We start from the raw sequence: 121,896 nt of genomic DNA on the forward strand, positions 1-121,896 counted from the left end.
ATGTTCATCATTAACATTGTTTGATAACAGAAAAATATACAGAGTATTCGTAAAATATATGACGGTTTCCGTTATATATTTTTCCTGTTACAAAGGCAGCGTTCATGACGAATGTGGCAATTTCTTATATTTGTTCCTGTAATCCAATAATGATACAAAATCATTTTTTTTACGTTTTCTTAAATTTCAGTTCATATAAACATAATGAAATGCAAATATACATACTGCCACTAAAGATACAGCCAATGCAATTGTTCACTCACAGCCACTGCTGACAGAATGGCCTCACATGTACAGCGGGAGCCCCCCTCTCCAAGTCATTTGGCCGACTCCGTGACACTGGTCAGATGTCTTGGTAGAGGCATGAGTGCCCACACTCAATTATACTGCTGGATGGACAGAGGCGTGGGGGGGGGGGCTTGGTGTGGGGACGGGATTTAAGAACTTGCTCGCTCTTCTTGGTTCTTTCGGTAAAGTCACAAAGTCACGTAGTCACCTACGTGACTTTACCGAAAGAACCAAGAAGATGAATCCCTGCAGTCACGAAAGCTTTAAATCGAAATTTAACTTGCTCGCTGTTTCAGTTGCCACGCTCGGAGATTCGATCCGCGGTGATTTCTGGATCGCTGGTCCAGTGTGCCAAATGCGTTCCACATTATTGGAAATATGTTGTCAAGTCGAGGCAGTGTTTGTGCACAACTTTCACTGCAGCAGGCTTTAGGATAATTGAGCCGAGAAGTGAAAACACTTAATGTCTGCTGGTAACCATTATTGCCCGCCTCGGGATTGCTTCTGCTTCTAATCAGATGGTGAGAATGGAACATGTGGTGTTCCAGGACAAGTACTTCCTCATGATGCCTTGAGTCCGGCATATATGGCCCCACGTTGTACGCAGGTCATGAGTTCTACATGGATGCATTCATCCCCCCCCCCCCCCACACATTTTTTTTATTTTGCAAGGCTTTGTAGAGCGATGCGTTTGCGTTATTTGGCTAAGAGCATTGGAGTGAGTGAGTTGGTAAAACAGCTACTCGTTAATACAGCGAACAAGTTGCCAAAGGCCGGTCACATCCATCCTGAAGGTCCCATTGGCTCATGCCTTCCTTATTTTCGCTGGAATCAGACTGTTTCACAAACACCGTTTTATACATATAAAGCATTCTGCAATATTCTAAATTACATAACCCAGGTAATCCCTGTAAAAGATGAAGTGTATAATGCGTCTCAACGGGCCTATACTTCATGTGCTGGGTAAATAAAGGATACGATTAATGCTGCTCAGTGTTCTTGCCTTTACTGAATTATTGCTAGAATTGTAATGCAGCTATAGTCGTATGCATTGAAGTAAAATCATTCTACGAGTGAAAATACATTACAATACAACGAGGCACATGTATAAATAGCCTGCTGAAATAACAACGGGAAATGATCGAGAATGAATTTCTTTTCATATTTCAAAGCCTTTACACTTCTCCCACCACCAATCTCAATGCAACGATTGCATCATATATTTCAGTCCTCTCCTCTGTAAGATATGGAGTAGTCACATCCAAAATAAATCCAATCACATGTGTGATTAGATAGCGAGCGGAGAGTCTGTGAGTGAAGCACCCAGCACGTCTCACAGTGGTGAGACCAGGAGTTCTTAACCTTCACTGCAGCCTTGCACCCCTTTGGGTTCCCAATCGTTAAAACCTTTATAATGTTAATACACGCATAGGTTTGATGAAACAAAGTACGGTATTTGGTCTTGGATGCCCCATGCTTAATTTGTGTTTCAATGGTTTACTTTCTAAAAAAAAAATCTGGCCGTGTCTCGCACCCCCAGAAAGGGCATCTCATTTCCCCAGGGGTGCGTGCACCCCAGGTTCAGAACCACTGGGTTAGAACAATGCCACTGGGTTAGAACAATGCCACTGGGTTAGAACAATGCCGCTGGGTTAGAACAATGCCGCTGGGATAGAACAATAGCACTGGGTTAGAACAATGCCGCTGGGTTAGAACAATGCCACTGGGTTAGAACAATGCCACTGGGTTAGAACAATGCCACTGGGTGAGAACAATGCCTCTGGGTTAGAACAATAGCACTGGGTTAGAACAATGCCGCTGGGTGAGAACAATGCCACTGGGTTAGAACAATGCCGCTGGATTAGAACAATGCTACTGGGTGAGAACAATGCCACTGGGTTAGAACAATAGCACTGGGTTAGAACAATGCCGCTGGGTTAGAACAATAGCACTGGGTTAAAACAATGCCGCTGGGTTAGAACAATAGCACTGGGTTAGAACAATGCAACTGGGTTAGAACAATGCCACTGGGTTAAAACAATGCCACTGGGTCAGAACAATGCCGCTGGCACCACTCTGATCAGATTAGATTCGACCTACACTCTCATACGCCTCCGTAGCGCCTCCAATAGCACGTGGACGGGTTCACCCTCTGGCTTCCAGCCCTTCAGGTCCCACCTCACTGCACCTCCGATTATCACGGTTGGCCACGTACGGTGCGAAAGAAGAACATACATACACACGTACAGTCTGTTCTTCTATAGCACGGTAATTTGCATTCCTGAAGAACACCGCATTATTGAAACATCGCATTATAATATACAATATGGGGGGGGGGGGGGGGGGTGGGGTAAAGCACAGTCCACGATAACACGTGAGATGCGCACACAGGCCAAACAAAGACTGAGACGTGTGAATTGCATCTAGAAGCATCCAGCAGCATCCCTGCCTTGCTACGCCGAGGCAGCCGTGCAAACCGCTTATTACTACTCGTGCGACATAGCTCCGTTCACTCGATCGCGTTTGATCCGATTCGCATCCGCGTTATAAAAACGTGTTCCCTCATACATTCGTCGCATTATATATCCAATTCGCGTTGTAAAAAGACGCGTTATAGGAGGAGAACAGACTTCTCTGCTGTAACACACTGCGAGCCGCAAGGGCCAAATTTCTTCCCGGTCCCAACTCCTGGAGGTGACCATCAACTTGTTGCTGTAACACGTAGGCTTCCTCGACGTGGGTATCCATTGCCGATAGAGAAATCTAGATTTGAAGCTTTCGTGACTGCAAGGATTCATATTCTTAGGTTTTTCGGTAAAGTCAAGTAGGTAAAAAATTAAAATTAAAATTAATAAGAGTAAAATAAAAATAAAATAAAAATCACGACGTTTCGGAGGCAACACAAGCTTCCGTCTTCAGGTGGAACCGTCACAGCACGCTTGCTGTATCAAGTAATTGATACTGTTTCAAGTAAATTATACTGTATCAAGTAAATGATACTTGATACAGCAAGCGTGCTGTGACGGTTCCACCTGAAGACGGAAGCTTGTGTTGCCTCCGAAACGTCGTGATTTTTATATTATTTTTATTTTACTTTTATTAATTTTAATTTTATTTTTTTACCTACGTGGCTTTACCGAAAAAACGTAAGAATATGCCGATAGAGAATCTATCGAAGTTGAGAGAAATAAAAGTAATGTCAACCGTTAGGATAGCTACAGACGGAGTGCTGCTTGGAAGCGAATCATCAAGTAATACATTGTCTAAATGCATGCCTATACAGGTCACCATACTTCAATAGGGATTACCGTTGGCACTGATATTTTATTACACACAATCGACAGTAAGTACAAGAACAATGAGCTCGCATAATGCGCATGCATAATGTTAGTTGATCACCATATCATATATTCTTGGTTCTTTCGGTAAAGTCACGTAGAAGGGAAATAATAAAATAATAAAAAATAAAACTAAAAAATTCTCACGACGTGACTTTACCGAAAGAACGAAGAATGTGAATCCCTGCAGTCACGAAAGCTTTAAATCGATACCATATAATAAATAACCCAAACGGCAATGGATACCCATAGTCATTTATATGCATTCATTAATCCCCCCACCCCCCCCCCTCGCGCAAGAAGAACGCACAAGTGTCTCGTCATCACATCTACGCCTCTATTTAAGGAACGAAACAGTAAGACTTTTCCACAAATCTGGCTGTCGCCTGATGAAGCTATTTGTAATTACTGGCGAAACGTCGTACTCAGATTGTAAATGCTGTAGCTTGTCTCTTCAGCACAACCGGTTTCCTGCACCAGTAATGAATTGGCAACGTTCTGTTTGGGTGACAACCCTTACTAATTTGCTGTGGCGGGTTTAACGACACATTGAGATTTTTATGCAATCGAACCCCCCCAAAACAACCTGTTTTATGGACAACCTGCTGTTGCTGCTGCTGCAACCATGGAGACACCGATCTCCTCATCGGCCTCCTCCAGCCACTGTGATTCCTAGGTTCAATTATGAGCAGCCACCCAGCCTATGGGTAGACCTAGAGTGAGCTGACGATGACCTCTGGCCATTCAAAAATGGGTGGGAAAGCAAACCCATCACGTGAAATAACCAGTTTTTTTTCACTCACATTGGGTTTACTCCACACTTAAAATGTTGGTTTGATATGTGATAGGCAATCTTTGCAGGTCATTCAAAGGTGCTCCAACAACGTGGTTAAAGGGGTCTTCTTCTTGGTTCTTTCGGTAAAGTCACGTAGAAGGGAAATAATAAAAATAAAACATAATAAAATACAATTCTCACGACGTTTCGGCCACAACACAAGCAGCCGTCCTCAGGTGAAGAAACAGAGCTGTCGGAAAGACAGCGCTCCAATGAACACTGCTAAGCTTGGCAGCGTATTTAAGCCCAGCTGCTTGTGTTGTTGCTGAAACGTCGTGATAATTTTATCTTATGCTTTATTTTTATTATTGCATTATTTCCCTTCTACGTGACTTTACCGAAAGAACCAAGAAGATGAATCCCTGCAGTCACGAAAGCTTTAAATCGAAATGTAAAGGGGTCTTGTTGAGGCGACTCCAGAAGCAAAAGTACGGTGGCATAGACACAGGGTGGTGATCCGCTGCTGGCTACAAAGTTTCGAATGTAACTGTCTTCATCTTACGATGCGAGACAGCACAAACACATTCCTGCGGAGGGAGCTGGTAGGAACGTTGGGTTGCTCGGTCAATGGCCAGGGTCAACGGCGGCGTGGTGTATTCCGCAAATATGGCCGACTGTGAGGGCGGGCACAAGCCGGCGTGAGTAGGTTAAACGTTGAGTTTTATAAGGGCACCACGGGGTGACCAGTCCCTCCCCACCCAGCCCCACCCCTCCCACCCCCCACCCAGCCCCTCCCCACCCTCCCTCCCCACCCAGCCCCTCCCCACCTTCCCCACCCAGCCCCTCCTCACCCTCCCCTCTCTACCCAGCCCCACCCCTTCCATTTTTGGATGCACGACAGACGGACGGACGCAATAATCCCCTGTGGGCTGGTGGAACCAGGTGGTTCCTACCAGTATAAGAATGTAACCGTGAAGAGGACAAAACATAGATAGTTCTTGAATGAAAATATTTTATATAGGGTGCTTCAGAAAAATGTGAACACTTCCGAGGATTTGCAACAATGCCACAAGAGATGTGCCTCCGGGCTCTGGAGACCACCTGGAAAAGATTCAAGGCACGTGTTGACAATTATGGCGAATAAGTGGAGACTCTTTGACTTTTTGAAGTTATTAACATACATTTGTTATCACGTTGCAATATATTATCCGTTCTTTTTCCATAAATAAACGATAGTCCCATATAAGTGTTAAAACATTTTTTTTCAAACACCGTGTAATGCAATGATGCGTGGAAGTGCATTTTACAGCCGTGGGTTGCGGGCGGTTATAAACGAACGTGTGACCTGGATGGCGTTAGCAAGTGATGAGGGAAGTGTTTCATTGTCGGGTTAAGGGTGTCGTTTGTGTTGAATGAGATATTGCACTGTTTCTTTTTATATTCAGGTGCCATCTCAGCTTTTTTTTTATTGTAAAAGAGCATGGTTTTTTTCGATTTAAAGCTTTCGTGACTGCAGGGATTCATCTTATTGGTTCTTTCGGTAAAGTCAGGTAGAAGGGAAATAATAAAATAATGTTAATAAAACATAATAAAATACAATTCTCACGACGTTTCGGCCACAACGCAAGCAGCCGTCCTCAGGTGTCTTTCCGACAGCCCTGTTCTTCACCTGAGGACGACTGCTTGCGTTGTGGCCGAAACGTCGTGAGAATTGTATATAATTGTTTTAGTTTTATTATTTTATTATTTCCCTTCTACGTGACTTTACAGGAAGTTTATTTATTTATTATTTATCTACTGTTATTATTATTGTGCTCGTTCACCCAGATTTTTTTTTATTTGACCTCACCGAGTCTCGTGACTCCTTTTCAGGAGGGTCCTGCCAAATTTTGTTGTCGTTGTTATAGTTATAGTACGAGGCGATGCTTGCTATGTGCATTTCAACTGAGTCATTTGCAGCGGAATTTTCCGTCTTCTTCCACATTTGCCAAACTTGGACCGTGACGTCGGCACACAATGGCCGAACTGTTGCGAATGACGTCACGGGGATGTTTAAATCTCACCGCGGTTTACGTGCAGGACGGTCCAGATGTCTTGTGACCTCCTTTAATAATTTAAAACGTGTATATATATACTTGTTTCAAATACGGTTTATTTAAAACATACATTAATTATGCAAAGGAAAACAAATGTTAGGGGTCAATTAATTTTTTTGGGGGGGGAGGAGGAGGCGGGGTCACAAGTCATCTGGACCACCCTGTTGAGTACCCGCAGTAATAACCAGAGCGGCCGCTGGATTCAAACCTTGAACTACCGCTGAGTCACCGTGCAATCCTCATGTCATAACCCCTCATTCAAGGATACCTTCACCGTTCACTTTCCTGCGGGTTCTGAGCGCGTTTCGTAGTCCCTTCCTGCCCCACATCGGATCTGTGCCCAAGCCTGGGCACAGATGTATGTTGAACTTCTTTCGTGCCGTACATAGCCAACCGTGCTCGTCAGAGGTGCCGGTGGGGGGAGGGGAAGTACAACAAACTAAACGCACACAAAAAAAGCAGTGCTGAAAGAAATGAGTTTTCAACCTCGCTTTGGAAGCGCGTAGCTCCGGCACTTTCCTAATAACGGAAAGCAAGAGCGTTCCAGACGGCCGCAGATGCGGCGCATCTGAAAGCGCCGCGCGATGCGGCGACCGTCGGCGTTCTTTCGTCGGCCAGCCACGGTATCGAGTTTCATTTGTGGTTCACGCTATGGGGGGCGTGTGATGCGTTTGGATGGAGAAACACGTGCATCAACAAGGACATGTCGCCCATTCAGCCCTGACAAGCTGGCTTTGCCGCAGTCCCGACATTAATAAGTACGAGCTTGCTTGTGACCAGGCCAAAAGTAATGTATAACGCCGCTCCGCTAATTATGAAACCCTCGATATGTTTACCCCCCACGCAAGCTCAAGCTGCCTACCGCTAAGCAACCGTGTTGATCTGCTTTGATCATTCAATGGTGGCTTTTTTTCAAATTTCAAGTGTCAATTATTTTGTTGAATAAAATGAGGGGGAACCCCCCCCGCCCTCCTCTCCCGCTTCACCCGTTCTTCGCAGTGCAGAATACATTTTGAATTCGTTTTGCCGTATCTATTTTTTGAACGTCTCGCATTAATTGCCCATGCATTGTTTTGTGTTCTCTCCAAATGACGCAAGGTGAAAATTGGTGCCCTCCTTAAACAAGAAACTGTTACGTAATATAACACTCATCATCCGTTGCGAAAAACAAAGTCGAGATGCCTCGTTCTGTTTTCTGTCCGTATACTTTATTCTCTCCAATAATCCCGACAATCCGTGCGATAATCCTGCTTCGTTTCTTTCTTGAGCCAATTCATCTTCACAATAATGCCGACCGCTCCAGTTTGAAGCCTCGCTGAATGCAGCCCTGTGCTTTATCGCCATAATCTATCGAGCTTATCTTTGCAAACTCTTAAGCTGCGTCGTTTACTCTCTACTTAACTCACTCGTAAATTACTGGATCTGTTTTTCACGACCGTTATTTCATTTCAAGGCCGGTGTCTGAAAATAAATACTGAACATACCTTGACTTTGTTAAACTGTACCTGACCTCAAAAAGCTAATTTTTCAATTTTTTTCACGAATTCAGTCGTTGCAATGCCGAGTTGAAATGCATCGTTTGGTGGTCTTCACTGCTATCAGTCCATTACCGAAAGGCGAATGCGCACAAAGGGACTTGAGAATGTGACTTGTGACAAAGGTCACCTCTTGAAAAATGATAATCAACGCTTGTGGCGACATTCACATCGTCTTCACTGCTGTGCCAGTTTCCGCAGTTGTTGACGTTTTTCGCTCCAATAACGAATGGCGAGCAATCACCACTCTCTCCGTTTGTCGAGTCCAAACACGCACAGTTGCACACTCGCTGGTATTTACTCAACATCGATTGCTTTCAGACTTGCAGATGGCAGTGAGGCAGTGGTCACAGAGTCGTTAGGACTCTCTGTTGAAAGTTTGTTTTGCCCGCTCTGCAGGTGAGGTCATTTCCTCCCAAATAGCAAAAACATACATTTGGAACAATGTGTGCGTGTGTGTTGGTGACCCCTTGTGCTGTGTTTGGTTATCTCGTTGCAAGTGGAACGATGCAAACATAAACAAATTTCAATGCACGATGAGTAGCGTGACGATGTTAATCTTACCCTGAGTCTGTGAGAGACCCATTGTTAATGACAGGAGGATCCTGCGTTCCATTTTCATTGGCAGGAGGCCGCATCATCAGTCGGTCACACATATGAAGGGACTTTGCCAAGTCGAGATTGTGTAGCGTGGTCCAGATGTATTGTTACCCGCATTTAATTCTCTAAAACTTAATAATGTTTAAATAAGGTTGATTTAAAACAGAAATTAATATGCAAAGTAAAACAAATGTATGGTGTCAAATAATTTTTTTGGGGGGGGGGGGGTCACGAAACATATGGACCATCCTGCAGACTATATATTATTTATTTCACCATAATAGAGCCACAGCAGCCCCAGCATCAAAAGACCCCCTGGGCAGCACCTTGCTCTGCCCTTATAGAGCCCCAACCAGATCCACCAACCACAGACGATTACCAATCCATTCAAGCCACACATCAACTATCTGTTCACCCGTTGCCCATTGTGTGTGAGGGTGCAGACTCACCCTTTCTTTCTCCCCCGCCCAGGTCCATCATTTCCCAATTACCTTTGGGGCAGTCCATAAATGACGTCACGTGATTTGGGACGATTTTTGACCCCACCCCCCTCGTCACACGGCGTCATAAAAAGTCAGACCCCCCCTCAAATATGACGTCACAAAGCAACTGCCCCGCCCAGAAAAAATAAAACATGCTTCAAATCGCTTTAAACTAATGTCATTGTAGTGCGTATTTAATTTGGCGCTGCACTCTGATGTTGTAGGAGAAAACATTTATTAAAAAGTATATTTCATTAAGTAGAACGTGTTGTCTATATTTATTTAAAGTTGCGCATTTTGATGTGACGTCACATTTCTCAACCCCCCCCCCCCCTCGTCACACATCGTCACAAATGTCTGACCCACCCCCCAAGGTGCGTGACGTCATTTATGGACGGCCCCTTTGATGTTTCATCTTTTACACATATATGCGGAGTAGTAAGTTCCAGTGTCCATCGATTCTCCGATTTGATGTGGGTGACTTCTATTCCAGGTAGCTGCGGTGACCCACCTCATCCGCGCACGTTGCTCAGATGAATATTGGGTTGCAGGATGGGGTTGGCCGCAACTTACAGGTCACTCCTTTTATCCGTGCAAAAGGCTCGGGCAATAGGACGAATGCAGCATTTAACACGCAGCTTTTTGCAAGCAATGTCACGATTCAAAATAGATGATTGTTTTTGCGTGTGTGTGTGTGTGTGTATCAGATCGCGTGGTGCTGGCCACCCACCCCCTCGTGTACCGTTGCGGCCTTACAGTCTTTTAAGGCTATATGGGGGATCTTTGTCTTTGTCAGATCGCGTGAGTAAGAACGTGCGTCTTACACCCTCCTCCACTCGATAGGTCGCGACACATTTGACGCACGCGACCTGACCCCAGAATCTATTCTGAATCAGGAAGAGTTTAGCACGCAGGATAATGTGGATTGTGCGTGGATAATCTGACAAAGAAATTGCAAAAAAACGCGAATAAGATGGAGTTGTACTGCAGTGCACTTGATGATGTGTTGCCATTGTTATGCACTCGTAACTTTTTTTTTACCTGTGACACACCGTGAGAAGGAGAGCACAGCCAGGTATGTAAATGTACGAAAAAAAAAGAATGGCAATGGAAGAGAAAAGAAAACGCCTTGGAACAAAGAGGAAAATTATGGAAAAGTAACAGAAAAAGAGGACCAAAGGGTCGGGAAAGAGGAGGAGGCTACATAATAAGGGCCTCGACGTTGCACGTATGAGCGTTTGTTTTCACAGTGGTTAGGAAGAGGAGAGGCATAGGTGGAGTTTGACTTCTATATTTGGGGGGGGGTAGGGTAAGTGTTTGCTTTGTCCCTCGTAATAGGAAAAGTGGGTACATATAATTAATAAATTTTAATCTTCATAATAAACTACCCAAATCAAAATTAATAAAGGTGTTCATAGTGGGGGTGGTCACACTAAAGTCACGTGAGAGTATTGAGTCCATCATTGTCCCGAGGCTGTCATCTTGATGAACCTCAAACCGCTCGTTACCATCGCACATCTCGTCACTGCCGCGAGAAAATAACTGTTCCGGAAAAAGTGACTGTATCTTATTTTTAAACTATGGAGGCATGTGTAAGTCGATGGGAGCCAGGTCTGGTAATTAGGTGCGTAAAGATTTACACCCCTCGTTATTAAATTGCCGCTATCGATTCGAGAACAAAATCATTTTGTTAATATCGTGGTGAATGTCATGGCTGCGGGGGTCACGTGACCGCATTATATACACCATTACATACGGTCTATAAGAATCGACAAATATCGATTCATACACACACAATTCGATGCATATATTGTTAAGCCCAACAATGCAAATCGATATATCATTCACACCCCCACTGCTAAGTAGTCTTTCGATTTTTGATTTATTTTCAAACTATTTATGTACCCAAGTTAAAAAAAAGATACATACAAGAAAGATGATCTCAAACGCCTGTAGAATACGATGCAGTTAATCAATTGCAAGGGAATTTGGCAAACATTTACGCTTTGTTTTTGAACGAAACACTCCGGCCGCCTCTGCTGTGTTTGCACAATACACAACAGACAGGACATATGGAGCCAGTTGTTTTTACATTTTGTTTACAATCAGAATCATAGGTTTATTTACTGAAGAAAGCCCATTGAGCTTAGAAGGACTGTGTTCAAGCGCATTAATAGCTACTAACACTGTTATACTGATAAAACAAACAACATTTACAGCGCTTTGTCAATAATATGCTGAATGAAGGCTTCCATGTTTGTTTTTATTATTGAAAACCATACTTCACCGAACTGGTTAGTGCGATTTAGTAAACGGAGAGCCCAGGGGGTGAGAGTGGTGCAGATGTTGCGACTGACGTTCGTCATGACCGGCAACCAACAACAACTGGTCATGGAGTCCGTAATGTAACAACTGCAGCACTGCCCTCTTCAAGTATACAATACATCACACAAATGTACGGCCTGTTGTCAATCCGCTGCTAGATGTAGGCCTCCCCATTCCTTTTGATCATTGGGTGGAGGGAGGGGGGGGGGTCTTGACTACATTTAGCCGCAGTGGTTAGTGCAGGGCAGGGAATGACCGATTTAGATATCAATTGACACTCGTGTTAGCCATAGCTAGGAATTTAATTCAGGTCGTTGGGGTTCAGCATGCAGTACCCCCCCCCACCCCATGCTAAATATTTACCTGGAAATTGTCAGACAGTGATATTTTCAAGTAGTTTATTTTCTTTAATAAATTTCTGTACTTGTTGAAATTGTAATTTTTTGGTTTTAACATGAGGCCACGTTCAGGGCTTTTCCATCTCGCGACAATGAATCTCTAACCGCATTGAAGAGATTGATGCTACATGCTCACTGCTAACCGTGTAATGGTAACGAACAATCAGCGTTTCTGCGTTCGCCAGTGAAACCACAATCTATTGAGCCATACGTCTATTATTTTAAGTGAAACTTAGGGCATAACTCCCTCCTGAAATGATTCTCTCGATAAAACCTGGAATACTGCTCTGTCAACTTCTTAATTAAGGCATCCGGAAAGTCATCACCATCCCTCGTGGTCCAGTGATGGAACAATTCATCTCGCTCCTGCACACGAGCAGATGTCATCGCTCAATCTGCGCGGTGAATTAAAATGTAACAATAATATAACGTACTCCATCCCGGCTTAAATAGACGCTCCAAGCCTGGGGTGTGTCATTCAGACTCTGTCTTCTCGACAGACCTGTTCTTCACCTGAGGACTGCTGCTTGCATTGTGGCCGAAATGTCGTGAAAATTATTTTATTATGTTTTACTTTAATTATTTTCTTGGTTCTTTCGGTAAAGTCACGTAGAAGGGAAGTAATAAAATAATAAAAATAAAACATAATAATTGTGTGAGAATTGTTTTATTATGTTTTATTTTTATTATTTTATTACTTCCCTTCTACGTGACTTTACCGAAAGAACCAAGAAGATGAATCCCTGCAGTCACGAAAGCTTTAAATCGAAATTTAATTATTTTATTATTTACATTCTACGTGACTTTACCGAAAGAACCAAGAAGATGAATATAAAGTTTGTTTGTTTATTTAACGCGTTTTTTTCCCATCGGTCACTTTAATCTTTTTCAGCATTTATTACGCCAGGCATGAATTTTAATCACAGCACGACAGGAAGTAAAATTAGGTAATCAGACCTCTTTAATCCCTTGAAATTACTCGGTGTAGATGGATAGTGCTCGTCCGTAATTAGTTAGCGTTATTAGGAGTGGGGGGGGGATTTATGGGGCAACTTGAGAGGCTGGACTGGACGGTCTCCTCCTGCACCCCAAACCTTAATTACATTTCAAGTTGAAATCAGCGGTGGGAAACCTGTGGCCCATGGGCTGTACGTGATCCATTGCATTTTCCCTGCGGTCACGTGAGGCGTACGACTTCGAAATGGCCCACAATTAACTTTTGCAATCATCTTAATTGGGCGCCAGTAAGGAATATTTCTCATCTGCCAATGCTGTGAACATTTTTGTTGTTTTATAAACTCGATTTTCTTTCTTTCCTCGACCCCATGTGACCGGGTCTATATAAAGGGCATCTTTATTCATTTCCGGATCTCTGCCAGTGATTTGGTGTTAGAAATCCTGCTTATGACACTGAATATGAGTCAAAGGTCAGCTCATTTGTCTCAAGGTAACTTGAAGAGAGACGCACGCCAAAGTAACTGTTATCTGGTACCCACACACCTTAGCTGTGCGTTAATGTTTGGTTTCATGTAGTGTTAACGTAAAACAAAAGGAGGGGTGGGTGTCGTATCATCAACCGTGAGCCAAACCCGAGTTTTCCCACAATGCTTTTGAGTTTGTGGATCGCGGATTTGCCGATTGCGGCTATTTTCAAGAACGTAGCCCTGACGACGGGCAAGAGTTTGCTGTGTATATATATATATTTTAATGGTATATTTGGCCCTCACTCTGGAAAGGTTCACTTTCACTCTGGAAAGGTTCAGGAAGAGAGTGACTCACCATCAAAATAATTTATAGTGCATCTGAGCCAACCTTATTACAGCTGTTATCACAGCAGCAGAAACACTCCTGGATGTCGTGACGCACTGTATAAGATGAAGACATCATGAGCAGCATTGTATAACAACACGCACACTTTTGTATAATTATTAAAATGGTATTTTTTATTATTATTGCAAATGGGGTGCCAGCACTTGCCAAGCAGTACTTGTGATAAGCGTACAAAAAGGTACAATAATAAGCACAGTTGGTAATTATCTAGGAAGTTTTTGTTATAGACTGAAAATTAGTGATACAAAATATAATATCCTGAAGATATTTATCGAATTTGGAAATTAATTTTTGAGGGATTTTATAATTGAGTCACTCTGGACAATCAGTTCGTGTCAATGCCAGCTCTGACGCATTTTTATTCAGTATTTTTGCAACTACACTGTAGCTGCTACAGGCATGGGATCAAGACAGTTAATATTAAAATTTTTCACAAACCTACGTTTGTAAAAATTGTCAAAAAATCCAAATGAAGTGAAAAAAACTAAACATCTTTTTTACGTTCATGCAATGCTAACCAGACTGAAACCATCAACCTGCTGAATTTGAGAAGTCAATTTAATCGCAGTTGGTTGTCTGGACAGAATTTATTTCTTCAAGTGTGACATCTAGAACCTTCTTATCTTTAAGAAACATTGCCATTTCTGGGATATATTGGGTTTTATTGCTGCACAGATTTTCACAGCATGCCTTTGCTAATCTTAAGCTTCTATATCTATCATAAGATATCGTTTAATCTTCCTGCTTAAGGTTTTTTTCTTAATTAAAACTCAAGATCTCAGCAATTCTGGCTCAGAGGTCACGTGGGCTGGGGGGGGGGGACGAGAGTGGGGTGCGATGTCACGTGTGCATTGTAAATTGCCTTCACCTTCCGTGCACTGGGTGTGTTTTTTGGGGCAGAGCAAAACAAACTTTTCAAGTAGACCGATTTTGATGCCTTCATTAATATTTTCTCCTTTAGCCCGGTTACCACAATGTGTACTTTATACTGCTTTCTGTCAAAAAGATTTGTGTTCCCAAAGTGTGGCGATACTTATACCTGGCTGGAGAGAAACTTCAACTGAATAAAAAAAAATGCTGCAAATGGAATTTGGTTTCAACTTTTACAGCCAGGTAGATTTTATGGGGCAGTTTATTACACCAAATAAAAAAAAATCTGAAAGTGAGAATATATTTTGTATTTCCTACAGTTACATATAAAACACCTGAAAAGGGCTTGTTTTTCTCATTGAAATCGTGTGGCTTGACTTCAGTGTTGCAAAAATATTTCAGTTGTTTAGTTGAAAAGAAACGTCTGGCCTTTGAGGTCACGTCTCCATGGAGGTCGATAGCAATTCCATGGTAGGATAGCGAGAGTGACTTGAAAGTTCAGAATAGAAAGCAGAGAGACAGTATTGGAGATATAATCTGCAAAAGGAGATTTGTGCTAAGTGGGACATGTGTGTGGACTGGACGGGGGTATTAGGGTGCCAGCAACACTTCATGACCAAATAAAAGCCTAACGCCAGATGGTGAGATACTCTAAGAGAAGTTCCTTGAACGACATGAGTTAACTCAGCAACTTCTGAAGATCTATAAGTGGGAAGGCAACCATGGCTAGGTATGGTGGCAGTAATGGCAGTGACCATGATGACCTCTGGGCTTGACCTCAGTGTCATAGTATATAAAATAAATATAACGAAAAACATAGAATCTAAAGGACAGGATGTCAATAAAACATCATCGATTATTGAAGAATTATTATTTGACAGCACTTTGAACTAGATCACTACAACTACAAAGACAAATATCCTCTGCATAGCCTCAAGAGGTTGTTGGGGCAAGTCCTGTTAGAGGGAAACTGTTAAGGTCGGCACAGCACATGTGCAGATGGATGGCCAGAACCACAACCAATTGCCTTTATCTCGCCAATGCTGATATTTACACACCGCACGAGGAACTCATTTCAGGCCGAATCGACCTAGGGGAGGTCCAGGACTGGTTTAGATTTGTGTCAGTAGTGTTGGCCATGAGTGGGAATGAAACTCGAGTTACTGGGTTTTGTAGCGGTGTGCACTAACCACTCCACTACCACTCCCTAACCACTATACTATACATACAGACGGGGTTATATGAAACAAAGATCGCGTGAGTTTCATCCATCTAAATTTTCACAAGTCCATCAGGGCATTGGCAACGTGAACTAGGCCTACACAACGTTTCCATTGGAAGATTTTTAAGGGTGCTGCACAACAAATAGAATTGTATTACGGATCCACCATGGGCAATTCCTGTGGTAATTGTGATTATTCACACCATTGGTACCTTATTTGCCAGTAAAAAATATGATAATTGTTTTTTTACCCTTTTATCTGGCAACAAAACTGACACCTTTTTTTACGAGGAGTCATGTTTGCATAGACCACAATATTTGCAGTCATAATGCAAACAAAAACATAACTTTGATAATGTATGCACTGTCCTTGAAGTTGATTGGTCCACACCCGAAATAACTTTCCTTTGAGCCTAGTCTCACATGGGTTGGACCGGATGACGCCAAAAGGCGCACGCGCCTTTAATGTTTTTATTTGCATTATGACTGCAGGTATTGTGGTCTATGCAAACATGACTCCTTGTAAAAAAGGTGTCAGTTTTGTTGCCAGAAAAAAGGGTAAAAAAACAATTATCAATTGTGATTCTTCTTGGGAGATCCTCTTGTAAAATTTTCTCATTTCACTTAAAATGAGATTTTAACACAGAGTTCTGCCATGGAAGATGTAATGCAATAACAGAATGAGTTTGCATTGCAACTCCACTGTAAATCTTGCAGAGCTCAGCTTTGGCTGCAATTTGCTTATCTAAGCCGATTCCAGTTGCGATAATGGTGATACTGAACAAAACTAAATTTTAATTATTATTATTATACCAGGTGATTCTGGATAGCCACTGAAATGCAATGGCATATTTAACATTTGTAATTTGTCCAAATCCACCCCTGCATGATATTTAAACAACAAGGGAGCATCCATCGGGGCCTAGACAGACTGGCTGATCAGTCCTCACCGACACTCTTATACGGTTGTGATGCATCATTCCACTCTGAAACAATGACTAAAAAGGCATTGTAAATTAATTTGACTCTGTTAGGGAACATATGAATGTTGTTACATTTTGAAAGCATATGTCTTGAAGAACCACTCTCCTGGGTTGTAACAGAGGAACTGGGTAGAGCCTTTGTAAATATTCCAAGGAATAACAAAAAAAATCATATTTCACATATGTGAACATTCATTTTAAGTTCGCGTTGTTTTCACAACAGTGTGCCTTATTGCAGCTGTTTTGGCAATATTTAGCTACCAAATTAGTGTTTCCTCCAATTATATAACAATACGTCATGGCAAAATTTGGGCTCACTACAGCTACTGTTGTTTGCATAAAATGCCATGGAAATGAGAGCAATTTTACGGAAAAGTTAATAATCCCGTATCCAAAATAATTCAGCTATTTGTTTTAATGCAGCTAATTGCACGCTTGTGGTTTTTTTCCTCCCTCGCAGCAAAAGAACAGCCGCTACTTCACCCATGACCACTAACAACAGATTCAATAGTTTATGCTGACGGAGTCCAACATGAATACAAAACAATAGTATTAGGATTTGTTTTTATAAAGTACACTACTTCACACTGTTTACAGGCGATTTAATCGGACTCGCACCTGCTTGGTGAAAAAAAATAACGACGCTTGCTTGACTGGACGTCCTCGTGGCTTTGCACCTTCATAAAACATTTTAGATTGTGGTATTACCATAACGACTGGAAATTTGTCCAGGTGAGCTGTATATTTAACAGGCCCGCGAAGGCTACTTTTTTTTAAAGCTGTGCTTTGATTAAAAGAGGAGACACTTGCTAAACTAATATAAACTGGCACCTTTGAGTGGTTGACAATATTAACTGGTTAGACTTACAATGGACCATAACCTTATGATAATTGATGTTCCAATTCGCCACTTGTATTGCGCCCTTAATGGAAAGGTCATTGCGAGTAATGTCTGCTAGGAATACAGCTCATTGTATTAGAATTGACTCACGTAAAAAGGTTAATACCATTAGGTGCTCCATTGAGCAGTAGTGAATCTTTCAGTCCACTCACTTGCCTCTGGTTTTGCTTGGGGTCAAATGCGGGTAAGGGTGAAGTTTTGTTAATACTGCATAGCTGCTATGTTAGATACACAGTAAATGCCAGAAGTGTAACAATGCATAGATCTATCAATTATATGTATTCTGAACTTCTTTTGCACCATAAGTAGCCAACCGTGCTAATCAGAGGTGCGGATAATAATATTATAACAATAACAATATGAATACTCACGTTTGCGATGCATGCACCAAATTACGCAATCATTCTTTTCAATTGGTATACAACATTGGGATGGGTTCACGTAACCCCGACATTGACGAAGGGGTCACGATATTTCCTCTCCCTGTTCATTTCACATTTCTTGTCCAGGCTCAATGACTTCCTCTTCTCCTCTGCCGATGACCGACCGCATCTTTTTTTGAACAACAACAAAAAATCATCGGCAAATCCATCCTATCATCTGTGAGTAATCTGCACTGCCTTTACCCATAGCCGTCCCTAGGGTACATGGCGAATCGTGGCGACTGCCCCGGGCCCCGTGCTTGGGGGGAGGGGCCCGTGCTTCAATGTCACGGTGTCAGATGTAATTCTGCCGGTTTAGTTTGAAGGTGTTGGCGAGGGGGAGCACATGGCATGGTTTTTCCTGGGCTCCTCACGCTCCCCCTGCCGCCGCCTTTACCCGTCCATTTTTCCTGGCACGCACTTCAGGAAATGTCATTCTTCCCCTAATACTCGAATTTCTACACTGCAAGCGGAGTTCACAGGAAAATTCGTACTGTTTTTTTCCACATTCATCCACATTTTTTTTTCACAAGTGGAGTCATGTCATGTCCATTGATAACCCCGCAGATCGTACTACGGATAACAGCAGTTCTCCTGTCGAAGTGGTTTTATTTTAGATGTAACTATGCAATACACATTTAATGCACACTTGTTTTTCTTGGGTTTCAAACGGGGTAAAATGGGATGATAGGTTTTTCCCTTTTTTTCTGGCAACAAAACAGGTGTTAAGATGTTAAAACACCAAACTGAAACCTTTTATAAGGGATCATGTCTGCATTAACCACAATGCTTGTGGTCAGAATTATAGTGCATTGTCTTTGGGCTGTACGCCTTTTGGCGTCCTCTGGTCTAACACAGTTTGAGACGAGGCTCAAAAGAAAGCTGTCTCTGGTTTGGACCAATCAGTTTGATTTTTAACATCTTAACACCTGTTTTGTTGCCAGAAAAAAGGGGAAAAACCTATTCTCATATTTTGGTACTGGCAAAGGAGGTCCAATGATGGGGTAAAATGGATTTTGCAATAACAAGGCAAAGACTTCCGATCGCACGCCCTTACAATAATTCCTGCACTGCCCGTGCTAAGAGCTTGTTAACGACCACCAATATCATTGACACGACACTTAGTGAGCTCACCCTATCCTTCTGAAGCACAGGAAATCGGATGTAAAAACACATTCATCGCACAGGACACTTAGCTCAGCTGCTGCTAATTAGCAAGATGGGAGCTAACTCTCATTAGTGAAAGCTATCGCATTGCACTGGTGCTGAAGCCGTTCATTACACCCCAACTTCGTGGCATCCCCAACCGAGGTCTGCCATGGACCACTCACCTAGGCTGAGCCAGGCGTTGCGGTGAGCACAACGCCTGTATTGGAAGGCTGCCTGTCCGTCCTAAACGGGGGTGAGGTTGGGGGTGGGGGGAAGGGGGGGGTACCCAGACTTGCCCCCATTTGACAACCGGAAAAGTTGATCAAAGGGTTGCCCATAACCTCGAAATACAAACCACAGCAGAAAACAACTATTTGAAAATATGCAAATGTTTTTGTCCTATCGGACACCTGTCAGCTTCTGTACCAAGCTAATAAGATATTTCTGAGAATGAAAAACAAACGCATTATATCATGGGACCTCCTTTGCCAGAACCAAAATATGAGAATAGGTTTTCTCCTTTTTTCTGGCAACAAAACAGGTGTGAAGATGTTAAAACACCAAACTGAAACCTTTCACAAGCTTTCTGTCTCTGGTGTGGACCAAACATATATTATCAGAGTATTTTTTTGTTTGCATTCTGACCACAAGTATTGTGTTTAATGCGGACATGATTCCTTGTAAAAAGTTTAAGTTTGGTGTTTTAACATCTTAACACCTATTTTGTTGCCAGAAAAAAGGGGAAAACCTATTCTTGAACGCATTATAATGGCGTGTTATGTAATCCATGGCTATCCACGTTGTTTCTGTCGTCTCTCAAACATCATCAGCTACTCGTCCACGTATAAAATTAGACCAGTGGTTCTTAACCTAGGGTGCACGCACCCCATGGCGGGTGCGAGATGCCCTTTCTGAGGGTGCGAGACATTGCCAGATTTTTTACAAGGTAAATTATTATCGAAACACATATTAAGCACTGGCATCTAAGTGCAACTACTGTGTTTCATCAAAATAATGTATTTGTTAACATTATACAATTTCTAACGATTGATATCCAAAGGAGTGGAAGGCTGCAGTAAAGGTTAAGAATTAGTCACTCATTAATCGTCATTTTCTCTTCATTCATCCAATCTTGAATCCTAAATCATTGCTCATCCATCAAGCAGCTGTCTGCATCTACTAGCCCCTGTCAAAATTTAGTACGGAGGCTTTTGCGACCAATATTATGACTCATTTTATTTTTGGGTCAGATCGTACCAATAAACTGTGTTGTAAACCCTCCTCCACCCAACACAGGCAACAAATAAATTCATCGCGTGAACAAACGTGCCAATTAATCGCTTCTTCAGCAGCACCACTGGTGTGTTTGAGTGCAACCCACAACACTTAACAATTGGCGATGACGTTTCACGGGTAGTTACGACAAGCATCATAAGGCAGTTGCCAATTGCCAAAAATCTAAAAAGCGTGCAAAAATACGACCCTTCCATGACTTATGTACAGAATACCACTTTCCTGCTTCCCAATTTATTCGCTATGCCCAACTCAGAGCGGCCTTGCGTGATAAGGAACTATCTCTAAACCTTATTGCCCCCAAAACAACAAAGTGGCTCTTGGACCCCGAACAAAAAGACAAGCTTTCAGTCAGCTACGCTCTGCGAACAAGAGAAGCCACCGTAATACGACCGAAAACTGACAAAACCTGGTTTTGGCGGTTTTTATTAGGAAGTGCCAAAAGAGACAAAATCTGGGCTAGAATGCTACAAAATCTTCACTCAGCTCCCCTCAGAAGACCCCAATTTAAATGCCCGATCACTATTACATAACTCACCAAGGAAGAACCAAATTCGACAAAACAACCTCCCCCCAACTGCCCACGATGCCCCTGGACACCCCTCAAGCATACAGACATGCCTTTTGGAAATGTCCAGGCATTCAAAGTTTTAAAAAATGATCACTTATGCTACTTGAACAACATTCACATGCCTGTTGGGGTTACAACCTCAGGACCTTTCCAGGAAGATAAATACATTACTCCAAATGTTCTATGTTATAGCAAAACGCACCATTATATCCAACTGGAAAGACCATGCTCCCCCAACACTGCAGGAATGGGCCAATAAATTGTCAAAAATTGCCGCCCTCTAGCATCTAAGGGGCAGGGAGGAAACTTCCCACCAAACATGGAGCCCCTCACTACCTCTCCTGCAGTGGGCATTGATTCGTAAGAGCATTCATTGGGGCATTTAGGCACTCGCCCCCCCCCCTTTCCCCACTCCCTTTGTTGTCTTCTCCTAGGGGGGTATCAGAGCTTTGGAAGATGCCAAGGTTGTAGCGTTTATAGAAACGGTTTATTGAAACATGCCGTTTAGACTGGTCTCCACTGCGCTGTAATCCGTAATGTGTTTGTGCCGGTGTCAAATTCCCTGTCACGTCCTCCGCGTTGTGCACATGAACCGTTTTATTCATAAAATACTTTTGAAGAGAGAAAAAACAAGAGTTCCGCATCCCGCGCTGGCTTCGACACGGGGAATTCTGTGCGCGGCGGTGAAAAGCGAGCCCCAAGAAAGCCACACGAAGTTTGCTGAAATTGCTGGCGTCCATCGGGTATGACAGAGGGTAGTGAGCACGTGTGCGTTTTGCGGGGAGCGGTAGTGTAGTAGCGGTTTAGCGCGCTGCGCTACGAACCCGGCGACCCGAGTTCGATTGCCGCTCACGGCCAACACCGGTGGTGATTATCTGAGCCGGTCTTGGGCCTCCTCCTAGGTCGACTCAGCCTCAAATCGAGTACCCGATGCGGTGTGTAAAACATCGCTACTCGGGGACAAAGGCGGCCGGGCGTGGTGCTGGCCACCCACCCCTCGTGTGCCGTGTCGGCCTTCATAGATGCTCGCTAACAGCACTTGCCCCAAGAGTCTGTTCAGGCTATACGGGGGATCTTTGTCTTTAGTTTTTTTGCAAACTCGTGTGGCTGACACTTGGAAATCGGCCACACTCTGCAGAGACACCGAAACCTTTCATTGTAATGGGAAGAAAATAACAACATAAACATACCTGTTATAGGATTTTTAGTAGCTTTAAAAATGTATAAGTTTCTTAAAGGGTACTCTTGTAATCTTTGGCACCATAGTGAATTGTTAAAAACAACCAAATAATTAATGTGTTCTTTTTCCTTTAAGAAAGTTAAGGCGATCTTGCAAAGGACAGTCCAGCTCCAATGAAAGTGGACTCCTATAATACATCAAATATATAAATATATTTTAATCAGATCTGACCTTTAAACGTTTTCATGCCCAGCATTTTTCAAGCCACACTTTTATCAAGCGCATTATGAATGAAACATTGCACCAAAAAAGAAAGCATCGGCAATAAATAAAGCTATGGAATTCGAAAATATGAGATTTCGCGAATATTGCTCTCACGCCCTATAACATATTAATAAGAACGCATGTTTTATTTAGCATTACGTGAAATTTACATATTTGTACAGCTTAGAGCACCGACACATAAACCTTTATCAGCGTCTTGAGATGCATCAGCGTTTAGACGCTATACACATCCATATTGTATCGTGTTAATTAGTTGCACATGTGCAGTGAGTTTTGTCAATCCACTGCTGGATAAGGGGCTCCACACATCTTGCAGACTGAGTCAAATGTGACCATACTTCGTCATGCTGGTAAGTGCAGATTGAAAGGTGGGGGTAGTCAGGTTATTGATACCAGAGGAATGATGTGCTGAGTCGACTTCCCCGCTCAGCTACTTGGCCAGACTTAAGCAGCATTTCTTAATATTGCTCCAATTATACACTGGTCAACACACTTTTTCTGGCATAAGGTATTTCAACGGTTTTAAGGTAATTTTGTGGTGCTGATTCCAAATCTGGCATCAGTTTTTGTCTATCACATCAGGTTTTTGAGATATCAAATATTGCATTTTCAATAAAAACTGCAGAAGAAAAATCGTAAATAAATGTGGATATCTACATAAAATTATATTTTAAACACACTATCCTAAAAATACAGCACCATATTTTAACACTAAAGCAGTCACCGACTCGCAACAACTTGCAATCATAAGTGACAGAGTTAATTTCGGGTAAAATCAATGAAAATTGGGTATGCCGATAGCATAGAATGAGATGTGATAGAGCAAATCAGATTTGGAATCAGCACCCTGAAATGAGTCTAAAACAGCTGCAAAAGTCCAGGCCAGAAAAAAATGTTTTTTTTGTTGACCAGTGTTATATTTAAAGCGAAGAATACCTTCGGCAGTAATTTTGTCGGCAGCTTCTATTCTGGGGCTGTTTTCACAGGGGTGTTTGTGGTGGCCTTTCTCCCAGTGTGAATAGGACTATCGATGACATTTATCATATAAAAATGAATGACTACCTGCAGAAAGTGGATTGCCGACAGTGTTACGGAATTGTTACTTTTGGCATTCACCACTGCCAACCCAATCACTTGTCAAGAATAGAGGTCAGCTGCGTTAATGAATGTCATTTTTCAGTGCTAAACATTGAATGCTACAGTAGACCTTTACTCGAGCTGAGTGAAGGCTTAAGAAAAATAAATAAAGTAACCACACACTGAGTGATTTGCTCCATGCTTGCCGGGTAGTCGTTTTTAGTTGAGTCCGTTTTGTTTAACCAGTGAGCACTTGAAGAGACCACGATTAATCTAATTTTCAAGACTGACCGCGATCACCAAAATGACCGCAGCAATAATGTAAAAAAGAAAAATTATAATGAAAGCAAATTGAAATAAGAGCAAAAACAAAACATTTTTAAATGAGAACAAACACAACCACGTTACTAAATTGAGAACTCATTTCCTTAGAACTGCTTCTTTTGTTAATGTGTTGTCCTCCCCCCGCACCACTGATTAGCTACGTACGGTGCAAAGGAAATTCAGCATACATATACATGCCTTACTGAAAATAAACAAAATATTGCACACGCACATAAATCGATAACAAAGCAAATACAATTCCTGGAGTGTATACTCAATTTTAAACATACTGTTTTATGCAGCAAATGTATAATGCGACATTTTACTATTTTCTAAATAATATTAATTCATATTTGATTTTGTAAAAATTTCCATTCCTTCGTTTTATGTCTCACCATTGCAGGGCAAAAAAATACCGCTTGAATAACAGTATTTTATGCATTTAATAATGATTTAAACTTGTGTGATGCGACCTCGCACAGTAATTGTATACTCTGAGGTGCTTGGAAGCAGACGGAAACGAGATCGGTAGCCATTTGGTTAACCAGAGATACCCCCCTCCCCAGCTCTGCTGTCCTCTACATATTAGGGTGTTATTGGCCAATTAATGAGTGCTTACATGTGGGAGGAAACCAGAGGACCTGGAGAAAATCAAGACGTGCAAAGGTGCAATCTCCTATCCCGGATGGGAACAAATGGAGTCACATTTTGCTGTTCCGCACTTCTCCTGGCAAGCCTTGGGGGCCGTCCATAAATGACGTCACGCGATTTTGGACGATTTTGACCCCCTCCCCCCTAGTCACACGGCGTCACAAAAAGGTCAGACCCCCCTCAAATATGACGTCACAAAGCTCTGGACCCCCCCCCCCCCAAATAAAACATGCTTCAACTCGCTAAACTATTGTCATTGTAGTGCGTATTTAATGTGGCACTGCACTCTGATGTTGTTGTAGGAGAAAACATAAAAAAGTATTTAATTAAGTCGAACGTGTTGTCTATATTTATTTAAAGTTTCGCATTTTGATGTGACGTCACATTTCTCAAACCCCTCCCCCCTCGTTACACATCGTCACAAATGACTGACCCTCCCTCCCTTAGGAGCGTGACGTCATTTATGGACGGCCCCTTGTTGTGGCAGTTGGATGAGGGTCTCCCCATCTCAAGTGTGTCGTGGGGATTGCGGTGTTTGACGATGCTTCACCACGCTGGTCAGTGCAGGATGGTGAAGGTTGGGGAGCATAGATTTTGGGGCTTAGTACATTCTAACTATTGGTATTTCCTGCGTTGCCAACATAGCGTTGCAGCAGCTTATGCGTTCTGGAGACAGTGGATGGGTAGATGATGATGATGATGATCAGAGGTGGGACAAAGTCATTGTTATGCAAGTCCAAGTCGAGTCGCAAGTCATCAAATTCATGACTCGAGTCTGACTCGAGTCCAAGTCACATGACTCGAGTCCACATCTCATAGGTGGGACAAAGTCATTGTTATGCAAGTCCAAGTCGAGTCGCAAGTCATCAAATTCATGACTCGAGTCTGACTCGAGTCCAAGTCACATGACTCGAGTCCACACCTCTGATGATGATACAATAACAATAAATATAACGCGGAACGGGCACCTTAATGACGCGCTTCCTGAGCAGTCGACAACGAACTACATTCCTCAGCCGTGCAACTGAACGGTGATAACAGTAACGCAGGGACGTACCCTCAATGATTTGTTTCGCCATCTCGCTGCGTGTGCGTCATACATCGTATCTCGCCAAACTGTATCGTCGCATCATTTATGGGGAAATTTTAGTTGCTTCACGCTTGTTTTTTCAAGTAACGCGGCAACTTTTCAGGAACGCATCTGCAGCATTAAACGAGGCGCGGGTCGTCCAATCTTTCCGTGTCACCCCTCGTTTGAAATTTGGAGAGCCATCTGGTGCAACGGAGGCTTTAGACCAAGCACCAAGAACTTCACCCTGGATACATTCATACAGCGTCAGCCTCGTAGCTCGTGTTCGCCGTCCGTCGAGCGAGCTCTTGCGAACCTTCACGCAAACATTACGGGATCCAATTGCCCAGACACACATTAGCCCGAAGGTCATTAATGCCTCCCGGGAAGAAGAGATTGTTTGGGGAGCCAACGTCGTTCCTTGTGTGGGTTCAGTAAAGACGAGCATCAAAGAGGGTTGCTACCCCTTTGAAGGGGGCTAGCAATCCATCTATATATTTTTTTTCGTACAATTCAAATATGTCACCGAGAGTTGTATTCCAGAGCCAGAAGAGTGGCGATGCGTGTGTAGCGTGTAGTAGGGAGGGAGGGAGGTGGTTGTGGATTAATAGGACAGTATAGACATTTAAATATAGTTTTTTTTTAGTTCATCTGAATAATATTGGTCTGGGAAGCCAATAGACTGATGAACTACTGAACGTGTATTTTATTTGTAGATGGATATGGAAGCAGAACATATTGTATTCTCTATTTTATATAACACACTTTTTCCCATGTATTTCAAGGCAAAAAAAACATGTGGTGCATCTTACAATGTCTTAAGTGCAAGATATATATATGTAACTGTTGACACCGGGGACACGTTTTGGATGTATCTCACCTTCCGGAACGTATTATAATCCAGAAAAATATCGTGCGCAATATGATTCCCACAATGCTCCACAATAACTCATGAGAGTTATATGCTTGGGTCTATCGGTAAAGTCACGTAGATAGGTTCAAATAAACTATCTACGTGACTTTTACCGAAAGACCCAAGAAAATGAATTCCTGCAGTCACGAAAGCTTTAAGTCAAAATCACGACAGTTAGTTTAGATAACAGCAGTCTGCAAACGCAACTGAATGTGACAGCATTAGCAGCTTCTAACCCTCGTAGGGCAAGTCTGTAATAGGCCTCTGCTGCTAACTGGCATCGTTCTCAGCAGGAGTCGTGCAGCTTGCGCTGTGACGCATTCGGTCTTACGTTGACGCACGCATTCAAAGTTACCCTCTGTTCCCTTAAAAAAAAAAATGCACGACCCGGGTGCCGCCGAGTGAAACTGCCATCTGCGCGTAAATGCTCGGGAAAATTCACGCGCGGATAAGTAAATAACTGGAGAAAAAAGCTGTTTAAAATAAATAAAAATTACCCAATGCGGTTCCACACCGTTGGAATGTGTCTCACAATGTGGAATCAGTGAAGACATTTGTTTGAATAGAAATGAAAACATGATTGCAATTTCTGCATTGTAACCTGGTAGCACGATATGCAATTATACCGCGATAAGTAGTGTGATGACAAGTCTAACTTTCTGACTTGACTGGGCGTCTCGGTGGTCAGAGCGCCGTTGAGAACCCAGATTCCAGCCACCCACAAGCGAGCCCGGACCGCAAGTCTCGCGAGGTGGTGGTCTCAGCACAGCCGCCAGTGACTGCACACACAAATATACGTCCATCACAGTCGATGCAGTTTTCACTTCGTTTGGCTAAAGTTTCACAATGAGAATTACGTATAAAAAAGAAAATCGGTTTGACCGTCGTACAAGAAAATAATCTCATAGCCGAGTGCGTGGGAAAGTGTGGCGGACTACTGTGTAAAGGATAAACGGCCACTTGAACGATTTGTTTGGTTTTATCTTGGAGAGGTCTTGTGAACAAAAGAAAATCTAAGCTCTCCTCCAACGCACGGAGCGCACTTGCTCTGCAGGATTTTGAAACAGAGTTTTCATCTTGTGCCATTTTAGCTGAGAGCACATCGTGGGGAATAGGTGCAGGGGAGATGGAAGAAGCAGACATTCAAAAATGCACTCGGTATTTTCTCAGTTTGCCATTACAGTTTTATCCTAACGTGTAAGAATTTACCTTTACCCCGATACCTCTGGAAACTCTTCCGACTCTACGTCAGCTGGTGAGGCCCATTTGAGATCAGCACCTTTTTTCCAAGGAGGACCACATCTCAAAATCGTCAGCAGTGGCGGGTGTTACCTCGCCAGATATGCAGGAGGTCGTGGGTTCGATCCCGACCCTGACGCCTGGATTATGTGGAGTTTGCATGTTCTCATTTTCTTAGGTTTAATCGGTAAAGTCACGTAGGTAAAAAAATTAAATTTAAATTAATTAAAGTAAAATAAAAATAAAAATCACGACGTTTCGGAGGCAACACAAGCTTCCGTGTTCAGGTGGAACCGTCACAGCACGATAGCTGTATCAAGTGTCACCTGAAGACGGAAGCTTGTGTTGCCTCCGAAACGTCGTGATTTTTATTTTATTTTTATTTTATTAATTTTAATTTTAATTTTTTACCTACGTGACTTTACCGAAAAAACCTAAGAATATGAATCCTTGCAGTCACGAAAGCTTCAAATCTAGAATTCGCATGTTCTCCCCTGGTCGTGTGGATTTTTCTTCGGGATCGCCGGTTTTCCCCTCCGCATTTAGAATCAACAACGCGTTTGGAGTATTTGGCTGCTATAAATTCGCACGTGAGAAGCCACTTTGTTGAGCTATCATTTGTGGGCAGGTCACTTCTGAACAAACCCGATATAGCTCAGTGGGACTTAAAAAAAAACATTTTAGTTTAGGATACAGTTTGCGTTTTAATGGCCTAGAATGTGAAAAGAGACAAGTCAAAAGCTGTTACTTACAAGGAACATTTGTTACATTATGCTCAGCACAAAAGTGGTGGCTATGTGGCCTAATTGCTCTCTAGAAATGTATCAAAACGTTTATCACATGTCATAAATATACTATATATTACCCTCGGAACTCCTCTCCGTAAATAAAAAATAATGTTAAAACGTGTATTTGGCCTACGTTAATTCATCATGGTTGATGATGACGCCAATGATGATTATTTATTTGGTCCATAAACTGGAATATGTGCACGTCATCATTTATTATCGAAGAGAAATCCAGTGAGTGTCACAACCCCTCTTGCTAAAGGGTTATACTATTGGAATGATTAGCCAATTTCATTCCATTTTCACAAATTCACTAGTTTTTTTTAAAAGCAGCGTTTTACGGATCCTCCGTTGAGTGTGCTCATGCTCATGTTGTCTTCCTTGTCCCCATCCGCTGTGTTCTGTTGAGTTGAGAGGGCTTCTGCAGCCTCTTTTAAAACGAATTGTTGTGATTGTTTTGCTCAAGTACTCACGTCATTATATATATACATACTACGGTTCAATTTCAGATGCATCAAGATATTAAAATATTTTCACGTAAAATTTGTACATTTAGAAAATGACTTGGAGCGAAAAAGCGTTTGCGTAGTTTCATTTTCATTTAACTGGTCTTCATTTTCTTGAAGAAGGCTGGTCAGCTGAAACACCAAGACTTTATTTTCCTCTCAGCACACGTGTTACACTGCAGAAACAAGAAGTCAGATTTTGAAAGTCGAGGTATTCACATGAGATAATTATCTTTTTCATGATTATAAAATTTGATTTGGTTCCCATCACTTGATCTTAACGCAGCCTCCAAAGTTTCCTAATTTGACTTTAAACCCACCTTCTTTCCTTGACACGAAGAGGCACAATTTGTGTTTAGCACGGCTGTCCTTTAATCCCATAAAATTAGCTTCCCCAATCCGTGTTTGTGTTCCCTGTTTTGCCCACCCCGTTAATTATCATTACAACCAGCACCCGCATTTCACTGTCGCTTTGGGAAATTGCGCCAAGGAGTGACGGCGAGGCACTGGAGGGAGCCGCAGGAGGGTGGCACAAGTACCGTGGGTCAACGCACGTGCGTCCTACAAACACAATCACCCTTTGAGGTGCTTTACCCTGCTCACAGTGCCCCCGGGGTCTCCACGAAGCATTGCTGCCCGGCTAATCGAGGCGGCTGCAGTGCTCACGTGAGAATCACCAGCGGGATAAACATTTGCCGAGGCGTGGAATTTTTCGAGGGATGACCTCCCAAGCAGAGTTGAGAATCACGCTATCACGCAGCATGTTTTTGAATTGAAATTAATGAGAAATTATTGCAATTGATTTAAAGCTTTCGTGACTGCAGGAATTCATACTCGTGGGTCGGTCAAGTCACGTAAATAAAAAATAATAGATCACGACGTTTCGATCGCAACACAAGACGATTGCTTGTGTTGTGATGAAGACGATTGCTTGTGTAGCGATCGAAACGTCATCTATTATTTTTTTTATTTACGTGACTTAACCGAAAGACCCAAGGGTATGATTGTAATTATCCCATCTTTTGCTCGATGTGCAATGTCTTGAATCAATGACGAATAAACTCCTTTCATGTTTTTTTTCTGTTTGTTGCGGTTGCACCCGATTCAAGAGCCGAATGGCTCACAGGGCTATACCTAATACATTAACTTGAACTTTGAGGGACACACCGTTTATTGTCTTTCTTCGACATGGTCCCTAACCCGTCAACCTAAGGAGGTACAGCCTCCGGGCTTGGCGGGAACTACACACGAGTCTACCCGCATAACCTAGCGTCCTCTGGCTGGGACCTAGGGGAGGCTAACTGACCCACCGCTGGCTCGGTGGGTCCCCGACCTCTGGTAACTCTGAGCCTCAGCCCTTAGAAGGGCTGGGAGGCTGGGACCCAGGGTCCTGCCCTATCCAGGACTTATTCTCCCATGACTACTGGTAACACTGAGCCTCAGCCCTCAGAAGGGCTAGAAGGCTTGGTCCAGGGTCCTATCTTCTTCAGCCCGAGCTTCGGTCTTCGTATGTGGAGAACTGAGCCGGAGCTCTCAGCGCTCTGGCTTTTATACCGGTTCGTGGCTGGGCTCGTCCAATCACAACGCTGCTTTGTGGACCCTTCTGATTGGTTCTTCCCAATCTGTCGTTTTGATCCTATTTCACCTCACGTGACCCTTGGCCGTTTGTCTGGCGGGAATCTGTGATTATGATCCGCTCTCACCTCTCCCTGACCCCGACCGTTTACCGAGGGAGGCAACGCTGCACCCTAGGTCCCCGAATAATGAGTAGCTATCACCTCTACAGATGCAACGGACGATCAATGACGAGTGTATACATTTCATAGAGCCGTGCAGCAGCAATGGACGCACTTTCGCCGTGACCCTGATGATTAGAGATTCGGTTCCAGCTCACATCAGCGGTGAGTAAAATCTTAACTGGTCCTGCCTCAACCTTCCTCCCCCCACCGCCACCCTTTATAAACTCGCACTAGCCAGCGTGGTGAAGTATGGTCAAACAACCCCCATGAACAACATAACGTGGGGAGATCGTCATCCAGCAGTGGCTTGACATTGTCTTAGAAATAAACGAAGTATGTCGTTTTTATTATTATTAAAGGGGGAGCAGTTCAAGCTCACATGTGCATTTATTTACACATACACAAACATTGCATGCAGTTCGTAAGTTGACTTGTTTTCACTTCCACTGGGAGTTTGGCACACACGAGTTCACCCGATATCATAGCATTGTGCACGAGCAGGGCGAATTATTGTTCATTAGTAATTCCTTTCAACTATGCCCGCTAATGTAGGGTACATTTCAAATTCAGCTGTGTACCCGATACTGTAAATAACAGGACTTGCCATGTTAAACACTCGCTTTGACTGTAGCTGCTTTCGTAATTACAAAAGTGTGTAAACAATTGCTCACATCTAGATTAAAACCATATATAGACAGTTAAATAATTAAAGTCAATTGCTTCTATTCGTGCATATATATGTATTTACAGCACACTAATATATGGGTTAGTCAGTTTAACACGTCGGCTTTCGCGACTAATATTATCCATATTGGAGGTTTTTGGGTTAGATCACGTAAATATAAATGTGTCGTTAAAACTGCCACCACCCAACACAGCCAATTAGTAAGGTTTATCACGTAAACAAAACATGCCAATTCGTTACTAGTTTAGCACACCGGTGTGTTGGAGATTAAACCCAAAGTGGGTGTACTTTGGGTTAACTAGTTCAGCAAACCGTGGCAAACCTTACTAATTCGCTGTGTCGGGTGGTGGCGGGTTTCACGACACATTTATATTTTCGCGATCTAACCCAAAAACCTCTATTATGGATGATAATATATGTATGTGCACAAACGTTCCTTCTTGTGCTTTCATCGGTAATGTGCATCACGGTGTAGACAAGTAGTCGTTGCACGTTAATTATATCGATGTTGTAAGACATTAAATAAACGCAGCCGGAATGTCAGGTTTGCGTTCATTGAGACCAGAATATCGAGCGAGAGAACTGCTTGTAAGTTTATTTGCTGAATGTCTGCATGCAGATGGTTGCAGCCACTCTGAACCTGCGCAGAAATCTCGAAATGTCACCTTCACATGCAACGTTTTAAATGACCAGGCTTCATTGGAACTCATAAAATGCTGTCTCTATTCAGTACCAGCCAGTGCACCACTGCCAACACTGTATCACCGAGTTTTTGCGTAAAATTCGCTGGGGATCTGTCTGCTCAACGTTGTGCAAGGTAGCCCATCAATATGTTAAGTTTGTTCATGAATTCCCTGCCTGGCCATATGTAATAAACAAACGTTCAATTGAAAAATTCTGTTCAGAAACGTGATCCTCCGCGACCCTTAAATTATTTGCATTCTTTAATGTTGTCTAATACTGTAGCTAATGCATACGTGGATTGCAAACTTTCTTTGGGGACATTGCAGCACTATCATAGCGAGCTAGATTTCAAGTGCTGTTAGCAAGCACCTGTTTATGAAGTCCGGCACGGCACACGAGGGGGTGGGTGGCCAGCACCACGCCCGGCCGCTTTTCTCTCCCCAGTGGCGATGTTTACTCCACAGCGCGCCACGCACTCATTTGAGGCTGAGTCGTCTTAGGGGAGTCGACCGAGGACCGGTTCAGGTAATCGTCACTGGTGATGGCCATGAGCAGGAATCTAACCTCGGGACGCCAGGTTCGTAGCGCAGCGCGTTAAATGCTCCCCAGACGCGCTAGCACACTTTGATGTGACCTACAAAATAACAGCCAGTGGGGTTATGTCAGGCAAAGGCAGGGACCGCACAATTGTTCCACCTCCGCAAATTCAACTTACGCACGTCCCTTGTATCCAGACTCGAGACCAGGCTCATTAGACATCAGTGAGGGGCATCTTTAAACGGATCACCCTCTGTTGAGGACACGCTTTTGACTGCTTGTAAATAAGTGATGTTGTTGGTTGCCATGACCTCAGAACATAACATAAAGCGTGCACTCTTGGCCCATCGACTATTTTCTTGTTATGCTCGTGAATGTGTGTGTGTGGACTCAGCCTCAAATGAGTACCTGGTACGGTGTGTAAACATTGTCACTAGGGAGACAAAGGCGGGCGGGCGTGGTCGGGGCCACCCACACCCTCGTGTGCCGTGCCGGCCTTCATGGGTGCTCGCTAACACCACTTGCCTCAACATTCTGTTAAAGATTATACGGGGAATCTGTGTCACTGCACACCACTGTAATGCCATTGCTCGCACGAAGGCAACCCACCCATGGAGCGATGTTCATGTGAACCTTTTTGATGTGAATGCACACAACTCTGACATGAGCCGGATATAATCTGTAATGTCCGAATTCAATGATACTTTCCCGACAACAAACTCGCTGCATATGTGTGTGTGTGAGATTTATTTACTAAAACTCCACTACAGTATTACCCCCTTCAACACCCGTATTTTCACTATACATAATACGTTAATCTATTATGAAAAAAAACCCCGACACATTCATTAATAATACCGTGATTTTAATAGAAAAATATATATAATCCGCGATGTTTTGGGCAATGGGCATTTTTAATTTTTCATAGCACGTAAATGTGTTGAATTTGTATTTCTGTTCATTGTGCTTTGTGCACCGCTGCTAAACTTTATGCAAAATAGCCCATCCCTGTGCTAAGTTTGTTCTTGAATTCCCTGCTTGGCCATATTTAATAAAGAAACGTTTAATTTAATAGTTTGTTCAGCAACGTGATCATCTGCGTCCCTTAAAATGCGTGCATTCTTTACTGTTGTTTAATATTGCAGCTACTATATATGTGGATTGAAAATTAGTTTTAAATTAATATAACCGTGCAAACTTAATTTGCGTAGCATGACAATTAAAAGCACCGACTCAAATGTATGTCCTTGAAATTATTAAATGCTGTGCGATGGCCTGTGGGTGTGGGGCGACACATGATTGTCACTCATTACAAATTTATCATTTGCATCGTATCAGATAAGTCTAAAGCAAAACTATATACTGCACATATTTCTGATCAATTACTTGCAATATGAAAGACGTGTCTATGGAATAAATGCCTATTTTAGTGTATGGTTTTTCTGTGAGTCTATGGATCTCTTTTGACCTCTATTTAAGTACAGTCTGTTCTATAACGTGGTAGTTTAGTTTCTGAAAAACACCACGTTGTGGAAAAATCGCGTTATAATAATTAATAATGTAGGGTTAAGCACAGTCCACGATAACACGTGAGTTGCGTATGCAGGCTGAACAAAGACCGAGGCGCGTGGGTATAGCATCTAGAAGCATCCAGCAGTATCCCAGTGCCTTGTGCGATGCTGCGCAGAGGCAGCAGCAGCACAACCGCTTATTCCTACTCGCACGACGTCGTTCTTATTCACTCAATCGCGCTATATCCAATTCGCATCCGCGTGATGAAAAATGTGTTCCCTCGTACATTCATCGCGTTATATCCAATTCGCGTCATGAAAACACGCGTTATAGGAGAACAGATTATATGAGTCTCTTCATATGAATCTTCAAGTGGGCGTATAGCTCATAACCAAGGACCATACATTAACACCACTGCCTCTTTCCATCATTTGCCGGTAGCATTTCATATTTAACACGTAGGCTTTCGCGACCAATATTATTCATAATGAGTTAATGAGTTAGTGATGACGTCACCCTGCTGCTGCTCTATATAAGAACGGGAGACAGAGCAGAGCCTCACCATTCTGGCGAATTGCCCGATGATGCTGGATGCAATTACCAGCGAAACGTCGTACTCAAAAATTGTAAATGTTGTGGTTTCACGCTTCAACACACCGGTGGGCTAAAGTAGTGAACTATTTGTCTTTTGTCAACGTGACACTTTTTTACTGATTGGCCGTGTCGGGTGGTGGAGGGTTACGACACATTTATAAATAACGCGATCTAAACCCAAAAACGTTGATTATGAGCATTTCATATGTCCGCCCGGTTAGTCCTTTCACCAGCCTTGACACAAACATATGACCATCAGCTCCCTGCCATACCAGAGAAGAACACTGTACATTAATATATTTAAAGTTACTTGAGAAAGCCAACTAAAGAGAGTTGTATAAACATGTAAGGGTTATTTTAAGCCACATGTTTATTTCATAACTTTAAACATGTTTCCAACCCATCATACACGAACATAATTTACACAGCACGCGTTTTGGAAGCGCTATTCATTGTTTATTATTTCCTTGACAAGGTATTACCCAGGATTGTATTTGATGGGCATACATTTCATCACAGTCGGCACTACTGAAAAGCACTATGAATCATTACGTTACAGATGGTAATTTTACACAGTGTTAAGAGAGAACATTGTGAAATACTGTATTATTATAGAGGATCACATGTGTGAAAGGATATCAAGTCTAAGATATCCTAAAATCAATAGATAAATTGGAAACGGAGGCGGCAGGTTTTTATAAAAAAAAATAACAACCATGGCCTGAAATCCCCGTATTTAGGAAATGAATTGATCCATGTTTAGAAATCTCTGGTGAGTTGGGCAGAGTTTTAAACCATTTCTTTTCAAATTAAAACTAAATTACAATAACACAAGTAATGTTCGTACAAAAAAAAGTTACATAAATAATTATATACGTAGAATACCAAAAAAAACATTACAGGATATAACGAATTTTTTTTATCCCAAAAATGTTCTTACATTTTATAGTTTATATTGAAATAGTGTGTCTATTAGTAGTAATTTATGAATTTTTCACTACGTACTTTAAATGTTAATCTTTTTGATCTCATAAAAGTAAATTGACACGGCTTGTGCAAAAGATCTTGGCAAATTGGGTGCAACGTCTGATGAATGGTCATAAGAGCCGGGTTCTTGTTATTGAATTTCAAAGTGTTAAGATATTGATAATTTCCATATCTATAATTAGGCAAAGTAACTGAAAAAGTTAGAAAATAATTTGCGGAAACAGCGCGTACGTGGCCATATAACGTTTTCTTTCATTTTAATATAGATCAGTTGTAGAAAAGATAGCTCCTCTTACAGGACGAAATGATAATGTATTCATGGGAGCAGGAATGAGGCTGCTGATATGATTCAGACACTGGAATTTTGTTGTTGTTGTTGGCTGACACTGGTGTTGTGTGTCTTCCTCCATTAAATAGTATCTCAAGGTCTCTTATGCCACAGAGCCGAAGGGAAATTAGCCTCTGTGGCCCCTTTCTACTGAATAATATGCTTGGAGGTATATTTTAGGTCTTCAATCTTCCTTTTTTTGTTTCCAAATGCCGCTTATACAATTTTTTTTTAATCTGACAGTGTTCATTCTTAATGATATTTACGGGAAATTTAATTGAATAGCAAAACCCTGCAGACAGCAGATAAGCGTACACGCATATTCATAAAAAAAAGTTGATAAATAAAGGAAGAATGGTTAGATGGTGTGTGTTTCATTTGATAAGTAACGCGAGTGGTAATTAGGCTAAACAATCTTCTTGAATAATGATTATCGTTTGATCGTGGAGCACAAGACACATTTTACATTGTTCGCTAATTAAAAAATGTAAATCACTATTTTTAATGATGGAACATGCTTCGCTTAATAAAACATTATGTTTCTACTGTAGACGTTCAAACCAAGTTATTGTTTCGATTTAAAGCTTTCGTGACTGCAGGGATTCATCTTCTTGGTTCTTTCGGTAAAGTCACGTAGAATGGAAATAATAAAATAATAAAATAAAACATAATAAAAAAATTCTCACGACGTTTCGGCCACAACGCAAGCAGCCGTCCTCAGGTGAAGAACAGGTCAGACTCTGTCTTCTCGACAGACCTGTTCTTCACCTGAGGACGGCTGCTTGCGTTGTGGCCGAAACGTCGTGAGAATTTTTTTATTATGTTTTATTTTTATTATTTTATTATTTCCCTTCTACGTGACTTTACCGAAAGAACCAAGAAGACAAGTTATTGTTACTTGATATACGGTTATTATTATCTACAGTACATACTGCAAATGCATGTTATCGTGCTGGGAATTGGGAATAATCATATATTCAACATTGTGCATATTATATGCGGATTATTCTCATGAATAACAGTGATAAAGATTAACCCCAGGGGCCACACTTCACTACACTTTTCCATATGAATTGAGGGGCTTATTTTGCTAAGCCTATGGACGCTAACATCGCCATTCTTTTGGGAGCATGGGAGAGCACTGAAACGGACGTAAGTTGCATTTACCAATCGGCCAATGCGAAGCTGCAGTAACGAGAGTAGAAGCAGTGAGAGCGACCTCTGTGCTTGGCGAACCAAGTGGACTTTGCAACAGCCAATGAGTGTGTTCAGCAATGTGTAAGAAAAGCCAGTGCCAGTGGGGAAACCCGGGTTTTTTCATCCCCATGCGATGTTGCAAGAATACCACTCCTCGCTCGGTAAGCGGAGAAAATAAATCCGAAGGAAACCCCCTGTGGCCACCATCCACTCTGCCCCCTGGAAAGTGATTATACCATGAATGGAAATTCCAAATTGCAAAGATGCCACAGAGGTTATACAGTAACTCGAGTATATCAACTTCACGCCCACCATACATTAAACAGGCGTTATAGGCTGTGGCGAAGCTACGTTTGGGTAATCGAGAGCTGTGCATCAATATCCATTGTTGTCATGTACTATGTCCATGCCACCCACCTCACCAACCCACGCAGACCAGTGTGGTCAAACAGTACCCCACAACCTGCACGGCATGGGGAGGCCTTCAACCACTAGTGGATTAACAAAAAGTTATATCCATGTAAGTACACGTCAACTGCAGTCTGCAGATACAGAATTAATTTTGACGGTGTGGTTTTGGAAAATCTGCAAACACCCACAGCGCGCATATTTTCCAGCGAGGTTTTTGAAGATGCGGGCGTTTTTTTTTGCCAGGCCGTAGCATTTGGTATGTCGGCAACATCATTAAGTCATTACGCAGGCCAAGAGAGAAGGGGTGCCGTGGGGGTTGGTGGAAAGTGAAGATGGATGGAGGTAGCATGCGAATAAAATCCAGAGGGCGTCACACAAGCAACAAGGAAACTAACTCAAAACAGACTGGTTTGTGAAAGATTACGTATCGCAACGTAAACATTTCTCGGGAGGCACAATGCAGCGAGTGTATTCAAATATGTAGCTCTTACAAATAAGAAATGTACTCGTAAACACATAGTATATATTTGTTGCAAAGTTTTATAGTTTTTTTGCGTATTATTCACAGCAAATAAGAAATGACGCATGCTTTTGAACAATTTCAAATAGAAAACAAGAGTGAAGACGTAGATGAAGGAATAAACGTGCGTGGACAAATATGGAATTCGTTATCGGGATATCGATATATATGTGAACTTGGGCGAGACGTTTCCACGGAAGACGTCTGAACTGGCGAAGGAATAGCAGCCAAGAGAGCAAACCCATAACGAAAGGCGGAAAACTTATTTAGAAAGTAATAACGCGTACGGTCATCACCTTTAGCTTTAGAAGTGCAGGTACTGCAATGAACTCTGTATAAACTTCGGTTCTACTTTCCCCGTAGGGATCATCGTGGAACCTGCGCTACGAACCCGAGTTGGATTCTCAAGCACGACTAACATCAGTGGGGAGTGACATTTGAACTGGTTCTCAGTTTCACCCCGAGGTCAAATAAGCTTCGAATGAGTAACTGGTGTGGTGCTTTAAACATCAGATCTCGGGAAACAAAGGCGGTCAAGACCACCCACTCGTGCACCATTTCAGCCTTGAAAAGTGCTTGCTCACCCCGCAGGGCCCAGCAGTCTGGAAACCCACATGGGGGATCTTTGTCTTTTTGTTTTGTTATTTTCGTTTTACCCATTACAGGTCTCTGTTGGAATTGAGAGAGTTTTCTAAGATATTTAACTCCAGTAGTTTGCTACAATACATAATTCGCAGTTTCTAGAATGCGTGTTCAATTTCTTACGTGGGCTCAAGACAGCTCACCATTTATCATGCTGATAAAAATGAGTCACGCTTTTTCTTTGAATCGACTGGTGCCCACCATTATCATTGTCAGCCATGATATGTCCACTGCTGGATGAAGGTCTCACCAAGCCGACACTCTTCAAATCTAGAACCAACACTCTTTCTCATGGCCGTGCAAGTAACTATTTGTTTAGCATTTGCACGTGAGCGCTGATAAAGGTTGTACTTAATAAATGCGCATCGTGAATTATGCGTGTAAAAACAAGAGCATGCGAACATTTAAAGCGAAACAAATGTCATTCCTTCAATATTTGTAGGTGTCTTGGGGTGAGCAGACCTGAAGTTTAACCATTATTAGTGACAAATGCAGATCCCCCATCCATGTTTCACATTCTTGCCATTCTCACTGCTGCCTGTGACTGCTGCTTCCCAGAAGTGCGTGGCCACGACTAGCGGCTACTGGGCACCGAAAGTCACTACCGTGAACGCCCCCCTGACTCTCGAAGTGGCACAATGCCCTCTGCTGGAATGGCGATTTGACACGCGATTTGACACGAGTCATATCGCCGTCACAGGGTTCTCACACGTAAGTGGTTAATTTAGTGGAATTTTAGTCAAGTGTGTAGTCTCTGGGATTGCGTTTGTACGTGTGCATGTATGTTGGAGATATTTTACACCGTACATAGCCAGACGTGCTAATCGGATGTGCGCGGGGAGCAAGGACAATAAACTAAACACAAAAAGCAGTTTTAAAGACATGCATTTTCAATCTTTATTTAAAAGTGCATAGCACTAGTGGCGTCCTAATATCGAGTAGAAGAGCGTTCCAGACGGCCGCAAGAAGCGTATCTAACAGCGCGCGATGCAGTAACCATCTTTGCTCGTTGGCTAGCCAAAAGCCACTGCGAGGATGAGATATGATGGGCCAAGTCATGCTCTGATTGGGATACAATTGCACAAATATGACTGCCGTAGGACAATTGTACACATCGAGTCTTTTGTTGCATAAATGGTTAGCCAGTTTACACGAGCCATCCTCACTTACTCAGTCGTACTTAGTCTCTCCCAATGTCACGAACACATTGGACAGCCCGATGCCTACAGCTCTTATGGTCTTCTGTCTACCACTCGATGTTATTCCCACGTGACATCTGTTGATGCCGTATCCTTCTGCCCTGTGCGGCTCCAGCTTATCGGAAGTAGCCCTCATTCGTTTGCCATTTTCTGTGTCCCACGTAGTAAAGACCCTCATTCATCCAGCGGTGAATCGCCGAAGGGGCTGCACGTGTACGTAGAAGGGTTTTTCCCCTTTTTTCTGGCAACAAAACTGACACCTTTTGCACGATAATTTTTACATTAACCACAATACTTGCAGTCAAATGCAAACAAAAAACAATACTCTGAAAGTTAAGTCACGTCTAAAGATAAAATAATAAATTAAATTAAATAATAGAATACGACGTTTCGATTGCAACACAAGCAATCATCATCAGGTATAATGAAATAGCGACATAATATCTAACCAGAAAACTATAGACAGACATATTAGCAGACAGATATCACAAGATACATACATAGCGAGAGCAACACAGGTGACAGAGAGGGGTGATCGTCTCTGTGGGGTGGCCTTAAATAGACAGAGGGGGGGGGCGGAGGCAGAGAGAGGGAGGGGGGTTAGAAAAAATTAGCATATCAATGAGTGGTCCAAAAGAAAACGTGGTGCTGCGAGTACGATGGCACAGCAAGCAAGCCTGAAAATCAGGAGAAAGACACACTAAAATTAAATAACCTAGTAAAATATCGAAATGTAATGTAATACAACACAGAGGGTCGGTCAACACACAATTAACGCATAGCCTGGTTGATTACGTATTTCAAAGATTGCTAAGTTAGAATTTAAGTTTGAACATTCTAAAGAGGACACAGGCAGAGAAAACAAGTCGCCAGAGAGAGAAAAAAGATAAGCTTAAAACTTCCCCGTAGAAGTGGTTCAATCTTAATTTTAGAACTTTCGTGACTGCAGGAATTATTATTTGGTTCTTTCGGTTAAGTCACGTCTAAAGATAAAATAATAAATTAAATTAAATAATAGAATACGACGTTTCGATTGCAACACAAGCAATCATCATCAGGTATAATGAAATAGCGACATAATATCTAACCAGAAAACTATAGACAGACATATTAGCAGACAGATATCACAAGATACATACATAGCGAGAGCAACACAGGTGACAGAGAGGGGTGATCGTCTCTGTGGGGTGGCCTTAAATAGACAGAGGGGGGGCGGAGGCAGAGAGAGGGAGGGGGGTTAGAAAAAATTAGCATATCAATGAGTGGTCCAAAAGAAAACGTGGTGCTGCGAGTACGATGGCACAGCAAGCAAGCCTGAAAAAAATTAAGATTGAACCACTTCTACGGGGAAGTTTTAAGCTTATCTTTTTTCTCTCTCTCTGGCGACTTGTTTTCTCTGCTTGTGTCCTCTTTAGAATGTTCACACTTAAATTCTAACTTAGCAATCTTTGAAATACGTAATCAACCAGGCTATGCGTTAATTGTGTGTTGACCGACCCTCTGTGTTGTATTACATTACATTTCGATATTTTACTAGGTTATTTAATTTTAGTGTGTCTTTCTCCTGATTTTCAGGCTTGCTTGCTGTGCCATCGTACTCGCAGCACCACGTTTTCTTTTGGACCACTCATTGATATGCTAATTTTTTCTAACCCCCCTCCCTCTCTCTGCCTCCGCCCCCCCCTCTGTCTATTTAAGGCCACCCCACAGAGACGATCACCCCTCTCTGTCACCTGTGTTGCTCTCGCTATGTATGTATCTTGTGATATCTGTCTGCTAATATGTCTGTCTATAGTTTTCTGGTTAGATATTATGTCGCTATTTCATTATACCTGATGATGATTGCTTGTGTTGCAATCGAAACGTCGTATTCTATTATTTAATTTAATTTATTATTTTATCTTTAGACGTGACTTAACCGAAAGAACCAAATAATAATTCCTGCAGTCACGAAAGTTCTAAAATTAAGATTAAATACTCTGAAAATGTATGCATTGTCCTTGAAACTTCCTTTTGGCGTCATCTGGTCGAACACCATATGAGACTAGGCTCTAAAGAAAGCTGTCTCTGGTGTGGACCAATCAGTTTCAAGGACAATGCATAAATTATCAGAGAATTGTTTTTTGTTTGCATTTGACTGCAAGTATTGTGGTTAACGTAAACATGATTCCTTGCAAAAGGTGTCAGTTTTGTTGCCAGAAAAAAGGGGAAAAACCCTATTAGTATATTTTGGTACTGGCAAAGGAGGTCCCATCTTGTGTACGTAGAAGACTGCTGTGCCCGTCATGCGATGACACGAGGCCCTGCCACTTCGTGCGGCGTTCTGTGATGACTGATGTGGTGAACGGCTGACTTTGTCCATTATCACTTAAAGCTTCATAAATATCATATAATTTTTCATTTTCACACCGCTGTGGGATGAAGTCTGCGACACAATGGATCCACCAGTTGCCCTTCTGCTCAGATTCGTCCCCGTGGTTTTGCTTTTGCATCAAAAATAACAACCCATTTGTCAATTCGCTGCTCAATGAAGGCCATGCATCACCCTAGGTCATGTGGGTTGCTTGACCATACTTCACCACGCTGGTCAATGTTTGTTCGTGAAGGGGTGGGGGCTAGGACCGGTTTCGATGTAACCTGCCGTTGACGTCGGCCGTTGCAGGGAATCAAACTCAGGTTTCTGGGATCACAGTGCAGTGCACTACGTCACCACGGCTTCACCCGATGTTGCATATCCTCCCCTTTTTGGTTAGGGCTGATATGTAATTGAGACAAGATAATAGCAGTACACATACAATATACGTCATAGACATTTAGACGGTACGTATGTGCATTGAATATCCACTATATAGTCCTTATATGGATATGAAGAAAGCTTATTTATTTTTGCCATGCTATAATCCATTAGGCATAATGACTTTAAGCGCTTTTGTGAAGGATGCATTATCTGATTGTCATAGTAACGTAGTGTAATTAAATTCACTGCGTGATGTGCATTAAATATTTATTGCGCACATAATAGGTTACAACCTTAAACCAATCTGATACAAAACAGCGTAACTTTTCCACCACAATATATCAAAAAAAGTCTGCAGTGAGAGTCAATTAAATACTTTTCCAAAGAAAGCAGAGTACGACATTTTATCATTAAAAAAGAGTGAGAAGTAGTTTATCACAAGCTTAATCTTTCAATTATCTGTCGGGAGATGTTGATGCTATGTGATTTAGATCAAGACATTGATGCGATCTTCTGGCGTGGTTGTTAAAACAATGGTGCAATGTTCTTAATCACACCTCACCCCCTACCACCTCTATCCACCGGGCAAATTCAATGGGTACATCACAGTGAGTCGATCGGCAGTTTGCAGTGTGATGGGGTAAAGTGTAGGTCGACTTACACCTCTTCCTTAGTGTCTGAGAGTCGGGTAAAATATCCTCCAGATGAGCTTTCTCGAGCTTTCTCGAGCGGAGGAGGTCCTTCCATCTGCCGTCGTGTAAGCAAGACATTTGCAGGGCTGTTGTATTCAAGTACCTAATGCTGCTATTAGTCAGACTGGTGGAAATTGTCCACTGAAAATACACATATCAATTTGAAAGGAAAAAAAAATGTGATGCTTTTTTTTTCAATTCTAATTTGCGCCTTTGTATTTGTATGTTTTGGAGCCTTAATTGCTTTAATATTACAAGTAAATTCAAAAAGATGTACCTATGTTACCAAAACCCAGGAGCAGTAATTAAGTCAGGGGTATACGTTGCATATATATGCACTGCATTTTAATACATTGCAGAGTGCAGAGTAATTGCAAGGGGACTGCAAGTGTTGTTCTGACTTGCAGACTTGCAGAACCCATGAGAAATATCCCAACTCCCCCCGCACACAATTAACCTTTGGCTGATTCGCAAAGTACGGCGGAATAACAACACGTGCACATTCCTACACGTCAGAGGGATGTTAACCCTATCACTATATAACATGTGTCGTGAGGAAGCCAGGCCTTAGTTAAATCACCTTTGGACAGTGTTAATAAATTCTCAGGGATAATGTGTGGCTTTTTGGCAGTATTTTCTACACGCGTGTCAATCACGTGCTGTAAGTTGGCTACACTTGAAATGCCAAAAACAACCACCTTTGAATGAGACACACGTTTATCCTCGAGTCTGGGAGCTTGTGGTTGACTGGGTTAAGCCGCATAGGTATTATAATATACGGTTGGCTTGTAAATATAGAATCTTCTATAATCAGTATGCTTTTTTCCAATTTGTACTTTTAAATTAATTACCATACACCTTTAGGCAATGGTAATTACCATACACCTTTAGGGAATGGTAATAAAGAACATGAGGCTAATGTGTTCAGAATTCACTACAATATATCCACTGCCGGACAAAGATCTCCAAATAGCCGTTGCTATCCTTCACTATCACGCAATGCAACAAAATCCATCTGGCTCTCGCACCGAAGCTGATTTAATCACTTTATCTCCTCAGTAAATGGCCTCTTTGGACATGTTCCCTCATTTGGATGCTACTCTGCCATTCGTTTTGACCACCGGCCATCATCCTTTATACTCACATGTCCTGCAGATGCCCATTTACCTTTATGAACAGTAATTATTAGTTATATATATGTGTGATGACTCCGGTTAGCACATGTTTTCTGACCCGTGCCCTCCTCTGCTTGTCTCTCAGTATAATTCCAAGCGGAAACTTTTCCATGATGCTTTGCACACTTTCAGCTTTTGTTCCATTTTTTTCTTATTCTCTATATTTCCTCATCCATATGTCATAGCGGTAATATTGATTACACATATTGCTTAAATATCCTTTTTAGGCATATTTACATGACGCTTTTAATTACGTTCGGCTTTCCAAAATCACGTCAACTTTCTTTCATCCACCTTTTTAAAATTGAAATATCTCATTCCACCACATATTTCCATCTCAATGGCATAAGTCATACCCGACTGGTAATTTACCAGTCATTGATTTTCATTCCGCTGCTGGAAAAGTTGGCGTGGGCTAGAGTGATGTGGGGGCTGCACAGGGTTTGGGGGTTTGGTTAAGCTAATAAGAGTTTGCACGGCCAATAGATTTACTGTACAATTTACGATTTACACATGCCTCCTCATGGGCAACAAATGTGTGACCCACAAACATTAGCGCAGTTGGCAACGTACGGTGCAAAAGAAATTCAACATAATACCAACATAAAAGTGGCCCTCCTTGAGCTGCATGCCAGACGTCTGCACCCTCTGCTCCATGTCCCTCATAGACCACTTGAAAAGTAGTGTTCCTGCCGCTGGCTGTAGCAACATCGAAGACGCAGCAGCACGTATGTTTTTTTTGTTGCAGCAATCATGTGAATTGAGGCCTTTATCTTATCAAAGCATGGGCTCGCCAATCACTTGTAGATTATTTTTGGAGACACACAACTGGAAAACACAGCAGTGACCCAGCCAAGTTATTTAAGGGATATCAGAATAAAATTCTGAAATAAAGAGGCGAACAAAAGTTGGATGGAGTGCCTTTGAAACACTGAAATTGATGATGATGATAAAGAACAGCGCATGAATATGCTTGAAGAAAAACGGTTCCACATTGCCAGCAATGCCATGAATAAGAAACATAGAGAAAAGATTAAAAAACGAAATCATGTGCAAAGGAGCTGAGAGAGGTGCATTTTAAATGCACAGAGAGACAAAAAGTCCACATGGATCAAGAAACAAATGCATAAAAAATGCAAACCAATGTTTTTTCATAATGAGATTTAAAAAATTCCATTAAGACAAACATGGTCTTGTTCACAAGGATGACCCGGGTTACACCGAAGATCAAAGGTCGTGATATAAATACAGTTGACCTTAATAGGCAGCAAATCAAATCACCGAGTAACAGAAAACAGTGCAGAGTGACTGTATAAAATGTAAAGATCGTGGGAAAAAATCACATTGATGAAATAGACATCATTTTGATCAGAACTATATCAAATAAACAAAACAATAGCACACATTTAACCACACTTTAATCAAGGTTTCACAAATCAGCTGAACAGTTTTAATTAAAATAAAAAATAAGAGGAAACAAAATGACAAAATACAATTTTAGAAGCACTACATTTCCAAGAATGTGTATTCATTAAAATAAAATGCGAATTGCCCAAAGCAGTTGTTTTCTCCGTGGAACAATACAGATCACAGCAATCCTATTGGCTTAATTAAAATAAGAGAGTATGGGCAGGGGAGATGATGATTGAGCCTACTGATGACATGGGTGACCAGAGGATAGTGTGTGCCTGAGAGGATGGTAACTGTGTAGATGCAATGCTGAGAACAGATGTATTGTTGCACTACAGGGCCATGAGGGATGGCGCCGGTGTGGGGAGGCCTTCGTCCAAGGGTGGCTACTTAAATAATTATGTGGTCATTTACATTTGACGACAAAATACAGTTCATTTGGCCTCAGATTATGTTTGGATCTGATGCCTACGGGGATAAAACTGTAGTTTGAGGAGGATTAAAATGTTGAACACTGATTCTAATGTTGAACGTATCTCCAGTGCAGCTTCTAGGATGTTTTGCTCTGTTGTGTTTTGGAAAGCATTTTAAACAATTGGTAGAAAATAAAACACGGTCACACCAACTGTTGCGATTCGACTGTAAAATCCATGTTCTCAAGCTTTATTTTAAAATCGCGTTCATGTTTGAAAACTACCTGAGCATTAGCACAGGGTTAGGTAGTATATTTTAAAATGTTATGATCTTATGATGTATTTGGCAAACGGTTTGGTTGTGGAAAGGCTCCCATGAAATGTTGTTTTACTTCTACAATTTATAGGGAATATTTTCTAGCCGGCATCACTTCGGGACATGTATTGAGTAAAAAAAAACTGCAGTGCTTTCTTTATGTTTTATTATCAGAAGGAAATAATATTTTGTTTTAATATATCTATCATTGAAATATTTTGCAAATATGTGCATGATGATGAAATCATTGCTCTGCTGGGCTGAATTGTTTTAAAAAAATGCATTCCAATGCACCGTGGTAGCAGTTGCTCCCATCTCAGAGGGTGGTTGCAGTTATTATGTCACCCCTGCTGTGTGTGTTGACATTGCAACCTACTTAAACTTGGCTGGGGAACCACTGAGGCTGAGGTTAAGCACATTTTACGAAAAAAAAAAATAACCCGTAAAAACAAAGTTTTTCACTATAAATCCTTTATATGCGTGGCGGCTAGAGTCCTCTCGTCCTCTGGCTTGAGATGGCTGCCACCTATGGGTCAGATGATTGCCTGCCACCATTAAGCAATTGGTACTTAAATATAATTTATTTTTTCCTAAAAAGTGTACAATTTTGGAAAAAAAATTTCACGAAAATAAATTGTCACGCACAACGAGTCTGTGTGCAAAATGTCAGCTCGATTGGATCACGGGAAGTGGGTTAAAAAACGACCGAAAGATTTGCACAGTCGTAAGCGCGCAAGCAAGCAAGCAAGTGAAATTAATATAAAGGATTTAAAAAGGAATTTATGCTAAATGTATGCTAAATTCCTCTTGATATGCAAATTCCTTTGTCAAGGCGCCCAACTTATATATATGCTCCAAGCTCGTGTGCTGTTTCATTCAGACTCTGTCGCCTCGACGGACCTGGTTTTCACCTGAGGACGGCTGCTTGCGTTGTGGCCGAAACGTCGTGAGAATAATTTTATTATGTTTTATTTTTATTATTTTATTACTTCCCTTCTACGTGACTTTACCGAAAGAACCAAGAAGACAAGCGTGAGGTGTTGATGTCACTGTTCCCAAGGCACTTTGCAGGTCGCCTTAAAATGCTTGAGGCTCAGTTGACTCAGGGAGCCACTTGAGTGAAATGGCAATTATAAGCAAATAGAATGCAAAAATAAATTTAAAAAATCCTAAATGTGGAGTGTGTGGATATGGGAATTGATGCTTGGACATGGAGCAAACTTGTGTTGCTTCCTCTTTGCTATAATTTTCTCGGTATTTAAAACGAGAGCTAACCCAATTTCATACGCTTCTTTGTGAAAATAGAAAAAAAATATCGCAATCGACGAGTGGTAAAATGTCAGAGCAGCGTCGCCTGTTGTCCAATGCTCTGAACTTCACAAACGATTAGTGGCATCTCTAATCAGGTTTAGTATCGGGAGATTCTTGGCCAGGCTCAGACTGTGGGACCGTGAGCTCACGAGCTCTACCATAGCTTTCGATTTTCACGATCCTGCCGGCTCGTGCCTCCGCATGGTGGACTTCGGTTCACGAGGGCCGTGGTTCCGAAACGTCGCTAGACGACGCTATCTTCTGAGCCCGCGCGTGTGACTGCAAGTCATGTTGAACACACACACATTGTCTTAAAGGTTCACTTTACTGTGGTGTAACCGGGTCCATATCGAAAACGAGCATGTATTGTCCAATGGGTTTTTACCTGTGCCAAAAGAAAACCTAATGACATATCCAGCCCAAGCCGACTGCATTTTCTCAACAGTCAATTTGTTTCGATTTAAAGCTTTCGTGACTGCAGGGATTCATCTTATTGGTTCTTTCGGTAAAGTCACATAGAAGGTGAAGAACAGGGCTGTCTTTCCGACAGCCCTGTTCTTCACCTGAGGACGGCTGCTTGTGTTGTGGCCGAAACGTCGTGAGAATTGTATTTTATTGTTTTATTTTTATTATTTTATTATTTCCCTTCTACGTGACTTTACCAAAATAACCAAGAAGAAGTCAATTTGTTATCTCCAACTTGCGTATCAGTTATCCTTATTTTATGACCACCACAACTATGATTGTATTTACAAACACTATAAACCAGAGGTGGGACAAAGTCATTGTTATGCAAGTCCAAGTCGAGTCGCAAGTCATCAAATTCATGACTCGAGTCTGACTCGAGTCCAAGTCACATGACTCGAGTCCACACCTCTGCTATAAACACACTGACCATTTGCTGCCACATAAGGATTCGGGGACATTTTCGCTGCGGCAGTTATTCAACATTCCCAGGCAATCACCTCCCCCTGGTGAAAAGCCTGCGTATTGAACACTGCAGACTTTGCACCGGCATCATTGGTAAAGAAAGCAGAAAGGAATACGTGGACAGTTACGAGTGGTCATAAAGTTATAAGAAAGAAGACGACAAAGTTAGGCAATGACTTTTTACTGCACTGCAGTTGTGTGTTCGTAGCTTTGTAAAAAAAAAAATCTGCAAGGCTAAAAAAGATTAACTTAATGGCAAAAAATATATTTTTCACGTTACATTGTGCACAACTGCTTTTGAAAAATCATAATTTAAACTGTAACCTACGCAGCAGGGTAATGCAGTTTAACACGTAGGCTTGTACTTATATGCACTTATATACTGTACAATATTTACCTAGAGACCTCAGGAGCTACAGTAGTTTGAGGAAGTAAATAAATGCCAACTCGTGTTTGCCAATATCAGGTGACAAGCGCAGGTGATTGATTCATGTATCCTAACTTCTGCCATCACATGCCAGTCATTAAATAAATCCATTAATGTATCGTAACCTCTGCCAACATATGCCAGTCGTTCAATAAATCCATTTATGTATCGTAACCTTTTCCATCACATGCCAGTCATTCAATACATCCACTTTCAATTTTAAAACAACTGTCCCCCTTACCGATGCAATGTATCGTTACAATCCGTGATTACGGTTCAATTCATGTACCAATTCTATTTCTATCATTGCGGTGAATGGTAGCGTCTCTAAGTGGCTGAATGAGTGACCAGAACAATTAACAAACATTTGTTTTATTACGTGTACCTGTACAGTAACGTATATATTATCTCGACCACCCTGGAGACAGAGCGATTATATAGGTTCGGGCAGGAGCGAGATGGATTGCAGGAGCGATAATGATTAACTCAGAGTAATGTTCCTTTAAGGACAGTCAGTTAACCCGTTGTTTTTCATTCCCAAAGCTGGAATTTAGTTATTCATATTTAGTGCAGAACCAACTCTAATACCCTGGTTTTTTTTGCAATCATCACAGCAGTGACCCGCCGAGAACCATCAACTAAATACAGTTGAGAATCCAGTTTAAATCACAGGTGAGCAATGTGAGATTTGTAACCAGATCTCAGCGGGCAATGTGAAATTTGTACGCAGAATCTCAACTGGTAATGTGGGATTTGTACCCAGGGTATCAGCGGGTAATGTGGGATTTGTACCCAGGATCTCAACTGGTAATGTGGGATTTGTACCCAGGATCTCAACTGGTAATGTGAGGTTTTTGTACCCAGGATCTCAACTGGTAATGTGGGATTTGTACCCAGGATCTCAACTGACAATGTGAGGTTTTTGTATTCAGGATATCAGCGGGCAATGTAAAATTTGTACCCAGGATCTCAACTGGTAATGTGGGATTTGTACCCAGGATCTCAGTGGGCAATGTGGGATTTGTACCCAGGCTCTCAGTGGGAAATTTGGGATTTGCACCCAGGCTCTCAGCGGGCAATGTGAAATTTGTACCCAGGATCTCAACTGGTAATGTGGGATTTGTACCCAGGCTCTCAGCGAGCAATGTGAAATTTGTATCCACAGATCTCAGCGGGAAATGTGGGATTTGTACCGAGGCTCTCAGCGGTGCCAGCTCAGCACTCTGAAGTTTGGCCAGGAAATGTACTTCCGAGGTGCTTTGAGGACAAAAATAAAAGTGGCTGCAGCTGAAACGCCCCAGTCTTGTGCATCATCACTCGTACTGGGGACCCGTGAAGAAACGCGAGTCCATGTTAGAGCAATTGCTTGCAATGGCCATGGGCCCTCCCAGCCGTGACATCAGTGCTCTTGATGCCTCTGATTAGAGGGGCTAGCAATACAGGAAGTCGTAGGTGAACATTGCTCTCTCACTTTGACTGTTGGGGGTTTCCATTGCAGAGGCAACCATGGAAAGAGAACCTTTGCTCAAGAGGTATGTCTTGGAATGTAAATGTTGGGCATTATTGTACTTAGCACACAAAAAAGTGGAACTTTAAAACATATATATTAATACACGTTTCGGTTTAACGTTGAGACACTGTATTAGTACTGTACTTGTACAGCATAAGTTTCGTTGTTACATACATAAAAATAGAATATACATGAGAAATATATACAGCATTTGAACAGAAAAAAACATTCTTACAGTTCCAATAAAGCAACTGTATAACTAGTTTATAAAAAAAAACTAGTTAGCAGAGGTATATGCTGTTTGCTGAGAAGCGAATACTCATCCTTGAAGGATTAGCTGTATACACAACATTTCATTTGCCATACGAACATATAAAGCACTCAGAATAGTGCGTGTATAAAGTAGCAAACAGCGAGGTTTATTGTGCTGTTGTGACTTTACGGACATTCTAAAAGCCTTGCACGGCATAGCGATTTCCTCTGCGCTGTAGAGTTACATGTAGACTGTCAAAACTTCCGTAATACTTTAAAGATGCACATTTGCAGTCCGTATCGGTGTTGTGGCTATTATTGTTTATATATATTTTAAAGACCCTAGTTATAATATTTGCATTCAGTTCGTTGTCATTGTGTATATCGGCACACATCCGATATCTTTATTACGACACACTCCGCGAGATGCGAAGTACTCGCTTCGACTTAAAAGTCCTAAGAACTTTAGTCGGACGGCTGATACTCTAATCAAAACTCTGCGCTGTGATGATATTGGAGAGAACAAAACTCCACACAATTGGAAAAGTACACGTTTACAAACTCGTCTCATTACGACCATAAGCTCTTGCATTGTTTGGGTCACATTTAATCTCCCTGGCCCTTCCAGAACACCATTTATATTTCAAACAACTCAAAACGCTCACATTTATTTGTGCAGTACAGTGTTTTTAACACAGTATCGGGCACCACGGTGGCTATGAGATGTTAACTACCTCGCTTGGTATACAGGAGGTCGAGGTTTCGAACCCGACCCTGGCACTAGCTGCATATTTGGAGTTTGCGTGTCTCTCTCTCATCATCATCATCACAATGGCTAGGAGATGTTAACTACCTCGCTTGGTATACAGGAGGTCGTAGCTTCGATCCCTACCCTGACCCCTGCTGCTGTATATTTGGAGTTTGTGTGTCTCTCTCATCATCATCACAATGGCTAGGAGATGTTAACTACCTCGCTTGGTATACAGGAGGTCGTGGTTTCGATCCCGACCCAGACGCCTGCTGCTGCATATTTGGAGTTTGCGTGTCTCTCTCTCCCCGTGGTCTCGTGGATTTTTCTCCGGGTCCTCCGGGTTTTCCCCCTCCACATTTATAATCAACATCACGCGTTTCGAGTACTGTATTTGACTGCTATTAATTTGCACGTGATAAGCCACTTCGTTGAGCTATCATTTGTGGCCAGGTCTTCTGAAAAAGAGCGAAACAGCCCAGTGGGCTTTAGAATTTAAACTTTCGTGACTGCAGGAATTCATATTCTTGGTTCTTTCGGTAAAGTCAAGTAGATAGAAAACAAAAATCGAAATTAAAAGCAAAAAACCCACGACGTTTCGATCGCAACACAAGCGGTCTTCTTCAGGTCTAGAGAAAAATACCGCTTGTGTTGCGATCGAAACGTCGTGGGTTTTTTGCTTTTAATTTAGATTTTTGTTTTCTATCCACGTGACTTTACCGAAAGAACCAAGCTTATGAAGCCCAGTGGGCCTTACCTGGTAAAATAAAAAGTGTTTGACTTCCATATTTTCAAGTTTATATCGTGTCATTGTTATAGATGAACGGGCGGTGGCGCTGTAGTCAACTAGTTGTGCTCTTCTTACGATTCATGTGACCGGTTTCAATTCCTGTTCATGGCTTAACATTAATGTTGAGTGACATTTCAACCGGCTCTATCCGATAGCACCCCCAACCCTTCCCCCGCCCTCCCTTCACTATCTCGCCCTGACGAACGTGGTGAAGTATGGTCAGACATCTCCCATGTCTGACACTGAGTGAGGGTGGCCTTCACCTAACCAACAGTGGATTGATTGACAAATGCTGGATATCATTATATAGTTAATGGACACGTGCGGTGTTGCAAGACTGTAATTTTCATGACATTATTCCATAATAAGGTATAAATTAAATATCCCCTGATTGGCTAGGGCATACAGGAAGTTTCTGATCACGTAACGTCCTGCTGTGTTATTACACGGACTGTAGCTGCCAGCTGTGTCCATTATGTGCCCCTTTCACACTGGCGCATCCAAGTCGAGCCAGTGCAGGGTCATCACCGCACAGGTGGTTTTCCACTGGATGTTTGCCGAGCTGAGCCAGAATCAAGTCTTGATATGCTCTGGTTAGCTCTGATTCAGAGCTAAGCAGAGTGGGGTGATTCACGCGTTCATTAGGTGTGACTTTGATCAGTAATCCTGAGAGGACACGGCTTAACCACGTAATTTCTTTAATTGCGCGTGACGTCGGTTACACGGCACGGCTTCTGCAGTGGAAAAATATTTGCCACCTGAGGTGTGCTGAGCTGACTGGGCACGGCCCCAGGATGGCTCTGTTGTACGGTGGAAAAGATATCAACGATTGCTTTTCCATGAGCCACAGAATTCGATCCGTACCCGAATTGACTCGCTGGTGCCGCATTTCCATGATTTTAGTCAACTCTACTTGTTTGACATTTCGTACCGTGCTGAATCACTAAGCAGGATGTTCTGAATTCCTTGTCAGAATTATAGCCTTGCAGAAATATATCACCAAATAAGTCAATAATTGTTTTTCGAGTGGATGCAGGGGTCACGTGAACTACAGTACATCCAACATATTAACCCATTTCTAGAATAGATTCTTATGTGCACGATTCAATGCATGTATCATGAGCGTGATAATCTCTTCTAAACGAAATAATCGACGCATTATTACGTGCCCAGAACAGACGGGGTTCTACGGAGCCAACACTAAACCAGCACCAAAGCCAACAACAGCTCCCCCCACTGTGGAAACAAGGCATTGGGGGACTGCACAATTACACGTGAATCTATTTTAGGTTTTTTTCGGTAAAGTCACGTAGGTAAAAAATGTAATTAAAAGTTAATAAAAGTAATAATGGAAATAAAATTAATTAATTAATCACGACGTTTCGGAGGCAACACAAGTCTCTGTCATCAGGTGGGACCGTCACAGCTAAAATTACCTCCCCCCTTAACTTGTATTTAAGGGCTTGTCTTTTGGAATTTCCTCACTTGATGCAGTAATTTTAGCTGTGACGGTCCCACCTGATGACGGAGACTTGTGTTGCCTCCGAAACGTCGTGATTTATTATTTTATTTTATTTCCATTATTACTTTTAATTTAATTTTTTACCTACGTGACTTTACCGAAAAAACCTAAGAGTATGAATCCTTGCAGTCACGAAAGCTTCAAATCTAGAAGTGAATATCTTTGTTAATCTACTGCTGGATGAGAGCCTCTCCACACCGCGTAGGTTGTGAGGGTTATTTGACCATACTCTACTCTATATTGCGAGTTTGGGTTGGTGAAGGCAGCGAGCATAGACGTGGGGGCATAGAAGTGCAGTACAACAACGGATATTGCGGCACTGCCCTTTGCTTCCCATCACGTAGCCATGAATGCTATAACACCTGTTATCAGAATGTTTAGACTGGAAGAATCCGATGAGCTATGAAGCTCTTTTTCACAGATGCTCAGTAGGGGCGGATCGGAAAGTTACAATCACAATGCAAAAAAAACGATAGGAGTGCAAAATAGATCAAAGGTAAGCAAGTTAATACATTTGGTAGATAATGTAAACGGGATGTAAATGGGATTAAAAGACGGTATTTGTTTCAGACGAGAGTGCGCTTTAGTGAAGGTACAATGCCAATGTTGCGACATAAAAGTAGAACGGAAGTAAGGGGGGGGTGTTGCATCATTTTTGAGGCACCGTGCCAGGCACGTGATGGCAATGACTCATAAAGTGTTCAATGTTAAAACTTTAAAGGGCCACCTCAGGCCAAAAAAAAAATGGCCAACAACACGAGTATATTTGCTTATGCTCTACCGCATTTTGGGAAATTAACTTGAATTTCCAAATTTGGCAAATATATGTACGATTTTTTAAAATGTTTGCCATCAGGAAGCATGTCTTGTACCATTTATTGTAAGACTACATTTCAATAGATGTATTACGTGAATTTTTTTAGTAATACAGTAATATACGTGTTATTACAATTTTTTTTCATGAGAATGAAACATCGGTTTAATGATGGTTACAGGTGTTGCGTTCTCAAAGACAAAGTGATGATGCAATCTGCTGTACGGAATGGTTCCAGCCATTTGCTTTCAAAAATCACGAAAACAATACCGTGCCATCTTTCATATCCTGCCTTGAAATTATGTAAAAGTACAATGTGTGTTGTGATTTAGAAAACACATTCCTGCGGAGGGAGCTGGTAGGAACGTTGGGTTGCTCGGTCAATGGCCTGGGTCAACGGCAGCGTGGTGTATTCCGCAAATATGCCCGACTGTGAGGGCGGGCACAAGCCGGCGTGAGTAGGTTAAACGTTGAGATTTATAAGGGCACCACGGGGTGACCAGCCCCTCCCCACCCAGCCCCTCCCCACCCAGCCCCTCCTTGCACGACGGACGGATGGACACAATAATCCCCTGTGTAACCAGGAGCTTCCTACCAGTAATAATTTAATTACTTGTTAGGAAACCGCACAGTTGACAGTATTGAATTAGGACTGTGGCAGCTGACTGGATAGCAGGGAGAAATGTTTGCAAATTTGCACAGTTGTGTTTACCCTGCATCCCAAAGGTTTACGCAAGATGATTAATTTGACCAGTTTTCAATAGAACTCAACGCACTCGTCATCAATGAGAAAACGGGCGAATTTGTGTCTTTTCGTTCACATATGAATCAAAATTAACACGTATGTATACTAAAGTAATACAAAAATTACTACAAAAGATTTAGAAGTGAGTAGTTTTTCGAGATTTACGATTATACTGTAAATCACTTTCACGAATCAGCTCCCAAATGTAGTCTCCCATCATGTTCTCATGATACTGTCCTTGATAGCGGCCTTCAAAGTCCAGTATGTCTTGGTGGAAGCGCTCACCTTGCTCCTCCGAGTACGCTTCTATGTTCTCCTTGAATTTATCAAGATGAGCATCAAGGATATGGACTTTGAGGGACATCCTACAGCCCATTGTGCCGTAGTTCTTTACCAGAGTCTCAACCAGCTCCACATAGTTTTCGACCTTGTGATTGCCCAGGAAGCCACGAACCACTGCGACAAAGCTGTTCCAAGCCACTTTCTCCTTACTAGTGAGCTTCTTGGGGAATTCATTTCACTCCAGGATATTCTTTATCTGTGGTCTAACGAAGACACCAGCTTTGACCTTTGCCTCAGACAGCTTAGGGAAGAAGTCTTGAAGGTACTTGAAGGCTGCCGACTCCGTATCTACAGCTCTGACAAATAGATTCATAAGGCCCAATTTGATGTGCAGTGGTGACATCAGCACCTTCCGGGGTTCATCAGTGGCTCCCAATTGACGTTGTTTCTCCCCACAGAGAACTCGGTCCGCTGTGGCCAGTCCCGCCTGTGGTAGTGCGCCTTGGTGTCCCTGCTGTCCCAAAGGCAAAGATAGTAGGGAAACTTGGTAAAACCGCCTTGGAGACCCATCAGGAATGCCACCATATTGAAATCCCCGATGACCTCCCAGCTGTACTCATCATACTTCAAGGCGTCCAGCAAGGTCTTGATGCTGTTGTAATCCTATTTGTGGTGCACCGAGTGAGCCAGGGGAAGAGACGGGTACTTGTTACCATTATGGAGCAGCACAGCTTTGAGGCTCCTGGATGAGCTGTCAATGAAGAGGCACCACTCATTCTGGTTACAGGCAATTCCGATTGCCTCGAACAGACTGGTCACATTGTGGCGGTAGCAGAGCCCATCTTGACGGGTGAAGAAGCTGCAAAAAGGTTGGTGACACTTCCTCTGATCTGCGACTTGCGCACTTTTATCCAACAAGTTCAACTGCTTGAGCCTAGACGTCAAAAGCTCGGCATTGGATTTGGTGAGACCAATATCTCTGATCAAGTCGTTGAGGTCTTTTTGGTTGGGGTAGTATGGGGTTCTTTCCTCATTTCCACCTGAAATTGTCATCTGGATCTACGACGTCTTCCTCGCTCTCTGACTTGCTGCTCTCTTCTAAAGACGGCTGCTCTCTCTCCAGAGGAGTGGTTACAGGGAGCTCATGGCAGTGTGGCAACGGGGCGATGGATGAAGGAAGGTCCGGATACGTGATAGCAGGTGCATTCTTGCCAGTCCGACGTTTGGTCGGGTCCACCATGCAGAAGTAGCAGTTGCTTGAGTGGTCAGTGGGTTCCCGCCAAGTTCTTGGGATAGCGAACTTCATGGCTCTCTTTTCCCCTCTGTACCATCCTAAAAAAATACATTTATTTCACCCATGACTAATGTGTAAGATTCTAGATTTGAAGCTTTCGTGACTGCAAGGATTCATACTCTTAGTTCTTTCGGTAAAGTCACGTAGGTAAAAAAATGAAATTAAAATTAATAAAAATAAAACAATAAAAATCACGACGTTTCAGAGGCAACACAAGCTTCCGTCTTTCATTTTTTACCTACGTGACTTTACCGAAAGAACTAAGAGTATGATGTGTAAGAGATTCTCGCAACATTTTTCATGTATGATATTTTTTCAATAACATTGAAAATTGTAAAACATTTTTAAATTAAAAACTTTTACAATTAATAATGTTTAAACATTTTATAACATTAAATTCTGAGCAACAATTGTACATCTTACCATCCAGAGTATTTCTGCATTGCTCGCAGGTGAAATGAGGTGCCCAGGGTTTGTCTTGATCCCCGACAGGCATGCCAAAATATGCCTTGTAGGCCTCGCACATCTTAGCAGATGCTTCCACAGAGTACTTTTTTGCTCTTGTCTTGATAAATTGGCCGCAGACATAGCAAAATGCGTCTGCCGGATGCTTGCAGCCTCTTGATGCTATCTCAGAAAAATGCAGATATGTATCCACTTAGGCAACTGGAACTAAACTGAACTGGTAGGCTTAAGGCCCCTGTATTTATACTTCTATTTATATCACTGGAAAGTTTTAGAATGTTCTAGAAGATACTCCAAGTTTACTCAGCACTGAATCTATATGGAATGTTTTGGAAAATAGGTAAATTTCAAAATATCACTGTCGTGGTCACAAAAGCAAAGTTTGTGGGGAATAATAGCCATTTTCTGTACGTTTGAGGCATAAGCAATTAGGAATTAACACTTACTACCCAGGTACAAAAAAATTAAAAAAAATTGTTACAGTGTTATTTGAAGCACCTTCAAAAATTCAGTTGGGTCTTCCGCCATCCAACGTGATTTGAACAGTTGGGACCAACGTTGGCCCATCATTGACACTACAACGTTGACGCAACATTTCATGTTCTTTTGGGGAGTGGTTTTAGTACACCAGATGTCCCCCCCCCCCCGCCAATGTGTGCAGATGGTCCATTCCTATTAACCCATACAGTTTCCCCATATTATTGTGCAGGGGAATTGAGTTTGCAGGTCCATATGGCGTACAGCCGTTTCAATGCGGGCAAAAAAATAATTAATGTTTGTTTGTGTTTCTCCCTTGTGATGGGACTTTGAGGATGAACCTTGGGATTAATAAATATTGACCAATATGGTCTGAATTGGTCTGTAATAAGGTAGGCACTGATAAGGGGTTGACATGTATGAGATACTCTTGAATCTCTTGCATGTAGAGTGTGTAGGCATATATGCTGACAAAATCAATGTTTTTTTTTGGTGGGAGGTTGGGTCAACAATTTTTGAAAACCTGTTGAATCGACTTTTTACCCCCACATCTGGATGGGGGGGGTTCACTTTCTATAACTTTTTGATTCAGGCCTTCTGAAAGGCTCTTATAATGTGGTTGACTGGACACGAGTCACTTGTGAGATGGGGTTACACAACAGAGCCACTCCCCGCACCACTCAAATGTCGCCACCCCCTCCCACGCATGCCTGGCTTGCAAGCTCTCTTTAAACGAGCATGGGATGGTGCCTCGAGATCGCATTCCTGCAAGTGAGCCTCGAGTCGAGAAGCAACACGTTATCGGTGCTTAGGCTGCTGTCTGCTGTCGCTAGCTTGTTAAAGACTTAAGGTCGCTTTTTAGTTGCTCCGAATATTTTGCTGCTGCTGCTGCTTTGTCCGACGAGAGCAACATGGAGCACGACAAATTAGTTGGGTACGTTTTGCATGCTTTTTTCAGACTCTGTCACGCTTTCGTTGTTCTTTTTGAGCAAGTGAGATTAACAGAGAAGGTGGTCGTACAATCTAGTGTCGGGGGGCACGCGTGAATTTTACCTATAGTCTTTGGGTTTTAACGTAACGCCGTGTCTTTTAACACGTGTTGTTTTTCATCTCTGTTCCCTGGAGAGGATGTGTAACAGCGTGCATTATGTCATACACTGTACTTGATCATGGTCCTGTACTGCTTGTTGGTGCTGAATAGATTGCCAAATACATTAGACAGCTGTGCGCACATACACGATTGTACACTCTAATTGCGCTCTCGAGGTGTGTTTTGTTATTTACTATATATACCGTATGCTTTTAAGTCATAGCCTGTGTATAAGGCAGCACTTGGGATTGCAAATGCAAGCGTGAACTGGTTTGAGCCGGACATTTGGGAGTGAGGTCAGGGAGGGCCAGTGGGCACTCCATCATTGAGACCGAGGGCTTAGACAATTGATACACAGGAACGCCCTGATCTGAATTCACATATTACGCTTAACGCCCCATCTTTTAAAGCAAAACATTACAACATCTGTTCCGCAGAGACCCTTTCATGAATGCCAATGCCCCCAGCTTTAAAACGGTTCCCAACATCTCACGATTGGCCACAGTGAAATGTTTTCGTGCTTGGGCCACATGTTTTTAGTTAGGCAATGCATTTTAGTGTACTGTATTGTACCGCATTTGCTGCAGTAGATAGTGTAGCAGTCCTTACGCATGTTCGTCTGTGTCTAACGCCCCCAAAGATCTATGCTCCCCACCTTGAGCAAACTTACATTGACCAAGTTGGTGAGGTTTGGTCAACCATTCCCCCATGTCCAAAATTGTGTGCAGTGGTGTTCATCCAATAGTGGATTAATGGACTGAAATATTGATAATACACGTGTTGTGTTGCAAGACTGGAACACCAATACAGTTTCTGTGTAAACATTTAGAAACTATCGTAGATGTTTCCTAGTTGGCTCTGGCACACGGGAGTTTTCGGTCATAGGTTCTGTGCTCTGTTGAGTTACGCCCTGAACATGAAAAACAACATTCTTAGCTGTGCATGGAAAGGCATGAATGCATATTTTAAATACAGAACATGTGGATTTTGCAGGGGTTTGGGGGAAATAAACATTTACCTTAACAAGTTTCAGCTATTACCAAAAAAATCCTTTTCCGGCAGATAGGATTAATTTATTTTATTTGTATTACTGTTTCATGCTGGATGTAACAATTGAGTAGATCTCTTATCCACACATTTCGTGGATAAGCAGAGGTCGGAGAACATGCATCCTTTCACATTATCCGTAGGTTTTGAATCGGGCATGTTTCCCAGCATGCACTTTGGGAAATCACATTATAACTCTTATTATCTACAAGATTTTGTTATCTCCCCAACCCCCCCAGATAAATGGAGTTCACCCACAAATTCACCCTAATGAGCTGTGACTATCCATATTTGCGGTCACGGATAAGTGGAGTAAATTCTTGGAAAGCATCGTTGACAATAGAATCCAGGATGTCTCAAAACACGCTTCTTCGGAGTGGGCAGGTAGGAACTTGGTTGGACAGCGCATTCGTGCACGACAGACAAATAAACACGACAGACAGATAATCCCTGTATAAAAGAAAACTTGACTTGAGGTAGCCAGGCAGCCAACCAGGTAGCCAGCCCTCTTAACTATCGGCCCCTCCCCCTTGCTTAGGCACCTCCCCTTACCCCCCCTCCCTTAGGCCTCTCCCCTAACCCCCCCTCCCTTAGGCCCCTCCCCTGACCCCCCTTCCCTCAGGCCCCTCCGCTGGCCACCCCCCCCATATCCTTAGGCCCCTCCCCTGACCCACTTCCCTTAGGCCCCTCCCGTCTCCGTACCCGGCAGTAGGTCTCCACTAATCAACAAGCTGTTTATATTATATATATATTTATGCACGACAGACAGACAAACAATCCCTGGTGGGCAGTGTGGAACATATTGTTCCTACCTGTATAAGAGCAGTTCTACTCTGTATGTACACACATTCTGTACATATTAACGCAAGAACATATAAATCACTAGACATAAGGTACCTTCAGGATTTTCACGTTTGCCTCTTATTCTGAGATACAAATAAGTAAAACTTTCACATCTAGAATCCTTATGATAAAACCAATGCCCCAAACTCAGAAAGCCTGGCACAGTCATAAAAAACCACGATAGTTGGTGGATAAAAAGCAACAATCTCCAATACACGTATATATGTGAATCGGCTTGGTAATTGCAAAAAGTGTACATACATTATTAACTGGTCCAAAGTCTAGCAATTTTGGCATGGATATATTTTACACCGCACGGCTGATGTAGCAGAGTAAACACACTACTTGTTTTCGACATGCCTTGATTGCGCTGTATATCCTTTCCAAGGGCAGTGCATCTAAAATAAGTGTGGCAGGTCCATAGGCCCATCTGGCGCCATGTGTAACATACATTACAAAAAGTTGTTCAATTTAGCTCTCATTGGAGACATTAAATGTTGGATCATCTCGGGTGTTAAGTGTTTAAGAACGAATGTGCAGTATCAACTTAATAATTCACTGTATTTAGATTTTTGTAATTTTTGCCTATTCCGGATGTTTTGCACAGACATACATTACATCATAAATTAGTGCTATGTAATACGTAATATCTTATATAATCTGGGATAATGCCACTAAGGTATGCCAGGTCCGTGCATGGAGAAATGTGAATCGTGTTTGGGAAATTCCAATGCAGGAGTGAGCTTGTGTGGTATGGATTGCACATATTTTCTTGGAAAACATCCAAAGCCGCTCACCTTTATGGGAAATTAAGTGTTTGCTCTAGAACCCGTTTTATCCTAACCTGGCAAAATGTGCTGGTGTGTGTCATGTAGGTTGTAGATGAGGGTTGTGCAATTGTTGTATTGACCACCAAATATCTGTGGTAATGCCATTAAACTCACAGTTGTAAATCCAGTTAACTGTATGCATATTCAATTATTGCTGTTATGTAGGTGTACAATTTCACAATCCACATTTTCAGGTCGTCCTACTTTACAACATTGGCTTAAGAGTATATACTGCATAAAATAGTCCCTCTTAGAAGGTAATTTTACAAAGTCACTTAAACAATAACTCTTCATTCAATGCACAGTTCTAAGTACTGCACTTCTGTAAATTAGCACCAGACATAAGTGATCTTTACAAATAAGGTGAGAGAATTACATGATGGAACGTTACCAATTCGAATGGAAAAGCACATTTTATTTGCGTGATCTACCACAAAAAACCTTTGTTATGGATATTTGTCGTGAAAGCCTACGTGTTAAACTGAAAAGCATAGACTGGGATGTTGAAATGTTGATCAGTTGTCAGTTGGTATGCAACAGATTAGCAAGTCTTCAATCTCAGCTGTTTATTTTTGGGCTGTGTCTTTTTTTAGGCAAGGCTACAACTATGGGGCTCCATCCATGGCTGCCTATCCACCAACATTTGGTAAGAGGTTTTATTTGAATGTCTTCATGCAAATGTAAAAAAATGATACAGTGTGTAAATTTTAACTCCTAATCCTCGATTGTTCGGTGTTCTTATCATGTGCTTGTGAATCTGGATACCTGAGTTTGATTCCTGGTTAACATCAGTGACGAGAGGTAACAACTGTATGTGTCTTGGATTCCCCTTTTTCTTCACCACCCATGCTGACCAGCATGGTGAAGTATGGTCAAGTAACTCCAAAGACCGACAGTGCGGGAAGGTCTTCATCTAGCGGCGGATTGCATAGACTTTTAAGTCAAGTTACAATTCCAGTCAATTGCGTGCATAATATTTATCCATCTATATTAATGTGTTCAAAGAGTTGTATCAGAGTGACATGCTTAAATAGAACCTCGAAAAATTACAAAAAAGGTAAGTAAGATTATACACTATTGTGCAAAAAATGTAACATGGCATACAACATGCTTGACATATTAAGGAGCAAGAGCGATTTACGTGCAATTGTGATAAGACAAAAAAGTTGTCGAATATTTCATTAGCATAGTGAGACATTGTTTTCTCACGTACTGTAGTTTGTGTCATGGTTCCATGTTGGTTGCTGTAGATGCATATATTCAAATTAGTTTGTATTGACCATTTACCCTTGGCTCGTGGTTCTCAAACTTTTTGGCATGGCAGCCCCCCAACGCCACACGTGTTTCATGTCTTGTACTCGTGGATTTTGTCACCCTAACGTGGAGTTAACATTCCCAACACACATTAGACATCTCTCCTGGACGGTATCCATTCCGAAGCCTTTTATACCCTTCCTATGAAAAACCGCGGGGGTGAGCACGACCCCCATGGATTGTGCTAACTGCTGCCCCCTAGGCTTGACAAAAGAAAGTGGTATGGACACAGAGACGCTGTTCCTTACCCTTGTCATCAGGGAGTGGGCCACCTGCCTTTCCAGTATACCATTTCAAAATTGAGTCAAAGTGAAAGAGGCCACTTTTGGGGCCATCCATTTAGTACGTACGCAAGCGTACGCTTGCGTATGGAATGATCTACTGACAAGGGTTTTGACAGATTTTTGCGTACGTACTAAATGGATGGCCCCTTAATGGGCAACATTGTGCCTCGAAGGGAAAAAAACCGCAAGCATGACATTACACGGCAGCTAAGCAGGATTGATCTTGGATAGTGGATACGTAAAAATGGGGAGTTGTTGGTATGCTGCTACATTGCGACGTTAGCAAAAACTATTAATGTAGTGTGCCTTACTTCCAACGGCTATGCTCGGCTACGTTTAAACCACCCCGATCGATGTGAAGTATGGTCAAAACAAACCCATGACCAATTGGACATGGGGGAGGCCTTCATATGGTAGTGGATTGACAAAGGGGATTTAAATATCTTTTTTTACATGAGCCACTGCTGCTCAGCCATTTCTGTCTGCATGACAGACATGACTGAACAGTGCGTGGATCTGTGTAGCTCGGTTTAACAGTGAAATACATGGTACAGTACAATGTCCATGAAATACTATTTCACAGCGCCAGCATTTTTTCATGAATTAAAAGAAGGGTTTAAAATATAAGCCTGTGACCAAATCATTCAGAATGTGCTCATTTTCGTCAGACCTCGGATACGAAGCTGGGTTGATTCTGGATAGTGCCGAATAAGTGACTGTAATGCACTAACAAGATAAGAAAAATAATACGTTTTACCCTTATTTTTCATCCTTTGATACTGGCAAAAAAGATCCCATGGTATAGCTGCTCACCCCATACAATAGATGCTCTGATACGTGCATTGTCTTTGTGCTGTTCGCCTTTTGGAGTTGTTCTCTGCTCTGACACTGATGGTGAGACTAGGCCATGAAGAAGGCTGTCTCCGGTGTAGGCCAATCAGTTTCAAAGACAATGCTATCTATTGTCAGAGCATTCTTGATTTGAAGCTTTCGTGACTGCAGGGATCCATACTTTTTGGTTCTTTCGGTAAAGTCACGTGGGTAGAAAAAATAATAGATCACGACGTGTCGGTCGCAACACAAGCGTCTGTCTGAAACAATAATAGATCACGACCGAAACGTCATGATCTAATATTATTTCAGCCTACGTGGCTTTACCGAAAGATCCAAAGAGTTTTGTCAGAGCATGTTTGTTTGCATGTTCATCACAAGTATATGTGGTTAATGCAGACTTCATTCCTTTGCGAAAGGTATCTATTTTGGGTTTGAACACCTTAACACCTGTTTTCTTGCCAGAAAGAGTGATACTTATTCTTATTTTTAATACTTTTATACTGGCGAAAAGATCCCACGGTATGAAACAAGCTCTTTCTGTCATAAGCTGCTGCTACCTGGTGGGCAAAAGAGGGTTGGCGCAGCAATGTGCATTGTTGTTGCATTGTACTTCTATGCCCTCACATCAACCTGTACTGGATCAGTGTGGTGAGCAGCAAGTATGGTCAAATAAACACATTCCTGCGGAGGGAGCTGGTAGGAACGTTGGGTTGCTCGGTCAATGGCCAGGGTCAACGGCGGCGTGGTGTATTCCGCAAATATGGCCGACTGTGAGGGCGGGCACAAGCCGGCGTGAGTAGGTTAAACGTTGAGTTTTACAGTATAAGGGCACCACGGGGTGACCAGCCCCTCCCCACCCTGCCCCTCCCCACCCAGCCCCTCCCACCCCCCACCCAGCCCCCACCCAGCCCCTCCCCACCCTCCCCACCCAGCCCCTCCCCAACCAGCCCCTCCCTCCCACCCCCCACCCAGCCCCTCCTCACCCTCCCCTCCCCACCCAGCCCAACCCCCCACCCATCTCCCCCCACCCAGCCCCTCTCCACCCAGCCCCACCCTCCCCACCCAGCCCCTCCATGCACGACAGACGGACGGACGGACACACTAATCCCCTGTGGGCTGGTGTAATGAGGAGGTTCCTACCAGTACAACCACCTGCACTGTCCGAGGAAGCCCTTATCCAGCAGTGTATTGGCAGAGGGCTGCTGTACGTATGCTGCAATGCAACATCGTTGATTAATTTCAGGGTTTTTTTCCACCACCGTGGCTGTATATCTCCATCAAGCCGTCTGCGTGTTTCACAAGGGGATTCCGTAATGAGCACGTAATGTGTTCTCGAGATATGACTTAATCTGTGAAGGAAACGCGACGTTGACTGGATTTCATCACCATCATCATCATCGATATTGCGTCAAACTCCCCGAGTGCAGACCGCACCGATTTAAACCGCAGTTGCGTGCACCCCCCATGCCCCCCCCCCCCCATTGCAAGTAGTGTATTTAGATTTTTTAAAATAAAGAAAGCAACACATTGCGCTCTGGTAACATTTGCTTGTAAAGAGAAACGCCGAATTATCGGGGCTTGTGTTAAAACAACAGCGGGAAAACGAGAACGCGTGGGTGATGACCACCGGCTCACGTTAAAACTTCTTGTTCCTCATTCCACATCCACACACATTTATACAAAAACATTTTGACGTTAACATCGCGAAAGGAAGTCGCTGTGGGCTTCTGCTCTAAGAGAGTAAAGAGCCCCGGGCCCGGCGAGAAATGACGTGGGGGGGCTGATGCTGCTGGTGGTGCTGCTGGTGGTGGGGGACCTCTGGTGGTGGCTTTGTGGCTGTTGTTGAGCAGATAACGAAACCCAAAAAAAAAGCCTTCCAACACGGAAGGCAAATTCAACAATTGCAATTGTTTCAGCGTTCCTTCGAGGAAGAGAGGTTCGGCTGTACGTTGTTAGGGTTGGTGGTGGTGGTTGTTGTTGTTTCAAGTATTACTGTTCAAGGACGTCTTCACGACCGGCACTTTTGCGAATTGTCTTCGGGAAAGAGAGCGAAAGAAACTTAACGAAACATGGAAAACCCGGCGTTCATGGGTGAGAAAGTTGATATCGCTGTTGCTGCTTGCTTTATGCTCCTGGCTGGTTATTTGATTGTAAAATTGACTAAGTCATTTGAAAACGTGGCCGCCGCTTGCACTAAAACAGTGTAATTGTTTGACAGTTTACTTTAACGTGTGTGTGCGTATAATGTTGTAGAATAACGATGCTTTTACAAGTTGCTACATTGCTTTGTCTTGCTATTAGAATTCAATGCGGAACGCACTGTAACCGTGTACGTTGGCGGTGTTTGTTTTAAACTTACTGGGCAATTTTATAAAGGTTTCTATTTGGTGTCTGAACGTCTTAACCCGTTTTATTTCATAATATTAATGGTATTGAACGCGTATTGTGGCCTTACAATTTAATTAAATGTTATTCATTTTGTTGCGTTACTCTCATAAGTGCACGTACTTTGACGTATTCATAGGCAGCGATTCGTATATATACTGTATTGCTGTTCTCTCGTTACAGTATAAGTTATATTGTTTATCATATTTTTATTCTGCATGTTTGTGCATGTTAAAGAACCATAGGATGCCATTAAGTAAATAGCGAGTACTGTATTGTAGGTTTTCGAAGACTAAACACACTTCACATGTTTAATTACTCAGACAGACCAGCATAGGCCTCTAAAACGACTTTATTTTCATAAACGTCATGCAATCACCGCCAATGATGTTGCAATAACAATGCTACGATTAACAAATGGCCAATTAAGAAAGTATTCACTTGCATGTTGGCTGCTATACTACGCAGGATAATGTAAGTCGTGTGCAGTTCAGTGGAAAAGCCGAGCCAAAGTAGCAGAGCTGTCAAACCCATACGGTTCACCCCGTATTCTTGTACAGGGAATTTTAACTTTCAGGTTTGTACGACGTACAGCCGTTTCAATAAGGGCAAAACAAGTTTTTTGTGTATATTTGTGTTTCTCCCATGTGATGTTATAAGGGCACGGGGTGACCAATAAGATCTGAATTTGTCTGTAGTAAGGTAGGGCACTGATAAGGCTTTGACAGGTATGTGAGTGTGTGGATCCACATATCAAGCAAGCAACAGCAGCTTGCAAATCACAGACGAGTAGTATGATGAGTAGCATCATTGACACCAGTTATCAAACTTAATACAAAAAACAGTTTTTGTATCGTATTTTATTTTTTGTATATTTGTTTGTGATTCTCCCTTCTGATGGGACTTTGTAGGATGAACGGTGAGATTTATAGGGGCACGGGGTGACCAATAAGGTCTGAATTTGTCTGTAATAAGGCAGACAATGATAATGGTTTGACAGGTATGAGATAGTTCCATCTCCCACTGACAGTCACATCCCAGTCGGGTTAACTCCACGTCTCTGGCGAGGGCAACGCCTATTGAGGCATGCATTGAGTTCATGCAACCTGATCGCCATGCTGATTTCATTCATCGCTTGTGTGACTTCTTTGTATTTCTAGAGCACACACCAACCAACCCGCGCGCTTAGCTCTTAAGATGCCATTTACACTCACAACTGATTTCTAGGCCCCATCTATGTTCTTCCTTGTCTACGCTGACTAATAATGAACTTGTTTATGTTAAATAATTGTCGTGAAAACCCCGTGGATCAGTCCACCGATGCTTGATGGTGGCCTCCCCCATGCCTTTACGTCATGCGGATTGTTTGGCCATACTTTACTATGCTGGTCAGTGTGGGCTGGTAAGGGAGGGCAGTACCCGTTCATATATTTCTCACCGCTGCTGTTAACCCATGGACAGGAATTGAACTCGGATCGCCAGGGTCACAAGTGCAATGCGCTAACCTTTGTGCCACCACTCCACCCGATAGTGTCAACATGGGCTTGTAAATAACCAGTTGTGAAACTCCCAATGGAGAGAGTAAACATCAAGTTTAACGTGTTAGGGGAAAGCAGAGAAAGATGAGTTTTTTTAGGGGTGCAGCGATTGTAACCCAGCAGTTGGATCAAGTTTTGTTATTTATACCCCTGGTTCTGTTCGTATGCTTCACTCTCTCATTTGTACTTTGTCTCTCATGTTTTCCCCGTGTGTTTCTACACGTTTGTTCGATCCATCGGCCTAAATGTACGTTAAGTTTCAAACATCAATTCTTACACGTGTTATTTGATGCACGTATGATGAGCATTAAGACAATGTAAATCGTTTGATGAATCGATGCATCTTTTACACCCCCTATACACACACACACTTCTTCCCAGAAGCACACGTGATATATACGCGAGAAGCTGTTGACATTATGATAGTGGCCGTAACAAATCTGCTCACAGTGGCTGTTTAACGATCACATTGTAAAGAACAGTACAGTACTGAAACAGTGGCCACAATGGGTTATACAGTACAGCTGAAAAGTGCATCCTCTCCTATTAAATCTGGGAGACTTGCCCGGCTGAGAGAGTTTCCGCCCACAAGTTCCTCTTCTGAATGTCTGCCTCTCTTATTTTCAAATCCTGCAAGAGTTTTGCTTCATAAACATATAACTGAATACAATTATTAGCATTGTTGTGGAGAATGCAAATAACAGAAAGGTATATATTTGTGTTTTCACATACAAATTAAAGCGTTTTATACACATCCCAAACGCCCCACAGGCTTCTGGGAGTGCTTGAATAGCATTTAGATAAACAATTAGGACCGGTTTTGACACAATGTATCATCAGCAGTCGGGCACCCTTGCGTTATTACTGGTGAACTGGCCATATGTTATAGGCAGGGACCCTTTCTTTAAATATATCCGTCCTGGTTTGATGTAAAGTTATATCCTAGAAAACTCAAAATAATCACGAGGTTTTTTGTGGAGAATCTTAACAGATAAGCAGACTATTTGTCTCCTTCGCATATATCCGTCTCTCCATATAGGTTACTTGACCAAGTTTTGCAGAAATAGTACGAGGCAAATTCAAGGTCTACATAAGCACCACAGTTTTTTCCTATCCTGGTAAACGATGTGAAATTCCTTGCTCTGAGCACCTATGTTATAGCACGGCTTATATTATGAGTCTGTAATCTATCCAGCAAAGCCTTGAGGATAAATACTTTTTTTCAGGAAGGTTCTGCATTTGGGATATTTGGCACCGTCTATTAAATGGAGTGTTTGAATGTGGGAGGTATCCAGTATATCCAGAGAAAACATTCGTCTACCAAGGGGTAACACGCAAATGCCTGCAAACATCGATTCGCCAACCCCACTTGTTTATCCAGAAAAGCCTCACTGAGTCTCAATATTTTTTCAGGACGATCCTTTTTCAGTAGTGGGCAACGTTGCTACAGTATTTGAGTAAGTTTCAGGTATTTTTTTCATCATTGGGATGTTTGGCCAATAACAGTTATATTGTACGTTTTTTTATTTATGGGAGGAAATTGGAGAATCCAGTGGAAGCCCATGCAGAACAGGGAAGTACACATTCTGCACACAAAGATTCCCGAGTGGGGAATCGACCCCATGTCCTTCTTGCTCTGAGGCACAAATGTTACCACTGTTCAACCAATGTAATCATATACTGGTCACCTCCAATCTGAGTATGGGTTCTGTTTATCCACCGACTCTTGCCTTCAAACCCCTGGATTATAGCCATGTGCCACCATGCCCTGCTAGAGCCCAATGAGACATTAACTCTCCAGTGGGTATGCAATAACCGTAATTCATCACAGTGGAGATCTCCTGCTGGCCGAACGTTGGGAAAGGCTAGTGTATTGTGCGTGAAGTTACTCGATTGACCTTTGGGAGCGAGCATTGGAACGTGCGTTGAACAGCTGCCGCCATGGAAGCAACGCTGAAGTCGACAGGAAACAAGTGTCGTGTTCGATAGCACTCCCCCGACTTTGTTCCTGACTGCGCAGTTCGAATGTTGTACGCTCGTGGAAACTTTATTTTGAGCCAGAATGTGTAAAGCTGAATACTGGAGTGACATTTATAACTGTGTGCATGTGCAGATATGTACACAATTCTGGATTTATTTTAAGCATACACCCTGTTGATCCTGTGCAATGTTTAACACTTTAGATCACGTTGGCTTCTTGTAGATTAATGACATCTTACTTTGGAAACCATTCATCAGTGGGCACAAGCTAATAACTGATTAACCCATGTGATGATAAGTTGGCAGACAATTATAAAGATTACATTGATATATACTTTCATACATGGTTGATATATACTTAACATTATAATGTAAAATTTGTTTTCATATCCATGTTGAAGTTGTCCAATGTTAGAAGCACTAAAATGCCCCCTGCGTTTATTCCCGCTTCTGTATGACACACCGCTTTATGGTAAAGTGGTGAATAAAACCAAAAAAATTATGTTTGCACTTGGACTGCCCTTTTATCAATACACTGCTGGATGAGGGCCTCCCGCACCATGCTGGTCTGGTGGTTATTCGATCATACTTCACCGTCCTGGTCAGTGCTAGTTGGTGAAGGTGGTGAGGATTGAACATGCTAACAATGGCATTTTCTGCACTGTCCTCTGCTGTTTACAAGTGTTGTTTACATATAATTTATCTGTTAGTTGTCGACACACACTGGCCTGCATTTTTCCTGGATCTGATGAGATCTCTATCATTTGTAAATGGGTAGGACATCGGTTCTTAACTTTCTCGCTAGCTTAAATTGCTCAGCCGAGAGATTTTAGTTTCTGGCACCGAGCACTGCAGCTGCTGCTAGCTGTGAAGTCGGGTGACTCTTTGCTTTTGTTGTTGTATCGGATCGTATCGCAGGCTCGCAAGACCCGATGACAGGAGGAGAAGCGGGAGCTCTTCCATCCATGCCTTCGGCGCCGTCGGCACCCCCGCCAAACATGCCCGGCTACGAGGGGACACCCATGGGCCCTGGTGAGTCACTGCCTCTGCTCCCCTCCAGTACCACACGGCGGCGCATGGAGCTGTTGTATGGCTTCCTCGACATGTCCGTGATGGGGCTTTCCAAACTCTGGTTTTCGCCACTCCCATCCACAGAATATTCCGCAAGAAAGGTAGATATGTCTATGACAACTTTAGCAGTGCTATACTCTTAGGCTTTTTTCGATAAAGTCATGTAGGTAAAAAATAAAATTAAAATTAATAAAAGTAAAATAAAAATCACGACGTTTCGGAGGCAACACAAGCTTCTGTCTTCAGGTGGAACCTTCACAGCACGATTGCTGAACCGTGACAGCACGATTGCTGTATCAAGTACTTGATACAGCAATCGTGCTGTGACGGTTCCACCTGAAGACGGAAGCTTGTGTTACCTCCGAAACGTCGTGATTTTTATTTTACTTTTATTAATTTAAATTTAATTTTTTACCTACTTTACCGAAAAAACCTAAGAGTATGAATCCTTGCAGTCACGAAAGCTTCAAATCTAGAATTTAGCAGTGTTGTTTGTTGCTGGTCGCTTGAGTGTAACGGCATTTCCGAGTATTCTAAAATAGCGTTGTGGTCATTGTTGCAATATTCATAGAAGCGCTCAGGTGGCCTGTGCACATCAGATTTGCATGGTTGGCTACGTACGATGCAAAAGAAGCTCAACATACATACATATAGCTATAAACATATCTTCATGTTTTCCTTGTATGTCGATCCCAACAGAAATATTTTCAGTCTCCTTGAGTTAATGTTATCATTTCCTGTAATTCATTTCCATTGGTTTGCTATCATGAAAATGTCATCAGCAAATGTGAAATAGTTCATATTTTCTCGTTTTACATTTCACTCGTTGAAATTGGCCATTGAAATGTTGTATACGGTATCATCTTAACTATATGTTTAGGTATATTTAAAAATACATTTTGATATATTATATATGCTGTAAAACAATTCAGTGAGCATGTTTAATACATATTTATGAATATATTAACATAAACAATCTGGCCTGGCCATGGCTAGCACCAGTGGTGAGTGATATCAGAACTTATCTTGAGCACCCCTCCCAACCCTGACTCCTGCTTCACCAGCCTGCACTAACCAGCATGGCGAAGTACAGTATGGCCAGTTCGCGACGCGGGCTAACTTCCCGAAGTGCTCGTGAATATCAAATTTCACGGATAACGATATTAGCCTACGAAAACCTCTCTTTGGAATAAGTTGCCTTAAATAAATACGTAAATAGGCTATTAAATACATTAACATAATAACACAAACATTACAATACATTTAAAAAGGGCAGTAAATTACATAACAAATGTGTTTGATTCAAATATATTTCTCTTCCACGTGGAAATTTTCCATTCTAAACCAAAAAAACATGTACCTCATGTAATGACTCAATTGCCATTTCGATGGGAGAGATTGGTGAATGTGAAAAGTTGTACTGTGGTGGGTTTGTGACGACCGGCGTTTGCAAGGGTTGTTCACATGTGAGAAAGTGCAGACGCAGCCATTTGTATAACCCCATATGGCAGAGCTTGTGCCACGGTGATATCCTGCAGAAACGGCTATATGTGTACATCCACAATGTTTTTATTTTTCCTTTCACGAAACTTTAGCACCTTGATGGACTGTTTGCATGTCACTATAACCCAGTTTTTTGGGAAAAGCAACCTGCTTTGGCCTATGACCAAATAACCCAGAGTGCGCGCCTGATCTCATCACGTCTCAGAAGCTAAGCATAATTGAGCCTGGATAGTGATTGGCTGTGTGACTACTATGTATTAAACAGGTGTTATAGGCTGCGGGGGTGGGCGGGGGATGACAATGTGGTGTGCAGAAGAGAGAAGTGCAGCAAAATCCATGGTTGTATGCTGCCATATCTACATTCCATTTCTTCACCAACCCCCACTTTCTCTGCATTGTGTAGTTATGGTCTAACAATCCAGTGCAGGGATGACAAAATACTTGTACATGCTTCTAGATTTGAAGCTTTCGTGACTGCAAGGATTCATATCTTAGGTTTTTTCGGTAAAGTCACGTAGGTAGAAAATAATAAAATAATACAAATATATTTTTAAAATAATAATAAATGAAAATAAATCAATTAAATCACGTTTCAGAGGCAACGCAATCTTCCTTCATCAGGTGTAAAAAGGCACAGCAAAATAACTGTTCTCACTACAGTTATTTTGCTGTGCTTTTTACACCTGATGATGGAAGCATGTGTTGCCTCCGAAACGTCGTGATTTAATTTATTTATTTGCATCTATTATTATTTAAAATGTGTTTTTTAGTTATTTTCATTTATTATTATTTTATCATTATATATATATGTTTTTGTACATGCTTATGTACAAATCTTGTATAAATGCATGGCTTTTGCCTGGCTATTGAACAAAGATGGTCAATGCATCACCCGCTTGCAAATGCGCTTCAGCGGGTGTCTGGAACGCCCTTCTTTACGATATTAGGAAGCCGCTGGAGCTATGCACTTTTAAGTTCCAGATTTAAAACTTTTCATTAGAACTGCTTTTTGTGTTTAGTATGTTGTCATTCCAACGCACCTCTGATTAGCACTGTTGGCTACGTACGGTACGATAAAAGTTCTACGTACGTGACCTGCTTTGACTGAACTCCACAGGTAAGTGTTGTTACCCGGTCCAATGAAGGAACACAACTGAGAGTGGTGTTATTATTGTCTTGTGTTCTCCTAGACCACAATGTGCCACCTCCTGATGGGATGTTGCCACAGCCGGGTCCACGGCCCAATGGCCCTCCGCAGACCTACAGGTATTTAAGTTCCCAGAGGACAACGCACACTACCGCACAGCGGGTCAAAACACTTTGTGTACCTGCTTCTTCCCTTGCACCTCTCGACTTTGGAAATCCCTCCGATCAGGTTTTTCATAACCTTGCTCAGCTCAAAAAACATTACCCCCCCCCCCCCCCCGCTTTAAACCCAGATGTGTAGTGTTTGGGACTGAGGTCCGCGGATTTTCTATACCCATCCCCACTCTCATGTCTCCGTACCGGGCTCCTGTTGAAATATAATAAAGAAACAGCAGTAATGTTTGTTGCTTTGGACCTGTGCTTAGCAACGGTGATTAAAAAAAAAACCCACAGATGGAATGGCAATGTATTTTGGCAGCTTATGAAGGCTGTTCATTGCTTGTTTTCATTTATTTACTAGCATAAGTACCCGGCGTTGCCCGGGTGAAAAATATATTTCTTAATAACCTTACATATATACACAGATGGGCTGCTACCCCTGCCCCCCCCCCCCCCAGCCACGATCTCCTGGGCCGCTGTGCAGTAATATGTACGGCCTATAGTGTGGTGGGGTGTCGAGGCCTAGTACCGTGCAGAGCCTCCGGCCTCGCCTAAATTGCCCACCCGGCTGAGGCTGGGTACAGGGGCCGTTACCCCCCCCCCCGCGCTACAATAATACTGTCTAATCGCTATAATTTTATTATCTACCAACCCTATAATAGTAATTGCACACATTGTGGTGGGGGGGAGTGAAGAGGACGTGAAACTTTGATGAATTTACCTCAGAGTCGCGTGTTAATGCGTGCGCATATTTTTAACGGGAATTAAAAATGGCGTCCACCCCGCAGCGAATGCGTTGCTACCCGTTGCCAGGGGCAACCGCCGTCCAATGAAACTGCGTATGGTCCGGCGACACACAGACAAACAGACACACACAGACAGACAGACACACACACAGACAGACAGACGGACAGACAGACGGATTTGCGATTTTATATATATAGATATGCTCTAAAAAAGGGCTGCTCCTTGAAATGTTAATATATTGTATGACAATAAGTGTGGACACAATAGCTGATTGGCCTATCTCTCCCCTCAAATATCACTCTTCTCCCCTTAATTTGTTCTCTGATCCTGCAACCAAACCTTCCTATTAAAACACTTAAGTCGGCCTTCACTCGCTTGGATGTCGCTCCTTCTCTGCCGTTGCCCTCACTGTCTGGAATTCTCTCCTGCTGTCATATATGCAACGAACTTCCTGCCCCAGTTCAAGTTCATGCTCAAGCCTTTCTCTTTTTTTACCTTAACCCATTGCTGACTGTCTCTTCTCTACGAATTCTGTTCAATCACACCTTGTCATGAAGTATATTATCTATATACCCCCTTTTCAGAGGGTTCGCTAAAGCACACGTTAAACTTTTGTCCAGCTTCTTGAACAATTAAAATCTCAACGTGGCAACGTTCCTTCAAACATCAAGCTACAAGTGGGAAAGGCTGCCGTTCACATATGGGTCCACACAGACACAGACGCACACGCAAGACATGAGACCTGTCGGCAACATCATCTTCATGCAAGAAGGACAATGCCGACAACAACAGCAGCATTTTTAAATCCAGTTGGCTTTAGGCACAATGTAAATCCAAATTGTATTTATTTAATGCTTCACAGGTTTCAGCTGTGGCAAGGCAATCAAGTTTGGTTATCATAAATTTGTAGCTACTCATTATCGTGATTGGCTTAAGTAGGCATAGAACCTACCAAGGGGAGGAGGGGGGGGACAAGGTGGACAAATACGTACACAGCCCAATTTACAGTCCAACACAATAATCAGCAATATTCCAGATGCTGAGATGGAGATACCTGTCTATTCCCCATCCTCCTTGTGCCCAATCACGAGTCCATTCGTTTTTGCTTCTGGCCCCCTTACACTGAAGCAAGCTGCCCCGACACGTCAAACAATCAGCTTCACTGACCATTTTTCGTTCTTCTCTTAAAGCTGACAAATTTTCCCTCCGTTACCCAAAATCCTCTTCCCCCTCCATCATTAACACCACCATCCCCTTTCCCAACTTTCCTACCCATTCATCACACTCACTCACTGACTCATCAACCACTCATTGTCTCTTCCATCATTGTTTATTTCATGAAAAACATCTTCATGTACGACCATCCTTCTCATAAACACATCTCATCACACGTTTGCTGTACAAATATCAAATTATTTATTCAGCGCCTTGGTCAAGGCGCTTTATGCATTAAGACAAGATCTGTATGGCATTTGCGAGGCCCAGGTGGAGAGGAGTGTGATGAGGGTGTGTATTGACAGTCACAGTTGGGTTTGCAAGTCCATGATGTATACTTGTGTGTGGAGGAAGCAGTGGGGAGCAGTAGTGCAACGGTCCGTGTGCTGCGCTACAAACCCGACCAAACCGAGTTCAATTCCCGCTCACGGCCAACGCCAGTGACGATTATCTGAACCGGTCTTGGACCTCCTCTAGGTCGATTCAGCCTCAAATGAGTACCTGGTGCGGTGTGTAAACATCACCGCCGGGGAGACAAAGGCATGGTCCTGACCACCCACCCCTCGTGTAACTTACTGGCCTTCATAGGTGCTCGCTAACAGCACTTGCCCAAACAGATAAACGGGGTGATCTTTGTCTTTGGACCAGTGGTGCAATGGTTAGCTCACTACGATATGCACCTGTCGACCTGAGTATATTTGCTTGCCACGTGATATCTGAACTGGTGCAGGGCCTCCTGTAGGGTTGGCTTATCTGTTAATGAGTGCTTTGTACAGTGTATAAATGTAAGCTCTGGGGAGACGAAGGCAACTGGGCATTGTTGCTAAGCCACATCTCCCCCAAATTCGGGCCTTAGCAGTTGCTCATGCTTGCAAATAGCAAAAGCTTCGGCTGTCTACAAGGTTATACAGGGGATATTTGTCTTTGCACACTTTGTGTGTGTGGATGGGCAGCACATGGTTTAAACGAACTATGTATTTTTTGTTATAAGGCAGTGTTTGTAAATAAGAATGGTGGTGCCCTATTTTAAGGCTATAATTCCTGAGCGTAGTGCTGCTACATCATATGCCATTCATTTTCAAAGTGCAAAAGTGCAAGATGTCTTCATGGCAACAAAGATATTCATGAGCAGCACAATTGCCATTCTAGCTCTCTGCAGCCAGATGGCACTGGATCTCCACACTTAAGTAAAACGTGTCCAATTTTACTATTTGAATTCATGCCACACATCTCAAGAAGCTGCACAAAACCGAGCGCATGGTCACAGGCAAGCACTAGATAATCTTGATTATTTGGTACTTCAAGATGTTGTTGCATATATTCGTTTTATAAATTCAAATTGTATATAATTAGCATACAATCGTGTACATAATTGCCAAACATATCTCGGCTAGTGAAAGTGGAAAATATTTAGTTCATAATTAGCATGAATTAGGAACATTCAGTGGCATCTTATGGAGCATACTTAATGTATACATGGTGTAAAATGATCTTGCGATCTCCATGCAGTCATTTAGACCAGTAGCCTTTGCTCTATACTCTCCAAACTACAGTGTAGTGCACATTTAGCTTATATTCTCTATAAAATCAACAAATGGCCATCTGGAACATTGGTAAATTATCTGAGCACCAAGCTAATTGATTCTAAGTATTTAGATTCGCCGTATAATTATCAGGAGGGTCCTACCAATTCTTCGGAGTTGAGAGCGAATGCTGCTGTGTGTAATCCCAATTGAGTAATTTGCAGATAATGTTTTCAGCATTGGCATGTTTGGCCAATACCGGTTACATTGTTTGGGATTTAATTTTGCTATGGGAGGAAAGCAGATATCCTGGAGGAAACTCATGCAGAAGAGGGGGCAACATGTAAACTAAACGTAGCAAAGGTGTACTAAGTTGGGAATTAAACCCAAGGCCTTATCGCCTTGAGACACGAGTGGTTCCACTGTGATACCCTGCCAGCCAAGGCTTCATGTTATAACAACATACTCTGTGTTTTGAATGCATGGTAGGACACACCTGTTCAGTCTAGCACTTTGGATGTGAGGGTTGGTGGATCGTACAACGATGCGCAACTTCCAAACTCTGACCAAGAGATGGCAGTGTAGAGCTTCACTGTTGTAGTACTCACGGTTTTATCCATATATTCCAGTTTCCTCCCAGAAGCCAAACAATCGTGTGGAATGCGGGACCTTCCTGAAAAAGTATTTTGTCGATCAGTGAATAAATAAAGGACATCTATGTATTATTTAATGACTCATTGTCTATTATGTATGAAGGACAATCCAGTTTGCCAATCAACTCATGAACAAACAAAAAACGTTTCTTTCGAATCTAGCCAAGTGGCATCTGGAAGAAGAGGAAGACCTCCACTAAAACATCTTCCAGGAGAAGCAATAAAAAGTTTCCTTTGATGCACAATAATCTTATGCAAGACGAAGTGGGAAAACAAATTTGAGGAAGTTAACCTCTGAAGGAAGGACAATTCTGGAAGTATCTTAAATACAGGAAGGGTGGGTGACAGAGGGGAAGAGTGGGACAGGTGACAGAGATAAGAGGGGTCGAGGAGGGGGAAGAGAAGTGGGAGGGGTGGCTGCCCTCTGAATCACAGTTTTTCTGCTCGTGATTGATATCCATTAATCAATGTTTGTCACCACACAGCATCCCGGCCATCAGCGAGGAGGAGGCAAAGGAGGCGCTGATGCAGTTTGTCTCTTCGAAGTGCTGCTACAGCAAAGAGCCTGTGAATGGCATGGTCTTCACCGAGCTCCTCCCACACAACACCTACCGGGTGAGCGTGCCTTCATCGCTAGCAGTCCTAGATAACGTTCAGGTCTTCCTTAACGAGTGGCAGCGCATTTGCCACTTGTCACAGAGGTTCGCAGTTCCATGGTCGACGATTCTGCGGGAGTATTAACGGGTGGACGTTAAAGAAGCCATTAACATTCTTCAAAAGAAGAGTTGGCCCGTGTGTGCCGGCGTCATGGTCCAACTTTGCCAAATTTGAACAACTACTGACAAATTACTTAAATTGGGAAAACCACATACCAACATCACCCCTTCCTGGCAGACTATACCCATTTGCAAGCTGGTGCTGCACACACCAAATGCTCCATAAGGAGAGCTGCCACTGGGTTCCCCTTGGCTTCATGGCTGACGGGCGATGGGACGGTTGAGAACACGTTCCTTCGGAGTGGGCAGGTAGGAACTTGGTTGGACGGCGCATTCGTGCGATCCGTGTCACGCGGCGCAAGTTGCGTGGGGTGGCGCGTCACGTGGTGCTGAGCCCACCCGAAGCGCTCTATGAAATACAAATCGAGGGCGTGGCTATGCACGACAGACAGACAAATAATCCCTGGTGGGCAGTGTGGAACTGTTGTTCCTTCCTGTATAATATCTGATCTGAGGCACTTTGAGATTCTGAGGCATTTGATCAAACGGCCCATACATAAAAATCATTATCCTTACAATCTCGCATGTCTCTGTTCCTCCTGCATGCACTGATTGATGAACTGAATGTATATGTACAGCCTCTTTGTTAATACACTGCTGCTAGTCAGGGCAGGTCAGTGAAGGTGGGGAGCATTGAAGTACAGTACAACAATGGATTTTACTATACCGCCTTGTGCTGCCCACTGCGTAACCACGCAAGACCTATGACGACCTGTCTGTGCATGGTGGTCGCCCATCCAAGCACTAGCCAGGCTCGGCCATGCTTAGCTTCTGAGTTCTCATCACACTTGGAGTGATTGAAATTTTTTTTGAGTGAAACTGTGCTAATATCTCCATTACCAGTGATGGTGCAAATCGCCAAGGCGATGTGTTTCGGCTGTTCCGTCAAGATGCAAATTTCCCCCCAAAATGTATGCTCATTCTTACCGAGTGGTTCATCATCTTTAGCCATGATCAATCCCACTGCTGGATGAAGGCCGCCTCCCCAGGCGGGTTGCCATCACTCACGATCTTGCGATGCAACAATCCACTGAGCACTTGCCGGTCTCATCGATTAATCTCTGACGATGGATGCACCTTTTGGGCGCATTCTCTCCTTTGGTTGTCACCTGGTAGTTATTCTTGCCCACCTGCTCAAGCCCGCTCAATTTTACTAAAAAGTTGGTCGGTTAAGTGACTGAAAGACACGTTTTAAAGCACCCATATGGCCATCGGGCCATCGTGATGTAGATTTTAGCATTCTCAAACACCAAAGCAGCTTTTAAAAGTATCATAGCTGCTGGAAATCTCAATGGGTTTACACGACTCAGACGCGGTTCATGAACAACTATCTATATATCTTGTTGGTGTTATTTTATTTGCGTAGTATCATCTGGAGACTTTCACCGAAGAGCGGACCACAGCCTGGGAACACGAGCCGTTCAGCGGTACCGTAACTCACTTTTATCGTTTCGTAAAAAAATTCATGAAGCATAAAAAAAAATGCATTTGGATATATTTTTCTATATATGTTTCTCAGCATGCTAAATTTATTTTTTCTTAATATGTCATTCTAAGGCTTACCAGAGTTGTGTTTTATATCCAATCTGTGCTTTTACTTACACCCTATAAAGTTGGAAAATGTCAGAGATGCACTCGCCAAACTTTTCAGACATTGTCATACATCTGTTAGCATATTTTTTTGTTTACGCATCCTTCAGATGTTTCACGTTGGCTTTGTGCTAAAGGAAGGCAAGCCTAATAATTAATATACTTTTATTTCGTAGCTACAAAATAGGGATCTGGTGATGTCACTGCCTTACAATGTCAATGCAATGCATCGCACCTACGATTATCACGGTTGACTACGTACGGTGCGAAATAAATTCATCGTACATACATCACGAGAGCGCTATATTGGCACACTGGACCATAGTGCGCCGTTAATAACGAAACTTCAAACTTGTGTCAGCTTGTCCGGAACACAAAGCCTTGCTATTGTATCAACAAGAAGAGCTTTGTCTCTTTCACTGTGATGTTCAAAGGCTAATATGAAGTGTTTGTAATATATGACATTTCAGTTTTAGTCGTTGTAATTAACATTTTGATGGCATACAGGGAACCCGTCGGAAGCTGTTCATTATGAACCAGCCCCTCTGCCGTGGGACATCTTGGTCAATACCCCGAGCATGTTCACTCCGGACAAGAAAAAAGTGCCTGTTCCCAACACATCTTCTATTCGGGTTGGTGGATTTCAAACGTATTATTAGTCGATCAGTTAATGTCTGAATGAGCAGCATGGGTAAAGTGTTTCACATGGTGTGGGAAGTGGCTTCATTTACGAATAAATTGACGAACGGCTGTAAACGATGAACAAGATGGACCAAATTTTGATTTAAAGCTTTCGTGACTGCAGGGATTCATCTTCTTGGTTCTTTCGGTAAAGTCACGTAGAATGGAAAAAATAAATAAATAAAACATAATCAAATTCTATAATATAAAAAATTGTATAATGTTTTATTTTTATTATTTTATTATTTCCATTCTACGTGACTTTACCGAAAGAACCAAGAAGAAGATGGACCAATTGAGATGAACAGTATAAATGAGACAAAACAATACTTAATGCTCGAATTGAGCCACAACCCCAATTCGGGACAATTCATAGAACCACGCTGGAAGGGTGAATTTTTGTGTGCTTAGCACATGACACTGCTTGTCACACTAGTTGACACGGTAAATTATGACATGGAGTAAGCACATTTTGTTCCTCAGGAACGGAGACGAAAGAGTTTTTGCTTTGCAAATCGCCAGTGTAACACTTGTCACAATACAGCCACTCGTTCGCCAGCTTAACCTGTGAGCACAAGGGATGGGAGGATATGGAAACACACATTGTCGGTTTTGTTTATTTCTCTAAATGTTCGCTAAGCGGAATGGAGCAATGGGGGGTGGGGGGGGCAGGCGGGGGATGAGATACCCTTGGATTGTGCCGCCACCGCAAGCCACAAGTGCTATGTCTCATCCGAAACAGGCTTTCTTGCAGAAAAGTGACTGATTTTCGGCCAAATGATTAGGATTCCTGTTCAATTTCAACCGTGGCGCTAAATACAGCTGTGGGTGGCATGCAGAATAATACGGGGGCAGCAGCTTTGCGAAAACGTTACAAGATTTACTATTTGTTACATCACCACTGATTTGTGAACCCCCCCAAACACAAAACATATGGTGGCTTGACTGTGTAAGGAGAGATAGGATTATAATGCATTATAAGATATTGCATTTAATCTGCGTAGTGGATAGCTCGCGAGTGTGAACACTTCTACCTGAATTATAAGATTAAGATGCAGATATTTTTCTTATAAATAAATGAGGTTTTCTTTAAACTAGCATAATAATATATTGTCAGATATATCGCTGGGTATCTGAATCTATAAAATGCAGTATCTACTACCACAGGAATGTGGCATTTCACTCTTGGTATATATAATAAGATAAACAGTGGAACACTTTAACAAGCCTATAAGATGTAGGAAATAATTCCAGCATACCTACTATAATCACCCAGGAATGTCTGTCCTTAACGCTCGTGACGTCACTCCACATCGACCAGCCCCCCTCATTAATATTCATGAGCAGGTGACGTCCTCCAAATGCACACACCCCCATTATTATTATCTACTATAATGAGCCAAGAATGTCTGTGTGCAACACTCGTGACATAACTCCACATCGAACAGCCCCCCTCATTAATAATCATGATAAGGTTACATCCTCCAAATGGACACCCCCCCCCCCCCATTATTAATAATTAGCAGCTGACGTCACTCCACATGGGGGGCCGAGGCGCCCCCTCCTGGGCGTCACCTTACAACCCTCACTACAAAGGCAGAACCCTCACGTCATGCGATCTCCGTCATGCTGTTGAGACATCAAAGTAAAAAGGACGTCATGATGAACAAGGGATTATAACATTAAAATGGCATAGGTCTGCAACTATACATTACGACATATAATGATGAGATAAGCCACTTCCATGAGCTATCATGCGTGGCCAGGTCACCTCTGAGAAAGAGCTAATAAACTCAGTGGGCTTTACCTGATAAATAAAATATATGTATATTTTATGGTCCATCTTCATAGCACTTATATTTATATTGGTTAATTCCATTATTTAATTTAAGTATAAAGACATGTAAATGTATATGCTATACATTTAGGCCACAGTGTTATTGATAAATGTGTTGAGTTCTATGTTGCGTCTGCTTGTGCACCATTGCCAGAATGCAGAATCACCAAATCGTGCGTTTGCTTATGATTTAAGATAGGCCAATTTGTTCTTGAAAACATTCAGCAGTGAATTCCTCTTAACTTATTTGTTTCATATATTGTACGGCATTCCTGCCCGTCAGCCCTGCGAAGGCAATTTAAGTTTGTCATTGGTGAACTCAGTTTTAAACACACACATGTCCAGTTCTTTTTTTTTTTGCCTCAAACTCTACATAATGAGGATTTTCCTTGAGTTACTAGTCAGCAGTTTTTTTTTTATCACGTCAGTGTTAAGAGCTGTTATTTAAATAGGCACCCAGCGTGTTTCAAATTCATTTTACTCCCCTCTCAGTTCTCTTTGTGAAGTAGATGTGTGCCTCTAACTTTTAAAAAAATGTATATCCTGCAAAACCCTGGAATGATTAAAATGCATATTCTTTGGTTCTTTTGGTAAAGTCACGTGTCTAAAGTCACGTATCTATGTGACTTTACCGAAAGACCCAACAAATATGAATTCCTGCAAGTTACGAAAGCTTTAAGTCAAGATTAAAATGCATTCATGCCAGATGTAGTATATATCCATATACATCTAAAAGGTTTTTGCGCTTGTGCTGCATAGCGCTGTGATGCATTTTGGATCTTACCGCACACTATTCAACACGATGTCCAACGTTTTGCTTCACATGCTGGGAGCTGCTTCAGAAAACTGAAGGAAGCAGCTCACATTCTCCGTTGATTCTATAAAGTTTCTTGCTGCTGCCGTTTCATATAATAAATTAATAAATACATTGGCTACCATAGCCCTACATGATAAATAAACATTAGATGGCCTACATCATACTATATAAACTATTTAAACTATTTTTTTTTATTTTACCAGAAACGACCTGGCCACAAATGATAGCTCAACGAAGTGGCTTATCATGTGGGAATTTATAGGAGCCAAATACTCTTCTCGCATGTTTCTAAACGTGGAGGGAAATCCGGAGGATCCGGAGACAAATCCACGCTACCAGAGGGAGAACACGCAAACTCCAGGATCGAACCCACAACCTCCTGCATACCAGGCGAGGTAGTTAACATCTTGCCACTGTGGCGCCATCTGTACTGGCAGCAGCAGCTAGTAACTTCATGTCATCATCGGACATCGTGCCGAACAGCACGCGGTACAACCGAAAAACACATCGGAGGTGCTACACCACCTCGCAGTTTCCTTTCGATAACGCCACCAGCTACCATCGCGCCACTCGACTAAACGTTTCAGGAAACGCTTTGGGAATGCGCACATCAATCGACTTTGTTTTTGTGTTTTGGTTGTAGCGTCGCTGACTCGCTTTGTTTTCTTCCGTTGCAGCCTTGCAACGACTGCCTTGGCATGGCACGCAAGCCGTGCTCAAAGTGTACAGCCCTTGGAAGAGTAAGTTGCATGCTCGGTCTTAAGCTTCTCATCTGTCCCAATTTGTTAGCATTTCTTGGTTTGGCCACAAGTCTATAAAAAAAAATGTGCGGAAATCGCATTTTAAGTTGTGATGCCCATCATGCAGTATATGTGAACGCAATTGGAAGTTGCACGAAGAAAAGTATTTGAACAAATATGGTGTGTTTGGATTTCATAATAGTGATGGAATATGTTACTTCCGTTTACAGAAAAAAACATCTATAAAAATATGTGAACAGTCATTGCATTGAGACGCTTGTGTGTGTGTATATATATCTAGTTATATTTACATTCCTCATTAATTGGCTACGATTATTATTTTCAAATGGATGTGAGCGAAGTGTGATTTACACTAACTATAAATTTTGCAATTTTCTCCCTGGAATTTGTAGAAGGGCATTTACTCCGGCATTCCTTAACGTTAATTATTTTCTCAGTATTTTTGTTAACATTTGACTTATAGTTTAGCGTGAAGGAACAAAGCACATTTTTTATAAAGCATACATTACAGTTTTACTTTGGAGTTTACGCTTAAAATCATTACTCCAGTCTTTGTACATTGGCACGACAGGCATATCGAAGCATACGTCGAATGTGACTATCTCTTCACTAACGATACGTGCATCGTATAACGTTTGTGAGAATCGGTGTTTTCCAATTCATATGCTTTATATAGCGGGTTCAGCTGACCGCTGCAGCCACGGGAGGCCGTTAAACTCGGCAGTGTTAACAAAAAAAAATTAACCCGTAAAAACAAAGTTATTCACTATAAATCCTTTATATGCGTGGCAGCTAGAGTCTTCTCGTCCTCTGGCTTGAGATGGCTGCCACCTATGGGTCAGATGATTGCCTGGCAGCATTAAGCAATTGGTAATTAAATAAAAAAAAAAATTCCTAAAAAGTGTAACATTTTGCAAAAAAATTTTCACAAAAATTAATTGTCACGCACAACGAGTCTGTGTGGAAAATGTTAGCTCGATTGGATCACGGGAAGTGGGTTAAAAAACGACCGAAAGATTTGCACGGTCGTAAGCGTGCAAGCAAGCAAGCGAACTTAATATAAAGGATTTAAATAAATAAAAAACGACCGAAAGATTTGCACGGTCGTAAGCGTGCAAGCAAGCAAGCAAACTTAATATAAAGGATTTAAAAAGAGTCGAATCGTGACCCTGCAATGTGACGAGTAATCAAATAACCAGGGAGGAGGAAGGTGGAGGCACAAATCATTAAACTCTGCAGAGACATCAATTAGATTCGTTTCCTTTGCCACCATTGAGATTCGGTTTTCTGCACATATTTGCTAATTAAATATTGACATGAGCCAAAAGCAAATGTTTGCTCACAAACAGGACCTGTTTTAAATACGGATTAATCTCAATTCTAACAATAAAAATTAACCTTGTGGCAGTTTTAGTGGTTTGTGTATTACACTTGTGTTTTATTTTATGTTGCCATTAGGAATTATATAACATCGCCTAAAACAAAATTAGTTCCAACACTTTGTTTTGGGTGCCTTTTAGATCTCTTTTTTCCCCTCTCTCTCAGTCCTCGGGCACATGTGGTTGAAATAAACAAAATGTGTTCTCTTAAGGTGACTTGCTGGCATTGCAACGGGAGTGGGCGCAGAATGGGAGATGAGATGTGCACGCATTGCAGTGGGCAGGGCTTAACAAGGTGAGACTTGCCCGCAACTTCTTTGTGTACGCCTTGCTGAATTGCAACTTAGCTTGAGTCGATGTCCACAGTATTTGCTTCGGTTGATTCACATTGGATTGCTTTAAAATCCTCTCCATATACGGAGCTCCCTGCGGCACACGGCAGCAGTGAACGATAAATGAACTGTGCTGATGAGTCCTATTGAGGACAAAACCTGATCTACGGTTGTATCTGTTTCATTGCTGCCTGTTGGAATGGTCTCTTTTCTGAACTCTGAGTTGGTGGTCTAAATGACAAAATAATGGGCATGTATTCAGTTCTTCTGAGCCGATGGTCTGGATAAGGCTAAGAGGCCTTTGTATGCACAATGCACGCTTATTGTGTGTCGTTCAATCGATTTGATGCCTCCATCGGATTTTTTGAGTTCACCAGTTTACTGCTATGCTGTTCGTGGTCCAGCCGCTGTTCCGTTAATCGCATGCTGGCCTTTAAATGTAGTGGGCAGATCTGCCATGAGATGTGCGGATTTGTTTACTGCTGGTGTGGCTTTGAAGAGGTCACTACTTTGTGTTACCATATTTATATGCTTTTCTTGTCCACTTTGCCATTTCCTTGGAGTGTTATTCACAAACAAAGATACTCAAAGGTGAATTGGCCAAACGTCACCTTTACAAATAGGACATAACTGCAAAGAGTCTTGAGACTGTGTGCCTGCCATGTTTAAATGAATAATAATGCTGACGGGTTAGTACACTGCGCTATGATACCTCATTTTAATTCTTTGCCACGGCTAACATCAATGCTGAGTAATATATGAACTGGTCCTGGGCCCCGTCCTTCACCAACCTGCACTGACCACCGTGGTGAAGCATCGTCCAATAACCCCAGTGACTAACAGGGTGTTGGCAAGGCTTCATCCAGCAGTTGATAGATAAAGGGCAGTCGAATAATGATGACTAAATGTAATGTTTAGGTAGAACCCAAATCTTTGTTGTAAGCCCAATGTAAAATTTGTTCATGATTTATACAATCTGATTTCCCATCAAAGTTTTTTTGTTGGCAGAGGGCTTTACTTTGTGCGTGTGTTTTTTTTGTATTTTATGGGCTGAATGTGCTTCAGATGTAATTGGTGCCAGCAAAGGGGAATTTGTTTGATCATCCTCTTGCCATAGACTTTTTTTGCAGCTAGAGGCCAGGTTAAAAGATAAATGGAAACTCATGGCTTAAAAAATGAAAACGCTTTGGGTTTTTGCAATGCGTTAATTTACAGCAGGTGGCTTGACAAGATTTAAAACATTCTGTGTGCAGATGCTGCACAAAATTCATTTGATGTACGGCCAATCTATAAACCACTGTTGCCACGGACCTCAAATATATTGCAGCACTGCCTTTTTTCTGTATTTACATTCTGTGATTCTCCCACTGTGGTTGCATTGTCAGGGGAAAAATGAGTGAATAGTACATTTGACACTTTCTGCAGACAACGTCTTGAGCATCTGTGATTAAACATTCAGGTGGCTTCCATGGACATGTGAATCTAGAATGGACAATGGATGTAATTGTACAGGACTTTTTGTCAGTCCACTGCTGGATGAAGGCCCCTCCACAAGCCATGCGGTCGTGGGAGTTAGTTGATAATACGTAACGTTGCTGGTCGGTGTTGGTTGGTGAAGTTGGGGAGTAGAGATGTACCAACATAGTACAACAGTAGAATCTGCTGAACTGTCTGCTGCTGCCCACAACAACCATGGATGAGTGACCACCATAATTAAAAACAGGTGTTGTAGGCTGTTGCGGGACAGTGATATAGGACAATAAATGCTTTTCTATAGCTCTTAAATACTGGGCTCACTCAAGGGTGGAGTGGCCCATTCTATACATTTTCCTAATCCGTTATTTCCGGGTAAAGCTCATGATGCTATTCATCTTAGTTTTATATTCTAAAGTTATTCTTAAAAATCACTATGAAAAAATTCAAACGATTGAAACCGGAGAAAATAGCAAGCCAATTCTGGAGCGCACATTTTCAAGTAACAGGACACAAAGATCCAGAGTTAAGGACAACGATAACGGAAAAAACAACAGTCCCATGCATAACTCACACTGTCTACATAGAGACAGAAGCCCATGACTATAAAATCAAGGAAAAGCCAGATGATGATACGATGACGATCACGTTGTTGATTGACGACAGTGATGATTATGGTCCACAGGTGCATGACTTGCAGCGGAAGTGGCCAGTGCTCCTGCCACACCTGCGTAGGGAAGGGCCAGCTCAAGTTCTTCATCTCGCTCACTGTCAAGTGGTAAGACCGCTAAACTCAATTCAACCTCTCCTGTGTAACCCTCGGGCAGTCTCAAGGACTGGCCGAGAAACCGTTGGAACTAAATTAACAACATTGCATTCCTATGCCTTGGCAGTGCAGGAGCGTGCAGAAAAGGCAGTGAGACCTCTTGCCAAGTAGTCGATGCAGTATGTTTAGTGTTTTCAACCACAATCGGACATCGGCCTGAGCGGGTCACTTCGTTGAAGCCAGATGATGCTGCTGTTTAAGTGATGGAACGATTAATCAATTGATGTCGATTCTTAAGCTCATAATACGTGCGTCATATCGTGCAAGAATCCACTTTTTTTAGATGTGTGTATGTTGTGTGTAATGGGTTTATGTTGACTCTACAGCCAGTTGTAGGTGCTACCATTTACCTGAACATCAAATATGATTGTTCTTGAATCAGACCGTGACCCTGTATCGGGATAACTCATTAAATAGCTAAGGAGGTGAGTCCTTAACCCCCTACAGTTTTGTATGAATGTCAATCTGATTATCATTTGAGCACCACTATTGCTGCTGGCGGGTAAACTTATTTTGTAAACCAAATAATGAAGTGTTCTACTTGCAGAAGTTAAATTCCAGGAAGGTAAAGTAGCATCTGCTTGACCTGTCGATTGGTGCCAGATGCCTGCTCAGCTTAGGTCAAGCAGAAAATAATAGTGAAGTGGTTTTGTCTCGGCATTGGCACCGCATATTTCCGCTCGCCAACCAATTATTTTTGTTTGCACTCCAACGCTGCTGATTTATTGTTACCTACCATTAATTTAATTGCAAAGGAATGTTTTCAGTGGAGGAAAAAAAAACAATTCAATACCTGTAATTATTTAAATGTAAACATTATACATTGCATTTTTGTTCGTATGAAAATACAAGGGCTGCTCTTGTGTTTTTTTTAAGTTTCTATTCTTTTAAATATATATTGCTAAGGAACACAAACCTGCTTTTGTGTAGTTTGTTTAGATTGGCTTTGGAGTTCAGTCATTTTCTGCGATGAATGGATTTGTGTTTTAATATCACCCCACTTTTCCCCTCCTGTTTGGCGTGAACAGGAAAAATGAGCTTTATGAATATGTGGCCGATGAGCAGACTGGGTTTCCAACAAAACTCTTCAAGGAAGCCAATGGCCAGCAACTCTTTGTGGACGAGCAGCCGTTGGTGAGAGTCACTCCGCTCTGTTGCCACGTTTCCACAGCCACTGGGAATTAAGCTGTTGGCAGCCCAGTTCTGTGTCAGAGGAGCAGCACCAAGGCCCAAGTCGCATTCTCCAGATTCCCTGAGCCACAAGGCTCCGCAAAAAGTTATAACTTAGCAATCTTTGAAAATGTAATCAACCAGTCTATGCGTTAATTGTGTGTTGACCGACTCTCTGTGTTGCATTACATTACATTTCGAAATTTTGCTAGGTTATTTAATTCAGTGTGTCTCTCTCCCTGTCCCCTCATTTTTCCAAGCTTCGGCAGCGTGCCACTCATTGACATGCTAATTTCTATAACCCCTCCCTCTCTCTCCACCCCCTCTCTCTATTTAAGGCCTCGACACAGAGACGTGGTTTCTCTGTGTGCCTATGTACGTCTCTCTCTCTATGTATCTCTGTGATATCTGTCTCTACTTATATGTCTGTCTATATGTCTCTGGGTCTGTGTTTTATCTCTCTCTCAAATTTAGCATTCTCAGGAAGAACGTAATCAACCAGGTAGGGTGTTGACTGTTATGTTATCAGACTCTCTGTTGTATTTCTAAGTATACTAGATTTGTGTTTCTATTTCATTTATACCTGATGATGATTGCTTGTGTCGCAAACTAAACGTCGTATGCTAGTATTTAATTTATTATTTTATCTTTATACGTGACTTTACCGAAAGAACCAAAGAGTAATTCCTGCAATCACGAAAGCTCCAAATTAAGTATGGTGTAGCACGGTTGGCATTGACTGTGGTGCAAGGAATGAAATGCCCACCATCTCAAATTCTTTTCCCCTTTTCTTAGCCCGTGTTTTACACCTCTCCTGCCCGTACGACTCAAAGCAGTTAACTGCATGTGCGCTGAATAGCTACACCACTGTCTGTGGTGTAGCCCCATACCTTATTTCCCTTTTCCCAACCCTCATTGGTGGGAAGTGCGTGTGGGGTCAGGAAGTGATAATTATTTTTACTTACCTAGAAAGTCCTCAATCGGTCTCAAGACGCTTTTTTTAGAAGGGTCATCCTTTGGGATGTTTGGTGAATACCATTGATGCGTGATTGGTATGCGTGACTAAATCAGAGTGCTCGGAGAAAGTAAATGCATATGAGCGGGTAACACTCATCATCACTGCTATCTTTTGGCCACCTCGCAGTCCTACACAAACCAGGCTCAACCATGCTTAGTTTTCAAAGTTCAAACAGAATTGGGCACATTTAGGGTGACTTGGTCAGATAGGTGATTTGATTGTAGACATTGAGTTGGTTTAGACTACTTCGAGAAGACAAGTTTGTCATGGGAGCTGGTTATGAGACCCAAGCTAGCACAATTCCCAGTAGTCCTAGAAATGAACATAAATAAAAATGCAGCGCATGTCACACCGTTTGCACCTTCACGGCCTGTTAATGGACAGACATAGATGCACCACAGCAAGACCTAGGCCCTGGCATTTCATAAAGCACTGCTGTATAACTACTGAGTGTCTCTTTATTCCTTGGTCATTACTCTCTAACCCTGTAACGCAGTCCATTCAGCACTCTCGGCAGGGTTCTCCACCCATCGCTCGGAGCAGATGCACAAAGTTTCTTGTCACAAAGCACTGTTTGCATTTTGCCACACCAGTAGGCGTTCCCGACTGTCAACTGTGAGCACTTCCCATTTTTAGGCGTGAGAAATGATGCGTCTGTCTCAAGCTTTGAGTGTGTAGCGTGTGTCCCACGTATTAAATCCCCTTATCTTCATGACCGCACAGGTGCGGATTGAAATGCCCTCGGAAATGAGAGCCAATCGAGGAATCGCAGCGTAAACGCTGGATATCAAAACATGCGTAACCGTATATGTTGTTTTCATGAGCACACAATGTAATGTGGGCACGTTTGTGTTTTTTCGACAGCTGTGGCCCTTGATAGGATTCCCAGACCCTGGGATAACACAGGCCTCGCAGAATGCCATTTCCGAGATGCAGACCAAGTTCCGCACCTGCCGCATCATCCGCCAGGTACCGCACTCCCCAACGGCTGCGCTCGGGGTTCCAGTTTTATCGGGGGGGGGGCGGGTTCAGAGTTGGTGGGGCTGGAGGTGGATGTGCAGCTTTGTCACACGACACGAAGGCCGTCACTCGGCTGAGCCCGAGTGACGATTCTCAGCCCATTGCTAGATGAGGGTCGATATTTTTAGGTTTTTTCGGTAAAGTCACGTAGATAAAAAATTAAAATTAATATTTTTATTTTTGTTTTTATTAATTTTGAAGTCACGTAGATAAAAAAATAAAATGTATATATTTATTTTACTTTTTATTAATTTACATTTTTTACCTACATGACTTTACCGAAAAAACCTAAGAACATGAATCCTTGCAGTCACGAAAGCTTCAAATCTAGATGAGGGTCGCCTTACCGCTGACATGTCGGTCCTGGGGGGTTAATTATGCTCTTCATGACGTTGAAGAAGACAATTGATGGATCCGTTTGTGTTAATTTTGCCTGCAAACAAATCGCCCGGAATACACCCATCAGATCTTGGCAGCTAAGCAAGGTTGAGCATCGGCTGGATGAGCGACCGCCATGCATATATATATAAAAAAACATAAACATTAGTACGTATGATATTGCCACTTATATGTGCACATTTATAGTTTTTTTTCCTGTGAAAGATTACCACCACAACCCGAGGAAAAAGTCATTGACAAAGACCACTCGTGTTGAGCTTTCACTACTCGTGTAAAAGCGGACCTGCTGAAAAAAATATACAATGTTATTTTTACGTTTACAAAATCTGCTGCACCTACATTTTTTAACTCCCTAACGTTGCAAGACAGCTGCGTTGGGTTAATGGATTAAAAATAGCTGCCTGCGTTACGCGCAGGAACCACGTGTGACTTCTCGGCCATCGCTCACCAGAGGAGACCCACAGAACCACAGGAACTTTACAGCTGTGAGCAATCGGCCGCTGGTGGTTGCATGCGCGGGGGGGAGGGGGGGAGCGATGGCCAATGCATGTAATTCGATTCAGTTTTGCGCCCGTAGCACTGAGTTGTTGTTTTTTTTGGAATCTGCGCATTTCAAAAATCAGCAGCAAGAAAAAGCCTCGGAGAAAACGCTGGCGCGGCCAATTTAAGCCTCCGAGACCCCGCATGCCGTAGCGATTTCTCTTTACCATGGGCACAGTGGGACCAGTCGGCAGAGCTCACAGATTCCAATGAATGCTTGGCCACAGTAAGGCTATTTGGCAAATTTCTACAGTGCAGCAGTTTTGCATGAGTGGAAGTTATTTTTGTTTACCATGGGGGCCGCGGGTTGGGAATCTGGCCAGGTGTGGCTTACAACCAAGAAGGGCTTGAGTTAAAATCTTAGTCGTGGTTCCACTCGACCCATCCGTCCTTCAGGTTGGACTAAATATGTGCCACTTTTCTGGGAAGCCTGTAGTGGTTGTCGAGAACAATTTCCTTCAATCATTACCAAGCGGTTTAATTGTATACATCGTGACAGCAATGGCTCAATGCTCCAGCAGGGTCGAAGGAGATGGCGATGGCTTGTGGAGGTCTTCCTGGTTGAAAATTATGGCACTGAGATTTTACCTTTTTAGAGGACTGGTTTGCTCCTGTATACTGAATTTTCACCATGCCTGTGAATGCCTGTGTCTGTTAAGGCTATACCACCATCGTGTTTTTGCATTGTTTGTTGTTGTAACGTTCTTACCCCGTGCCCCTACTGAACATCTGTGAAAATAGCTTTATAGCTCATCGGATTCCTCCTACAGTACAAATACATTTTCTGATTCTGATTGTCTTTGTTCTGGCAGCGACACAGGGTGGACCTCATCCCACTGACGAAGGTCGTGTACGACTGGAAGGGGGTCAGCTACGACTACTTTGTGTATGGCACTGAGAAGAAGGTGTACGCACCAAACTACCCTGCCAAGTGCTCCTGTTGTGCCATCCTTTAATTCACACGGTAGCCAAGTGGCCATCGCGTATAGTTTGTTATCCTTCGTTTAACACGTTCACTTTCGCGACCAATATCCATAATAGAGATTGTTTTGGGTTAGATCGCGTAAATGTATAAATGGGTCGTTAAAACCCGCCACCACCCGACACAGCCAACTAGTAAGGGTTGTCACGTAAACAGAACGTGCCAATTCGTCACTAGTACAGCACACCGGTGTGTTGGAGAGCCAATTGTAAATGTTGTGGCTTGGCCACGTTCTGTTTACGTGACAACCCTTACTAGTTGGCTGTGTCGGGTGGTGGTGGGTTTTAACGACACATTTATATATTTACACGACCTAACCCAAACACAAACCTCTATTTTGTTGTCCTTCCCCCGTGCACCTTCTGAATCATAATCACTTGGAGAGGGATGGGAAGTCGTTACGTGTCTACTGAATATAAAGGAACTGGTGGAAAGGTGGTAAATGCACCATTATATATGTGAAAAATATCCACCTTTACTAGCATCGATTTACAATAATATAGAGCAAGTAAATACAAACTTACTGGAATGTCTTGCATATCTAATATAAATTTCACATGGTATCACTAACTACACTGCCCTCTAAATTTTGTTGATGTTTGGTAAAAGTTTCCTGATCACATTTTATTCTGTTAACCTACTTAGACTGGTTGTGAAGGAAGTCGTCGATCACATGTTAATGTGAACTTCCAAAGGAGTTACTCTAAAATTCCAGGGGCAGGGCTTGAGGTGTCTTGTTCTGCAAAAAGTTCACCACTGAATTTAACAAATCCTCCCATGAGCTGGATGACCCACTTCTAAAACTGTATAACTGACCTATTAATAGAGGGTTTTTTTGGGTTAGATCGCGTAAATATAAATGTGTTGTTAAACCCGCCACCACCCGACACAGCCAATTCGTACGGTTTGTTACATAAACAAAACATGGCAATGAGTTACTCGTTCAGCACACCGGTATTTTGGAGAGTAAACTCACAACATTTACAATTCCAGTACGACGTTTGGCCGGTAATTGCAACTAGCATCATCAGGCGACAGCCATAATTGTGGACAAATCCTGTTTCGGTCTTAAGTAGGAGGGGATAAATGTGGTGTCAACACTTGGTGACGAAGAATCACAGCCTCTCAGCAGCAGTAGCTGGTGCTGTCAGGCAGCCTGTACTTATAGTGTATCCGTGTCGCCCAATAGTGCGGGTTTAGTTTTGCATCCTTTCATCGATTGGATGCGCTTCTGCGGCCGTCTGGAACACTTCCTTCCAATATTAGGAAACCACTGGAGCTCTGCACTGTAAATTTAAATTGAAAACTAATTTCTTTAGAACTGCTTTCTGTGTTTAGTTCGTTGTCCTTCCCCCCCGCACCTCCGATTAGCACGGTTGGCTACATATGGTGCAAAAGAAGTTCAACATACATACATAAAATAGATTCTCATGCTCACTATACGTGTATGGAATTGTGTGCTTTTCGGTTGACTTTTGTCAATCGTTATGCTCCGTGATCGATCACAACCACTAGAGGTGCTACAATGCAATGTAACGTAAACATAATATGTTATTGAATTCATCATACCAAAAGGATGGGAATGATACGTTACACCCATTGTACAATAATGTTAACTTACGAATGATGACCGAATACAGTTATCTCATAAGCATATAAAGATGAATTATCATCACTCATCGTGTGTAATTCACAACAGGTTCTGCACCCAAGGCAGATGCATCTGAGGTTGTGAAGTTGATTTTGTAGAAATACATGACAAAATATCAGCCTAGGCCGACACCTAGAAGCTGCTAATTTAGGCACACTTCAACATTTTTCACCACATTTCCACACCATCTAAACCGGTGTCTCAGGAGATATGCCCCCTTGCATTTTGTTGCCAGAGGTGGTCTTGCGCAATTATTCTGCCACTTGCGGAGGGACCCATCACCCCACTGTGTGTGTTCGGTGTATGCTGCTGAATTCTCTGTTGGTTGCTCTCAATGTTGACGCTGTGGGGTGAACTTGCCAACGCCAAAGTACAACTGGCAAGTGGCAGCCAGTTCAACCTGCTGTGTCGTGTTCTCTGATAGTAAAGTTTTTCAGGCCACGCGTTTTCACGCAAGCGCTCATTTTTTTTAGTATGGTACAGACTGGAGGGTATTGGCGGTGTGAGCAATGGCCCTCATCACGGCCAGCCTTGCATCGCGAGGCACGCGTCTGTTTTAACCTCTCTGGTTTGTAAAAGCGCTTTCAATTTCGCAAGGTCGTCTTTGACCTCAAAAACCACAGTCGCGTCCTGTAAGTGGGACGCGGTCATATTCAGCCGCCCCATGGAATGAAAATATTTGTTATACCTGACCATAAATTTCATACATATTTTTTATACTACGGAGGTTTTCACGGTTGTGCTGTGTTGCTGTCGGATGTGTATTTGGGTTGTACCTTGTGTTTTTAAGCATGTCTGACATCTCTCTCCATGTGCAAGGGAGCTTATTCCAGAATTCGGTTCCAGCAGATGGAGTAAAACATTGAACATTTGGCCATGAAACTCAGAGTACAAACCAAAAACACTTTGGACAGCTATTGACCATCATAATCTGAATTGTTAACCCAGGAAAGCCTCACTACAAGGTTCATTCGGGTCTTGGATTTATTTGTTCGACCAATTCCTCATATTTGTTTTAAATGAATGGAAGACTTAGATGCACCTTGTGGAGATCTTAGAATATACTCAAACTCTGCAAGTTAACATTGGAAGAGTCAGTTGTGTATTCTAATAATGCCAATGATTTACCCAGCAAGGTGTCCTTGAGTCTGAAAACTTTTTTTTCAGGAGGGTCCTGCACTTGGATGTTTGTCATTGCCATTTATACGCGTTTTTTTTTATAAGTGGAAGGAATCCTGAGTATTCTGCAACACTCAAGAGATGCGCGCAATTATCCATTGGTGTATCGCTGTCTTCCGTCCACCTTGCAGCCTCGAATTATCAGAAAATAGAGTTTGCTCATGGAGTCAACAATTGAAGGCCAGATATGACATTTATGCCTTTTTTTACCTGGAACGTGTGATAGCTTTTTTAGCTTCACCCATGAAGCCATTGCTATTGTGTAACACGTGTAATCTCAACACGGTGTTAAACTGTATACAACCAAATCTCTGTGTGTTATGACTTGACTTGTGATGATCTGATATTTGTCACACAGGTGTCAACGTGCCTAAGGATTTTTTAGTGCATAGTGATCAGTTAATTCGTCTCGGCTATGAGATATACAAGGTTTGAAATAATACAGTACAATGGCAAATATCCGCCCGGAACAATTGCAACATTTGTGCTCTGTGTAACTGACATGTTATCGATGTTCACCAATAATGTGATCTTCATCTCAAACATAAAATGCAGTAAAGCAATTTCCCCACGGTTAAAGCTGTTTGTTTCGTGAGTTTGTCAAGTAACCCATTTGTGCATGGTGTAACTGTAACATTCTGTACACGGTCACATATCCGTCTATACCTCAGTCCACAGCGAGACTGATATGCGACGCATTGGCGTAGCAATAAGAGATATTGTACATACGTGTACAGTTAGGCCACTTAACTGCGGTTGGAGTACAGTTTCTCAGAAGATCAAGGCGACATGCATGCGGTTGACAGTTCATGCAGTGTTGTATCATGCCTGGGATCTCGATTTAAAGCTTTCGTGACTGCAGGGATTCATCTTCTTGGTTTTTTCGGTAAAGTCACGTAGAATGGAAATAATAAAATAATAAAAATAAAACATACTAAAATAATAACGTAGAATGGAAATAATAAAAATAAAACATAATAAAATAATTCTATTTTAGTATGTTTTATTTTTCTTATTTTATTATTTCCATTCTACGTGACTTCACCGAAAGAACCAAGAAGATGCCTGGGATCGTTTTCATCGTCAGGAGCCAATGCGCTGTAATATCGTTTTATTGGGACTCAGATGACGTTCATCAAATACAATTTACGCTAGTGGAACTGAGATCCATATGTTTTTAATCTTCAAGACTCCACTTTTAAATTCAGCTCCATTTCACTTTATCTTGGTATATTAAAATTGCAGTTCATTGTAATACTAGCTTGACTGTTGGCAATAATGCAATTTAGGTTTAAAATGTAAACACAATGAATATATTACCTGTGCATACTATTAACGGATTATAAATTCAGGTTTCCTCTGCACCTCCGACTAACATGGTTGGCTACGTACGGTGCGAAAAAAAGTTCAACGTACAAAGCGCACGAAGACCGCTGCCTGACGAGTAGCGCGTCCAATAACGCCCCAAGTCCGGCCGCATATTGGTGAATTCAACCCGCATAGAGCGAAGTGTGAGTAGAAATATGTTTGGCGTATATACACATTCGCACAAACCGAACCCGTATAAAGTGAGGGAAACCTGTAGTTTTTTTTTACTTGGCCATTATTTTGTGTTAAAATAACGTTGGTAAAATGGTATAAGCCAAGATTTTGAGTTTGAATGTTTATGGAACGATACTTTATCCAGTACATTATTTTATATACTTGGATGTGGCTATTTATACATCTCTAGTGACGTAAATGGAGTCACTATGGTGTTTAGCGCCAGCTACTATCACAAGAGTGTACGTCTTGAGCCTATCTCTGGCACCAGAGTGGGTATGGCATGGAAGCGGGACCTAGGGGGCATGGTTCTGGTGAGGTCTGAGAGAGGGCATGTAAGGACGTGACAGTCTGGGTGAACCCGAGTGGGCATGTAACCGGGACAGGGCAGCGAGAGGGCCCAAAAGGGGGCTCAAGGGACACGTGATGCTTAGTCGAGAACCTTCTGGTAAGAGCCAGAAGGGGGCGTGGCCGAAGGCGGAGCGATGCCACGCCCGGGAGCATAAAAGGGAAGTCCCGAGAGCGATCGCGGCTGTCTGTTGGAATGGAACCCGTCGGTGGCTACGTCTCTTCGATCCTCGGTCTTTGGTCTTTACACTCGGCATCGTGGGTCAGGCAGTATGTTACTGACCGACCCGGTTATGTAGTTACCCCGTTGTGGTTTAGTTACCCCGTTGTGGTTTAGTTAACCAAGTGTTACGTTTATGCAGTCACTCTGTTGGGGCGTTTTAATAAACGTGTGGCCTTTAAGTTCTAGTGTGTGTCTCCGTGAAATACACTACACATCAATAAGTGCCGAATAAATACAATGGACCATTTTTATTTTAGAATCTTATGAACGTAGACTTTTTGGTAAAGCACTTTGACGTAGATGTTTCTGCATTTCAAGAGCAGCAATGTTCAATAAGCTCGTGATTCTGCAGAGCTTACAATTCCACGCAGGAGCGATCTAGATCGTCATATCGCAACACAATTAACCAGACACCTTAATTAAATCAAATTTTCTGCAAAAAAATAGTTTTTTTATGCAATACATTTTTGGGTTGAATAGCATAAGTAAAATGTGTGTTATATAAAGTCTGCGTGTTAAAGTTAAGCTCGATTGATATTTTTTGTTTGAAAATCTTGGAGATTAACATTAAGGTATATGTTTTACGATATAAAACGTTCGATTTAAAGCTTTCGTGACTGCAGGGATTCATCTTCTTGGTTCTTTCGGTAAAGTCACGTAGAAGGGAAATAATAAAATAATAATAATAAAAATAATAAAAGAATATTTTTTATTATGTAATATTTTTTATTATTTTATTATCTTGGTTCTTTCGGTAAAGTCACGTAGAAGGGAAATAATAAAATAATAAAAAATATTACATAATAAAAAATATTATTTTATTATGTTTTATTATTATTTTATTATTTCCCTTCTACGTGACTTTACCGCAAGAACCAAGATAATAAAATAATAAAAAATATTACATAATAAAAAATATTATTTTATTATGTTTTATTATTATTTTATTATTTCCCTTCTACGTGACTTTACCGCAAGAACCAAGAAGATATAAAACGTGTTGAAAACTAAATCGTCCAAGATCCTGGTGCGCTTGGATATATTTCATTCATAAAACACCTTATATATTAAAACAATATCTCATGCAATATTTTATAATGAGTGCTCGATCTCAGCTCAAGCATAACTTGGTCTCGTTATTGTGCGAATGCCTCGCATTACCGAAGGTGCACAATGATGTTTAGTGACCGCAGGAGTTACTTTCCTCCATCGGAACCAGGAGCCACATTTTGTCGAGTCCAGGCAAACAAAAAGCAGCGGAGAGCTTCTACTGAGCGACCAAATTGTTTGTGGCCAGTCACCAAAGCTCTAAAACTGTCGGGAGTTGATGATTTCTGTTCTTGTTAAAATGTAACCTTTTGTATAGTTGAATAAATTGTGTCATAAAACATAATTTTAGTATTGTTTTTATGACTTCAATGTTTTGTGCTCTTTCTCACAGAGCCTTGCATTCGTTACGGCTTCAATTTGATATTCAAAACATGTTTATGTTATTTATTATAGATTTAACCTACTGCATTTACATATAATGACATGTGATTTGTAGATGTAATCGGGACTAGCATAAAACACTTTTTGTACGCATGTTGAACTTCGTTTGCACCGTACGTAGCCAACCGTGCTATTCGGAGGTGCGGGGGACTGACAACAAACAACGCAAAAAGCAGTTCTAAATAAATGACTTTTCAATCTATATTTTAGAGTGCATGGCTCCAGTGACTTCCTAACATCGGAAGGAAGAGCGTTCCGGACTGCCACCGAAGCGCGCATCTGAAAGCGCGCGATGCGGTGAACGTCTTTGTTCGATGGCTTGCCAAACAATTGACCTTTGGTGCGATATTGTTGACCGACTGATTGTTGGAAAAGACCTTGAAAGTCGAGTTGTCGATTACTAACAATGCTTGATCTGGAATCAGGGAGGAAGTGATATTCGGTGGACTTGAAAGCAGTGCCCATGATGGACTCTTTATCTTGGTCTTATAAGTGCACGGTCAATATGAGTACCTGTGAGTTGCTGCTGCTGTGTGTAATGTTTAGCAATGGACTTGCTATCCCTGAGGTCATCAGCTCCCACAACGTGGCAGTTGATATAATGGGCATGCTTCCTAAATCGCCCACCACTGTCCACCCAGCAGTACAAATGGGTCCACCACAGTTAGTCGTCAGGCCTGGTAAGGTGGTGTAAAGCAAGGCCGTAGCCATGGAGTCAACATTGGGGGAGACCAAATCTTCCAGGGGGTCTGGGGGTCCCCCCCCCCCCAGAAAAACATTTAAATTTGAAAACGAATTTCCTGGCTAAAATATAAAAAAATTAATCTAACACATATAATGGACTTTTTGGTTATTTTTTACAATAATGTCTAATAGTGTATAGTATTACATTGCTCTGTTTTTTTATTGTTTCATTGTATGTAATGGCAGAGATTAGGGATTAATGACGTACAACCATAACCACAATCATATAAACAGAAATCTATTTTATAGCATTTAATCTATTTTTATATTTTTTATAGCATTTTATAGCATTTTATTTTATAGCAATATATTGGGGGGGACATTTTGAGCATCCCCCCCCATATATATTATGATTATTATAATGACGGCCTTGATGTAAAGTGTGGGGGCTTTCCACATCTTCCAAGACCTCGAGCCAGCGTGGAAGAGTAGGCCAAAACACCCTCGAGAGGGACGCTCGACCTCCATGTAGTCGAGTCCCACCAGCATTGGTGCGATTGAGAAAATGTAGGGCTACGACTTTACATTTTTACTTTTAAATAATTAACATTTATTTGTAAGGTGACTTCTACTCATGTCTCAAGGCGCCGTTGCTCAATAAAAGCATCTACTTCTGTTTCACGTTGCAACACCAAATAAAATAATGTTTGTCTACCACCATATTGGCCAACGATACAAATATGAACTGTCAGTACTTTGGAAAAGACAAGGAAACTGGTAAAGCTAAATCTAGCTTCAAATCTAGAACTACATTTATTTGTTTAATATACCTGACATCTGATGAGGCCAAGAAGGTCAGAACCGCTCCAGTGTGTGTGTGTATTCAAACTCATGAAATATTTCAAAGGACGTTACTGGAAAAGTATGCTCAAAACTGAAAAGTGTCAACCGAGTGGCTTAAACGAAGTTTATTGCAAAGGGAACCTGAAGAAAGAATTTGGTCTGTGCTTACAATAATGTTTTATCCCGTTTTGTGTGAACAGAAAGATTATTTTGAATGATGGGGCATGGAAATTCTGTGTAAGATTGTACCATGTTCCCCAAGGTACAGAATCAATTCGTGCCCAGGTGTTTTGAAGACAACTAGGAAAACAGTTGACTTGCATAACCCCAAAAGTGCGTGCATTCACATTTTTAGTATAATCACATTTAAAATGAGGTTTAGAAAAATCCGATCGCACAAACTTAATATTCGGTAAATTTCGTCATCGTCTCGGTCACAGATTGAGTTTTGTGTCTAAATAAAAGAAAGCTTAATGGCTGTATGTATACCAATTATGGGTGACCATTTAATATCCCAATAACAGAACACTCTTACTGTCCCCCGCATGAATTGTGTCTACTGTCTATTGTATATATTAATTGCAAAATGCTTTGGCAGCACCCTCCATGGGCAAAAGGCGTATTTTTTGCGTCTCCCCTCCGGCAAGGGAAGCAGACACTGGATAAACATTTAACCACGCCAAAGTATGTGCTTGCACAGGCATGCCACATGCTCCCAGCACACTCGCAGCCCCAACAGAAAGCAAACTGTTCGAAGGGTTCATTTTATATGAGCCATGGTATGTTGCACCAGGCTACAAAATTGTAACTTACGAAAGTCACAAAAAATATATATATTTTTTTCTACTTTTAATTCCCCCGTGACCATTTGTTCGCAGTTGTGGCGATGCATGCGGCGCTTAAATTTGGCAATTTCTACAGGCGCGTGAGCACAAACGGTTCCAAAGTGTCACCATTTGGATTGTGCAATACATACAAGGATGATTTTAAATGTGGGGTTTTCTTTCTGTTGATGTGATTGTTTCTTGTTTCATTGATTCGTTGAGTTGAAGCGATCATTACACATCAATAACTGTGAAAAGTAAGCAAAACTTTCATAATGAAACAACTAAGAAGACTTTTGATTTAAAGCTCGTGACTACAGGGATTAATATTCTCGATTATTTCGGTAAAGTCACGTAGAAGGGAAATAATAAAATAATAAAAATATAAAACAATAGAATTCTCACGACGTTTCGACTGCAACACAAGCAATCATCATCAGGTGTGGATTTCACACCTGATGATGGATTTCACACTTGATGATGATTGCTTGTGTTGCAGTCGAAACGTCGTGAGAATTTAATTGTTTTATATTTTTATTATTTTATTATTTTCCTTCTACGTGACTTTACCGAAAGAACCAAGAATATAACAAAGACGACGTTGTGTACACGTGGGTTACGTGATCCTTTCCCACATGCGTCTGTCCTAGGAAATATTTTATCGGCCACGTCGAGAAATTCGTCATCGTGGAGGTTGCCCCCTGCACCACCAAGCTATCCGTAGGCCGCGATGAGACCATGGGGCTCGGATAGCGGCTCTGCCTGGGACTGGGAGGGCACGCCTCGGTCGGCAGGGCCAGCACACCGAGTCGAGACCTTTTAGCGCTGGTTTGTATGTATGTGGGTGTATAAAAAAAAGATAGCAAAATATTGCAGAAAAAGCACCGTACACCAACACTGTGTGCAAAAAAAAATGTCCCAGTGGGATGCAAGTCAAACAACAAATAAATAAAAAATACATACATACAAAGACAAAGATCCTACGGGGGATCTTTGTCTTTGTATGTATGTATATTATTTCTTGTTTGACTTGCATCCCACTGGGATTTTTGCACACAGTATTGGTGTACGGTGATTTTTCTGCAATATTTTGCTGTCTTTTTTTGGATTTTCTGTTTGCACATAGTCACTATAAGATGTATTCTTGTTCATGTTTTTGTTTTTTGTTTGTTGCGTTTGCACCCGATTAAAGAGCCGAATGGCTCACAGGGCTACACCTAATAAATTAACTTGAACTTGATATTGACCTTAATTTGTACCGAACGTAGCCGACCGTGCTAATCGAAGGTTTGTATCTCCCAAGTTTAAGGTAACCCTTTGTACAACTTAGCCGATTTCCAACGGGGTACCTCCTTAAAAGCAAGGCAACTCATTACTAAAGTTTCAATTACATGAAAACAAACATTTTAAGCCAGTGTTATTGACGAATGTGAGTTTTATTGTCATTGTGCTTGAATGAAGCAAGTTATTGTGCCTATTTTTGATGGATGAATGCAAAGACGGACAGAGCTAAGTTGGGAAGTATTAAGTTGCTCTGACCCATTGCTATATGGCCACGATTCTCAAGAGCTTTTAACAGCCCCATAGTTAATACGTGTTAAAACACCTGCAGGTTTGTGTTTTTGTGCACAGTCTACAAGTCAGAAAGTTTTAATTCCTGCGTGTACAAATGAGTTGAAAGGAAAAATAAACAGCCATTATTAATTAATACGTTACATTATTTTTGAAACTGGTATGCCAGACCAGTTTGTGCCCAGGTACCTAAATTTTTGTGTGGACGAGGAGGTTATTGAAGTGCCTACAGAAGTAGTTCTTGTGACTTTTTTTTCTACTGGGGGCCAATTCATATTTCTGAATGATAATTAAAGTTTTTTTTATGTCCCGTATGATGATTCGTACAATTGTAATGCAATTCAGAGAAATATTTTTTTTCTTTTGCAAAAAATATGATTGATTTCAGATGTGGGTTGGGTTACGTTCGGCAAATGTTTTCTTAGTTAAAGGATGCTATTGTCTTCAATAGATCGTGGCAATAATTGAGTTAATCTCTTTGGGAACACAGTATAAATGGTCATAAATATGCATGCCTGATCGTTCAAAATAATCTAGTTGCTTAATAGGAAATTAACACAAGAGCAAATATTGTGTCATACGTCTCCCTTTTTTAGGATTGCTTACAAAAACACAAAGTTAACTGTTTAATGAGGACCTCCTTTGCATTCCTTTAACTAAATATCATTTTGTGCCAAAGTACACATTACAGTACCGAGGCTGGATATTGAATCTGATATTGCACACGTAGAAATATGCAAGTTCTTTCCATGCTGGCGCTAGTGAATTGATTTCTTCAGCGAGTGAACATCACTTGTTTAATAATATTGAAATGTTGCACCGCAGTCAGATAATGTTTGTAAATCGTATGCAAATGCCTCATGATAATAACACATATCGTATGCTTTTGGCTGTGTTGGCTGCTCAATTGTGTCGACCTATCGAACAGCAGAAGAGTAACAATGCAAATTCGCATTTTATTTCAGGATGTGTGCATGCAGTATATTTTTACATTGAACAATGCTGCATTATTTTCATGTCTAATTGTAAAGCGTGGTCGCTCGCAGTGTTCTTCAGCCGCCAGGGAGCTGAAAACCATGAGAATTGGCGCGTTAAACGCTTTGTGTGCGTGATAGTTTAATTAATTTGGCTGGGTCAGGTGGTGGTGGTGGGCTTTACAAAGTGTAATTTGGCCGGATCATTACTTTGTCTATCCCAAAACATCGACCATGAATTTATTGTACCCCTTATATCATTGGACCATCAAGTGGAGTTCATGCCAATATATGATGAGCAAAGACACATGCCTGTTTAAAAAAAAGGAGTGGGAGTGTGTAATGATATTGGGATGATTATTATTACTACTGCACAATGGTGGTATAGTACTTTTTTTAAATCGCGGGTGCGGAGTTGAAGCTTTTTCTTGTTTTGTTACTGTGCTGCTAAAGCACATGCTGAAGAATGGTTTACACAGGTGTAAATGTAACCCAATAACTTTTCAAATGCTTATTTTAGTGTAAGTCAAATAGGGATGAAGACATAAACAAATCCACGACAGTTTGTTTTGAAATATTACAATTTAGTATGGAAATATTTTTACAAGGGGAAAAACTCTGTTGATTAATGACATCGAGTAGAATTACTAGGACAAAGACTCGGGTTTTAGTAGGGGTGTAAACCATGCATCAATTCATCAGTCAATATCGATCCTTGAGCTATAAATACATGCATTGAATCATGTGTGCAAGCATTTACGTGTGTTTTTAAATCCTTTGTATTAAGTTCACTTGCTTGCTTGCTTGCGCGCTTACGACCGTGCAAATCTTTCGGTCGTTTTTTAATCCACTTCCCGTGATCCAATCGAGCTGACATTTTGCACACAGACTCGTTGTGCGTGACAATTTATTTTCGTGAAAAAAAAATCCTAAATTTTCCACTTTTTAGGAAAAAAAAAATTCATATTTAATTTAAAATACCAATGTGATAAATATGAAACTCTTACTCAAGAAAAACAGAAATGAATAATAAAATAAAACCGATGCCACGCATATAAAGGATTTATAGTGAAAAACTTTGTTTTTACGGGTTAATTTTTTATTATCCGTGTATATGTCGTTTGTATAATGGGTTCCTGAGAGCCCATATCACTAGAGCACGCTACGTTAACCACGGCGTTCAATGACCCGACATTTAACGCCGTGGACCATTGGGGTCGGTTGGGCAGGGCCATGATAAGTGGTCTACGGAACTGTTGCGACTTCCATGGCTTAGAATACCCGAGTTTTTACCTCTTTTTACTTTCACTGGTCCACGGTTCCATCACATTTGGGGAACCTCTGCCCTGCATAGAGTATATTGTGACAGTTCATTCGATATATATTGTATGTTGCAGTGTTTCTTCTCTAATTTTCACTTTCGCCGATAAGACGTCGTCATACTCTTAGTTATTTCGGTAAAGTCACGTAGGTAAAAAATGAAATTAAAATTTATACAAATAAAATAATAAAATCACGACGTTTCGGAGAAAACACAAGTCTCCGTCATCAGGTGAGACCGTCACAGCCAGATTTGCTGCATCAAGTGAGGCAGGGATTCAAGATGCAAGCTCTTAAATACAAGTTAAGGGGGAGGAGAGGGGGGGGGAGGAGGGGCTTATCAGAATGTGGTAGCCAATGAATGGAACGTATCGGGAGGGGGGTGGGCGGGGCTAAAAGAGGGCACGAGGTGCTCGTGGGCGTCGTCGACGTGGACGTGTCGTCAGTGTGAGGGCCGCCACATCCGCTGACGAGGCAGTGTGTTCGCTGTTTGTTGTCGAAGGCCCCACGCCAGGGGCCACACTAAAGGCCACCGGGGGCCGCCAGTGTGGGCCTTGCGATGAAGAACGCTGCATGTTGTGACGCTTCATTGAATTGCAAACCGGGGGGGGAAGATGTTAGTGCGGTAATGTTAGTGTACTTGACTGTGACTGATACCAGCAATCTCCTAAGCACTTTAGCGCCCATCAATCATCTATAATTTGCACAACCCCCAGAAGCACGTTCGCTCCTTTGCGTATTTGATGCAATTGAAAATACACCCCATGTCGCTCTCTTACGCCGATGAGATGGCAAGCAAGTGTCTGAATTTTGATGGACATCTCTTTATTGGTCTCGGTGGAAACGCGGCCGAAGTTGCGTTAAGTCGAATGAGGGAATGGTGCGAACACGGCCATCGCACTCCGCCTCTGAGATGCAACAAAATGCACACTTGTGAGTGGATAAAAGGAAGAAAATAAACCCAAAAAAACCCCACCACTATTTGGTAAGAGAGAAAAAAAAGATTTGTGGGTAACAAAATCAGACACATTTGGAATGTGAAAAGCACGTTCTTGGCGACTTGTGTAAAGTGTAGCACTTCAAAGCCCCAAGGCCTCAGGCTCGTTGTTGGACTTCATTATGAATAAATGCTCCTCGTGCTTTTGAGTTTAGGCATCCAAACACAAACTCTGACCCTCATTTGAATTGAGTGGAAACAATTACAGATTGGCCACTTCTTTAAATAGTTCAAGGCTTGGCTTAGACTTATAGCTGGAAGCAAATTTAAAAGCTGTGCTTACTGGTTAGGCACGGAATTTAAGTGCTGATGATTTAAGAGAGAGCTAAAATTAGCATTGTGCCTGGGATTAGGATATGCCTGGTTAATGTGTATTTCTAAAAGATTGGCTTAGACATGAGGTTAGGCTTATACTTTGGACTTGACTGTAAACTAATAGACTTAATAGTATAGTGATAAATTAGGTTAAGCACTCAGGAGGGGTTTGACTAGTGCAGAGCTTAAATCCTGTGTCAATCCACTACTACTTGAAGGTCCTCCCACACCTTAGTGGGGCTTGTTTGACCATACTTCACCACACTGGTCAGTGTAGGTTGGTAACAGTAATGGTGTTGGGTAGGACCAGTTCAAAATAGTCGCCACTGATTTTAATTGTGGCTTGGAATTGAACTCAGGTCGGTGGGTTCATATCGCAGTGCGTGAAACACTCTGCCACATTCAACGAGTAATGGGTGTAAATCTAAGGTTCGCCTTAGTAAGAGAGCTTTTGGACTTTTGTCATAGTAATGGGGCAGCCTATACCACATACTTGTTAATTTGGCTGGATTCATTTCATATGCCGTGTCTTTATTTCCTCATAAAATCGTCACCGAGTCCCAAGACTATTTTAAGGATGATCCCCCATTGGGGATATTTGGCCAATTTCATAATATGTGCCAGAAACCCTACACATGTGACGAAGGAATTACACTCAAATCTCCACACAGATATATTTAAGAATCCATTGCAGCACTGTCATCGCCTGGCCAGCTCACAGCCCAAGCCGACAACACTAGCAGGCTGTGCCTCATCCAAGCCCTAACCAGACTGAACTACGCTTAGCTTCCGAGGTCTAATGAGCTATGGTGCATTCAGGCTTATTTGGTCATTTGGTATTTATACTTATCGCTGATTTACAAGCATCATGTTGAATTATGCAGGACTGGTTAGTGAACTGGGTTAGTGAACCTGGTCATTGGGATAGGCTCAGTTTACCACGGAATCCTTACTGGCCAAGTGTGCCACCAAACGAGTTTCATGAGAGGAACGGCCACCCTCAGAGCGAGTCGTGATGTCACGGGCTGTTTCAAGAGCACATGGCAACGTGCTCTGTGTGTACTCAACAAGCTCACCGGCCGTTTAAGCACTTTTATAAACCACCAGTTCCTGAAGAACTGCATTGTGGGACATCTTGTCTTAAGTCACCATCAAAACATTGATGGTGACTTAAGACAAGATGTCACCATAATGAAACCAGACTACAGTTGTCGCCGTCTCACTACTGCAAGAGGCAGTAGTGAGACGGCGACAACTGTAGTCTGGTTTCATTATGATCAACACTCGTCAGTACAGTCCAGGCAGCAATGCTCACTGCTGCCAAGTCTGCCCCTGGGAACGTCGTGTGTAGAGGCCCCATTTCTACACTGCGTAAATGGCGAGAAACATCAACCTGTTGTGATGGGTTCTATCTTTATTTACAGATGTAAAATTGATGTCACGGGTTCAACGCAGAATCAAGTTGAGTGGCCATTAATGCCCCTCAACCCTCCCGCTTCGCCCGAGTTTAAAACGAGGGTTTTTCCTTGCAACGGGCCAACCTGCAGTTCCTTTCCAATGGAAAGATTGTTTGTAATGAATTGTAAAGTCTGCCAGTGGCTTAAAATGCAACGTTTAAACGAGCGTGTGCAGGATTTGCATCATCGAATGCATCGCGAGCACATGCCACCTGCCGAGCAGCAGTATTCTCGAACGGGGTGAAGCAATCGAGTGCGGTGGAGTTGCGAAAGTGTGTCGTGAACAAGGAGATGCAAGTCTCTTATCTTAACGCAATCTATATATATCTAGCGCCATAACCAGAGGCGCTTTACAGAGAATTAAGGACCGTAACAAATTGCGTGTGATGAGGTTGTAGTGGTGTTAACTACTCGCTGTTCGCAAACTGTGAGAGCAGATCGTAAACAAGGTTTTCTAGCTCAATCAAACTGTCAGGGTCAAATGGGGTGAGGTAGGATCCAAACTCCAGATTGGGAACGACCAATCAGAGGGTCCCACAAGGTGGCCGGGGATTGGACAACCCGGCCACGAACAGGTATAAAAGCCAGAGCGCTGAGAGCTCTGGAGGAGTTCTGCTACACGAAGACCCAAGTCGGCCGAAGACGTCTAGGACCCTGGACCAAGCCCTCCAGCCCTTGTCAGGGCTAGGGCTTAGTGTCACCAGTGGTCGGGGAGAGATCCCCTAGGTCCAGCCAGAGGACGCTGGGAGAGCAGGGAGATTAGATAGCCTGCAAGGTCCGGAGGCTGTACCTTCTGAGGGTAACGGGTAAGGGGACCATATACCCCTTAGTGTGATAGGGACTGTGTATTAAGATAATAAACAGTGTGTGCCATAAAGAAGTTTAGAAGTCCGTCCTTACAACACTACAAGGTGAATAGAATAGACAGGGGAGGAAGCAACGGGAGCGAATCTGATGATGATGCGTGAATTCCGTGACAGCGAAATTGATGAGAGTAAAATGATGAATGGATTTAATGGATGGGGAATGAGTGATAGCCATATAATGGGAATACAAAGAGGGAACAGTTTGGGTCCCGCCCACGGCTAACATCAGTGTACGAGTGATGACCAATGTGGTGAAGTATGGTCAAGCCATCCTCATGACCGAGGTGGCGTGAAGGGAGGCCTTTATGCGGAAATCCATTGACAGAGGATCTGTAAACTAACGTAATGTGTCTTCTTGGTTCTTTCGGTAAAGTCACGTAGAAGGGAAATAATAAAATAATAAAAATAAAACATAATAAAATAATTATCTTCCAACCCAGCTTATATATATGCTCCAAGTACGTGTGCTGTTTCATTTAGACGCTGTCGTCTCGACAGACCTGTTTTTCACCTGAGGACGGCTGCTTGCGTTGTGGCCGAAACGTCGTGAGAATTGTTTTATTATGTTTTATTTTTTATTATTTTATTACTTCCCTTCTACGTGACTTTACCGAAAGAACCAAGAAGATGAATCCCTGCAGTCACGAAAGCTTTAAATCGAGACGTTTATTATGTTTTATTTTTGTAATTTTATTATTTCCCTTCTACGTGACTTTACCGAAAGAACCAAGAAGATGAATACCTGTAGTCACGAAAGCTTTAAATCGAAATTTAACGTAATGTGGTTAGATCGAGGTTGTGGCATGGAGTGACGGATGAGGCAGCAGTTGCTAAAATTGTTATTTGAGTTGCAGAGTCATGCATATCAGGGCTAAAAAGATGCCTTTAGGTAATGACCCGTGTCGTATGCATGGGAGATGCACACTCGCAGCTCGTTGTTGTTCCACTGCTGGATGAAGGCCGCCCCATGCAGTGCGGGGTTGTGGGGAGTTGTTTTTGTTTTGTTTACCATGCTCGAACCACGCCGGTCAATGTGGGTTCGTGAAGACGGGCAGCATGGAAGTCAGTGGAAGCACAACATTGACACTTCAACAATATGTTTCTGCACGTGCCATCTGCTTGCAGTTTCTCAGCCTATAGCACCTGTTGTGCACGGTGGGGTCAACCATGCCAAGTACTTTTCACGCTCAACCACGGCTTAGCTTCGGAGGCGAATTCCGTGTGATTTGATCTTAGGCACGACAAGCATCCTGCTGCCCCCCCCTCCCCCCATTATATTCTCAGTTAATGATATTGTTTGTGCTTTCCCCCCTTTAATAAGAAAGAAAAATAACAGTTTCGTGCGTGTTGTGGTAGGTGCCAATGAGTGCTGCGTGTGGTTCGAATTACTTTGCGTTATATAACGTCCGAGACACACTCTGTGCTGGTGGTTTTCCTGTAAACAGGGAGGGGAGAGTGGCGCTATTAACGAATACATGTGTAATGACGACTTGACACGCTTGTGTTGAGATGGTTGAGATGGTTTCATCTTCTTGGTTCTTTCGGTAAAGTCACGTAGAAGGGAAGTTATTACTTCCCTTCCACGTGACTGTACCGAAAGAACCAAGACGATGAATCCCTACAGTCACGAAAGCTTTAAATCGAAATTTGAGATGGTTTCTTTATTGTAGAGAGACACGTTCACTCGAACAAGCACCCCACTGCAACGGCCCCGAGTCTCCTGCGTATCTAACGAACCATCTCGTTGACTCTGGACGCTCGCTCCGCCGGCAGACTCTACCATCCTCTTACGTCACCTGGCCATACTCCTATTCTCGATCATTCCTGTAGCCACCAGTCCCTTCGTATTGCAAGCTGACACCCCTGTCATTACCTCCAGTAGCCACCAGTCCATTCGCACCGCAGGCTAACTCCCCTGTCGTTACCTCCCATGGCCACTAGTCCATTCGCACAGTAGGCTGACTCCCCTGTCATTACCTCCCGTGGCTACTAGTCCATTCACACTGCAGGATGACTCCCCTATCATTACCTCCTGTGGCCACCAGTCCATTCGCACCGCAGGCTGACTCCCTTGTCATTACCTCCCATGGACACCAGTCCATTCACACCGCTGGCTGACTCCCTTGTCATTACCTCCCGTGGCCACCAGTCCATTCGCACTGCAGGCTGACTCCTCTGTCATTACCTCCCGTGGCCACCAGTCCATTCGCACCGCAGGCTGACTCCCTTGTCATTACCTCCCGTGGCCACCAGTCCATTCGCACCGCAGGCTGACTCCCTTGTCATTACCTCCCATGGACACCAGTCCATTCACACCGCTGGCTGACTCCCTTGTCATTACCTCCCGTGGCCACCAGTCCATTCGCACTGCAGGCTGACTCCTCTGTCATTACCTCCCGTGGCCACCAGTCCATTCGCACCGCAGGCTGACTCCCTTGTCATTACCTCCCATGGACACCAGTCCATTCACACCGCTGGCTGACTCCCTTGTCATTACCTCCCGTGGCCACCAGTCCATTCGCACCGCAGGCTGACTCCCCTGTCATTACCTCCCGTGGCCACCAGTCCATTCGCACTGCAGGCTGACTCCTCTGTCATTACCTCCTGTGGGCACCAGTCCATTCGCACCGCAGGCTGACTCCCTTGTCATTACCTCCCGTGGCCACCAGTCCATTCGCACTGCAGGCTGACTCCCCTGTCATTACCTCCCGTGGCCACCAGTCCATTCGCACTGCAGGCTGACTCCTCTGTCATTACCTCACGTGGCCACCAGTCCATTCGCACTGCAGGCTGACTCCTCTGTCATTACCTCCCGTGGCCACCAGTCCATTCGCACCACAGGCTGACTGCTCTGTCATTACCTCCCGTGGCCACCAGTCTATTCGCACCACAGGCTGACTCCTCTGTCATTATCTCCCGTGGCCTTTAGTCCAGTCACACCGCAGGTTGACTCTACTGTCATTACACATGGACGAATGTACAAACATTCAGGGCCCTTCCTCAATCTTAATTCTCATGCCAGATGGGATGCTAAATGACTGGACATCTTAGAAAAAAGAGCTTCATAGCTCATCGGATTCCTCCAGTCTAAATTAAGATTCAGATTCTGAGTCACAACAAACACCTGCTCAGGCTGGAGTGGTTGTTCTTGTTAACATTTAAAAATATGAGGGGGTACGTCCATGTCGGGCAAATAGATGGGTATCACGGACAAAATAAGGCTCTGGGATGATGGCCATCGTTTTGAGGTGTTGTCTTTGTGGTTAAAGAGAACACTCATTGTAAGCAATGCATGTATGTGTGTGTGTGAACTTATTTCACACATTACGTAGCCAACCGTTGGAGGTGCAGTTGAATTCCAAACTTAATTGGTTCCGGACTGTTAAGTGAATTACAGCCAGGTGATTCGGCAAGAGAGCGAGTGGCTCAGAAACGGAAGGGGGATTGGTTGAAGTAGGGGGGTTGGGGTCCGGAGAACCGGTTCCGACATCGTGATGATCACATTGAACGTTATCCAGTCATCATTTCCCACAATACAGTTCATGGACGGAACAGATCCTCTTATCCGCGCTAATATATTATGTGCATAAACAAGGGTGATTCGGGATGAATTTTGCCGTGGCTTTCTGATCACTCCTCGTGTCCACGCTTTCGTGTGGAGTAATCGGAACACGTGAGATGCTTGCACGAGACCACCCCTGTTGCCGTTATATTTGTCAGTTGAAGTCTACACTAAAACAGGAATAATGTCGGGAGAACTTGCTGGAAACTGTCCAGGGAGCTCAAGCACGCATGCTGGGTTGCAGTTAGTGGCTGTGTGACCAATTTAGGTGACTCTCATTATCATCATCATCGTCGTCGTCATCATTGTCATCAGCGTCAATGCTCGTCCTGCTTTTAGGACAAATTGGCACTTCCAGGTGACTCGACTTATCCACTGGTAATGCGAGTAGATAACAGGAAGATCCATTATGGATTTGGGAGCGTGGATCACAGGAATAGTGGGACATATTAGGACAGATAAATGTTTCCTACATTTAAATAGGGCCATAATGCATAGACTTCCATTGGACATGGGTTTATCTGTTTGAATGTCTTTTGTAATTCTAAAATAACACGATTTCCCTTGGGGATTTGTATCACGTTTCGTTAAGTGCCTTTGTCTTAGTGACACACAAATTTTACTTCAATCAACCATCCGCGATCTTTATTTTAACTGCGACTAAAGCACACGCCACAGTTGTGGCTCTGTAAGATGTCACACTCACCTCCAAGGTTTGCCTTGGTGGGACAATACTGGCAGTTGGCCACTTCTAGACCCAGGGGTCAATCAAAGCCAACACGCTCGAGCCATACAATTGCACAATTGCAATCATTCATTTGGGCTCGCTGGCCAGTAGTGCCGCTACCCTTGTGACGTCTGAAGCTCAGGAAAACATTTTTTTTAGCACATCGCTGACCAGTGATTTCTGTTGGTCAAAAGCAGTGGTGTGTTTCAGAACGTGTGATATTATCGTGGACTTTTTTTTTGCAAATATCAGTAGAAATCATCATCTTGGTTCTTTCGGTAAACTATTATTTCCATTCTACGTGACTTTACCGAAAGAACCAAGAAGATGAATCCCTGCAGTCACGAAAGCTTTAAATCTAAATAGAAAGCATGTACATTGTTTTTAATCTCTCAATGTTCGAAACAAGACACTCTCTACAATAGCAGTTTTTCGGGTAAGATTGCGTAAATATAAATGTGTCGTTAAACCCGCCATCACCCGACACATCTATTTAGTAAAGGTTTGTCACTTAAACAAAACATGCCAATTAGTTCCTCGTTCAGCACACCGGTATGTTGGAGAGTAAACCCACAACAACATGCAATTCGAGTGTGGCGTTTGGCCGGTAATTGCAACCAGCCTCATCAGGCGACAGCCAGAACTGTGGACACATCGTCCTGTTTCGGTCTGAAGTAGAGCGGCTAAATGTGATGTCATTTGTGAGCTAATCAGGTGCGAAGGCCAGAGGGCCAGGGGGTTAACGAATGCATTATAAATTACAATCGATATCCGTTACCGGTTGGGTTATTATATGGATATTGGTCGCAAAAGCCTGCGTGGAAACGTATCTATGCTGGTTGAGGTTGATCACACGAATTTGTGAAGCTGGCAAACCCGCTGGGCGAGCGAGGCGGTCAGCAGATGGCAGCACAGCGGGGTAGATTGAATTGCATGTGTGTGCGTCTATTCGTTTGTGTGCAAACGTTCTCTGATCGCCCCACCTGCATCCGACATGCCAACCATTCGTTCGTGGAATTGGCTAAACATCACAATGTAGCAGGGCCCTCCTGACAAAGGGTCTAAACAATGGGCAGTGTTTGAAATACTGTACTTGCAATCCATTCGCTAAGAAATGTTACATTGTGCTTCAGTGCATCGACTTTATTGGCAGTGGAATAAAAACAGCATGAAAATATTGTTTGCCGTATTGCCATTCACATTCACCGTTGTACAGCTTAAACTGGTGCAGACATTATTTAAATGAACGGCATTGGGAAGGCAGGTCATGTTAATCTGTAGCTGGAGACGATACAGTTGCTCTTTGCATGCTGTGTGTGTGTTGTGGCTTGCGGCAAGCCTATATAGTGTTACAATCCCAGCAACCTAGGTTCCATTCCTGGCCATGCACATCACTGTTTGGTAATTGGTAACAACTGGCGCTTGTTTTTGAGTCAACAAACGCCAGTGCTAGGGAGACAGATCCCTCATTTCCACAATCCACCAAGGGCCCACGCTGGCCATGAGCTGGCACTGGACTGAGCTGCACAGCCCCGTGTACCCACATGAAAAAAATATAAAGATGTTTGTTTTTGTAATACTGCATTGGCAGTGGTGCCCAAGCACAAATAACAACGATTGTACACGGTCGTCAATTAAAATGTACTAAAGAGGAAAACGTGCACACAGTGATAGGCAACGTTTTGTTAGCCCTATTATATATTTTTCTTTAAAGGCCACAGTGTTATTGGCAAATGTGTTTGAATGCTATAAATATTAAGTAACGTTTTAGGCAATGGCCCTCGGGGAGGCCCAACCAAACGTTACCTATTACCGTGTGTATATTTTTACTCTTTCGTACATTTTAATCGACCAATGCCCCTTCTTCAAAACGCATAAATCAAGAAGGACCATTGCTCAAGAACCAATGTCCGCTGTGAGCTCTGCATCACGATGTGGACCTAACAGGAGAGGGATGTAATCATACCTGTCAACCCACACGGTTTACCCCGTATTCTTGTACAGGGTAATTGAGTTTTCAGGTCCATACGGCGTACAGCCGTTTCAATATGGGAACAAAAAATGTTTTGTCAATTTGTTTGTGTTTCTCCTTTGTGATGGGACTTTGTAGGATGAACGTTGAGATTTATAAGGGCTTCACGGGGTGACCAATACGGTCTGAATTGGTCTGTAATAGGGTAGGCACTGATAAGGGATTGACAGGTATGCGTAATGTTTACCGCCGAATGATTCACCTTCGTGGAAGAAGCAGCATTTCACGTCGGTGGGTGCAGAGTCAACACTCACAAAGGCATTTGCGCGTGCACGACTGAAACTCCTCGTGCAAGCGATGGAACCTGACCGTTGCAATCCACAGGCAATTGTGATGGGTGACGTGAAATAATGCACGGTGAAAGTGCGTTGTCCCTTTCATCTTTGGAGGTGACACGGTGTGATGTGGTGCATACTGAGACTTGCTCCAGTCGTACGCGATGTCACAAATCACCCAGTAGTATCTTGCCCGACTACTTAATCTGCCTACACGATGAGATTTTCCACACCAGTCATTGGCTGTGAGATTGTTGAGATTTTTGTTGCTGCTGTTAATTTCCACGTGATAAGCCACTTCGCTGAGCTATCATTTGTGGCCAGGTCGCTTCTGAAATAGGAGCTCATGACTCGGTAGGCTTTATCTGGATATTTAAATATAGTTAAGTTTTATTTGTATATTTTTGAGTTCTCACCTGGCTCAACAACAAAAAACATAACTTGACTCTAAGCCGGGGTCTACTTGTGCACTGGTTTTTTTTTCTGGTACCATAATTCAGAGGTCATTTACTTGGCAGTGAAATCGTCTCTTAATAAATCCAGTTGATAGCTTTCAGCCTTTTTAGGTTGTTGGTCTCATGGACATGGACCTTGAACGTGTAAATCGTGCGTCCCTTGCCCAATCCAATGCTGCATGAGAGCCTCCCCACGCCGTGCGGGTCCTTGAGGCTATCTTCTTGGTTCTTTCGGTAAAGTCACGTAGAATGGAAATAAGAAAATAATAAAATAATACAAATAAAACATAATAAAATAATTCTCACGACGTTTCGGCCACAACGCAAGCAGCCGTCCTCAGGTGGAGAACAATTCTGTCGAGAAGACAGAGTCTGTCTTCTTAATTCTCACGACGTTTCGGCCACAACGCAAGCAGCCGTCCTCAGGTGGAGAACAGGTCTGTCGAGAAGACAGAGTCTGTCTTCTCGACAGACCTGTTCTCCACCTGACAGACTCTGTCTTCTCGACAGACCTGTTCTCCACCTGAGGACGGCTGCTTGCGTTGTGGCCGAAACGTCGTGAGAATTATTTAATTATGTTTTCTTTTTATTATTTTATTATTTTATTATTTCCATTCTACGTGACTTTACCGAAAGAACCAAGAAGACGAATCCCTGCAGTCACGAAAGCTTTAAATCGAAATCCTTGAGGCTACTTGAGCGTACTAAGTCAGCGTGGGTTGGTGAAGGCGGGGAACATAGACACAGAAGTATGGAACAACAATGGCTTTGCTGCACTGCCCTCTGCTCCCGACGATGTAACCCCAAAGCCTATCACACCCATTATGCACACAGTGGTCAACCCTTTCAAAACATCCAGGCTCAAAACCTGGTGAGCTTTCAAGATTTCGATTTAAAGCTTTCGTGACTGCAGGGATTCATCTTCTTGGTTCTTTCGGTAAAGTCACGTAGAAGGGAAATAATAAAATAATAATAATAAAACATAATAAAATAATTCTCACGACGTTTCGGCTACAACGCAAGCAGCCGTCCTCAGGTGAAGAGGACGGCTGCTTGCGTTGAGGACGGCTGCTTGCGTTGTAGCCGAAACGTCGTGAGAATGATTTTATTATGTTTTATTTTTATTATTTTATTATTTCCCTTCTACGTGACTTTACCGAAAGAACCAAGAAGCTTTTAAGATCCCACGAGATTGGGCACATACCACGTGATTTGGTCATAGCCAGATGGATTTTATGAAGTTGAAAATGTATGAGCTGCCCTTTTTGACCGATGTGCCAGTCAAGTAGAGAGATGTAGGCCTTTTGAGCCGTCTGCATTTGCCGCAGCAGATTCTAAACCACCTCCTGCATTCCTCCCGACCCTGCCTGGGAAATGCCCACAAATTCTTTCATAATTGCATGCAGGCCAGACAGGGAAGGATAACTCTTAGATCTTTGATTGAGACTGCAGAAAGCAATCTGTTCTGTGTAAATTATGCGCTATGTTATCCCTAATTTCCCTGCTATAATCTCACACATGGAGCGTACTAATACTGTACACGTGATATATTAATTATGATATATGCTACTGCACAGTATTCATAGTTTGTAGGCATATTTATTAAACATCCGGCTAATAGTTTGAAATAAATTGAATTGGATATTTATTTGATCAATTGTAAGGTATGCAGCATAATCGGTGGTATGCATTAAAGAAACGTGATTCCATTTTGATAAGGGCTAATGAGTTTAAATTTAATAGACCCTTGATATGATTGATTAATTATGGAAGGGCTGCAACAGGCCATGTGTGAGGCCTAAGCAAACTAAACAAATGTTTAGGGCCCCAATCGGATAAAGGGGTCCCGAATTCATGAAAATATACATTTGGGTTAACTAAATATCAGCTCAAATTAAAATCCTATTGAACATAGTTAGACATCTCTCTACCCTCATCTCACGACACATCCATCTCTTGTCTACGCTTTATCTCGTCTGTCGTCTCACAACGAGCCAGCACCACCACTGGATTACAATGATATTTGCATTGGTTGAGGAAGCCTTTTGGGAGGTTTATAGCTGCTTGAACCCAGCTATGAATGCTCTGATCCGTGCATTGTCTTTGTGCTGTTCGCCTTTGGCGTTGTTCTTTGCTCTGACCATGGTGGTGAGACTCGGCCATGAAGAAGGCTGTCTCTGGTGTAGGCCAATCGGCTTCAAAGACAATGCCATATGTTGTCAGAGCATGTTTGTTTGCATGTTCACCATAAGTATGTGTGGTTAATGCAGACTTAATGCCTTGCAAAATGTATCCAATTGGTCTTTGAACATCTTAAGATCTGTTTTATTGCCAGAAAAGCGTAAAACCTATTATTATTTTTCATCATTTGGGGAGGGTGTTCCTTGCTTTCCCCTGTGGGCTTCTGAGATGAATTGTTGTTTAATTTTCACGCTGCTTAAAACGCCATAGTAGGTTGATGTAGTGCGGTTGGAAAACATCTCGGTCCTGAAAATGTTCAAGTGACGCTTGGGTATTCACTTTAACATTGTTTCCAATCATAAGTTGTATTTTTCAATCGCCGTTGCTTTCAGGGCCTGTGATCAAATTTCCCAACAAGCGCCGGATCTCATCAGATCTTTGGAAGCTCAACGGGCTTGAGCCTGGATAGTGGACGGGTGATCACCACCATGCAATTTCGATTTAAATTTCGATTTAAAGTTTTCGTGACTGCAGGGATTCATCTTCTTGGTTCTTTCGGTAAAGTCATGTAGAAGGGAAAAAAATAATTATTTTATTATGGTAAATTTGTATTATTTTATTATTTCCCTTAATTCTTTTATTATGTTTATTATGTTGTTTATAATGTTTTATTTTTATTATTTTATTATTTCCCTTCTACGTGACTTTACCGAAAGAACCAAGAAGACACCACCATGCAGTTTTCAAAAGGCTGCGGTGGCTACGTGGTGTGCAGTGCAGAAAAACGTGCAATGTTTGTCTGTACTCCTATGCTTCCACATCTATGTTCTCAACTTTCATGTACTCCACACTGACCAGCGTGGTGAGGTATGAGGTATGGACAAATAACCCCGCAATGCATTGACTGGGGGGAAGGGAAGACGCCTCATCCAGCAGTGGACTGTCAAAAATGGGCTCAACATGTCCACGCGTATGCTATAAAGGAGTTATATTTCAACGGACAAAACATTTCGAAACGAAATAAGGATAAAAGAGGTTACATTTTTGTTTGATTCAAGCGTGTGGTTTTCATTACGGATATATATTGTATTATGACAGTGTTCTCTATGGGAACGAATGCCAACCTCGGGCACAGAGAGAGTAAGTAAGCCAGAGGGCGGCCCGCATATGTTTTGAATCCGTAATTCAGGTGACCCTTTTTTTTTGGGGCGGGGGGGGCACTGTTGCGAAAAAAAAATACATTGGTCCGGTTACAAAACAATACGTCTGCAAGTGTTCAAAGTCGGCGTGCCTTATTACCAGTGACACATACAAAAGGATACTTGGACAATTCGTTCTGAACCTTTTTTTTCCCCCCCGTGTCTTTATTGGCGCCACAAGCAAAAGCCGCCACCGCCGCCGCCGCCCTCCGAGGTTCTGCGCAGGATCACGTTTAATCGCGAGCTTTAAAACGCGCAGCGGATTGCTGACTCCCCTTCAAATGAAACGCGTTGCTTCCTAGGCCGTTGGCAGTGCTCTCGGGTGAAGGCCGCGATATTCTCGTAAAAACCAGAACCTTCCGATACATCGGGAAATAAACCCAGCGCCACCCCTTCTGGATCACAGCAGCAGCAGCCTCACACCACCGGCACAAATACAAATGAAGGCGAGAGACGGACGCAAGTCTGGACTTTGGCCGACGTCTAAAAATAAACATATCATACAGGCACTCTTAGTTCTTTCGGTAAAGTCACGGGGGTAAAAAAATGAAATTAAAATTAATAAGAATAAAAAAAATATTAATTTTATTAACTTCATTTTTTACCTTCGTGACTTTACCGAAAGAACTGAGAGTATGAATTCTTGCAATCACGAAAGCTTCAAATCTAGAATCTCATACAGGGCCCGACCATCGAACCTCCCGGTTTCAACCTTCCACGCCGCCAATGGTCAACCGTGAACCGAATCAGGACCGGGCCGTGTAGCCGATGGGGGCCACCTTATGCCACAAACGGCGCATCGATGATTCGGCGTGCTGCGAGTGCGACCACGAATCCCAAACCATCGACCGCATCCTGTTCACTCCTTTGGAGGAGGAATTGACGAGACCTACTCTTCTTGGTTCTTTCGGTAAAGTCACGTAGAAGGGAAGTAATAAAATAATAAAAACAAAACATAATA

General features: G+C 42.5%; 1 protein-coding gene across 3 annotated transcripts; it reads left to right on the forward strand.

Moving 5' to 3' along the window:
* The first annotated feature begins 51,023 nt into the window (after positions 1 to 51,023).
* Positions 51,024 to 97,836, forward strand: SSUH2 (ssu-2 homolog). 3 transcript variants are annotated; one of them, XM_078872365.1, is made up of 13 exons: positions 51,024 to 51,088; positions 62,859 to 62,911; positions 71,519 to 71,632; positions 74,365 to 74,440; positions 79,103 to 79,232; positions 80,760 to 80,820; positions 81,491 to 81,615; positions 84,996 to 85,058; positions 86,671 to 86,753; positions 88,949 to 89,041; positions 90,118 to 90,223; positions 92,142 to 92,246; positions 94,049 to 97,836. In XM_078872365.1, the coding sequence occupies exons 1-13, from the start codon at positions 51,063 to 51,065 to the stop codon at positions 94,190 to 94,192; spliced, it is 1,179 nt and encodes a 392-aa protein (XP_078728491.1). In that variant the 5' UTR covers positions 51,024 to 51,062; the 3' UTR covers positions 94,193 to 97,836. The 3 variants fall into 3 exon arrangements, with proteins under 3 accessions (XP_078728491.1, XP_078728493.1, XP_078728494.1); XM_078872367.1 differs by lacking the exon at positions 51,024 to 51,088 and adding an exon at positions 59,151 to 59,389; XM_078872368.1 differs by lacking the exons at positions 51,024 to 51,088; positions 62,859 to 62,911 and adding an exon at positions 66,587 to 66,788.
* Positions 97,837 to 121,896: the final 24,060 nt, after the last annotated feature.

The sequence above is a fragment of the Lampetra fluviatilis genome, chromosome 34 (genome assembly GCF_964198595.1).
Source record: "Lampetra fluviatilis chromosome 34, kcLamFluv1.1, whole genome shotgun sequence".
Classification (NCBI taxonomy): domain Eukaryota; kingdom Metazoa; phylum Chordata; class Hyperoartia; order Petromyzontiformes; family Petromyzontidae; genus Lampetra; species Lampetra fluviatilis.

Coding starts and splice junctions, on each gene's coding strand:
- SSUH2 (XM_078872365.1), top strand. CDS start 51,063: ATGGAAAGAGAACCTTTGCTCAAGAG. Junction 51,089..62,858: donor AGAGAACCTTTGCTCAAGAG/GTATGTCTTGGA, acceptor GTCTTTTTTTAG/GCAAGGCTACAACTATGGGG. Junction 71,633..74,364: donor GGGGACACCCATGGGCCCTG/GTGAGTCACTGC, acceptor GTGTTCTCCTAG/ACCACAATGTGCCACCTCCT.